General features: G+C 41.9%; 11 protein-coding genes and 1 long non-coding RNA gene across 16 annotated transcripts; 9 read left to right on the forward strand and 3 right to left on the reverse strand.

The window, feature by feature from the left end:
• Positions 1–7,763: 7,763 nt before the first annotated feature.
• On the forward strand, positions 7,764–8,275 carry LOC108105428 (nucleosome assembly protein 1;2-like). The gene has a single exon (XM_017211998.1). The coding sequence runs from the start codon at positions 7,829–7,831 to the stop codon at positions 8,225–8,227; it is 399 nt and encodes a 132-aa protein (XP_017067487.1). The 5' UTR covers positions 7,764–7,828; the 3' UTR covers positions 8,228–8,275.
• A 21,053-nt stretch (positions 8,276–29,328) lies between these two features.
• LOC108105442 (transcription initiation factor IIA subunit 2) lies at positions 29,329–29,782 on the reverse strand. Its single transcript, XM_017212027.1, has 2 exons — positions 29,650–29,782; positions 29,329–29,584 (listed from the first exon to the last, which is right to left on the reverse strand). The coding sequence occupies exons 1-2, from the start codon at positions 29,719–29,721 to the stop codon at positions 29,336–29,338; spliced, it is 321 nt and encodes a 106-aa protein (XP_017067516.1). The 5' UTR covers positions 29,722–29,782; the 3' UTR covers positions 29,329–29,335.
• A 1,648-nt stretch (positions 29,783–31,430) lies between these two features.
• Positions 31,431–31,984, forward strand: LOC108105440. Its single transcript, XM_017212025.1, has one exon. It carries the CDS (start codon positions 31,467–31,469, stop codon positions 31,875–31,877), a length of 411 nt encoding a protein of 136 aa, XP_017067514.1. The 5' UTR covers positions 31,431–31,466; the 3' UTR covers positions 31,878–31,984.
• A 3,301-nt stretch (positions 31,985–35,285) lies between these two features.
• On the reverse strand, positions 35,286–47,673 carry LOC108105532 (probable calcium-binding protein CML12). 2 transcript variants are annotated; one of them, XM_017212161.1, is made up of 5 exons: positions 47,515–47,673; positions 37,720–37,939; positions 36,828–37,602; positions 36,501–36,710; positions 35,286–36,442 (listed from the first exon to the last, which is right to left on the reverse strand). In XM_017212161.1, exons 2-5 carry the CDS (start codon positions 37,720–37,722, stop codon positions 36,270–36,272), a joined length of 1,161 nt encoding a protein of 386 aa, XP_017067650.1. In that variant the 5' UTR covers positions 37,723–37,939; positions 47,515–47,673; the 3' UTR covers positions 35,286–36,269. The 2 variants fall into 2 exon arrangements, with proteins under 2 accessions (XP_017067650.1, XP_017067651.1); XM_017212162.1 differs by lacking the exon at positions 47,515–47,673 and adding an exon at positions 47,189–47,249.
• A 192-nt stretch (positions 47,674–47,865) lies between these two features.
• Positions 47,866–49,372, forward strand: LOC108105524 (mitochondrial tRNA-specific 2-thiouridylase 1). The gene is made up of 2 exons (XM_017212150.1): positions 47,866–48,607; positions 48,728–49,372. The coding sequence occupies exons 1-2, from the start codon at positions 47,954–47,956 to the stop codon at positions 49,217–49,219; spliced, it is 1,146 nt and encodes a 381-aa protein (XP_017067639.1). The 5' UTR covers positions 47,866–47,953; the 3' UTR covers positions 49,220–49,372.
• A 15-nt stretch (positions 49,373–49,387) lies between these two features.
• Positions 49,388–51,620, reverse strand: LOC108105523 (cell division control protein 45 homolog). Its single transcript, XM_017212149.2, has 2 exons — positions 50,506–51,620; positions 49,388–50,451 (listed from the first exon to the last, which is right to left on the reverse strand). The coding sequence occupies exons 1-2, from the start codon at positions 51,417–51,419 to the stop codon at positions 49,635–49,637; spliced, it is 1,731 nt and encodes a 576-aa protein (XP_017067638.1). The 5' UTR covers positions 51,420–51,620; the 3' UTR covers positions 49,388–49,634.
• Positions 51,621–51,876: 256 nt separating this feature from the next.
• Positions 51,877–52,554, forward strand: LOC108105538 (ribonuclease P protein subunit p21). The gene is made up of 2 exons (XM_017212170.2): positions 51,877–52,122; positions 52,182–52,554. Exons 1-2 carry the CDS (start codon positions 51,956–51,958, stop codon positions 52,552–52,554), a joined length of 540 nt encoding a protein of 179 aa, XP_017067659.1. The 5' UTR covers positions 51,877–51,955.
• LOC108105537 (gamma-butyrobetaine dioxygenase) lies at positions 52,524–54,314 on the forward strand. Its single transcript, XM_017212169.1, has 2 exons — positions 52,524–53,204; positions 53,635–54,314. The coding sequence occupies exons 1-2, from the start codon at positions 52,618–52,620 to the stop codon at positions 54,266–54,268; spliced, it is 1,221 nt and encodes a 406-aa protein (XP_017067658.1). The 5' UTR covers positions 52,524–52,617; the 3' UTR covers positions 54,269–54,314.
• A 246-nt stretch (positions 54,315–54,560) lies between these two features.
• On the forward strand, positions 54,561–60,013 carry LOC108105485 (protein suppressor of white apricot). Of its 4 annotated transcripts, XM_017212104.1 has the most exons (9): positions 54,561–55,061; positions 55,796–55,968; positions 56,909–57,117; positions 57,447–58,163; positions 58,222–58,543; positions 58,604–58,608; positions 58,669–58,855; positions 58,937–59,065; positions 59,124–60,013. In XM_017212104.1, exons 1-9 carry the CDS (start codon positions 54,772–54,774, stop codon positions 59,918–59,920), a joined length of 2,829 nt encoding a protein of 942 aa, XP_017067593.1. In that variant the 5' UTR covers positions 54,561–54,771; the 3' UTR covers positions 59,921–60,013. The 4 variants fall into 4 exon arrangements, with proteins under 4 accessions (XP_017067593.1, XP_017067591.1, XP_017067592.1 ...); XM_017212102.1 differs by having other exon boundaries at positions 58,604–58,855; XM_017212103.1 differs by having other exon boundaries at positions 58,604–58,855; positions 59,130–60,013.
• Positions 60,014–60,452: 439 nt separating this feature from the next.
• LOC108105487 (chymotrypsin inhibitor) lies at positions 60,453–60,973 on the forward strand. The gene is made up of 2 exons (XM_017212107.1): positions 60,453–60,586; positions 60,639–60,973. Exons 1-2 carry the CDS (start codon positions 60,508–60,510, stop codon positions 60,839–60,841), a joined length of 282 nt encoding a protein of 93 aa, XP_017067596.1. The 5' UTR covers positions 60,453–60,507; the 3' UTR covers positions 60,842–60,973.
• Positions 60,974–61,057: 84 nt separating this feature from the next.
• On the forward strand, positions 61,058–78,083 carry LOC108105488. The gene is made up of 3 exons (XR_001772359.1): positions 61,058–61,229; positions 61,289–61,434; positions 77,939–78,083. It is a non-coding gene; the product is annotated as an uncharacterized LOC108105488 (long non-coding RNA).
• LOC108105486 (27 kDa glycoprotein) lies at positions 65,855–66,948 on the forward strand. The gene has a single exon (XM_017212106.1). It carries the CDS (start codon positions 65,878–65,880, stop codon positions 66,826–66,828), a length of 951 nt encoding a protein of 316 aa, XP_017067595.1. The 5' UTR covers positions 65,855–65,877; the 3' UTR covers positions 66,829–66,948.
• Positions 78,084–106,669: the final 28,586 nt, after the last annotated feature.

The following is a 106,669-nucleotide window of genomic DNA, read 5'->3' on the forward strand; positions in this document are numbered from 1 at the left end:
ACGGACGCCGGATGCTGGATACTGGATACTGGGAATTGAATCTTCAGCAGTCGATGTTCGACAATTTAACAATTATGCTAAGCGCCAGCAGTCCACAGAAACAGATACAGACACAGACACAGAGACAGACACGGACTCAGCCACAGCCAGAGCCACAGACTAGCTTCCATGTGTGCACACAAGTGCAAACAATTATCTAATTGATTTTGGCATTACAAAATTTGCCCAGAAATTCGATTTGAAATCATTTGAGTTAACAGCTAAACGATTGCATCTCTGAGCAACTTTACACATGCCGAAATATCCATCCTATCCCATTATATAATATTTCCATTAAGTATACAAGTTCTGCCGATAAGGGTTCCTGCCGCAGTTCTAAAATAATGGCTTGATGGGCGGGCGGGTGTAAATTAATTTATTTGAAATTTATGTAACACCCTTGGGATTCCTCAAATCGAATTTCGGTGCCAGTTGCAATTCCTTCGCTGATTCCCAGCCATTGCCCGAGATGATTCGGCAATTTCATTAAAATGTTGCACACAACTTAAGTAAGAGGGCGGCAAAAGGGGCGTGGCATTAAGGGCTAGACAGCTAGAGAGTTGGTGGCTGGAGGAGGGGGGGGCAAGGAAAAACCAATATCAAATATTTAAGCACTTCAAATTGCTCGTTTGCACTTGCCAAAATAACTACGCAAAATTCAAGACGACGACGAGGACGAGGACGAACGAGGACGATGAAGATGATGAAGAAGTTCAAGTGAAAGACGCCAGAAAAGGATGGTGCCGCTGACAGGAGCAGGGACGTAAGGGACGTAAGCTTCCCGTGGGCTTACCTCGAATGTACATTCCAAGGCCAAATTTGGCGATATATTCTCGGCTTTACAGCTGAATAATTCCAACGGTTAGCGGGCGAGAATGCATGAAGTATTCAAGCCTTAAGAAAGCAAAGCTATAAGCATTTGTATTTGATTCTTTGAACTTTTTCCTAACTTGATCTGCGCTTCTACAAGTTTCTCCGTTTGTACGTTTGTCCGTGGGGACGTCAAGATCTCGGAATATCTATTAGCTGAAGTGTCGGGATAAGTACTAAAGCTATTTCTGAATTCATTTCATTAACATACATTTATTTTGCCAACAAAAAACCGAATTTAGAGGTCTAATTTCAAAAATGTTTTGTTCATTTTGCTAAGAGTCCTCGTATTTTTGGAAACTATAAAGAGCTACGAGGCTTTGTTAAGAACAATTTATCTGTTTGAGTTGCAATTCTGGGAAGTTCACAGCACTGCGAATTTCAAGTGGCTGCTGGGTCTTAAACATGGAAAAGGGGTTGAGATATGGGGGCGGAGGCGCACACACGCGCACGTTACATGAAGGAGGAAGGACGCTGAAGTCTGTGCTTGTGCCTCTGTTTCTGTTTCTGCTTCTGGCTGGTGATGCTCCTTATCCTTCGGTGGTTGCCAAGCAGTTGACTCTGTTGCTGGCATTATCAAAAATTTAAAGTTTGCCATTATGTTATATTTCCTTAAGTTGCAAATTAAAACCCCTCAAGTGCAGCCGGCCTCTGGTAGCGTATAAATGCACTGCAATGCAGACAAGATCATATTTTGTTGGTTATATCTATTTATCTACTTACTTATTTATGTGCTTAAGGCATCATAGTTAACACGTTCGAATTCAGAACACTAAATGATGTCGTAGTTTTCCTAAGAGCTTCCAAAATGTATAAGAAACTCATTTAACGTAAAGTCGTATGGGACAATCTGACTGACTTGGAAACACAAATAGATCCTCATCAAAGAGGTGAACTGTGACGTTGTTCTTGGATCTCAAAACCACCTTGGACTGACAGCCAAGTGCTGAGAAGTCCAAGTTAGTTACATAGAGGTTAGTTCTTCTCTGATATAAAAGGCGTATGCGAATGCCTTCAGATTCTTGTTGATGACCAGAACAGCAGCTTTCGCACTTAATTTGCCCTGTTGAAATCCATACTCTTCCTAGATAATCTTCCAAATGGTGGGCACTGCGGGAAGTTCTCTAGAAATATACGAACTGAAGTTCAATTGATCCACTGGACTTCACTATTGTTATTATCATTTTTGTCCAATTGGCACAATTTTATAAAAAGTGTGGCCAGCCTTAATTATGAAAACATCTGTTGGCGGATAATTGGTCCCACTTAACTCTGAACTTTCAGGAACAATGAGAAATAATATTAAAATCGTTGTTTCTAAAGATCTAAGATTATTTCTGCTATGAAATGTAATGTCGCAAAAATCAGACTGGGAAATATTTTCCTCTTTTTGATATAAAGATGTAGTTTTCCTACATGACTTTAAATATATTCATCGAAAGATGAAACCAAAGGGTCTTGGATTCGTTTTAAATTCAGAAACCGCTGCCAATCAAACAAGATTGCTTTCGGTGCGGCTTAAATGCGTGTTATTTGAGCGTTTCCCACTGTGTACTTATAACAACAGATATCTCTGGGCCTGCATGGTTTATTTAACAAGAACTCAGACTCAGTCAGCTTGAGTTGCAGTCTCAGATGGAGCTAGAGAATCCGAGTCCTGCTTGTTGAAATGACCCACTTTCTGGTCTTTGGCTAAGGCAGAGCGTCGCCAGCTAGAAGGGGACGAAGGAAGCCCCCAAAGAAATCAAATGGAAGAGTTGTGCCACGCAAAGCCAAAGGCATCGGTATGAGATGAGATGAGATGAGCCGACGACCAGATGAAATAAAGGCCAACAGACGATGGCCGAACGCGATAAACGACCACAGGCACTCGGGTCTGAGTCCTGCTCGGGCGTGAGTGTGAGTGGCAGAATAAACTGAGTGTGCAGCAGCAAGGGGCAAGGAGCACTGAGTGGAAGCTTCGCTGCACGAACTCTGTGGTGAGTTTCGCACTTGTCTGTTTCTCTGAGGAGAGTGTGCAGCTTCAAGCCAGGCTTCATTCAGTTATTTTTTAAACTATTACAGATTAAGGTTTTAAAATTATGTTTTAGGAATCTCTTCTATTTAAAAGATGTTAATTTTGTAAACCAAAAAGTTCTACAAAATTTTGTTAAACATTTTTAAAAATTTAAAACCTTTCTACATGGGCTTGACTTTCCCCTCGGCTTCGGCTGGGTATTTGGATGCCAGCGGGGGTTGATCGGAGTTGTCTTAGTCCATATCCCTTAACCCCTTGTCGCCCACTGGCACACGCACATTACCATTGTAAGCGTCGGTGTATGTGCTTCCATCTCATCCTCTGTGTGGAAGAGTCCAGGGTGTCTGTGTGGCGCGTGTTTGTGTTTCTAAGTTCGTTTGCTTCTGCTCTTCCTTTGCACTTGGAGAAAGGCTGTGACGAAAGTACAAGGATTAAATATTCCTTAAAATCGGGAAGGCGTAAGGAAGTTCAGTATACATCTGAACTATAAGTAAGGTCTACAGACTTCAGCGCCAATCCAGTTGCCTTCTTTTCTCCCAGTGCACTCCTGCTAACAACTCAGCGTTAAAGTTTTTGCGGTAATGGCGCTCTGGGACGTCGACGGATGGACTGTCACCGGGAGGGTGGAAAAATGGGCGTTACGATGGGATTGTCCCTTGTAGCCCAGTATTCTAGCATCCTAGTATCCCGGCATCCAAGCATCCCAGCATCCCGGGCACAAGAAGGCACAGAAGAAACAGCAGCCCATTAGGCAAGTGCGTATTACTTATGTAGCCTGTTAACTTGCCTCTCGATTATTTGCCCTTTTCCGCCGCACCAGCTTGAAATATATATATTTTTCTCCTTTTCCCCGAGTTTCACTGCCGTTGCGGCGGCCTCTCGTTGTCCTCCGCTCGTAGAATAATTTTAATTGAAATTACGAAAAAGCAAAATTACTCGCCGCCCCAAAAACCAGCAGCCAAAAGGGCGGATTAGATGGCAGATATATGTATACGGACGCATGTACGAGCGAGCGTGTATATCTACGGCGGATTGTCTGGCCTAGGCCATAGACTCTCGTCCGAATTATCATTTTAAATCACTTTGTGTGCGACCACAGAAGTATGCAAATAAAATACCGCAATACATTTTCGGGTCATTTACAGGGTACCACACATTTGGTTTAGCGGCAGCAGGGCAAACAATTCCACCACTAGATTGCAGGGCTTTAAAGGAGTTATTTTCGCTTCGATTTCGATTTTAGTTAAATTTATAGTTAAAGTCACTTTGTAGCTGGCAGTTTTCTCGTGAGATCTGGAGTAGCTGAAATATTGCATTCCCCGAAAGCCAGCAAATGAATTCCTTTATCAGAAAGCCAGTTTAACAGTATTAAGTCGACAGAATTATGTCTTCTTAAGATAGCATCTGTACATTTTAAAATATTTATGCTTAATGAATTCCTTTGATTCTATCATATGCCAGGCAAGCCGTTTGTTTAACCATGAACTTCTCCGCTTCCCTCATTTTTTCCGAATGCCGTAGTTCCGTAGTTGGATGCCCGTAGGTCCGATTGTCCGTTTGTCTGCGCTCTTCCATCTTGTGCTTTGTTTTTAATACGGCCTCTCTGTTTCTGCTTCTGCTTCTGCCTTTGTTTTTGTTTTTGTTTTGCTTTTATTATGAAAATTATTTCGTGCATTCCGGCCTACAAAGCAGCGAGCCGGGCCGTAAAAAGGCGGCACTGGGAATGAAAATCGCATGGCAACTAGACCAGAGACTAGAGATCGTTGGCATTTACAGCAAGTGGGGCTGCGGAAAAAACAAACAACTCGATGGTGAATAGAAAAAATGTATCACGAAATGGAGAGATAAAAATAAAATTAGTTTTAATAAAGTCAAAAAGCCACAGGAAGCGTGCTGCTGGGGAAGATGCCACAATGGAAGTTAAATTTGAAAAGCAAATGAAACAGCAGTGGGCGCCGGGCAGGGGAATCGAATTAAATGTGGGCGATGAAAAACACACGCAGGAATTAAAACGGAAAGCGCAAAAAATAGGGAAAATAGCGGCGGGGTCCGTGAGATATTATAAAACAATGGTGGCATTATGAATACGAATTACGTTGTCCTGGCGATGCCAAATTATGTGTTTGGGGCTACCCCGTGAAGCAGTGGAAAACTCACTTCAGGACTTGAATGTCCAAGCAAACAGCCGCGGTCTCCTCTCTGGCTAGATTAAATTTGCCTCACAAGTGCAACCTTTGTACATAACACTTGAGCACTGGCACTGGAGTGCTGAATGCCCATTTCAACTTTACTCCCAAAGGCCAGAGAATGTATCGAATTTCGAAGCTCAATAATTTGCGAGTTCGGTTCCCAAGAAATTGTAGTCATTTACAAAGTTTGGCCGGAGAAAGAAACTCATAAGCAGCTTAAAAAGGCACAACAACTTCCGTTTGGATGGAAAAAGGTCGTGGCAAGGGAGGAATTTAATTTAAATGGCAGAAAGTACGCCGCCACAAAAACTAAGGGAAAGGATGGACGGATGTCCAGATTAGAGCGAGCAAGAAGCCCCAAAAGTGTCATACTTTAAGGACTTTTCCCGCCGGGTAGATGTCTCAAATATCCCTAAAGTGATTTTGGCCAATCGATATACCATTTGTCTCGAGGAGACACGCGGAGGCAAGATGAACGACTCCCCAATGTGACTTAAAGTGCTTAAAGAAGGGAAATCATTTCTTCACAAAACCCAACACAAAACACAGAGCTGGCCATTTAATATTTAAGCAACTCTTTATCACATTCCATCGATTGTTTGACAGCGTGAGTGGAGAGCAGAGTGAGCCGGAGCCAGAGTGAGTTACTGGATGAGACTAACTAACCGTAGCCTCTGCGGACCCTCTTGTTCACATATTTGTATATAACTAACTAGCTGGGCTCTCACGGCCGCACACATCCAGTCCGTGGAGTACCACAAAAAAGAAGGGGAGCCATTCCGTTGGCCATTGTTGTTTTCTTTTCGTTCCGCTTCTGAGTTCTGCGTTCTGTGTCCTTGGCTCTTCATGCTTTGCCCCGTATCCTTCGCAGGTCCTTGCCCTGTGGTCTTATGTACTCGAAAATCTCAGCAGGTGTCAGAACAATATTATTTTTCTATTGACATACCTCGGGGTTGCCTTTAAGACAGCCTCGTAATCCTATATTACCAGCATCTCAGCCTGGCCCTTGGCTTTTTAAGCACAATCATCTGGCTAAAATGGCCTATTATACCGAAAATATTTCCATCTTAAAAATTTGAGCTATAAATAGTTGCATATTTGAAAGTTTTCGTAGCAGTTTTTTCTAGCGGTTATACAAACTACATATTTTGGGAAAACTTTTTGCTTGTTTGCCCTTCATATTTGCTGGTATTTGACTATTAAGGCAAAGCCCGCTGAATTGATTGACCGTCAGAGAAATCGGAACGTGGGCGTGAATCCTGGCCATGGCAGGAGTCTCAGCGACACTTATCTGAGTTATCCTAATAAGACACAACTGCCACAACAAGCTAGAAGGCCCAGAGAGGAGCAGGAAATGAACACCAAGGCAAGACCGTGGCCGTGCCAAAAGCAGACGACATCATCGTCCGCTCAAGTGTCGAAAGCTGATTACACCCGGCGAAATCTTACATCCAACTTACATTCTCTTGGTAATTTAGTCTTTGGATATCAGGATATGGCTGCCTCTGAATACCCTGAAATGGGTTTTTAATATCTTAACAAATAAGGAACGTTAAGTTAAGTGGCGTTGGTTAGACGAACACCTTGGAGACTTACTGAGAGCTTGAAGGAACTGCTCGAACAGAGATTCATTAAATCTGTAACCTTGTTTTTTGGCTTAGTGTACTGCTGAATGGGGGTGCTTGGCATTTATGGTGTGACTGCTACTCAAAAAACTTTGTGCAACAATGGACCGAGTCCGCAAAAGTGGGGCGAAGATCAGGAGGAATTGGCGAAGTCCTGGCCATTCTGACTGCAGCACAAGCTGCTCCAGCGATTGTTCGCGGATTTAACGCAGTTCGCTTTATGGCCCGCCAGTTGACTGCCGGAGTCAGGTTTCGGCCTGGTCCGCTGTCGTGTCCTGCACGGAGAGAAATATCACAGAAGTAGCAACAAGAATACAGCTCTTTTATAGTGGAAAATTAAATGGAATTTCATAAATTATGAAAAGCATTTTTGTAAGCACTTCGAAATCATTTCCAAAGGCGTCCAAAATGCATAATGTTAGATACCATTAAAAGCTAACCCTGCTAATGCAACATCGAAGGGTTTCCCTTCTTGAAAACTAATTTGAAAGGCGAAACTTACTCTGGGTATCTTCCAGTGTGGCCATATTGCCAGTGGCGCGGCCCAAGACGCCGAGGCGATGGCGATGGCGATGGAGAATCGGATTGGATCGGAACTGCTTATGCTGAAACGGCTCTCATAGGGCATTACGCTGCTTGCCCGGTTCCCGCCGTCAGATGCAGTTAAGTATACAATTATTAATAGCTGCCCTGCTTCTGCTCTGGTCCCATTTGCTTCTCGGCCATGCATCTAAAGCGTTTCGCCGCTTTAACCAGTTTGAATTTGGCAGTCCACGGATCTTGAAAGCTAGATGGAGTTTCATTCCAAAGGCCAAGATTTAATTATTTCATTGCCTTTGCTTAGGGATCTGAAAATAGAACATGCGTTTATCTTTATTCTTTTTTCGCGAGATCGTATTTGCAAATTGTTGGGTTAGGGAGCATTGTGACTCACTTCCACTGTTCCAATTTATGTAGGAACTTGAACAAAGTCCTGCAAAGTTGAAGATTTCTTTCTACTTAATCTCTGGTCTCACTTCGAGTGACTTGCCACGTTTTCTGAATTTAACTTTCAACGAGCTTACAAAAATCCTACTCAAATCCTAACCATGTCTGATACGGGAATTGGCGGAGCACTATTGGCAAGTGGACTTACTTTCTTGTTGAACAGGATCTGCGTGCGCAACCTGCCGGTGTGCACTCGCCATGAGCTGGCTGCTATCTGCCTGCCCTACGGCGAAATCCGAGGCTCGCTGGTTTGTGATGACATTGGGTTCGTCCAGTTCGCTTCGGAAGCACAAGCTGAGAATGCGATTGAGGCCCTGGACGGATCTGTCTTCAAGTCCAAAGTGCTGGCGGTCTCAAACGCATGCTTCGATGGTGAAGTGTCTGGAGAAGAGGACCTTGATGAGGAGTTTGACTTCGACTTCGAGACCGATTCAGACGATGAAATCGAGGACGACGATGACGATGACGAAGAAGAACAAATGGCTGAGGACGCTGCTTAAATCTGTACAAGCCCTTAAACTTAGATAATAATCTGATTAAAAGATTCCAATTACACATTTCTTATTGGAAAAATTAAATTTCTGCCGAGAACTTTAGGTTAGGGTTGACGCTTCTCTGTTTGCGAACGTGCTTAAGCATTTGGCAGATAGTTTCGGCCAATTCTCATAATCATTAACATTTAAATAATAATAATAATTCTTAAAACTTTGCCCTCGATTCCGCTCTAAACTTTGCCGGACGATGGGTATCTCACTTTGCGTTCCGAGGGCCAGATGCTATCTTCCCTGATCTACGACGCTGGCGGAGATTGGATTGGCTTCGCCTGGCCCTCGGGCGGCTGTTCGTTTTATTTGGCTTTCAACTTTTGGGCCAACTCGCATTATACGCATAATAGCGGTCAAATAATTATGGAGATTTTAACGTGCCCCCAGCACAATTGCAGTGCCAGGGAGGGGAGCTTGGGGGAAAAGTGCTCTTAGCAAAATGTCGATTATACCCGTACCTCTCTCTCTGTCTCTCTCTCTCTCTCTATATATATATATATAGAATATATATATGTATTGACGTAGTTTTAAGCGAAACAGTGGAACCCTTGCTCCTCATAACTTAAGTCCTTTCCAAAGCAATTGCTATGTGCTCAGCGCAATGGAATTTTCTGTTTTCGCCCGTTGCTTTTTTCCGCATTATTTTATTTTGTGCTGGCGGAAACTTTAACTGCACTTGGCGAAACGGGGGGTTAGTGTCACCACATAAACTACCTCTTTTCCTTTCAACTTCAATAGAATCTAGCTGGATCTAGCTGTGGTGATAAATCAGAAAGATTACTGATAGTTTTCCCTTCCGATTTTAATGAGAGAAAGGAGGGATTCATTTTCAAAGTAAATATTACTAAAAAGGACACATTAATTAGGGAGGTTGTCGTAAATCAAAGTTGGTTTTTCCGAAAATATCAAGTATTATTTCGAAGAGTGCACCCACACCCATACATACACTGTACGTATGTGCGTGCATGGCTTGGCTATTAAATTTCCAGTTCAATGATTAACGAAATTTATGTTTCGGCTTACGTATAACTAGGCGTGCCTGTGTGTGTGTCGCGGTGTGTGAGTGTGTGGCTGGGCGAGTGGATGGGTGTGCAGATGTAAGTGAGTGCGTGACGCCTTGAAGGTGCCGCTAACGATGCCCCAAGCGGAATACCGAGTTCATGGGCTGCCAGCGACTGCGACTTGCCACTCCTCAATTAAATTTCTTGAAGTCGATTTATCCTCAGAACACATCCTGCAGCAAATATGTGTGTGTGTGTTTCATATGGCCAAGGATGTGCGTGAAGGCGGTTCATGGGAAGGGATTAAGCTGTAGTCTGTAGTCTCTTGATCGAATTTCGATTGATACTGCCACCATATCCATAGCCTCACTTAAGAAGCAATGTTATTTTAGATAAATGTAAAGGCTTCAGTCCCAGAATCGGTCAGATATGTGCATATATAGATGGATATATCATATCAGTTAATCGTTATCTCATGGACACTGATAGTTCCCCTAGCTGAGGGCGCATAAACGCCAAATGGGAGGTGCGTGCCTCGAAGGAAAGGCAAGGCGAGGCAGACATCGGGACGGAGGAGCCGCCGCCCTGGAAGGAGGCTGAGATGCTAGAGATGCGTCGCGACGTGTCGGTGGCTCATTAAATATGGATGTCGTGTACGAAGCAGCTGCGTGGCGAGGTCCTGGGCCCAAGCCATTCAATTAAGGCGCATTTTGTTGCCTCTCTAATCTGTTTGAAATATTGACCATGCGCAAAATGGTGTCAGCCAGGCCCAAACTGAAAACTGAAAACTGAAACTGAACTGAAAACTGAAAAGGAAAAGCTCTGGCAGGAGCAGGCAGTGGCAGGCAGGAGGAGTGCTGAAGTTAGAGTGGAGTGGATGGAGCGCCAAAGCAAATATGTTCAGGCATGCAAAATAATGAAGTTGGAGCGTAATTAATTTCCAGTTGGGGCTGTGCTCGGCCGAAACGGGTTCAAGATTTCCCAGGAACTAGTTTACACATTTCAGGCCAGAATCCTGGGGCACTTTTGAGTGTCCAAACAGGACACTTAGCCAAGTGAAATATTAATGGATCCATTTTGCAGTATTATATTAAAGGGCACACACGAGTGCCTGCCTGGCCGATAACAAAACATTAGGCTAATGCTTGCTTAAAATGAAGTTCCGTTCGAATTATAATCAAATCAGTTCTATTTGACGATGGCCCGCTTAATGAATTAAATTAAACGTTTCGGTTTTTTATTTTCCGCACATGCATTTGAACACAATTTATTTGCAATTCAATGCAATATATTTGTGAGCCTCGCTTTCGTGTGCGAAATTATGCAAACCGAACATTAAATAACGCCCAATATATCTTTCATAGTTTTGATTTGCATTATTTATGGACTCATAAATGCATTTGCATGGCCCTGGCAGTCGATTGAAAAAAGTTATCCACTGTTGTTACCAGATCATAAATAAGAATGCCTGATTGGAAAAGCATATGAATGCGATGGGGAAATTAACAGGCACCTAATAAGCGCTTACCTTTGTTTGCATTTGTTGTTTACCTCGACAGACATTCCCTCTACAGTCCCTGAGAACAAAGGTTCTTGTTTATGAAAATCAAATAGCGATTATAAAAACAGTAGAACGGAAGGAGGGAACTCTTTCCATTACATTACATTACTTCTTAGAACTGTGTTGAAATGTGCTGAATGTTTGATACCTTTTGTATTTCGGAATGCATGCAACATCAATGGTATTAATAACCACTTAGGCATCGCTTATTGGATGGCAAGCTTATTTTGCTTGCCAAAGCCCAAAGTCGAAAGTTTTGCAGAGCAATCTGACTTTTGGTATGCGGATTAACCCAATTTGCTACGCTTCTCCTGGGAAACTAACTAGTAGTAGTTTTCACCTGGGTCGGCGGTGCGTGCGGGATGTCAAGCTGCTCGGACAGAGGCTATAACCCGTTTAAATCTCAGTCCCCCTTCCTCCAGCCACGCCCCCATTTCATCAGTGTGCCTTTTTTGGGCCAGTTGACTTACTTTGTTCAATGCCAAACAAACGGCCAGAAAGAGGGGAAACAGAGAAGGAATTTTCTTGGCAGTAAGTTGAATGTTTTTGCTGCCGGACGAGGTCCAGTGCATTGTGTGTGCAGGAAAAAAGAGCCAGGCGACTTCATATAGCAACTAAGAGAGAGAGTCTGGTTATATACTGTGTCCGGTATGTATTAGGCATTTTAGGGTGGCCCAACAAAGCCGAAAGCTGTGTCATACTGATCATTTTACACAAAAATCAGGCTGCCTCTGTTATATTTCCTTGATATCCATCTCTGGGATATTCTATGAAAGAAGGTAAATATCTTAAATTTATATTGTTTCTTGATTCTAAGCTGTTGTAGACAGTCATAACTCGATAGTTAATACCTTATTTAATATAAGAATAAATTAATAATTTGGACCAGCCCTTTAATATATATAAAGCCACCCAAGCTTTCGCACAGATATGTGCTGGGTTGGGCGCACATAAAAAGCCGTTTTTCTATGTGAGCTGCAATTCGGAGGGTGCAGGTCAGAGGTCGGGCCGGAGATTGAGGTGCCTTGTGACACCGACGACCCCCAGAAAATTCCGGGGACACCCCCGCCGACCCACAAAGCGGACAACAAACCGAATTCGTTGTCGTTGTCGTTGTCGTTGTCGCGATAGGAAAAGCTTTTTTCAATTGTTTCCGTTTCGAGGTCATGACAAATGCATTCTCTTTATTTCTTCTCTCCAGCTGGTTGTTTTTTTTATCTCGTGCGCAGATTTTCGAGGCAAACAAGCGACAGGCGGCAATGAACTATAACCCCAATCCACCCCCCTCAAACGTGCCACGCCCACCTTGTACTCTGCGATGTATGTCATTTTTTGTCTTTAATGTCGAGACCTCAATAAAAATTGGTTACCTTTTTGAAGAGACAACGGAATACGGAGGAAAATGAGAAATAAACTGAGAGAGCGGAGGAAAAACCATGAGGTGGCTGGATGGGCTGAATGGGCGGATGGGATGGCAACAATGCGTAATAAAACCAACAAGCGAGCGCCAGAGCAGCGCGCAACCAAGAATACTCCGCTTAAAAGGCGACAGACAAATGCTCTCTGTCAGTGTTTCGGCAATACTTTTATTAAACTTAACAGGAAGGCATTAAAACTTAATATAAACTATAAGGACGATGTTTCCAATGAAACATTAATCATGCCTGCTCCATCAGGTACCACATTTTTAATAAAATAAAGCAAGAAAGTTGCATGAAAAGCAAAGGAGTTCTGCCACAGTTTCCATCTTGCTACCCATAAGTATGCAACGAAAACTTAAAGTCGGCCAAATGAAGCGACAAGGCAAGTGATTTGCATTCGCATTTGCGGACCCTCGGCCATCGATGGGCATCAAAGCACGTCCTTTCGGGCGTCCGGAAAATCAAAGAGTTTCTCCCGCAGTCGCCGTCGATGACTCGGAAAGTTTTCCAAATCATTTTGCCCCTGCGTTGCACCTTCCTCACAGAAAGAAAATGTATAAAAATGTTTTTTTTATTACAAGATTTCTTTAAGGATTTCATTTTTGAAGACTGAATTAAGTTTATTTATAGTAAGAAGTAGAGACTTGGCTTGGGTTTTATTTGAGCATGTAAAAGTAGGACTATCAAGTCGGAAGGATTTCCTTTCAGTGTCCTGTTAAGTGCAATATCTTAACCGGTCTTCTAGCCGAGGTGCTCGGCTAAGTCACAGTGACTGCTGCGCTGTTTTTGTCGCCAAGCTGCTGACTGTTTCTCCCCCTTGCCCAGGCTTTTCTTTCGCAACATTTTCCCGCACTGCAAAAGTGCTTTGACTTTCGCTCTCGCTCTCCTCGAGTGGGGAAGCTCTGCCACTGCGGCTGGCAATCGTAAAAAATGTAGTTTATATTCAAAATAAATGAGGTTGACTTTTTTTACGCGCTTATGCTTTTTAAGCGCTTTCCAGCAGCAAAAACAACAAACATACCGATGTAAAATGAAAATGAAATCATCGCAGCAGCGCAAATCAGTTAAATGCCTGTGGCCACAGGGGAGGTGGCTGGCTGGCTGGGGGGGGTCTGCGAAAATTCAGTGGGTGGCGACATTCGGTTTAACGGTAACCGTGTTGTAAGTAAGAGATTCGGTGCGGCCGTTGTTGCAACAACTGCAAATCACCTCGCTGATAATTATTTTTGTGTGCGCCCAATTCCGAAAAGAGCCCCAGCCACACCCACTACCACACTCGCCACGCCCAACGCCCCTCCGGCTGTCACGCCCCTTTCCGCCCAACATTTGTATAGCCGCAAAGTTATGTCGCAGTTGTTGTTGTTGCCGCTGACCGAAAAAATGTTCACCCAGCTTGTTTCGCCGTGTTCAGCCTGTATTGCCCGCTCTGCTCGCTCGGCCCCTAGCCGCTAGCCCTGAGTTCCGAGTTCCGAGTTCCGCAGCCTTTAAAGGTTATTATAATTATAGAATCGGAGGGAAAGTGAAGTACAATCGCTGTGTGAAGAGGGTTGAGCATCGGCATCAGCATCAGCAATTTCGGACAATATTTGTGTTTAGAGTGAGCAAAGTCCAAATTGAATTAAACACAATTGCTTTATTGCCAGAAGTTTTAATAGGAATTCTCAACAGCTAGGCACACAAGCGAACAGCATTCACCTTGTTTCTTGTTGTTTCTATTTTTGAAAAATCAACAATTTAGGCTACTACTTTTCAACACTCTTTTCCACAATGCCAAATAATTTGCAGAGGGAAATTGCGCAGGCAAGGGCCCTACAAAGTTTTCGCTCCAACACCGCTCTCCCCTTATTTTCGGTTATTTTTCGAAAATAATAGCGGGTGAAGTGTATAGAATTTTGTCATTGTCCGAAATCGTGGGCTACAGTGAAACAGTTTGGGCAAATTCAAGGGGTTCTCGAAGGGGCAGCCATTTGCCTGCATTGTTCTCGCCGCTGGCTTCTGTTTTTTCTGTTGCCATTTTCATCGGTTTTTTGTGTTTTTGTTTGCTTTATTTTTTGGCCATGCTCGTTCACTTTTATTTTCACTGTCTTGCGCCGGACGCATTTGTTTGTGATTAAACCGAGCATCGGTTTTGTTTAGTTTTTGCGGTGGGCGTGGCATGCAGATAATGTTGTTTATCCAGCCGAGTCGGTTGCAGGCATCAAATGGATTGCTACGGGTTTTTCCCCGCCTCTCCCCACGTTAGGCCTCTGCAGCTGCTGATGACACAGCTTTACCCTGTTTGCTGCTCGATGTACACTGTCAACGAATCCCAAAAAACACGAATGTACCAGTTTTTTGGTTGCCTGAATGGGAACATTTTAAAAAGTGCCTTTACATAGTCCGATATATAATCATTATTTGCCACAAAATGGCAGAATTTTTCCATGTTAAAAGTGCGATCCTTTTACCTCGTTAAAAACTGTTATTGTTGGAAAGGAAATTGGGGGAAATATAGGCTTAGTTTGTGATTAGCAAATGAATTTTCTGAAATCAAAAGTATTTTCCAAGTGAAACTCTGAGCCGACTGCAGTGCACCTGCCAGTTTCTGTTTCTGTCTGATGGCAATGCAGTGCAGTGCAGTCAGTCATTAGGCAATTAGGCGTGGAAAATGGGAAATGGAGAGGGCAATGGAAGGGCCAGCTAGAGGAATGCTAATGGCTGCGTGGCCATTTGGCCAGGAGGCATTTGGCGAAAGCAAATCTATTATGAATCCATCAGCCACGAAGGATGGCTCGACAGTTGCCCACCTGCGGGCCCCGGCCATATCCAATAAAGAATATGCATTTCGGGACTCGGGCCATGCCGCATTCGTCATCCATCAATCGCTGGGGAGCCACCTTGAGCCAATTAAGCGGGTAATATCCCTCTATCGATAGTTGTAGGTGAAAATTAACTACGGAATGATCAGCCTACTAGTTTTCATTCAATTTACATCGGTCAGAAAGGGATTCTTCCTCAAAAGTTGTAGCGCCTTTCAAATAAGGAATATCCTGCCTTATTCGAAATTGGATTAAACCCCTCAAAACGAAAGTATTTCGCCCATAGCTAAGTCAATAATGGTCCGAATATGGAGTGTCATACCTCGTTGAGTACGTTTTTTAATTTCAAGTCGATCTGCATTCACACTTTAAAATGTCAAATTTTTGCCATTTTTCGAAAAAACAACGATGGTTCCACCATAAGATGCGCTGGCATCTAAGATTTATACATACTAAACTTCAACTTTCTAGTTCTAATAGTTCCTGATATTTCAAAGATTTTAGTTTTTCGTGATTTGTGGGCGTTAGGGTGGGCGTGGCAGGTGCGTATGGACCTCAAGAATCTTCATGCTTAATCTCAACTTTGTATCTGTTATAGTTCCTGAGATCTCAGCGTTCATACGGACGAACGGGCGGACGGACAGACGGACACGGCTCAATCGACTTCGCTATTGATCCTGATCAAGAATATATATACTATTTATGCTTCCTTCTATCTGTTACATACTTTTCAACGAATCTAGCATACCCTTTTACTCCACGAGCAACGGGTATAATGACGATGTTACCCCTTATCGAAAATGGGAAAATTGCTTACTCCCGTTTTTCTCCTCAAGACGAAAGTATTGTGTCCATAACTAAGTCAATAATGGTCCGAATATGGAATGTCATACCTCGTTGAGTTCGTTTTTTAATTCCTATTCGATCTGGATTCACACTTTGAAAAGTAAAATTTGTATTATTTTTAGCAAATTTTGATGATGTTACCCCTTACAAGATATGCAAAATGTTGTCAAAAAATTAACTTCCCAAAATCGAGAGACGAATTATGAGGGTCGTGTATTTGGGTCGTAAGCTACACGAAATTATTTCTTTGGCAAGATGCTCCAATCAGCCGTTCAATTAGCTGTGCGATCAAAGTTGACAAATAACAAAAATGCTGCTAAAAAAAATATAGAAATTGTTGCCACGAAAATGATTTGCCTTTTCAAAATCATATCATAACTCCGCGTCGTCATCAATTTCCATCGCTGGCCAAAAGTATTCGCAACCGAATAAACAATTTAATTAACGAATCAAACACTCGACAAATCAATCAACTTCCCATTGAATGGCGTGGTCTGACCGAAAACCGAAAACCGAGGCCAATTAACATTGTTTGGCCATCAATCAAAATGTCACCAATCGCAGCTCCAGTTTAAGTTGCCCGGCTCCTTCCCCTCATCCCGAATGCTTAGATTTCATCGGCATCAATTAGTCAATGCCCAGACCCACGTCCTCATCATGAACTGCAGTAGCTGTAGCTCCACTGAACTAAATTTGAAAATGAACTAATAAGTTTATTTAAAATTAGAAACAATATACTTAACCAAATATTTATAAGATTTATGTATTTTATAGGAGATTTCCAACATTCGATGTACCTTTCATTGCTGTTAGATAGCTATACTTTTTTCTCAATGTGATGCTGCCTTTGTTTCATCTATTTCAATTAGCTAGCTCACGGTGCCCCGACCTCCGATCTCCGACCTCCGAATTTCGAGCTGTGACCTCTGTCAGGCAATCGTCGCATCGCCATCGCATTTGCCATCCCGAAAAACCCAATCCGCCCCATTAGCCATATAGCCATATAAGCCATAACCAGCAATCCGGAGCCCAAAATCCGTAACCCGTAGCTCGTATCCCGTAGCCCGTAGCCCGTAGCCCGTGTCCCGTAGTCCATAGTTCGTAAGCCGTAACTCAGTTTCAATTGAACGCATTTTCACATGCCATTGCACGGAGTCTTTCCTCCTTTTGGAAAGGCATTTAACATGTACGAGTATGTGCGGCGGGTCAGGAGCCCAGTTTTATGGCCGCCCATCTGACGACTTGGCTTATTATTTTTTGTGGCCAAGGCAATAACCGATCCAAATTGAAATCAAACACAGGCACGCACATCAGAAATCATCATCAGACACTCGCACACACAGGCCCGCACAGTCGCGGTCAGCTTCATAGTTGATGTTTGCTTTATTTTTACTTCAGTTTGATTTAATATATTCGTTTGCATTTTACTGTTGTTACATATTTTGCCTTGCTCTTCTGTTGAAACAAATTCATCCTAAACTCATCAAAGTTTTCGTTTCCGAAGTGTTAATTTCTTGAACTCAGGTGTTTGTATATATTCCGCAGCTGCGACGATTCCTGACTTCACGAGGCGACTTTAATTGCTTGCGCCGTGCAATCAAACGCTGCCGAAAGCGCCATCAAATCGCGCGGAAAACGCGCGGGTGCTTAAAATCACCTTATTCGCTGAATGCCAAAAAGGGGAGGGGTGATTTCGTGGGGTGTGTGCTAAGGGGGGTGGTGCTGGCTGCACGGGTTTTAAGTGCGACGCCGATGCGTTAACAAATGTTCTACATTCCGCTGAGCCGCGGTTTATGCACTTAACGGTCCGTGACTTTGGGATATCGAAAATTCGGCCAAAAGGTCAACCAGGCTAGAAACGTAAATTGTTAAATAGAAAAAGCTACACAGCTGCTAGCAACAATATATTATAGTTGTGATCCCACAGGGCGGATGAAAGTGAAAGCAGTGCTTGGATGGAAATAGCGCTCACATGATCCCCACAAAGGAGCTGAGCGAGTGACGAGGCCAACGCATAAACGCATTAATCTGTCCCCTACAATGCCACCCATCCCACTCTCTCGTCCGCCGCAAGAGCTACGGTGGCCAAAGCGGGATGGAAGGCGTGTAAGCTGCACTTTGTGAAAGTGTTTTGCCCATTTACGAGTCACTGAGCAGCGCAAGCAGTGCGAAAGGGTGCTGGCAGAGACTCCGGCATTTTGGCTGATTTTTATGCCATGTTGTTTGATGTCGCCGCCAAAGGGGGAACTCTCCTTTCCCTTTCCGAGACTGCTACATTTTTGCTAGCTGCTTTGTCAATCAGCGTTGGCAAATGGGCGTGGCACAAGTAAAAAAAAAAAAAAAGAACGTCACTTTTACAAGTGTTGTTTGCAGTACGTCTACTGCTTTCGATGCTCTTGTTGTCCGCGCAGCGCACTGCTTGCCTTGCCTGAACTGCACTACGAGAAAATCTGTAGGGAAAATTTAGAATGGATGAAAATAGGGCATTCTGAAACTCATAAAGGATCGTCGTAATCTAGAACGAAACTCTCACATCTCCTGGGCTAAGGAATTTACCAGAATCCTTGGGAAGGGGAACAGTTTTATGAGCGCACTTAATGGACCCCGGGAACTCGCTTCAATGTAAGGCAATGAAGTACCAATTTTGTAGCTCAGTTTAATGTTCTGTCATATATTTTCCGCTTCAAAAAAAGATTCTCAAATACAATTTTCTTCCGCTTAGGCTCACTAAATAGTTACAATTATTCGCAGGCACTTCAGCAACATTTTGATTTTGTTGCCCAACTAACGAAAATGACTAGGTACTAAAAACTACAAAGTTACCACCGGAAAAACGAGGTTTTTCGAGTGTGTGCGTGTGTTGTTGGTGCTGCCGTTGCGACATTGCAAGAAGTGCACACGCAGCAAGCTCTCCGCACCCCCCTGGCCCACCCCCACAAGATATATGTTGACAGCTTGTGAAAATATGAGCAGCATTTTGCTGCTGCCAGCCAAATGTGTTGAAAAATTGAAAAATATTTCGCCATCGATGCGCTAAAATATGGTTCCCCTCACTCCACCCAGTCGTCTCCTCTCCCCGCCCCGGAATCGGAAGCAAATCGCTGGCAAAATGCAAAGAGGTTGGCGCAAAACGAGGGGGGAAGGCGGGTGGAAAAAGGTTTTCTATGCCGAAAAGTTTTGGCTTCGTGCCAAAAGACGGCGGAGCCAAGGGGTCGGGCCAGGGAAATGGCCAGCATGTCCTGACCTGCATTTTACACTGAAGAGAAGTTGAGGTCCTGAGATTGGTGATTATTTATATGTTTTTTTATTGAGAATAAGCTTTGGGCGACATCTTTAAGTGTCCAAAATAAGGTAAAAATAAGAATGCTTTTAGAATAAAAAACATTGAAGTTTTCCAAACTAATTCGAAACTATAAAGACTTCCAGAGTAGATGTCCTTAGTATTTGTTTTCCGTGTAACCCCTTCCCGCTTGGCAGGCTCCTCTTCCTGTTTATGTCTTCTTGCGGCGTTTACTTTTGTCGGAAGCTTTTGTTATTTTTACAGAGGCTCCGAAAGAGGGAGTTCAGGGGCGGCAGCACAACGACCCAACGCGGCTTTTACTTTGATTAACTGACGAGCGCCAGGCAATTGGCACAATTGAAGGGGCGGAAAAGCGGGGGCGTGGGAGGTCCAGTCATTGTTGTTGATTTAGGATAACGCCAGCCAGCGGCAAAAGGTTAACAAAAATTTATCTTTTAACGGCGAGGGGAGTGGGCCAAGCAAAGCAAAGCAAACCAAACCAAACCAAACCGAAAAAAGATGAGCAGCTGAAAATTTGCCTCTTTTTGGCTGCCATTTAAAAAGGGCGGAGCGGGGCTATGGGGCTGTGTCAAGATCTGGTGATTGTGCTCAATTTCCCTTTTCATTGAGTCCAAACAGTGAAACATTTGACCAGGCGACGCCAGGGGATCCCCAGGACCTTTACCCTGCACTGCAACAAATCGGAGCTAACTTCGAATGTAATTCCTAGAAATACTTTTGGTTATCTTGGGATAAAGATGACTCCCTAAAGTTCTTATTTCAATTTGATAATATTTCAATTTATGAATTATGATTTAAAATGCTTTTCATGGTAATGCTTCTTCTTGTTCTAAGTGGGATTCGTCTGCTCGTATTTTAGGCAGAAATAAATAGTCCTTGAAAGCCAAGGCTTTCCAAGATACACTTGATTCCCGAGGACGATACTTAGAGCTCTTTACCGAAAATAAAAGTCTCAAAATTCCAAAGCACAAAGAAACATTTAGAGAAGAGGAAAACGGCTCACGAGCCAGCAACTTGTTAACTTTGCTTTTTATTTTGACAACTTTCCACCACTGCTCCCTCCCCAGCCTCCTCTAATTTATCTCTGGATCTGGTTAGCAGCTGTTGCGGCCCATAAGCAAATCTTTCGCACTCTCACTTGCGACGAGTGGCCCTGCTTCTGGTTGCCTTTCTGGCTGCCACATTTCCCTTATTTATGGTTCGGGCGGAAAGGGCACCATTTTCATAAAAGTGGGTGTACTGGGTGTGGGTGTGTGATTGGATCCGGAATGTGTTGTGCCCCAGCCCAGCCCAGCCTCCACTATGCTCCTATTCCGATTCCGAACTGAATCGAATTTAATGCATTTAATACTAACACACGCGGAAATATGCATCATAGGGCTATATTATTGTTAGCCCGCACTGTGGGAAATCAATTACAAAAAATGTACACAAAACTCAGAGCAAATCCTTTAAAAGAGAATTTTATTTGTAGGAAACTTTGATGCGGGGATATGGAGGGGATATGTGTAGGATCATGAATATGTGGGTATATATTATACCAGTATTATATCATTATCCTTGGCGCACTGTCAAATAATAATACGCATGGCGGCAGCCACCGCGATAACAACATCGATAATATCGAGGACAACGATAACAACAGCAGACAAACAGAGGAGAGCAAACATCAATAATTATAATCTATTGTATATTATGGTTTGTTATTTCCCACGCACACAGCCAAAGGTTCCAGCGAACTATTTTCGACTTTGTGGAGGGAGGGAGACAGCGAAATGGAAATTAATTTGAATTTGGCCACCAGAACCAGAACCAGAGAGCAGCAGAACAGCAGAACATCAGAACAGCAGAGCCAGAAAAGTGGGCAGCACCTGCTCCACTCGTCAGCACCTTGTCCAAGGACACCAGCCTGCCCCCTTTCGGCACCCACTTTCGGCCGCCATGCCATGAGTTTCGTTTATAAATATTTAAGTGCTGCAAGCAAACTTTTGGTCCGCAAGGAGGGGGGCGGGGAAAACAGCTTAAGCTAAGTAACGCCCCGTTTTGGGCCGGGCCGAAAAATAAGCCAAACCCTTCCTACTCCCCTGGTCCGGTTCGTGCACAGCGAGAAAAAGCAGGGTGCTTAGCAGCAGTAACTAAGTTAACCAAAGTTTGAAACTCGTAACCAAGTGCAGGAGATATTAATCAGCATCACTAAGGGCACTTCTCTTTGTGCTAACTTATGTTAAAATATTTTAAAAATATGTGCAATATTATTCAAAGTATCGACCCAAAGGCCTCGGAGGGGAGTTCTTTTGGAAAGTGTTTTCCCCCTGTGCAGGCACTCTGGGCATGTGTTAATGAAAAGTTTCATGGGAGCTTCCAGTCGGGTCTCAGTTTACAATTTGAGGCAACAAGCATAAGCTATATCTGGGTTCTGGTGGCGCTGGAACGGGCAACTGGGTCGTCTGGGGGTCAAAAATCTAGACTGGGGCTCATTATCAATGGCATTTGGGGACTTTGCTGGCATGGAAACTTGGCTCTTCATACGGCTCATAATGTGGATCTGCATGGGTCCTTGCAGCCATGTCGCCTTCCCATTCCGAGAGCATTCATCTTTCAAATGGCCATCGTGCTCATCAGAAGATGACAAATTGAATTTGGGGACAGATACCAAGTCACATGCTCCTTGAAATGCTGCTCTTGGCTTTGGTTTCGTTTCCTTTGCTTTGCTTTGCTCTGCTTTGGTTTAATAAACACGGTATTGCCAGGGCAATCAGGGTATGTTGTGTTCACCAGGCGGACGAAGTGCACTTCCGGTATGTTATTTGGATCTGTAGTCCTGCTCCGAGACCTCAAACAGATATGTATTTCAGCAGCCATAAAGGAAACTGTTGCATAGCCCAGCTTACATCACAAGCCAAACCATTTTGGACCAACAAGATGGAGGAAAAGGGCTCAAACTTCCACTTTCCCTTTAGAGTATGGAAAAGCAGCGAACCGTCGGAGATTATTTTTATAATCATTTAACAGCAAAATGCAACTGTTTACAATCTCCACAGGGTAAATCACCACAATCTCGATCTCAAAATAAGAAAGTAAGCCTTTAAGTGCCGTTTTTTGTCTTAATCCCCTGCCTTACTTCCCCGCTCCCATTGCCGTGTTGACTTCTTGTCCAGATCAAATGGAATTATTGAAGAGACCCGAGACTTAGGAAGCAGCAATAATGACAGGTATGCGATTCGTCTCCAGAGAGCGACGATGGCTGCAACTTTAAAAAGTTTCTCGTTTTGTCACTCTAATTGCAACAGTTTCGGCCAAATATTTCTTTCTGCCCGTTGCTGCCGCTCCCTGTGCTTTTCGGGGACGCCTTCTCGAGTTTCTGCAGTTTTCTGGCTGGGTGTCATGTGCACAAATTGCTGCTTATTAATGTCAGAAATTTCTAATTGCAATTTCTGCATACAAATTGCTTCACCTAACTTACCCGAGAAGCCAGCACCACAGCAGCAGCAACAGCAGCAGCAGCGGTCATGAAATATTTGGACTAATTTCCACAATAAATTGCGATTATTTGTGGCGGTTAGCCTGGAAATCATGTACATAGTATAGTATCTATATCCAGCGCAGACGTCAAGCTGACTCAGAACTCCCCGGGGGAAATCGAAATAACTTAGCCACAAACAAGGCATTCGGACTGCCAGTTAAAATGTTTGAATGCAGATATTTGTTTTCGGAAAGCCACTTGGAAAAGTCCCTTCTAACACTGCTTACAAGATGAGTTAATCCTTTGTCAGGGATTTGGGAGGACTAAACTGGCGAATCAAAGCTGAATCAAAGCCTTGGCCTTCCTCGAAAATCGGATTTAATAAAAATCCTTTGCCATAATCAAGCTGAAAATATATTTGCATATTTGGGCACTCGAGCAGAAGGCGAGGCAGAGCAGGCAGAGGCGAACAGGACACGGTGGCAGTCAAGGCGATCCATCCATTATTTGTTCCACTGATTGCTCGCCCGGCTCACTCGTTCCCGCTTTCTGATTTATTACAGTTTGGCCATTGAGAGACAATTAAATTGTCCGCTCTTGGCTTTAAATGGACTTTAAGGACCGCCTCGCAGTCAGTTTGAAAAAATACAAAAATATCGGAAAATATAAAACCCATAACAAGAGCAAAAACAAGAGACAGGTGAACGCAAAACAAAAACTTTCCGTACACAAACACGTAACCAGAACCCAATTTTGTGGCCAATGAAAGGACTCTGAAAGGAGGTGCACAGCGAAAAAACCCAGATCAGTGCAGAAAAACACGGGAATTATATTTCCATTTCGGTTTTCTTTATTTTCAGCATAATGCTCCAATGAAAACATTTTCCGTGTGCGAAAAAATGTGCGTGGAAATATGTGACAATGGAATTTTGCCATAAATCAGTATTTCATTACTATTTTTCTCTGTGTGGTCGGTCAGTGGGTGTGAGGGGGTAATACACACTGTGGTACAGTCCAAGCAGGACGTACACAGCAAAAAAAAAGCAGCTCGTTATCAAATTGATTTCCGCAGGACAAAGGGCTATATAGTTTTCAGCTTTTTCATTCTTAATGTGTTTTTATGGCAGCCTTTGGGTTATTAATTGCAAGCCCCGACTGCAATCTCATTTAATATATCGAATTATTATATCGGATATATCTGCCTTAGTTTAGACATCAAATCGATGCCAGGGAAGATTTTCTTTTTCTGTACTGCAAACAGAACTTGACAGTTTTGCATAATAATGATAAATTTTACATGAACATTGAGCTGAATTAGTTTTTCCAAACGATCTCACAGCTCCTGCGGGTGGATGGGGTCCTGTTTTATTCTTTTTATATTTGCCCAAGGGGCACGTGTGGTCGGTCGGTTGGTCGGTTGGTCGGTCGGTCGGTCGGTAATCTTATCAGAAAGTCCCGCCCCGAATCTCCTTAACTAGCAATTGGATATTATGTGAGATTTGCGACACCAAAATGGCAGAGAGATAAACTGCAAAATGAAATGCCAAACGACGAAAGGATGGACAACGAGAAAAAACCGGCTGCCAGGACGGACACCCAGACCGCATTCGAATGCACGGCACGCTCCACAGGATTCCGAATGGACCAATTTTTCGCCAGCCACACACACACAGACACAGACACAGGCTCACGGGTTAGGGTCATAGATGGACGGGGTGGCAGGGCAAGGGTTAATGGTCCAGCTGCAGGGAAAAAGTTGATATACTTTCATTTGCCATTGCGATGGAGTGTTTATCGATGGTTAAATTATAAGTGCGGAGGCTAAACCGACATAAATTAGCCCGACAGCGGGCGGAGGTTTGGCTTGGGGTTAGGGGTCAGGGCAAGGGCAAACTGACTAGGGACTAGGTTCTTCTCTCTAGCTAGCAGTTGGAATTCTTATTAATGCTAATTTAAAGTTAAAATACCAACTAAAACGATCCATCAGCAGATGATGATCTCTGCTATCAGTTAAATGACTTAAAACCTGCATTGGATTTTGCCCGAGAACCCCCTTGTGTGTGTTGCCCACTGTGTCAAAATTCGGACTCGACACTTGTGGAACGAGTGGGTGGTAAATGTAGCACGAGTGGGAGGCCGTGGGTGGTGCAGGGCGGGCACGTACACATGAGCAGCAGCGACAGGTGGGAAAAGAAGAAGGGAAGCGAAAAAAAGGGAACGAAATTTGGTCTCGTACGCTCTGCAATTGCAGTTTACCTTCTGATACATATTTTGTGCATTGGCTTTAGTTGCCGCTTGCCACTCGTCGCTCGGCTCTGTGCTGCTCTGTTTGCCACACCTCCGCTGCCCCACTGCCCCACTGTTCCACGGTATCATTTGAAGGCCCCCTCTGCCTCTGCCTCTGCCTCTGCCTCGCGACGCCACTGCTGGTGCTGGTCTTGCATCCCTGTTGCTCTTTATTGCTGCTTACATATATTTAACAATTTCGTATGCTCGTGTCTGTTGTGTTTGCTGTTTGTATCCGTTGTGTCCGTTGTATCCTTTCTTCCTTCTACAAACTCCGCCCCTGCTTGCTCCTTTTTTTCGGGGGCTTATGGCCGTTCTGCCTTTTGGCTCTGCTTTTGTGCTTTTGCTTTCTGTTCTGTTCTGTTCGGTTCTGTTCTGTTTTCTCTGTTTGCTGTCAGTAGGTAAAAATTCCAATAAATAATTGAAATGGCTGTTTGTTATGGCCCCTCCAAGCCCGGTCCCCTGCCCTTTGAGTACCCCCCAAAACGCACGTCCATGTACATTCGCCTTTTGGCCGTCTGATGTTTTTATATATCTTTTGTGATGCATCTAGAAAGGATCGGGGATATGCGATTGGCATTTTTATTATCCTTGCACCCCAAAAATGCATAGCAAAAATGATGTAGAAATTGCAATTACCGTCTTTCTTCTTGTTGCTTTATTAATACATAACCCCCCTCCCCTCCCCTGCTATTGATTTTAATTTGACAAGAATGTAATGGCCAGCCAGCACTTCAGCAACTCCTTTCCAGTAGCCCTGCCTTCTGAGCTGGGGACACAATGGTTTATGGGCTTCAAGGAGGAGCTGTGCCACGTGATTTATCTGCTGGCCAAGAAAGCAAACCGAACCGAAAACGACAACAGTTTTGATAGTCATGACCCCAAAAATGTTCTTACAGCGGGTAAAAAATGAAGAGCCATAAAATCGGGCTAGTTTGCCCACCAACTTGCCCCCAAACCCAAATGAGTGCGTTTTTAGTGCATCAGTTTGGCGCAATGATAAGTCGAAATGAAGCGAATGCATCTCACAAGGAAGGGGCAGCAAGGGGCTGCATGGGACTGAAAAGAGCTAAAAGGGGTCCAACCGGCAAACGGAAAGCCAACTCGCTGATTTATGAAACCATAGCGAAAGTTTTGCCCCGAGTCTTGCAGTTTAGCGCCTGTCAAGTGATAAACTGCAATGACTTTAAAGTTGCGGCGCCGCGGGCTGCGATTCGCTAGTTAGATTGTATTTGATGGCCGTTGGAGCCATCCAACTACCTCCTATAATTGCAGCTGCAGAAGGGTGGTGAGCTTTAGAGGTCACATCGGAGAGGCAGGATGGAAATCATAAGATTTCACTTCACAAAGAATCAATGAAAAACACTGAAGCCGAGATCACTTTTGTGTTCAGATTATAGTAAATAAATCCATAAAACTCCTGAGTCAGACTTCCCTTTATGAACTTTCTCTAAAGTAAGCGAAATGTAATGGCCACCACTCTGAGATGGTGGCCAAAAGTGCAAATAATTTACAAGCCATTAAGGAGCGTCCAGCTCGTCAGCGATTCCCCGACCTCACAGTAAACATTCAAAGTGCTTGGCACTTTGAAGCTGCTGAGATCGTTTCAAAAGATGACCTCGAACCGGTGACCCCGAACCGCAAGCAACTTGCCCAACTAGGAAATCTCATTAATTTAGTCATCTAACTGCTTTGTGGTGCAAATGAGGCGGCACAGCGCAAAGTTCACGTATTCCCGCGGGGACCTCTCCTAGGGCCATCCTATCACTAAAAGCACTGCAAGAAATATAACATTACTTAAGTTTATTGTTAAATGATAAATCAGTAAACATCTTAAGTTAAAATGTTAGCCATGTTCATATGTTCCTGAGATTACGAAAAGGCAAGACCGACCTCTCTTCTCTTAACCAAGGACCTTAATAGCTCCCATTTGAACTCCGGGAATCTGAAACCGAGTTCGCGTGAGTGTCCCTATTCCTACTTCTTGATCTATATAGTTAATTTGAGTCTACTTTCTCGGTTTTTCCTAACTGGAAGTCTCTATTAGTCGCTGATAGTCTGATACTTATAAAATATGTATGAAATGGACTTGGGGAGAGTTCTTGTGGAAGCGTGGGAGTGGTCCAGGCCCAGGACTCTTAGACTGCTGGCATCTGGGCTCTTCCAGGTTCAATGTCCTCCCACTTTTGCGGTGCGGGATACGTGACAGGTGAGACCAGAGCAGAATCCTCTGCGGGCACCCCGTTCCACGTGAGTGCACATTTCCGTGGCCCGTTTATGGAGGCCGCTGTCAAATTAATTGGCTTTTCCCGCTTCGACTTGGACGTGCACTTGGTCTTAGTTATACTTCTGTTTCCATAGTCTAACGTCTGGCCTGCGGTCGACTTCTGGGACTTTTTGGCTGACAACTCATTTCCTAGAAAGTTACGGTCTTCGATTTGGCCGGATGCCGGCTAGTCGACCGAATTGGGGACCTTGTCGGACACGCTTTTTAGTGGCCTGACCGTTTTTTTAACTGGCCCAGCAAATTTGGGCCACCAGAACGTACTTTGATCGCAGGACTCGTGGAAGGACCATCTATCCATGTCCAAGTCTTGAGTGCTGCCAAGTCCTTGAGTTGTTTTTAGCCTGCCTCCAGCCACGTTTTGATTGCCCCTTTCTGCAAGGGGGGGACATTGGGGGGAAACAATGCTTGCCGGCATCGTCGAGTAAGCAAAACTTTTTGAGTACCTTCTTTGAATACACGACTGAGTTTTGCTCATTGGAAGTGAGTTATCCGTATCAAATAACGAGTAAAGCTCATTACGAGTTCCAAACAGCTCACTCACTTTGAATTTGAGCCCGTCCCAAAGTTTCCCCTCACTATTTCGGACATAAAAATAATGGGAAAATCCGAGTGAGTAATAGAGCCTAACTCTGCGTCCGGCAGCTTAAAGAACTTTAAAACCCAATAACCCAACCATTTTATCGAGCTAAATCGAGTCATGGCCAACGGTTATTTTAGACAAAAGTTCTGCTGTGATTTATTCTGTGTGGTGACCACACTTAGTCTTAACCAGTAATCTCAAATCAAGTTTTAGTTACCTTCGGTATAAGATATTAGGCCAAACTTTCTCTATCCTCATATGTTATCTGTTATACATTCATCACAAATATCTAAATATTGTGGATACACAAACCGTAATAGTTGGGTTTGAGTCACTGGTGGACTCAATACAGGGTTATTTGAAAACGTCCACTAAGAATGTAATTTCGAGTGAATATTTTGCTGGTCCTTTAAATACAATATAAATTTTAGAGGTAGAATATCGTAATGCAGTAGTTCCCATTAACCAGCCACTTATTGCGTTTTAGTCCCCTACGGTCTAAAATTTTTTGCGATGTCTACAAGAGCCCCTTATCTGTTATACTGCGACTATAATGATCTAAATTCTTCGGATAAAATATTCTGAAAAGTAGGGTTTGAGTCACCGGTGGCAATAACAGGGTTATTTCGGAACATCCATTCAAGCATGAGCTAAACAAAATGGTTGCAGGACTTGGAAAAATGTGTACTAAAAAGTATGCTTCCTGAAAAGCAAAGTTGAGAAATGGGAAATTGGTAACTAAGCTTTGCAGCTTTTCTAGTTGACACAATGCCACTACATTTATATTATTTTTGAATTCCTAGTCACTAGACTCAATCCTGGACACTAGATTTAGAAAAATTCCATAATAGATTCAGATTTGTATTAAGAAACTAATACAGTATTTATGGCTTAGGCTGGTCTCTTTGCTTTGAATTTGAAAGCTTAACCTTAATAGACTATGCATCTACCAAATCGCATATTAAGCGAAATAATGCCTAGTGCTTTGCTCTCCACACTAACTGACAGGTGTTAAAGTGCACCTGCATCGCAGTTTTAGAAGCGGCCTTCTTCGACCTAAATGCCAAACAGGAAACGACCTTGAGTGCTTGGACTGAACTACCGGCTCGGGGGAGGTCTCTGTCTCGTCCCTGTCTGAAAATCTAAGCCAGATTCCAAGAGCAAGTGTAATATTTTCCTGCTTCCTGTCCCTTTTTTAGTTCCCTCTGCCCAGAAACGGATGCGGAAGCTATACGCCCACACGAGGGAACCAGGTGACATTGAATTTAAGCTAACAACCAGACAAGCTGGCAAGTTTGTAATCTGGCAAGAGTTCATCAAGATCTAGAATCCCATTAACTAGGTCATGGAACACCAGATTTGCGGTCACGTCTCCGCCTCCAAAAAGCCGAGATATTACGTGTGAAGGCGGTCTGCGGCATGGAAACTTTTTCAATTACAAGAGCTTTTCCCAGATAAAGGCAAGCAACGAAATTAAAGACCCCAGGACTTAGGCCTTAGGCTTTGGGGGAAGCCACTTTTAATGCCACTTGTTCTTCTCTAAGACGGCCACAACTTTAACTTTATCCACCTCGTAGGTGTGGGGGCCATCGCGGAACTCCACGCCCTCGAGGATCAAAGTCCACACATTGTCGCAGAATCTGTAGTTCACCAATTTGTCGGCCTTAAAGGTAAGCTTGGCCGCGGCCCGCTTCTGTAGGGCCTTAGTGATGCTCTTGTCGTATTTCTTCCAAATTGCCCTAACCAAGTCATCGGACACAATGCCTTCCTGCAATATGCATTTACATATATTGAAAGGACCGAGGGTTAGAATGGATCTGCCCAATTCCTCACCTGTATCATCTCCTCTAAGGTGTCTTCGAGGGCATTGCCCAACGTGGTGTGCCTGTAGAGTTCGGAGTTCATCGTTGAATTAGGGATATCGCAAGAAGAACAGACAGAAGTCGGAAGTTTGCAGAATATTGAAGTCACACTGAACTGACTGAAGTTCAGACAGCAAATGATTTTTGAAAGTCATTTCCAATGACATTGCCATTTAAACATGGCTCCTCTGCAAACTACGATATATCAATCGGTCTGTTAGGGATCAATGTTAATGAGTAATTCGAGGCTGTAGGTGGAAATACTATGCCTGACATGGAGTATTTGTACCTTTTTCTGTCCAAATTACTTAGGGAGTTCTAAGAATGGCTAAGCAAGATGGGATGACTCGAGTTAGGCGAATTTAAGATCTGCAAATTGCTTTTTTTATCGATAGGAAACTTGTAAAGCTAGTAAGTAAACATTGTAGTTGGCAACAATGGAGTTCTGTAGAGAAACTATCGCGTGAAGGCCCTTGTAGTGTCATTCTCCCATAACCTAAACATCTTATGGAGACTTTCGTAACCCATTCCAATTAGAAAAACACGTGTTCTACGACATTTTATTGCTTTCCATTTCCCATTTAAATTATGATTCGAAGGTGAGAAGGATTGTTATCATGCAGTTAGGACTATATATCAGTTTTTATGCACATTATGGGGATACAAATTGTAAGTCAAATCAGAAATTTATTAATTTAAAACTATGATGCAGCTATCTCGTAGACTATAACTGTGCTGATGTCATAAAAAAGATAACAAATTTAAGCACCTGTGCTGCATAAACTATAATAATGATAACAATAACATATAATTCAGATATGATATTAAAAATTACCACAAAGACCAGGTTAATCCGCTGCCTTGCACATGTCGTGCCTCATTTAATTGAATGAACCTCGTTTAACCTGGTAAGTGCCGCTGGAATTCCTTCTTCGTGGTTCAGACTTTTGATCTTGGTTGCCGGCGACGTGGATTCTCTGAAGCACTTCCTCCAGATTTCTGCGCTCGACTGCCACTTCTCCTTCAAGAGGATATAAGTATGCATATGTAGACACTCTAGAGTGGCAAGGAAACACATGCAGATAGGCAGCAATCCTTATAAATTTCAGCTGTTGCTTGGGAGCTCCAAGCACGGCTTTTATAAACTAATAAATCATTTTGCGGGTAGAATTTTCATTAGCTTTCATTTGTTTTCCAAACCGACTTCACCGTGCCATGGCCAATGTGAGTTCGGGGCAGGTAGATCTGATATAAACTTGCATGGAGAGGCGTCATAAGTTCAGCCCCACAGGGAACTTAAAGTGTAGCTTCTTTGCACTTTTCGGTCCATTAAACTAAACTCCCCTCCCTTAGTAACTGAATTGATTTAAGTTTTCCTGGGTAACTCTGCACCAGGAATAATCTTGAATTGTGAGAAATATTTCACAAGACACTCGCCACACTTTCGAGATGCCACTCAGGGGTCGCATTACGACGTGGACACTGAGCACATAATGTGGGTCACAAATCACGCGTGGCGTTAGGAAGTGCACAGAAACTGTCTCAGTTTTGAGATATTTGTTATAATATAAATCTTAGATCTTAAAGAAGTACATTTTAAGTTTAAGAATTCGTTTACCTAAAAGATCGCTTGCCGTGGTAGTCCTTCAGTCTTTAGACTATTTAGAGAAACCGAAAAATGGGATCTCAACAGGCAGTTCCAACTCCTTCCGAGCATTTTAACTGAACGGAGTTTACCCCAAAATTGTTAAATAGGAAACCCAGACAAGTAAACAAACAATTTCGAGCATGGAGGGTCAGGACCACCAGAGCTCCATCAGCCTGGGGAGCAGTGGTGACGCCTCTAGGCTGGGATTCTTGGCCCGATTGGACCGCCTGCTCCGCCGCTGGCTGCCTGGATACAGTTTAATTCGCGGTAGGCGCAGTTCGCCATCGGAAATCTCGATTAGCGGAGGTTCCACTTTTGGTAGCAGGGCGGCACATGGCCGCAGGGGCAGGAGGGGCAACAAACAGGAAGTCTATTTGGACACGGGCATTGCCAAGTCCGAGTTCTGTGACCAGCTGGAGAACTTGCTGCGCAACAAGCTGCTCCAGAAGCAGCAGGAACAGCAGTTGGCTTTGCAACAGCAGGAAAGGGGCCGCGGGAAGGAGCGGGAGCTAAGCCAACCGCTCCATCCCCAAACGGTGACCAGTTCTTGAGTTAATGTTTCCATTTCTGTTTACGAATATATATTTTTCATTCCATCAATCAATCAATAGAAACGCCTCATTAAAATTAATTAGAAATAATGACCGGCAAAAGCCGGAATCGCATTAATAAACACGATTCTCTCCACAACGAAAACCTCTCGGTTAGGCTGATGGCAGCGGGGCGGCGAGTCTTTCCTGTTATTTTTACCTCCAAGCAATTGTTACCTAAATCTAACCAGTCAACAACAATTTAATCGCTCTTAATTGGCGAATGGAGATGGGCGATGGGCGATGGGCGATGGGAAAACCAACTAGAAAGTACCCTGTAAATAGTCTTCTATAGAGTTTTTCGCATATCCGATTTCTATTATAACTTTTGAAAAAAAATCAAAAAATATGTTAGGGGTGGAAAAACAAACTCAACGAGGCATGGCGTTTCATATTCGGACAATTTTTGGCTTCGTTAAGGATGAAATGTTGAAGTTTTGAAAAGGAAATCGGGACAAACCGAATTCCACATTCTTGCAAGGGGTAATCAAAATCTGCGAACAATGACAAAAATTTGACATTTTTAAGTGTGAACACAGTCCGACTGGAATTTTAATTACGAATTCAACGATGTATGACATTCTACATTCCGACAATTATTGGCCTAGTTATAAGAATAATTCTGATTATTTTCGGGCAGCTATCAGGATTTTGAGTTTCGAAAGATAATGGGACTATTTTTAATCGGTGTTATGCCTATAACTTGGTCAAAACAAGTCGCAGAACTGAAGGAACGACTGTTTTATGAAGCTAATGACCACAACAAACTTTCCCCATCATTGGTTTGATGATTTTGTGAACTTAAATTTTTAGCAATTTTTTGCATTTTCTGTAACATCATCAAAATTTCAGAAAAACGGCTAAATTTTGACTTTTTGAGGTGGGGACACTGTTCGATTGGAATTTTCATTACGATTTCAACGGTATATCACATTCCACATTCGGACAATTATTGGCTTTGTTATAGGAAGATTTCTTCTTATTTTGGGGCCAAAATCAGGATTATGCGTTTGGCCAGAAAATGATCATAGATTTTATCGGTGTTATACCTACAACTTGGTCAAAAGAAGGCTCAGAGCTAATATAAAAACAGTTTTGAGCAGCTTTCGACCGAAACAAACTTTCCTTATCATTGGTTTAGGGATTTTGTGAGTTTGAATTTTTATCAAATTTTTCCATTTTCTGTAAGGGGTAACATCATCAAAATTTCAGAAAAAGGGCAACATTTTGACATTTTGAGGTGGGGATACAGTTCGATTGGAATTTTCATTGCGATTTCAACGGTATATGACATTCTACATTCCGACAATTATTGGCTTAGCAATGAGAAGAATTCGCATTATTGTGGCACAAAAATGAGGGTTACGAGTTTCGACTGATAATGGGACTATTTTTAATCGGTGTTATGCCTATAACATAGTCAAAACAAGTCGCAAAACTGAAAGAAATACAGTTTTGAGCAGCTTTCTATCACAACAAACTTTCCCTATTATTCGTTTGTTGATTTTGGTAACTTGAATTTTTAACAAATTTTAGAATTTTCTGTAAGGGGTAACATCATTAAAATTTGAGAAAAACGTCCAAATTTTGACTTTTTGAGGTGGGGACACTGTTTGATTGGAATTTTCATTACGATTTCAACGCTATATCACATTCTACATTCCGACAATTATTAGCTTTGTAATGAGAAGAATTCGGATTATTGGGGCACAAAAATGAGGTTTATAGGAGATGACAGAAAGTAGCAATATGTTTATTGGTTTAATACCTATAACTTTGCCAAAACAAGGCCCAGATCTGAAATAAAGACTGTTCTGAGCAGCTTTCGACCAAAACAAACTTTCCTTATCATTCGTTTGACGATTTTGGGAATTTAAATTTTTAAGAAAATTTTGCATCTTTTGTTAGGTGTAACATTGTCAAAATTTGAGAGAATTGACTAAACTTTTACATTTCAGACTAGGAATGCACTTTTGTTGGAAATCAAATTACGAGCTCAACGAGGTATAACATTCCAAATTCGGACCATTATTGGCTCAGTTATGGAAACAATACCGTCGTCTTGAGAAGAAAAATGGGACTAAAATTTGAAAAAAATTGTCATTTTATGGTGTGAAGGCAGATTTACTAGGAATCGAAAAACAAACTCAACAACGTATTGCATTCCATACTCGACCCATTTTTGGCCCTATTATGGAAACAATACTCATATTTTGGTGGGTAAAATTGTGATTCAACAATTTTTGATGTTATAAAAGATATAGAATATATATATTGTAGGTCAACATTTTACCTAACGTGAACAGAATATAGAAAATTGATTGAATTAACCGACTCACCGAGCCACTCAGAAGGTCGATGGTACAATAAAATGAAAGCCAAGTGTGTAGGGAATATGGGCATTGGGAAATGGAAAATGGAAAATAGAAAATGGCGGACTAACAACCACTTGAAACATCGATTTAGTCGTTGTCAATTGCGATGTCATTAGGCCCGAGAACAATTATGTGTATTCCAGTTGGTTAGAAGGCAGACAGTCGGGTTTGTAATGCCAAAGCCCTGCTAATGTCCATGGCATTAGCATGGGGCTTTCCTTCCCCTCCACCGCCATCAACCGCTGTGTTCCTAGCCACTCATCATGGGCCATTCGAGTCCGTTCGAGGCTGTGACAAAGCTCAAACAAAAACATAACGTATACGCTCAGCAAACAGCAAGCCAAACCGTTCAAAGTGTATCTAAACATGTGTTGGTGAGTCGGCAAGGGGGTTGGGCTGGTTGCGACAGCGAGTCCTCGGGGATGGCATCATAATTTTGCTGGCTAAGCACTTAAGCACTTGACCATTAACGTAACTTTTGTCTACGTAGCTATCTGTAATGCACTAGAAATAAAAACTTGGCAAGCCCTTTAAATTTGTATATATTTTATATACATATCTTGTTACGATATGTACCCTGGGAATCAACTGGGAATCTAGTTACTTCTCGTTTCTCTGTGTGCACAAGCTCACATTGTTGACCACCGAATGGTTTTGATGTGGGGCTGATGATTCGATGGTCAAGTGGGGTATTCCTGGAACGAACCGCAGCTGGACCACAATCATTCCACCGGGCTGGGATCCCCGACCAATATATGTGCTCGTTGGCGTCGGGGATGTCAACAAGAGTGTTGTTGACCATTATAAGGGGGGCAAAAAGGGGGCCACAGTCCCATCGGATGGCAAGACCAAGAACACAGCGAATATGCTTATTATTTTTGAGAATTTAGCTAGTTGGGAAAATGTTGTTAACCAGCTGCAAGCTGAGACCCTCCCAGGGAAAAACATTCGGGTAATCTTTTTAATATCATTTTATTTATAATTTTGTTTGGCTTTGGATTTTCGATTTGAAATATAGATTAAAATTGTAAATTGTAAATTACATTAAATTGTTCGTTTAATACTTAAAGAGTTTTCGAATTAGCAAGCTTTAGTTTGGTATTTTGGCTGCTCTGCTGCACCAGCAATAGTTGAGCAAATATTTTGTAAATAAATAAATTTATGTAAGCTACTCAAAAATGGAGAGAGAAAGGGAAAGGGGGTTAATAACAGGAGGGACAGGGAGCTAAAGGGACTGGTGGGTGTATATTTATAAGGATGGGGGTTCAGTAGGGCTTACGAAACACATTTACAGAGGCGTCTTCAATGATATGTCTTGAAATATATATGTATTTGTGCTACTAAGTTGGATATGGTAGATATTGTAAGTATCTATGTCGGTTACAAGCTAAAATTAGTTTAGATTTCCAATTGGACCTAAGTGGAAAGGTAGAGATGGCGATTTAAAATTGGAGTTAGTTTCCCTTATATATCGATGTAAAGTAAATCGTTTATTGGTTATTCGATTATTCAATAGGTTATAGATATTTAATAATCGCTTTAATTTGATTAGCTGTGCGTTCGGTCAATTGATTAGCCGTCTTCCCGCCTTCATGGAATGCCAAAACTGGGTTTTAGGCTATGCATTTCCATTGGTATTCTGAACTAAACTAAAACCCACTTGCCTGAGCCTACCATGAAGACGAGAAAGCTGGTCTTAATGTAATAATCTTGATGAGTTCTAGTTCATTTGATTGGCTAATGCTGGTCGATCGATGTGCTATCGATTAACCTTGGCTTAATAGTCGAAAAAGTCGATAACAAATAAGCAATACCTTGCTAGTCTCTGTCGTTCGATTGCTGAACATCCTTGCTGTTCATATTATTGCAGGTCGACAATCCGTGGCTCGAGTATCGGTTTAATCCATTATTTAATTTTAACTTGAATTCGTCTGTAAGCAATCAATCAATATGGACATGTAACGAATTCGATTATCGATTAGTCGTAGCTGAGAGAAATTGCCGATTTCGGCGTGGGTAGCGGCGATGTGGTGTTCTCCTCCTCGTCGTCGTTCTCTTGCGAGTCTTCCGGTTCCCCTAAAGCGTGAACGAACTCATAGAAGTCGATGCGTCCGTCACCGTCCACATCCACCTCCTTGATCATGTCCTCAACTGAATGTAAGATGGGGTTGAGGAATGGGATTAGGATATAGGCATGCCAGGAACTTACTGTCCTCCTCGTCGAGATCTTCGCCGAGACACTGCAGCACGGCTCGCAGATCGGAAGCTGTGATATATCCCCGGTTGTGCTTGTCAAAAACTCGGAAGGCGTCGCGTAACTCACGCTCCTCCTGATCGGCAGAGGATAGACCTGACTTGTCCTCATAAGTCATGTTCGACAGGATGTCAACGAACTCCTCAAAACTGACATTGCCATCGCCTGAGAGGAATAGAAATAATGGAATGTGGGTGTTAGTGCTAGACTTTTGGTTATAAACATATATGTCTTGTAATGAAGAGGAGAACTAAACCTTCCCTAGCCCAATCTAAAGCTTACCATCCACGTCAATCTCCTGCAACATCTCTTGCAGCTCCTCCACCCTGGCAAATTGTCCCAGCGATCGCATCACAGTGCCCAGTTCCTCCTTGGTGATGCAGCCATCGCCGTCCTTGTCGAAAAGCCGAAAGGCTTCACGGAACTCCCTCATCTGTCCCTTGGAGATGCAGCGGCGTTTGTCCATCGACTCGCCCTCGATCAGGTTTGGACCTTCGTCAATTCCCAACTCTAAGTCCGAGGAAGCATAGGATATTTGACGGGTTTTCGTCTTGCGTCTGCTACGGACACTTAAGGCGGTCCGCGGAGGAGGCAGACGCCCTCCAGGCTTCGAGGACTGTTCGTAGTCGTCGTAGGACTCTTCCTCCTCCTCGCCGTCCTCCATCTCCTCCTCTTCGTCGTAGTCGTAGTCATCCAGTTCGTCCACCTGGAGGTTCCTCTGTGCGTAGCTGACCCGTGTGCTCCTCCGCTGACCCACTTTTATGCCCTCGCATGAGCTGGAGTCAGTGTCCGCATCCGCATCCGCCTGGTCTGGATGCGAAATGGCAGCACTTCGTTGTGGTTGCTTGTCTTGGGACGTTGTTAGTTTCTTTCGCGGCCTCTGACGGCGCTGCTCTGTTGATGGTTGCTGCTCGCTGCTGCGTTGGTGACCCTCATCTCCCGGCTGTTCGACATCCTGGACCGACTCATCCAGATCCTCCTGATCCTCTCCCTCGGCTCCAGCCGCCGACGTCTGGTCCTCGTCGGGCTCATCACCACTCAAAGCCGCGTTCCTCGTCTACATAAGTTTATCAAAAACATAGAAAAGCGAAGTAAAATTAACCAATGAGCCCATTCAAGAGGCTTTGCCCATTTCAATATTCTCCCTAAGTTGCCACATCTTGAAACCACTTACCATTAGTTGGCGAAACTCGCGGGCTATTGTTGAACCAGTTAAAAATTTATTAACTGCAGTGAAAAGCCGTTTTCCTTCCAACGTGGCGGCTTTCCTCCCGCTTCAGGGGATCTGCGGAAAGGAATCCTCCTGCTCCTCCTCTGACTGCTGCAACTCCTCTTCCCTGCTCGCACAACCGCTTTCGGGTCACAGGATATGCTAATTCCAAATCGAACGGTGGCTGAAAAGTGAAGGGGAATGCCGGTACATATGTTAATTAGGCAATTACGGATTGAAAGCCATTTGCATAGCGGCCACGTCCACGAATGGCGGTGTCAAAGAGCCAACGTGACCGGTCAGACACACGGGGAAATAAATATTGGTTGCATAAGCTTCTAATCTGATTACTATTATATTTTCCAAGACTAAAGTTCTGTATTATAACATCAATATTATTTGCATCAGATATATGTTTATGTATATATCATCGAAGGAAGACATAGATATATCCCTTTTATCATCGAGTATCAAACTTATACGAGCCCGTTTTTAGCTGTGCATTTAAAACGCCCCCTTGGGTTGGAAATCCGCAGCCAGTTCAAATCCCTGCAGCGCAGCTGGCTGAATGATATAATCAGTCTAATAATCCATTTGATTGACACACATTCATGCCACCATTCGAGGACACGAGAGTGACGCGAACAATAATGGCATCAATTGCTGTCAGCGTTCCGGGAAAAAGAACGCAAATAGTCGGGGAGTAAGCCCGGAATAAATACTCAGAAGCTCCTTTTATGGCGCCGGGAAAGCCAAAATGAAATCAAGTTGTCCATATGTCCGTGCTGAGACTGATTAGGCCTTTATGATAGTTTCCGTCTTTAGATTATTCGAAAGTTTAAGTGCTTTAAGATTTGTATTAGGATATCCAAACTGATCTCAACTTATATATTTGCTCGATCTTAAGCAAAGTTCATTCGTTGTTAGTTTAAGGACTTTTAAAATCCGGTTCTGGCTGTAAAGTATACTCGTATTTATACTTTTCAACTTAAAACCCATTACACAAATTTAAATAATTCCGCCATCTACGAAAGGGAAGGGCAAAATGAAGGCGTTTAATAGGGGAGGTGGAAAGATGGGGGATAAATCCGATTATCGCTGTGGCCAGGAAAGGACATCATTGGACAGCCGAGGGAGTTCTCTTTGGAGGCATTCCTGCGCTCTTCGTTTTCGCTTTAAAATTGCATTTCGATGGCCTGTCTGTGCCTGTGTGAGTGTCAGCGTGTGTGTGTGTGTGTGTATGAGTGTGAGTGGCAATTTTTTATCATTTGGAGGAAACACAGATGGCCAGGAAGGATGTGGCCAGCATGAGAGGACAAAGCCACATACGGGTGAAAACCGCAATAAAAATTTCCGAAAAGGAAGTGCCAAGGCGAAAACAAGGACACCCCAGGCGGCCAAGGACATTTGACAGCATACGGCCAGCATTTTCCCATTTAAACTGAAGTCCCCCTGCAGACTGATCCTTCGTCCTGGCTAAAGCCTTCGCATTGCCCACGTACGCACATATAATTAACATTTAACACTATTGGTAATAGCCCTTGGCCAAATAAAGGCCAGAAGATGATCCCTCAGCACCCAGGGGCAGTTTTAATAACACCTCCAGTCTGTGCTTTTCCGTCCCAGGTGTTGTTCAAATATTGTTACTTGCCTTTGGTGGAAACGCAAGATGTACTGAGAAAAACTTAGCATAAATTGGGAAAAATTGAAAAAAGTTGGCTCAGCTTAGGGAATATTTTGAAGTTGAGTCTTTAATTATTAGCCTCTGAAGTAAATTCAAACTGAACTTATGCCATCAGGCGTAAACTAATAAGTTAACTTCTTTGTTTTGGCATATCCTCCTCAGAGTGTCACTCCGTATTCCTTAGCATCATTTCTCTGGCTGTTCCGTTGCCTGCAGTCTCGAGCAAAGTTTCTGACATGAAATAAATGAAGACACAAATTCCAATCCCCCGTCTCGCCCTTTCTTACTGACTTTCTCTTATTCTCCCATTTCTAACATTTTTCCATCGATCCAGGCGACAAATGCGTTGCTCTGCATAACTTTATTCCACGTCTGTAAGTTGGTCTTCAGTGAGGAGGCTCGAAATATAAGCCACAGCCATCTGAATCGGCTATTCCCCGAGGGGAACAGGAGCAGGGGAATCCTCTATCTGCCTAATCAACGTTTGATTCAAATTGGTAACGAAGAAAGCGGAGGGTTTAACCATTGGCTCAAGGCCTGTGCAGCTGTTTTAATCAAAATTTAAATTCCCAAAGAAGATGCCCTTCAAACTCTCTCTCTCTCTTTTCGAGGAATCCCCCACGCCGCCCATTTTGACCGTTTAGTGGCAAAAATGAAAGCACTTGTCGAAAGCGAAAAGAGAAACCACAAAATGTGTTCGCCGAACAGTTTATTGTTTAATTTAAATTATTGGCTCCGGAAAGGGAGGAGGCCCTTGAAGGGTGGGGAGGTAAAAACCGCGTGACCGCAGTCCCTGGGAAAGGAAATGGAAAACGTTGCCCCCATGCAATCAATCAAGCCGAAAGAGGAGACACGAAACAAGTAAATGACTTTTTGCTGACTCCAAAATTCTCGCTCTGCAGTTTCCGGTTCTTTTGCAAAATTGGCGTACACTGCGTATGCGTTATATTTGCATTCCAATGAATTGAGTGGCCCTGCATGTATGCGTGTGTGTTTTTCTTTTTCGTTTAATGTGTGAGAGGATGCCCAACGAAGCTCGATTCGTACATAAAAACGCCAGCAAAAAGTTTATGCATAAATCAAACAAAACAAAACAAAGAGAATTCCCTTCATCCTTACGCCCTTTCTTTGCCTTGCCTTCTGCCTGCCACTTCGCCAGCACGTAAATATTTCGTTGGCAATAAAAAATTTAACAACACAAACGGGCCAAAAAAGCCAACAACAGTCAGAAACAGACCAGCAATGCACTATAGGTGCGAAAAGAGCGAAGGAACTTCAGGAATACGTTTCGAATTCAATACCAAAGCAGCAAATTCCACAGCAAAGATGTCGAAAATATTGAAAAACTCGACAACATAGTAAGCCAAAAGTGTGCTACAATATTCCTAAAAATCTTGAACCAGTTACACTCGGAAAATGCACGTAAAATGTGACTAATATAGAGCATTTTCCACCAAGACCTTCTGCTATTGTCAAAACTTCCACTTGATCTAAAGTCCTCTGCAAGATTCTGCCTCTGCCTCTGCCTCGTTTATCTCAACCGCACTTGCCCCATGCGTCGGCTTACCTTCTTCCGCCTGCTTTGGCATGCGACTTTGGCTGCTGCCTAGCTTCTTACATAATTTATATGCCACATCCCGCTTGCCACATGTGCAAAAAGACCAACTAAAGTGCCATGAATGAATATGCATGATAATCAAGTGGCGACGTTGCGGTTCACCCGCCTGTGCTCTCCTCCTGCCACGCAGGACACACCCCAGCGCCATTGTTTTCTAACAGGACCCATTAGCTCGGGACGAGTGCACAAAACGTAGCATACTTTCCAGGGCCACTAGTCACTGTTGCTACTTTCGCAGGTCTTCTCCTCTTTAGAATATATAACTAAGTTGCTGCTTAATGATATTTGACATTCGAAAATGTTTTTGAATTGCAGCAAACGTATGTAATCTTTTCTGTAATAAGCAATTATTTATGAGCTGAGTTCGAAATTTCGTAAATTTATACAGCTAAACTGTCATTTCTGACGACTTCCTTCTGCATGTGCGCCAGTTGGCTGCTTTGTTCAGTTCGTTAGTTCGTTAGTCACATAGCCCGCATTCGCCTTTCGCATTTGTCTGTTTGTGACATTTGCATACGTCCTATGAGCCTCGACCTCTTTCCCAATGGAATTGCAATAAACTTTACTTGCCTTGCAGCCGAAAAACTTGACCACCATTGTGCCAAACTTTCGTCCCACGAACTTTGCCCCAAAGGAAAGCACCGAAAAGGAAATTCAATTGATTCAAAGCAGGAATTTCGGAATGCGCAAACAATTAGCCCCAACGAAAGACGAAAGTTTCGGCCCGAAAAGTTTGCCACAGCTGCTTCACTGCCATATCAGTAACTTGGCCATTGTGGTGGGGGCTGCGGAAAATTCAGGGGAAATCACGCGGAAAGTTAAGCAACATAGGAAAATGGCATTGATTCGATTTCTACTTTTAAATTAGTTTAATTTGTCTACAATATACGCGGGTGCTCTTGAGGCCATTTTATTGCAAACAAAACTTAAACCCGAGAAGATTCCTTAAAGTTTTCCTACACATAGACACCATAAACATCTTTTCCCTTAACCCAGTTTCTTTGAGAACAGTTTACTTAATTGCGATTATGCTTTTAAGGCTTAAGGGCTTAGGTTTTACATAATTTAGTGTGAAATATTTAAGAATTGCTCACAAAAATGCTTGCCTAGAAAATCCAGCGTTGGAGGCGAGGAAAACACAAGGCAAAGGGAACTTTTTGCTATGCGTCCTATGCATATGCATAAAAAGGGGTCCCCGCCCTGTTGTTTGACAGCCTTAACCCCCCTTAACACCGCAGCGTATCTCGCGTTTTGCAATTTAGATGTTTATCCGCAGTTCTGGGTCCTTGTCCTCTTGGTTTTACTGTAGCTGTTGCTTTTACGGTCTGCCTTCGTTTCCTTTTTTGACAAACTTAAGCCTTTTATTCGGTGCCCTTTCTGGCGGAGTTACCGGCCTCGACACTTAACCCTCGCCCCAGCCACGCCCCCTCTTCGTTGCTAAATTTACATTTTGCTCGCTTCATCTGTTCGTATTCATCGCGCACATTTACATGCGTATTAAAACCTTCCCCGCTCTCAACTTGTTATTTGTTGCGTTTACATATTCAAAGGATTACATTTTTTGGCAAATGGATTTGCTTTGCTGGCTCTTCTTTTCTCGAGAGTCCCACTAACCAGATCTCTGCGGGTCCTTTTCAAGTGCTCGCCGACTGCCGGTGGGGCTTATTTTAATATCAACATATTCATGATGTGTTCGAGCGCAGGGAAAGTCAGACAAGGTTATGTGTGGCACTTGAGGACCGTAATTCGTGTGACAGCTTCAAAGGGAAGGAGGGTGGTTACAACTCCTATGGAAGGTACCCTCGAAATGCCAGAGAATTATCTTCTCGAGTTCACTTCAACTACTGTTAAACCCTTATCTCAGATATCCTTCATTCAATACGTTCCTCAGGCAAACCTTTAAAAGATCTTCCTGCACTACGATCTACTATATGCGTGGTCATTTCTGTCCTTAGCCTATCTTTAAGCCCACTTTAAGCTATCTGTCACAGCTGCGCCTCCATTATTCATGCCAACAGGTGAGCAACCCGGGCGAGGCCCACCTTACCAAGTGGCCATTCCTTATGCATGCAAATCTTCAAATCCCCAAGTGCAGTCACTTGGCGTGGCCTTTTGCCTCTGTGTGGCGCCTCTTTCCGCTCATAAATTATAATCAAGGAATTTCCATTTCCACGCCAAGTGGCTGGCAACTTCTGACTTGGCTTTCGCCCAACTTGACTCCGGCTGAGTGATGAGCAGCTCAGGCTGGGGAACACCTGACACTCTCGCACATTGGGAGTCAGATCGGAAATTGGCGACGGAAATCGTGCCATTAGGAGGCCATCGACAATCCACTTTCCCTTTCACTTTCCCTTCGACATCATCAACATCGACCTCAACGAGGGCGGGTCAATTAATTTGTGCTACCCTTAAAATTAACAAGGCCACAAAGATGATGATGGCGTACTCGATGGGTAAACAAACGAGACTGTGTTTGGGCTTTATATTTTGCTGATGCAACTCGACAGGATAAAAATTTCCGAAATTCCCTTAGACCATTGATAAGGCAGAGAGATTGTTAAATGGTTCATATGGGAGGACGATAAATTGGCTCCTTTATTGAAGCTAATTAAGGAAAAATCGGTTCTCCTTTTGCAATTTTAAGACCTCTGCCTGGCTAATGCCATATAAAGCCTCCCCATTCCGTTCCCACAGCCTCCACGTTTTCCTGCTCTTTAGGAGGTAACCACTTGGATTACACTTTGCCGAAAAATATGTTTATACGAGTGTGTGTGTGTGTGTGTTTTTGTAGCTTTTCTCCTACTGTTTCTGCCCTTCTCTGTCTGCATTTCTTTGTCGCCGTCGGTTATTGTTGCCAGTTTCCCAAACAATGCAGCCCCAAAAAGGACAACATGAAACATGGCGAGACCTTGTGGGGAGTGGGGAGCGGGGAATGGACTGTGGGCTGTGGGCGGACAGCAGTGGGTGGTGGTACATGAATAAGGACAAGCAAGGACACCGCCAAGCGCCCGTTATAGGATACTTGTCATTGTGGTGCACTTTTTTTGAGCCCTCCACTCGGAAGCCGCTCACCTGAACACCGGGGCAGGAAATGGGTAACAGCTTATTGCATAACCCACAAGCGGGCCAATGTCGCCTGGCCGGGATTAGGGCAACCCACAGATATAGATGCCCAGAAGCCAAGCGAACACTGAGCAAAAACATGATCAATCCGTAAAATGATGTTTTCGGTTGAATAACATTCGAGTTCTACGAAAAGGCTAGACCTTAAGTCGAGCGATTCTTAAAGAAAAACCATGAAAGTAAGAAACCAAAGTGAAGAAAATTGCATTAATATTTTCAATGTATTTTTTCCCAGTGGATCACGTCCTTCCATTCAATCTTTGCTATCCCTTTCGTTGGTTTCTGCCGTCCCATGGCAGAATTCTTTGGCTATAAGCTAAGAGATGCTTTCGACTCAATCAAGTTGATGGCGGAAATGGAGAGGCGGAGGAGCGAGGGCCTTGCATTAATTCGGAGGGCAAGCGTTGGCAAACTTTTTCGCACCAAAAGATGGTTGCAAACTGCAAATTCTTCCACTTTGTTGCCTTGCGATTCATTCAAGTAAAATATGCCATATATTCCATGTGTGAGTTTTTTGCTCCAATGTGTGCATGGTGTCGCACACACACACACACCCACACACCCACACACACTCACAACTGGGCTGACAAGTTGTAACTTGATCCAATTCATTAAATGAAAATTATATTTTATGATTTAAATTGCATTTTCTCAAGGCAGAGCCAGCATTTCGGTGCATGTGAACGTGTTGAGCGTGAGTGCGTGTACAGCTGTGTTAACTTGCACTGAGAAAAAGTCTTCTTAAGCTGCACATTTTGTAAGGGAAAGCAAATAATGAAACGTAGGTATTCAGAATGGGATAAAAACTCTTTGTTGAAGCCATGCATAGGTATGTTTTATGTTTCAAATGAGTTCAAAGTTCAGCTCTTCCAACGAAAAGATTCAGCCGCGTCTCCAGGGAGTTGTCCATTTTTGTAATGGGCATGCAGTAGAATAAGAACCCACCGTACCTTACGGTTCCTTTTTAAGCCATTTTCCCTTTGGCCGAAAACATAATTTAGCGGAAGTTCTGCCTCAGTTTCGAGGGCATAAAGTCAATGCGGAAGCAGGCGAAATAAGGAAAGAATAAAAGAGCGAAGGGCGAAATAGAGGGATTTTGGAAAATTAAATGGAAAATGGGTGAAAACAATTTGAACTTGCTAAGCTTGAGTGTGTGGCTGTTGCTCTGTGGGTTTTTGGGGGAGGTTTGAATTTAAATTGAGCGTATTCAGTCGGAAATGCAGCAGCCCCAGGAAGCCAGAAAGCGGGTAAAATTACCACATACTTATGTACCTTTACTTTCAGTGATCTTTTCCATTTCCATGGCAATCATTTGTCATCTTTCACCCGCTTGATTAATGATTTCTTTGTATATTTGCCCAGCTATTTGTTTTGCGCTTGTGTAATTGCTTTCTTCAGCGAAGCTGTTTCACCATTTCCGTTCCGCTAACAACTCTCCAGAGGCTCCGCCATTTCTCTAATTGCTTCCGTTTGGATGCAATTGCATCCAACCACCAAACCCACCCGCTACCATCCGCTCACCACTTAATCGCTTAACTTTGTCGCCAACATGGCTTCTCTCCAAATTTTATAAGCCCTGACAAATGTCTCCGTCTCCGTCTCAGCCTCTGTTCATATTTCTGCCTTGCTTTTTCCAGAGTGCCAGACCCAAAAAAGTATGCTACACATTTTGACAGACTGACAGCTGAGGCCAACGTGGGCGCACTAGTGTCGTAGACGTTGGCAGGACCTTTTCCAGTGCTCGCTCGAAAATAAATTCGTTCACATCGGAACCTATCCCAGGGAAGCTTCACTTCAGGTCTGACTACTGTCCGTTGGCCGCTTCTTATCTGAGTTTCTCAGTGCTGGCAGTACTATTAAACAATTAGTATTTTTGTAATTTGATTTCTTCAGCACAGTGCTAGCCAAAAAACTCCCCCAGAAGTTTTCTTCGCTCTGGGAAATTCTGATATTACTTCTGGAAGGGAAAATTGAATCGAACCGGGCAGAATTCTGGGATAGAGAAACTTCAGTGCTTAATTCTGGGTATCTAATTACGAATTTTTAGATAAGTTTCGAAGGGTTTAGCTTTATTAAGATAAAAAACTTTATTTTAGTTTAATTTTAAGCAGTTTATGATTTCGGTCAAAGTATGGGTCTGCAATTAGCGAATCAAAATGTGTTGACCCTCCTTCACTTTCTTGACCCGACTCCATGATTGTATTTGGCGTAATTTTTAATTAGCTTTCTCGTCCACTTTTCGTTTCCCTCCCTCGCTCTTAACGGGGCTAATTGCCTTCCTTTTGTACTCCCGCAGGACATCGACATGTGTCCGGGGAGAGCTACGATTTTTAATTTAATAAAACTCGCCACATTCCGTAATTGAGCAGAACACGACAATTGCTATGCACAGAACGAAAAATCTGCACGACATGCCAATAACATTATAAATTTATGATATACACTTATAATATTAGTTTCGTTTCTGTGCAAGGGGCGGGATCGGCCCGGATCCCAGGGCGTGGCAGTCAATAATTCATATGCTTTGCCGCGAGGCAATCCGATTTTCTCATTTATCCCTGTCCAGTTTTTGTCTACACTCCGCCATGTCAATACAATTCCACATTTGCATTTCGGCTTTTGGTCGCTTTTGGAACTGTCGGTAATTCCCATTGAAATATTGACCCGGTCATTTGGGCTTGATTAAATTTGAATATCTGAATATGCATGACCCCGAGGCGGGAAATAATTGGGAAAATTTGAACCAAAAACAGTAAACAGCAATTTTTGTTTTTAAATTCTTTAACATAAATAATTTACGCCAATTAAACCATTTTTGAACTCCACTTTTAGAATGTCTGATTAGGCTAACAATTGTTGGGCTAAAAGAAAATCGGTGGTGTTATTTACAAATGATATAAGAATAAAATGTTGGGGTTTTTAATATAAATTTCGAAATTAATTTAAACAAATAAGTTGCTTTTACGAGGATGTATATTCTGCTTAGCAATCAGTATGTATTTACTTACATATTTTTGCAATATTATTATTTATGAATCGTTGTAAAATGCCCAAGTAATTTCTACGAGAAATTGTGTCTGATTAGTTCTGCAAACTGGGAAAATAAGATTATTTTCCAGACCAAAAATGAAATTAAGTGCAAGTTTCTATCTTGTTCGACTATACGGGATTTTCTCCCAAGATAATCATGGATCTCCAAAGATCCAAGCTCTCGGAGATGAAAATGGCGGAATTCCCAGAAGTGTAGCCAAGCCGAATGGAAATAAAATAAAGAGACGGGTAAACAACGGAAAGGGGAAAGTGCAATTGGAAAAGACTTCTCTTACGCACTTACACACGCACGTTCACTCGAAAAAAATGACTGCTCCTTATCACGCTAACACGCGAATTCGAAATTCAGCTAACTTTACACTACGAAATTCGGACGAAACCAGACGTGCTGGTACCTCCGAACTTTTCAAAATCGGCCAAGAAACTAACTGTAAAGATATAAGCGGCAGGTCCTGGCGCAGGCACTAAAGCTAATAAGCCATCGAATGTACTATCGATGGTAATGAAGCTATCAAGTTATCGAATCCACTATCGATACCATCGATAGCCAGTGAAACAATCTATGCACACACCTTAAAAATACTGGATACCAATTGGAATTCAGCACTCTTCCAATTTAATCGGTCCCACTATTCACGCAATCAGCTGTTTCTGCCGCAAAAACATTTGTTGACTTAACATGAGCTGTTTAAGTTTAAAATTATAGAACAAGTCTGAACTGAATGATTCGCAAAGTAGTAGTGGGCGTGTCTGGGGGCGTGGACAGCGCTGTCACCGCTCACCTGCTGTCAGAACGAGGATTCAATGTGTTGGGAGTATTCATGAGAAATTGGGATGAAATGGACGAAGTGGGTCGGTGCAGCGGCGAGGCCGATCTTAGGGATGCAGAGTGGGCATGTCGGCTTCTGGGAGTGGAGCTGCGCCAGGTGAACTATGTGCGCGAGTATTGGACGGCTGTATTTAGCCAATTCCTGGACGATTATCAACAAGGATTAACTCCAAATCCAGATATTCTGTGCAACCGCCACATCAAGTTCGACCTTTTCCATAAGCACGCACTAGATAATCTCAATTACGATGCCGTGGCCACAGGTCACTATGCCCGCAATAGTTTAGGAAACTATCTGGAAGGAATTACTTCTCAGAAGGAAGCACGTTTGCTAATACCCGCCGATACCTTCAAGGATCAAACATTCTTTCTGGCCGGGATTTCCCGAAAAGCTCTGCAACGCACCATGTTTCCTTTGGGAGATCTCCAGAAGACCCAGGTGAAGGAATTGGCCACAAAAATTGGACTCAATCGCCTTGCCAATAAGAAAGAGAGCACGGGCATTTGTTTCGTTGGCAAACGAAACTTTAAGGATTTTATAAAAGAGGTAAACAGAACATACATATGTACATACATCTCGATCCATGAAGTTATGATATAGAATGGACTTCATATGAGACTTCTCGACATGACCAGGAACTCAAAGTTTGTTCGCCTCTTCTTGCAGTACATTACATCCAAAAATGGTCCTTTTATAGACATCGACAGTGGAGCAGTAGTTGGCCACCACGAGGGCATCCATCAGTGGACTGTGGGCCAACGTTGCCGCTTAAGTTCATACCTGCAACCCTATTTTGTTGCCAGGAAAGATGCCGTCAACAATAACATCTTTGTGGCAGCAGGCCATGATCACCCCGCCTTACTTAGCACCCACATAAACATCGATCCACCCAACTGGCTGTGTTCTAAGTCCCAAGAAAAGCTTTTGGATACCGGCCAGTTAAGATGCCGCTTTCGTTTCCAGCACACGAAACCCTTAGTGGACTGCCACCTGAGGATCTCAGCAAAGAAAGACTTCCATGTCGAGTTGGATGCTCCTTTAAGAGCCATTACGCCAGGACAATATGCTGTGTTTTATGACGACACGGCTTGTTTAGGTTCAGCTCGTATCCTTTGCGCTGATCCTCTTAACGAAAACCTTCAGGCACAACAAATTTAAGTTGAAACACTAAACGGTTCATGGTTTTTTTGTGGAAAAAACCTTCTAAGTCAGGAAATGATTGAGAAATCTAGTTAGCCTAGTTAATCGATGATTAATTAGTTCTTTGTATTGTTTCCTTTGATCCATAAAAATACACAAATTCTCTTTTAATTTCACGGTTAACACTTTAAACATATACGCAGTTTATTCTAGGTCAGATTTACAAATAATTTTCTAAAAAAAAAAAGCTGTCCTTAAGTTAGCGTAGTCCTGGGCGCAATTTCTAAATCATTAACACATTTTAGTCGCACATAAATAGGGTTTGTTTACAATTGTAGCTTAGAATTACAAATTATGTCTCATCTTAATATCCAACTTAGTACATAAATATGGTTGAGCGGGGATGTAGGTAGTAGTTTGAAGGTTGAGTGAATCAAGTGAGAAGTACGGTGAGGGCATCCAGGAAGCGGGTAAGGTCGCTCTGCCGTAGCTGAACCACCGCAGGCTCAAAAAAATCCTGCAGTAGAGCAACCCCACTCTTTTGCGCCGCCTGCTCAAAGGCCTTGCCAAAGAAATTTCGCGGTGAGTCTTCCCTAACAGGGGCGATCCCGACCAGCAGACACATGCCCTGCGCTGCGTCCAAGGGACAACTTGCGATCAACGGCAAGTCCGGCGCCTGTCTGGCTCTACTCGTTGCTACGTGTCCGCGCAAAAGGAAGCGTGCGAGGAGTCCTAGGGCATATGGACACGAGAAGAAGGCATGCTCCTCTTGCAGGACGTAGTAGAAAAACGATCCAGCGGAGAGCACTTGGCGTGCCTCTAGACTGCTTTGCACCTGCCTAAAAATAGCGGCATGCTGAAGCTTCGCCTGGTCAATTCCCGCAGATAAAAGCTGTTTGTGCTGGCGACTCAAAGCATCGGAGGCCTCCAGAAAGCAGTCCTCCGGCGTCTTGTGCTTCTTCACGGACTCCATTATGGCGAGCAGTGCATATACGTAGTCGGCAGCCGCATATCTGCTGCGGTAACCATAGCTCAGGGTAAAAGTTCCATAGACAATGTCTGGTATGTCGTACTTCTCCGCTAGTCGCTCAACCATCGAGTAGAACTCCTTGCGAAGCACCAAATCCATAGCTCCGTACGTCTGGCGGGCGTGGACTAGGGGTAATCCCATCTCAAGTAAAAGTTCGTGTAATCTCTTCTCACCGCGAAGTGTCCACAATTTCAATTGGCATGAGGCGTAGCGAGAGTACCTGGATAGGATTGACATATAGTTTCAATGACTAGAATATACTCCCTATGCTTACCTCATCGACTCCGTAACGGGCCAGTGGCGGTACAAAACCAGATGCAAATCATTCTCAAAGCATATCTTGGAAGCACTCATTGTATTCTGGTCATTTGTTTTGTTCGTAAGCCGCGACACATGCGACTGGATCTGTTCCAGTTCCAAAGTGTACGCTCCACTTTCAATTTTACCCAGCAAAAGCTGTTCGGTGATACCCACAATGGCCCACCAGAGAAGGTCCATATTGTCCTTAGAGAGCTTCCAGGCCAACTCGAAAACCAGTAAAGCAGCGGACCTGCCATAGTAGCTAAACTGGGTGTATTCGAACATGATCCTGTCGCGTTCTGATTCCCATTGTCGGCGAGCTCGCTGCTTCAAGATGCGCTGCTCATGCCGTTCCAAGCGGCTAAGCTTGCGGTTCTGTGGAGGCTGATCCTCCGCATCTGATTCTCCGGCGCCACTGTCGTTATTCTGGTTTTCTTGGTCGGAAGATTCGTCGTCCTCTTCGTCTTCAACTTCTTCGGAATCATAAAAGATAGTCTCGAAGGCTGGTATATTCTCCTCCAAGGAGGCATCCCCCAGAATGCACACTTGACGATCACTGTAGATATTACAGACATCCAAAGGTCGATGCGAATCGCAGATGAAAAAGGTAACATCCTCTGCAGGCTGCAACAGTTCCACAATATCCACACAGCCGCCGCAGTTTACCAGCACCACGTACTTTACATCGCCCTGGTGCTCTCCATAGGCTCTTTTTAGACCAGTCACACCCATAATGGGCACCACTGTGTAAAGCATGTGGTCGTATTTAAACAAAGCCTGCAGGATGCGACTTGCGCAGATGGCATCGATGTCATAGTTGACTACGATCAGAATGCGCTTGCCCACCAGTTGGCGGTAGAAATCGTTGCGCAGATCCTGGACAAACATGGCGAAGCCTAGTGAGAGTCCCTACAAAAGCACTACTGACTGGTTAGTTTTTGGGACTTTTGACTGTTTTTTTCAGTGGTTTTCGCGTAACGGAATGGGACTTTTAAGTGACCGGGATGCGTCTCATTTTGCGGGTTTCCGCTACCGCTGCACTTTTGCCAATTGCAATTGGCGAATGAAAAACGCGGGAAAAAACAGCTGGATATACGGGTGTGACCAGCCACATACAAAACAGAAATGCTCCGCTTAATTTCCTTTCACTCGATAACAGTGGTATTATCTGCAATTTGTGATAGGCTCAGGCAAACAGAAGTTACATTATTATTATATATATTTGTATCTTATTACATTTAAATTTTTTTTTTTTTTTTTTGCATTTTAAGTACCGTAGTGCTTGTGCATTAAAAAAAAAAAATAATATATTTTGGCGCTCCAGAAATGGTCATACTGCAACGCGACATGTGTTTTGTTTTGAATGTTAAGAATACCCGAAGAGTCCATGAAATTGCAAAGTTTATGTAAAAATCACACAAAACATGTCCAATGACAAAAAGAAGAAGCTGCAGACGCAGCGTCATGTCTCCTCCCGGATGAACTTCCTCTTTCAGGCTTCGAATTTAATGGCTGCAGGCAATCAAACCAAACTAGCCGCCCATTACGGAAAACTCTGCCGGAATGTAGGCACAAAAGCACTGATGCGCATGTAAGTGGCTTTCCAGTTGAACATTGGAGCTTAATACTAAAGATTTTATATGACTTTAGGGCACCTGCTGTAAAACGCTCCCTATGCAGGCTCTGTTTCCTTCCCCTTATTCCCGGAGTAAATACAGAGCTCCAGGTGGCCGGAGCCCCTAATAAAGTGCCTCCTCTGCAGGATCCTTTAAATACCGCAAAGAAAAACGGAAAAAAGCGACATCGCAGGCTGCGCAAAAAGCCCAACAAGAAACTTAAAACCGAGGATGCAATAAACAGCAGCGAATCCCAACCAGAAACCCTCGAAAGAATTCGTCTGTTTTTGGAGTGCTCACTCTGCCGGAGCCGGCAAAGCTTTCCGACGGACAATAAAAAAGACTGTTGGCTGGAGCAGCCGCAATCCGTGGTGTCTCTCCCCGAAGAAAACAGAGAGATAGGTTAAAGCTTTCCTTATCTGGTCGTTCGCCCCTTTCTATCGCCTGATTGTTCGGCAGTTGAGCCCGGAATGCTGAGCTGTAGACAACTGATTTCTTCCCGGCTGTTCCAGCTCCGGAAAAAGAGCATATTAGCTCGTGTACGGGCCTCCGATTATGTGGAAGTCCTGGAGGAGCAGGGTGATCTCTTGAAGTACCCACAAGTTTGGCTAAGGGATAATTGCCAATGTGCTGAGTGCTTCCACGCCGCCACAAAAGCCAGGAGAAGTCACTGGGAGCGTGGACCGTTGAATGTCGAAGTGTCCCAAGTGACTTACAACCCAGAGAAGAAACAGTTGGATATCATATGGCAGGATGAACACAAGAGCACCTTTGATCTGGGGTGGCTCAGAGAAAGGGACTTCGGAGAGTCGACGAGAAAGCGTTACCTAGAACAGGTTTACAAACCATCCGCACAACTCTGGGGAAAATCGGAATTTAAGACTGTAAGAAGGGAATTTCAATACCAAGATGTAATCCAGGAGGATGCAGTGCTTAAGGATTGGCTAGAGGCACTGGCAATCCAAGGATTTGCCATTCTGAAAGGGGCCCCCAACGACATTAATGTCACCAAGCATTTAGCCAAAAGAATTGGCTATATAAAACGCACCACCTACGGGTAATTAATCTACTATTTCATACACACATCACACACCATACCAAGTTTTTACCAAGAGCTCCAATCTACTAAATATCATAATCAGTTGATTATTACATTAGTTTTGTGCCAGGTGTTCGTATTTCCTTCTCTTGATAAAGATTTCTAGATAGTACAACAATCTTGAAAAAAGACTATCTAAAACTCGTCAGATTTTCTTAAATCGTATTTATTTTATAGCCTATAAGATACACTATTAAAAACAGAAGATGTAATATTCTTAAAACTAGCTAAGTGGTATCATGGCTTCGGACGGCTGTGCCATCCTAACCATATGCTCAATAAAAATATGGATAAGCCAAGCGGCTCGAATTTTTGAGGAACAGATCATTTCAGTTACATTACTCAACTCCAGTTCCAATCTTACTATCCCTCATTCTACATCCCTTAGCGATGTTTTCGAGGTTAAATCCAAACCAAATGCGGGAAACTACGCCTATTTGATGACTCCCCTACCGCTCCACACGGACATGCCGTACTACGAATACAAGGCGGGTATCAACATCCTGCATACACTCGTCCAGTCGGAGTCAAAAGGAGGAGCAAATACTCTTGCGGACGGCTTCAACGTGGCCTCTCAGTTGCAAAAACTGCATCCGAAAGATTTCGAGATACTCAAAACTGTGCCCGTGAATTGGGTCGACATTGGACACGATGGTAATGATTCCAAGCCCTTCCATAGCCTCTGGAGAGCCCCGGTGATTTGTTTGGATGTGGATGGTCGGTTTACAAGAATCAATCAGAACACCACCAAACGAGATAGTCGTTTCTCGGTTCCTTTGGAGCAGGTCGTGTCCTGGTACAAGGCATATAATAAATTCCTGGAGATCGCACAGGCCGAGGCCGTGGAATTTAAGACTCAAGCCGGTGATGTTTTTGTGTTCAATAACCTGCGCATGTTACACGGGAGAACGGCCTACGAAGATGCCCCAGGCAACAAGCGTCATTTGGTGGGAGCTTACGTCGATTGGGACATTATATACTCCAAACTGCGAACCTTGAAGTTTCCAAATGCTATAGCTTAAATGCGCTTATGTACATAATAAATCTAATCTTTTAGCCCAAACAGAACATTATAATTTTTTGGATTTTAAGTTAAGGATTTGTCCTTAAACCTTTTTAGTTTAAAATTTAATACTTTTCTATACACAAATGTGTGGTTTTATAGCAGAAATCTCTCCGAACTGTAGATTATTTTTAAGAATAATATACAACATATAATTGCGATCGTTAGTATCGAAATTTAAATGCAAAATTCAAATATTCGATATATCGATAACATCGCGAGTGGTTAGCCCAGCTCTAGTATGAAATAGAAGTTGATAATTGTTTCACCTCTAGCATCGTATGCAAAATAAAAATATAATGGGAATAAATTAATAGAAAACCTCCCGTGAAATGCGATCATCTAGCCATTGATCCTAGATCTTGCATTTCGTAAACAGTGAGTGAGTCGCGTGGAAGGCAAAGGTCGTGGAGCCCCGAGCACTGAATTGTGTAGGAATTGTCGTCCTGTTTATCCACTGCAATGATGCCCTATAATGTGCGAAATGCCGGCGGCGGAAGCGTTGGCGGAATACTTCGGCGTACAGGCCAAGGAACCGGACCCACGGCCATAAGTAATGGAAGCAGTACTGGAGGCTCGGGAGTCGGTGGTGGGACCTCCACAAACGTGGAAAACCACCGACAAACACCATTGGAACTGCTTGTTTTTGGTTACGCCTGCAAGATTTTTCGAGATGACGAAAAGGCACGGGAAATGGACCACGGCAAGCAGCTAATTCCCTGGATGGGCGATGTAAATCTCAAAATAGACAGGTTAATAATTGGGACTAACCCGAGAATTAATTATACGATTAATCAGTTCGCATACCACTGCTACACAACACACACACACACAGCCTTATGCCCATTTTGTGTCCCGTTAGGACTACACTTATCCAGACAGTAGCGGCCAAATTACTAGTAGCGGGTAGTATGATAGAGGGACAATACTATTGTTAAAATTGCCGCTAGTATTTTGACCATGACTGTATTAATAGAGGACCTTTGAACTAAAGCGGACTGCACACACACTATACCCACACGAGCAACACACATTTACACACAAACACACCATTGTAATAACAGCTCTTTTCAGTGCTTCTCAAACTGTAATCTCTATCCATAAACAATTTGAAAACTGTAATTCTTTGACCGTTTTAAATGTTAACCGATTAACTTTTTAGCCACCGGAGCGGTATGTATATGAACGATCTCTAGCCTTAAAACCTAATCTTATTTGAAACTGCATTATATATATACCGTATTATTATGAATATTGTGTAACTGCGCGAGAGTGTGCGAAGCAAATGGGGATTATCCTCGGGTTGAAAGATTTTTAAGGAGCTTCCCTGAGCTCCGTTTGTTTCGCCCGCCCCTTTTCGCACCGCCCCTGAAATTGCAACGCCCACTGATAATGCTCCTCTTTCCTCTCTGTTTATATTTTTCTGCTTGCTTTCTTTCGGCTCCATAAATACCATGATTTCCGTGACATTTGAACTGAACCCCAGATACGACGTACGCGGTGCCCTCTGCGAACTTGCTCCTCATGAGGTGCCGCCGGGCGGATATGGCAACAGATTGGAGTACTTAAGCGCCGAGGAACAGCGTGCCGAGCAACTTTGCGAGGAGGAGCGTTACCTGTTCCTTTACAACAATGAAGAGGAGCTGCGACTGCGACAAGGTGAGTACCACTGGTATCGATAGTAACTCCAGATCCATTGATCTGGGCGGGGGTGTCGAAATAAATCATCCAGGGGTACACATATAGGCTCTTATAAATTATTAAGCACAATTAACTTGGGACATATTTAAAAAACTTTGGATAATACAGTGTTTTATTGAAGAAGAGTTTAAAGATCACATTATATTCGATGATGTCGGCAAAATATTTTGACTTGGCGTAGAGTTTTATTATAGTTAAACAGCATATTGTTGATAATGGAGAGTGCCAGAGATTTCTGCATCAGCGATGATTTTTATCCGAGAATATGTAGAAAGCTTGCGTTTAATAGAAATAGACTTAGAAATCATATTCCGGCAATTCCGATTCGATTTAATATTGCCGTGTATTCTAATCAGTCTGCTAACTAAATAATAAATATAATCCTTACGATGTCGACACCCCTAGTCATGAACTCCTGAAATTGTGAATTGTGTTACAAGTACTGCAAGTATCAAAAAGCGATCGAAGCCAAACGCAGATCGAAAGTATAATAAATCAAATCAGAACCAATCAATTCAATACCAACCACCGATAAAGATACCACCGACATCCCCTCGATATTTCCAGAGAGTTCCTTTTGGATCAGGTAAATACGCAAACCTCATCACCTGACAGATTAAATCGTTTTTTACAGGTGCAATAAGCTGGAGCGACTAGTTTGTTGTGGGTGATCCGGAATTCCAGGACCCCACGGGATTCCCAGTGAAACAATATATCGCTATCTAGCCCCAACGCCTTCTTTCTTTCTCTCTTCTCTCTCGTTCGCATCAACTCAAATATGTTTCTCTCGCTCTGATTCAAATTGTTATTATTATTGATTTAATTAGTCCCGTACTAAAGTCGCACTATTCCATATGTTCTCTGCTCTTATTTTGGCACGAATTCGCGGATCCTGCAGAGGAGGACCTTAAGCGGCTGCAGCAGGAAACCTCCGGTGGCAGCTACAGTCAGGTGGGCTTCCAGTACGATGGACAGTCGGCAGCCTCGGCTTCGTTCACCGGATCTTCCACGGCGCCCTCACAGCTGTCGCCGGCTTCCGAAGAAAGCGAGTTGCCTTTCGTCCTGCCCTACACCCTTATGATGGTACCTCCATTGGGCATGCAGCTGGTAAGTCAATTTTCCACTTCTCTAAACGTGAATACCAATCGATTAAAGGTCAAATTACAAGCTCAGCGATATGGCATTCCATATTCCAAAATTTTTTGGCTATTTTATGGACATAATACTGATAGTTCGGTGATGAAATCTGGAGTTACCAAATATCGCATATTAGAAAAAATGTCGAAAAATGTTTTTAATGCAAAAAAATAAATATATTTGTAATTTGATTAATTGAATCAATGCCTAAAATATCTTTTTATCCACTAAGTAATTTATATTAATTAATTAATATATGTTATTAATAACATAATTTCTCTGATTCTATGAAACTCCAGCCGGAAACGATGAAACAGCACGCCATTATCGAGAAGACTGCTCGCTTCATCGCCACCCAGGGCGCCCAGATGGAGATCCTGATTAAGGCGAAGCAGGCGAATAACACGCAGTTCGACTTTCTTACGCAAGGTGGTTACTTGCAGCCGTACTACCGTCACCTTTTGGCCGCAATAAAGGCTTCGAAGTTTGCGCCCGCTCCGGAAACTCCGTTGGATCAGAAGGATCCCGACCAGGAGTCGCAATCAACAGACTCACACAGTGAGGACGGCGCGGGTGGAAAGAGGAACACAAACCAAGTGGTCATCACGGTGCCCACTATCAAGTACAAACCCTCAGCCAACTGCGCCTACACCCAGTTAATCAGCAAGATCAAGGGTGTGCCCCTGCAAGCGGTCTTGCTGGAGGATGAGTCTAGTAACCCAGGAAATTCCCAACACTCGGGGGGAACGAATTCGCCCACGCCCAGCTGCCGATCAGACGGACACAACAGTCAGGGAGGGGAATTCACGCCTGTCCTGCTCCAGTACAATGGAAGTACCTTCACCCACGAAGAGGAAACAACTGTTCAGGAACAGCAGGATGAGAACGAGGCCGATAATGCCGAGCCGCCCCAAGTGGAGCTGCTTAAGAATACAAGTGCTTTGGCCCTGGCCCAAAACTACAGTTCTGAAAGTGAGGAGGAGGATGAAGTTCATCCAGAAAAGAAGCCAGATATAGTGAGCTCATTCGTAATTCCAAAAATCTATTCACTACCTTTGTATGTTCTTTTTTTAGAAACCTGAACCCGTGCTGAAGTTCCCCGTTCCAGAGGAGAGCCTACGGCACATAATTGACAAGACGGCCACGTACGTGATCAAGAACGGGCGCCAGTTTGAGGAGACTCTGCGAACGAAGAGCGTGGAGCGGTTTAGTTTCTTGCTGCCGGCCAACGAATTTTATGCGTACTACTTGTACAAAGTGACAGGCGATGTCGATGCGGCTTCAAAAGAGGAAAAGACACGGAAAGCGGCGGCCGTAGCTGCCGCCTTGATGTCGAAGAAGGGCCTCAGTTTTGGCGGAGCGGCAGCTGCTGTGGCTGGGAACAATTTGGATAAGAGTAGTTATAGACAATAGTTTTCCCTTGACTAGTATTTAACTTATGGTTCTTTCTTTTTAGCAACTGTAAGTTTCTCTATTCGCGCTCGGGATGAGCATGTTCCTTTACAACCCACTCTTCTGCAGGAGGCCAGCGACGAGGAGGCCAGTTTGACTGCCGGCGCAGAGCAAGTACGTCCCGGCATGCCAGATAGTGTGCAGCGGGCGATCAAGCAGGTGGAGACCCAGTTGTTGGCGAGGACCGCCGGTCAAAAGGCAGGAGGCAATAGCTCCGCGGCTTCTTTCGCTTCGCCACATAAGGAGCAGCGTCAAGGTAGGATATACATATATACATATATATATTTATATGGCTTTTCCCATTTTTTATGAATATATTGCGCGTTTTGTCTTGAAGCTGAAGAGCGAGTAAAGGACAAGCTGGCGCAGATTGCCCGCGAGAAGCTGAACGGAATGATTTCCCGTGAAAAACAGTTGCAGCTGGAGCGGAAGCGCAAGGCCATGGCCTTTCTAAATCAAATAAAAGGTGTGACTTCCTATTTATATAATCGCTGCTTTTACATAATTTAATAAATTTCCACAAGGTGAAGGTGCCACTGTGTCATCCACGGTACCCGGTGCTGTTGTGAATGCTTCAGAGCCTCCAACAAGGGCTTCCCGATCCACTGCCGCCGATAGTGACGAAGATTCTAATGAATCGGTCCGTTCTATACCCATCACTTACTTTGGACCGGACGATGATGACGAAGTGGGAGATCAGAAGCCCGAGGTGAGACCTGATAAAGAAGCGCATGGGGATGAAGAGGACGACGACGAAGAGGATGGTGGCGATCTGGAGAAGTACAATCTGCTGAATGATGATAGCACAAATACCTTCACCAGCAAACCCGTACTCCCTCCCGTGGTTCTTCCTCCTCCTGCCGTTCTTCTTTCGGACGACGACGACGTTCAGCTAGTGGCCACATCCTCCTCGCGATCCTCTGTTTCGCGCCACCGAAAAACCCACCGCCGGAGTCGCAGCCGAGATGGTAGGAGTAGTCCCAGTAGCGCTTCCAGTCGAGAATCCTCCCACCAAAGGCGGCAAAACAGAAGCAATTTTTCCAAGGGCTCAACGTCTATTCCGACCAGAAAAACTCAGCAGCAGATTACGCAGCGAAGAAAGAGCCCTAGAAAAAGGAGACGGAGCAAGAGTAGAAGCCGCTCTAGAAGTATCCGGCGGAGTAGAAGCAGAAGCATATCACGGACCAAGCGGCGAAGCCGTTCGCGGAGTTTCTCCAGCAGTCGAGATGCGGGACAGCGACGGCAGCAGCCACGACGACACACTCCCAACAAGAGGACACACAAGCGACATAAGCGACGCAGGCGAAGTAGCTCCCACTGATAATACCCCTGCTCACGTCGTCCACACCCACATTTCAAAGTTTTTTGTAGTTAACAAAGTGTATCAAATAAACCACCAACATATTTTTATAAACAAGTGGTGTGGTTACCTCAAAAAAGCGGGGAATCCTACAGAGCTGAGGATCCCCCACTGACCTTTTCACTCTCAATGTTGACTAGGGGATGTACACTATACAGGTTTTAAGTAGCTTATTGAAATGTAATGTCGAACTTCTAGAACTCGGATTGTCAACTATATATAAGTATATTAGTTATATGCACGTATTTTTGCACACTACATATTTTCAATTATAGTTATAGACATCGAGTTTGGGAAATTCGACTCAGAGATTATTATTATATATTTTAATAAGTTTTTTTGTTTTACCAGTGAATGTCCGGAGTTATCATATAGCAGATAAACACCGAATATGTCTGCAAGCTAAGTTGGTCTTAAGTTCCTGGGACATTATCATCGATCAAATATCATCCTCATAATCATATCATACCTTGCCCACTCGCTATAAAAAGCGGCTGGCAGTGAGCTCGTCGGTTTAGTTTGCTTTGACTGCTCCACAAGATTCAACGATGTTACTCCACTCGAAGTATTTACTACTATTCAGCTGCTGCTTCCTGGTTCTCACGGCCACCGCGCAGATTCCCATTAGTAAGTGCACACAATCTTTGGATCACTTCCTAATATATTTTGACATATCTAGCGCCCCGAGAGTGCGCGGAAAATGAAACTTTTCTGGCCTGTGGTCCCAGTTGCCAAACGGAGTGTGCCACGCTGGGAAAGCCCTGCCTGATCAACCACATTCGATGTCCCGATGGGTGCTACTGCAACAAGGGGTTCGCAAGGAATTCCGGGGGCAGGTGCATTCCTGTGGATAAATGCAACAAAGGCGGTTATGGAAAGTAGATCGGATGCCCACGTCTGAAATCTGCAAGCAGCTGAAATTCTGTGAATCGAATGACAATAAAATTCAATGGGATGTTGGCAGCATTGTTTATGGCAATGAATAAAACGAGTAGGCGGTATCTGGTTCAGCAATTAACATCTTTTTTCGTTCATGAGCTTTTATAATCGAAGCTTGCACTGGATTATTCATGAGAACTGTTTGTTTTAATCAAGAGAACGAGCTTTATCAAAGGGTAAGCTCAAGATTCTGGTTTCTGTTTTTAACTAAAAGCTTTCGCTTAAGCAGCCAGGAAAATATTGCAAAGCGTGCCGCTGCATACGGCTTTCAAGTGTTATCAGAGGTGATCAGAACAAGAGGGCTAATCAAGTTGGGATGAAGAAGAGAGTGGTAAGGTGTATAGATCACGTTTCGGGAATATTTAAATGTGACGCTTTCTCAAATTGTAGCTCTAAAGTGCGTTGTGACAAGTGTGTTGTTAACCTGTTAAAAGCACCGTTTCTTATGGGATTATGGAATGAATAGAAGGAGGAAGGAGGAATAGAAAAGAGGAAGCAAAACGCAGGCATTCAAGATATTCAAAACACAACTAATGGTAAGCTTTTACATTTTACTTACTTGCTACTAGCTAATAAGTTTGTTTATCGAACTACTGTGAAATGTGGAGTAAGAAAACACGGGCTATTAGCGGAGAATGAGAGCTTAAAGGGGAAGTCGGACTTGGGAAACAGCGGTAAACGGATAAAGAGGAAATATGATAGAAACTAGAGGACAGAGGGGGATATCAAAGAGCAGGATTCGCAAATCCCGTTACCTATTCCGCGTAACGGAATCGAGCGAACGATGACAAGCTGAATGCAAAATGTAAATGTTTGCCGTCAGCGAGTCGAAAATGTTGGCGGGCGTCCAAACCGAACGTTAATAAACTCCCCAAGAGGGAAAGGGAAGGTGCTATGGAAGACACAGTGCGGTGTGAGGGGTAGATGGCTGATCGATTTACATGAGCAAACATTTGGGTCCACTCCCACTTTGCCACCCACTTTTCCACTCTATTCGCCGTGCAATTTTGGCGACCGCGTGTGGAGAAAAAAGGGTAACAAATATACACTCTTACGACGTGTAGTTGCCTAGTTCACCACTAACGTGTGATCCTTCCAAAGATCATTATGTTTTTAAATGTGAATATGTAATTTAAGACTCTCTCAGTTAATTGTACCTTAAAATTATTCTGATTCTTGAGCTTGATAAGTGGTTAAACTTCTATTTCTCTGCCCTACATTCTCAGACCACAAGAGTTTATGTGTATAGCCTGTTTTTTGAGGGGATACGTGGGGTATAAAAAAAGGCTGGGTAGCGTTCGTTTGGTTTTGGATTTGCAATGCAAACATGTGAGTGAGCTCCTCCACCCCACCAATACCACTGAACCGCCTCTTTTGTTTGTCAAAGACGCTGAGATATATTCCTCAAATTCATTGAATTTCGCATCGGGGAAAAAGGGAAAGGGAAGTGGAAAAAGGAAGGGAACAAGGAGGTGAACACAGCTCCTGCTGTGCGGACCTGCGGAAATTCAAACGGAATCAAAGTGAAAAGTTCTGCAAAAAATCATCGACACACGCGGCGGTTGTATGGGGGGCTGGTGTGGGCATGTACCCTCGCATTCCTTTTTCATCTCCTGTGGCAGGACATCGGCAGAAGTAAGAATAACACAGCGACTGTCAGTCAAGCTTCGAGTGTTTGAAAGGATACCGGTATACCGGGATACCGGGGGGAGAAGTGAAGTGTGCGTGCGAAAAAAGAAAGAGTTTCTCTTTACCAATTCAGAGACCCCAGCACAAAAACACAAACCCAAACAAACACCAGGAAGGCAAAACAAACACACAGGAAACAGAGCACGAATAATTTGACTTTATCTAAGTTCCATTCAACCAATTCGGATCACAGACAAAAGGACTAGGAGGGATACCCTCTCAAACTCCTTTGGCTTTTTATTTATTGACTTATGCTGAGGCTTACAGATTTATCCTTCAGCGGGAAGTACCTTATCCTTTGTAGCCTTGCGGTTTACAATATTCTCAGTATAAAAAATCAGTTAGTAAGCAACACTTTTCATAAATACTTAAAATCGCAGCGCTGTAGTTTCTTTTTCTGTCTTTCTTAAAGAATTAATTTAATTTATTGGAAAAACCTTTCATCAAAAATCGAAATTTAAGCAGAAATAGTTTCTTGCAGCTTAATGTACCGCAAATAGTCTATCCTTGGATTTCCGCCCCACAAATTCCTTACTTTTAAGCCCCTCCTCCTTGGAAGCTTAAATGCTATTATATTTTGTTGCCCTTTTCGGATGCTGCGGTTGACAAAAGTTTTGTTTGCGGTTTGTTTTATTTATTGCATTTCTTTTGCCACTGTTTTGTTGCTTGTCTCCCACGAAGCACTTTCCCAACAAGTGGTGAGCGTGGTTCTGGGTGAGGCCTCTCTGTTAAGGCCCAAGAGCTGTGGCTCGTTGCCGATTAACCGAAAGTTCGCTGCACTTCCCATTTGCAGTAGTCTATAAACTCAATTTAATTGTGTGCTTGACAGCCCAGCCAAAAAACAGCGGTTTGGTCTTTCTTCTGGGGACTAAGTACTGCCAGTACTTACTTCGATATAGTACAAAAATCAGTATTTCGACCATAACTAAGTCGATAATGGTCCGTATATGAAAAGTAACATCTGAGCTGAGCTCGTAATTTCATTTCCATCAAAACTGCATTCAAACCTAAAAATGTAAAATTTTTGTAATTTTTCGCAGGTTTTGATGATGTTATCTTACCACAAAAAAAGAAAGTTCGCTTAATCCCAATTTTCATTTTGTCGATAACTCAGCCAAAAATGGACCGAATTTGGAATGCAATGCCTCGTTGAGTTTGTTTTTTACTTCTTGATCGATGTGCATTAAGACTACAGCATTGTGTCCATAACTGAGCCAATAATGGTCCGATTATGGAATACACCTTGTTGAATTTCCTTAAAAGGAAAGTTTGTTTTGATTGAAAGCTTCGTAAAACAGTCGTTCTTTGAGCTATACGTCTTAATTTGATAAAGTTAGACCTAAAAACCGCTTAAGGTAATGCGATTTATTAGTTGGAAAATGAAAGTATCTAGCCGAAGGTATCAGTAGCCCCCTGCCCCCTGTTCTGTTATTCAAATAACATTTCGCGTTTCATATCTTCCTGTAAATATTATATTCTGTGCTTAAAGTCTATCAATTTTAATTCGGAGTTGCCATCGGATTGGCCTGGTATTACCTATGGCTTAGATCCTGTCTGAGTGCTTCTAATTGCCAGGGCGGGGAGGCCATATGACTCGCAAATAGAGGCCTGCGCAGAGCAATATAATATCCACACTGGCATCCTCAACCTAATTATCGTGGGCTAAACGCATCACACACACATGACGGAACGGCAAAGCGGAAAAGGAAACGATGACAAAGCAATTGGCAAATGGATTCCATCCGAGCCCTGGCCCCGCCCTTCGGCCCCTCAATTTGTTGGCAGATGCAATTAGGAGGTCGCGAAACATCCGCTGTAGCTTTCCACCCACTTGTCGTAAACTATATATCCTTATTTATCGAATAACAGAAACCATCACAAGTGTCCTTGGAAGTGATTTGATTTCGGAGTCATCAAAGGGTTTAGCCAGCATAACATTGATTTGTCGGGTAAGTCTGTTCTGTCTGAAGTGATTACCTAAATGAATTCAATTTGTATGCATATTCTGGAGAAAGGAACTTTTCATAAACAACGGCCAATGTAAACCTAAATGTTTAATTAGGAGCACGGTTGTGAGTGTTTGGCAATTTATTGGATTATTAATTGCGAAACAAAGGGGAAATATCTACTCGCATAGCGACCACTCTACCTTGGACAAGTACAGAGAGTCTAGCTAATTGCAGCCAACTAATGCTGCCACGCCCCCTCTGCCGCAGACCGCCTCTCCATTAAGTGATGGTCCCTGGCACGCCCACGAGCGAAGCAGAAGGTGGCAATTAATTGTGCTAATTTTTTAGGAATCCCTGCCACGCGCTTCATTTCAATTTGCACTGAATTCTCCCCATTTTCGCCTTTTTGCTAACTTTTGCTCTGTTAGCTGCAATTTTCGGTATTATTTTTAACCGAAATTTCGCTGTGGCAGGCACCCTATGCTCGCCACGCCCCACTCGCTGGCCGCCCCCTTTCCGATGTTGTTTATTGCACTTGCAAGTTCCGCAACAAACGAAGATAAATTGTTACTTTCTTGCTCGCTCCTCTTGTTTCCAGCTGCCGTCGTTGTTTTTTGGCTGTTCGTGCTGCAAGTGTTTCTATTTATTTACCCCACATAGTAGGGGTGGTAGGTGGTGGTTCCTAAAAAAGCGTATTTAAATGCATTTTTCCTTTTTTTTGTTTCTGACTAACATTTCTGACTGAAAGACTGAAATCCCAAAAATTAATCGTGTATTAATTTGATTCGGCTAATACCACACAGCCTAGAGATAAGATGTAACAATCGGAACCAACCCGATAAGGCTTATCGTCTTGCCTTCGAGTATCAGATGGTTATCCCGATTTCTTACACACTTCTACTTGGAAATGAAATGGTGTAAGCCTAGACTTCTTGTAAAAGTCATCCACTTCGTCTATCAATAAATTTAGTTCTTTTTACTTTTACCTTATAGATTTATGCTTATGATTGCTTATTATTAAATATACAACACATTTAACTTTATTTTTGAACCTGTGAGGTACGAGTCTCGAATAGTTCTGGTCTTCCCCTGATAAGTTCTTAGAAAGTCTTTCTTGAAGTGCTTTTTAAATATCATTCGGAAAATGGTTTGGTCGTTGTTTACTGATTATCGAAAAACGAAATAGTCGAGAGATTGACTTACTGGACCGTCGTAATCTCAGACATTGACCCCTCCGTCACCCCTGGGCAACGGTAGATTGTGGGGTACATAAGCCCCAGAGATAAGAAACCCCGTCTACGAGTTCTAGCTCTCTGCGTTTTGAAGTCAGTCAACGCGAGAATGTCGAGGTGGTCGATCTGTACGCTGTTTGTGTTCCTGGCGGTCCACGCCGTTTCTGGATCCTTGGATTTCGATCCCTCACTCCTCGAGAACGTGAATGTGGACCAGCTGAAGTCCAACTACTTGCCTCCAGGCCTGCGAGACACCAATGCCACCCTGGCCGATTTCCAGAAATTACTGAAATCGAAGTGCCAAAAAGCCAATGATCATTTGCCAAAAGAATCGGTTAATGCCTCAGCCCTGAGCAAATCCATTGAAGAGGCAGCCCTGACCCTCGGAACTTGCCTCGGAGGCTTGGCAAATGTGACAGAGATCCAGGCCGAGATCGAGGAAGCCAGTCCCAAGGGCGACTTGGATATTGTCTTCGAGAAATATTGCCTGCGCATGCCGCAGGCCAAAGCTTGTTTGAAGAGCTTCAACGACGCCCTCTTACCCTGCTTGACCACAGATGAGAAGGCCCACAATGCGGTGCTGCAGGGGATTGCGGACAGGTTGCTGGAGTTCATTTGCTACAAGAATGGGGATCAGATTGCCCTCTTCATAGCGGAACAGGGTCCCGAGTGCCTGCAGCAGAGTCGCGATGGCATCGCCAACTGCCTGAACACCTCCTTTGCCGGATATCTGCCCAAGGAGTTCAGTTCGGAATGGAATTTACCCCAGTTGGTTCTTGGGTCCAAAGAGTGCGTCGACCTCTACGCGTTTGAGACGTGCACGGTTAGTCTTCTGGAGAAATGCGAAACGATCACCCCGAGCAACATTGTGGAGTCTATGTTCCGGTATGTGAGGAAGGAGTCCTCCTGCCAGCCCCATATCGACAGGGCAAAGCAGCAGCACCGGAGAGCACTGCCCGAGTCCCTCGAGTCCCCCAAGTCCGGATCTCAATCATCCTTGCAGCTCACCTGGACCACCGCAAGCCTGCTAATGGCCACTTTGCTAGCCAGACTGGCCTAGCTCCCCCCATTCACACTTTTTTTTGATATTTTATAATTATGTTTAATAAACTTTGCAAAGTCGGAAGCGGTGTCTCTGTAACGGATGCACTGTGACTGCCGCCCAGCGTAAGCCGCTTAACGGATTCCCTTTTCAACTCCGGGCGAGGGAAAATGGAAAATTGAAGGCGTGAGGCGGGAGGAGCGTTAAGGAGAGAGGTTTAAGGAAGCGGGGGCTCAAAGTGTTAAGCTGCATAAACACAAGCCTGAAATATGAACGCGGGCTGGGGTCATCCCAGGTACACTGCGATTATATTTCCCGTGTTTCGAATTTGTAACCTTCCGGATATTTTCGATTTTGTGAGCATATTCCTGTTGCTGATATTGCTGATAGGGTCGAATGTTATAGGGTTACGTATTCGTCACGTGTTTCTCTCAGTGCAGTCGCACCATATTGCGCTTATCGGACGGCACCAGCTACAAAAGCTAGAGCTAAAGCTGTAGCTGTAGCTGCCCAAACTGTAAAGTAGGGAACAACACAATCCGAATCTGGAGCAGAAGCAGAAGCTAGAGCAGCGCCGGTTGAAGGGTCACTCGAACGCTTCGCTTATCGCCAGAAACAAAGACAAAGGGATTGGAGAAGGGGAGGGTCGTGGAAAGGGGGGAGAGTGGGGGAAATGGCGATTCGGCTGAAGAAAGGAGACTACGACAGCTGCAGTGGGTGAGCCCAGTTTTGAGCGTGGCAACGAGATAAGCAAATTGATTTGCCACTTAGAAGTCGCAGCCAAATGCTGTCTTCTCTCCTAAGTTCTTCCTCGTTTTGCCTTTTTGTCTCTTTTTTACTTTTTTCTGCGAAGGCCTTGTCATTCTCGTAATTCATAAAAAACTGGAATGAATTTCAAGCCAAGTCCAGACTTTGAAATACCCTCGATTGCTAATCAAGTGAGTTTAGATTAAGTTCGAACCAGAGTTTTTTCTCGACAAGTGAAAAACTAACATTTAATGCATTAATTAGTATAGTTAACTATATCAGCGAGTAATATTGAACTGAGTAGTAGAGAGCTCCTCATTCGAATTTGGAATGCGTTGATCGGACAGCGAAAAATGAAACCGCGACTGTCATCATTTCACGGACGAGTGCAGCCCGTGGGCGGGGAAACAATCGTAGAAAACTGGAAAACAAGGGGCTTGTCCTTGGCATTCGTCCTTGCTCCTTTTTGGGGCCATTTCGGCGGTAGACGAAGCGTGAAATGAAATGGTCGGGGTTTCCTTGGCTCAGTTCAGTCACCTTCCTCTCTTTCTCTTCCTACTTCGAAAGTACTGGACATAATTTAAGCCAACTGCTTGACGTATTTATTAAACGGGACCTGAAAAATATACCTGAAACTTATTATTGGAATAATACCGGAATCGAATTCGTTTTCCTCGGAATGAAATTCTTTCTGGCACTAAATTAACACTTAACCCATTTCAACCACGACTGCCGACTCCCGACTGCCGACTGCCGATTGCCGTTAGCCTCGACTAGTTAGTGTGCCAAAAGTCTTTGGCTAACAAGTCATAAATGTTGCAAACATAATTAGGAGTGCAGTTCTCGAAGTCGAAGTTGCGACCACGCCTCCACGACGTCCCCCTTCCGCCCGTTCGCAGTCCATTATTGATGTGAAAAATGCGGAAAATGAATGCGTTTCCGGTACTTTTCGCAAGTTGGCAGCTAAATTGCAACGGCCATGAATCATTCCAGACATTCGCCACTGCCATTTTCCAGCATTTCTCACATTCGGCGATTCGCAAGGAGCAGACAAACTTTGTACGTGCCACGCGAACTATTTGCAAAAACAGGGGCAAGGGTTGACCAGGGGTTAAGAGCTTTGCAAACTTGGCTGGCAAATAATTGCACGTCATTGGCGAAATTATTGGCCCCTCTCCTTGGCTGAAAGTAAATTCAGGGGGTGTCATGTGGGAAATCCTCATTACCGATGCCACATTAAATGCACTTCCAATCAACCTTGCATTTATTGGAGTTCATAAGACTCGGGCCCAACCAGTTTCATTAACGATATCGGCCTTTCAGATTCAAGCTGGATGAACCTTTCCTAACAGTCTGCTCAGATTAAAAGCTGTATTAAGCTGGCTATAAGCAATGATCCACTTTTAAAACTAACTTAAATAGTAAATAATTGCCTGTAGCTAGATAGGTCCTCTCAGTCCTTATAACTGAGAGCCTTTAGTTTAATGTGCAAGTCACTAGGCCGTTTCGCTACCGATTTCCCAATTTGAAGGATGATTTCTTTGATCCTAGATCATATTAGATGATGACTAGAGAATGATGGCAATTTAACCCTTGAAAAAGTTTTCCTTCTTGATGATTTCTTAAACCGTAACTGCCCTTTTAAGCAAACTTTTCTCCTTTTCCATATCTTTAAAGTTTCTTGTAGTTTTGAGTTCACACTCAAACAAGAATCAGGAGGGGGAAAACGGGCCGAGAATGAGAAGAAGTAGCTGCACTTTGTCAAATTTAATTAAATATTTCAATTTTGGCACAGGAAAGCTGCCGCAGCCATTGCCGCAACTATCTCTAATTGTGCACGCGTTTTCCGGCACCAAACCCTTTTTCTGAGGAGAACCGGGCGACAGGTGAGTTTTCACCTGAGGCGTCTGTGGCTGTTGGTTTCCCACGCTTCAACGCTCATTTGCAAATGTTTGGCTACGTGGTTCGGTGTGAAAAGCGCGCCGAATCGAAAGGAGAATCGTGGGGGTGGAGGCAATGGTTGGAGTGAAAACGCAGACATGGGGCCCATAGGGAAATTGCAGCAAATGCAACAGCCGACTGATTGAGAATGCATCTTTGTTTAGGAGGTTAACAGAGGGTTCAAAAGGAGTTAAAAGGGGTTAAAAGGGGTTAACTAGGCGTAGGCATATATGCAGAGGCTCTACTGCCTTTGGGCTAATGGAAGCTTTAGTAACAGAGTTTAATCGATAAATGCAACTTCATTTGCAGATAAGATTGATTTTTCATTTCATTGGAATCAATATCTTCGAGTGAATATCTGAATCCACCAACTCTGATCCCTCAGATCTCTGGAATTACACTTATTTTGGAATAAACTAACTATTCCGACAGCTGGCTCATGGTGCACGGAGGCACATTTACTTAACATTAGGTTCAAGGAGTGCGGTTTGATGATAGTAGGGGTACCCTTTGTGTTTTGAATTCAATTTGGGCAAATGAATGAGCCGGTAGAAGAATCTATTTCCGACCCTTCTCCTGCCACATTCCCTGACACTTTCATCAGATTTGCCAAGGGGCTGTTTGTCCTAGGTAGCCTCTAAGTTTCACCCCTCTTTGGAGCCTTGCCACCCCCGTTTACCCCTTCAAGCTTTCCACTTTATGTTTGCAACACTCCAAGTGCGCTTTGTCTCCTAGCCCCTTGACATTCACCTTTCCTCTCTCTCCTCTGTCCTCCGCCCTCTGTGTTCGTGTGCGTTTATGTTGGTTTTACTCACGATTGTCTGTGTGCCAATGCGTGTGCGTGCGTGTTCGAGTGTGCGTGTGTGTGTGGACAGGGAAGGGGATGGTTTCCGCAGGGGAATTCCGGGGAATATTTGGCATCCACAAGTACGTATACTTTGGGGTCTAATTTGCGGTTGCTGGCGCAGCTCAATTTACAAGTGAGAAATTAAGATGTTGCCGAAAACTTTTCTCACTGGCAGAAAGGGGAAAGGTGGGCATAGAGGTAGAGATTTGGAGAAAGCGACCGGGAGGAGCAGGTAAACTGTCAAGTTTCAGCGCGCCACAAAGTCTGAAATGTTAGTGGCATCGTAATCAATTCACTTTTCACTTTTTCCACCTTTTTCATACTTTTCTCACCTGTCCCTTAAGATCCTCCAAATGCTCTTTTAATTGCCCCAAGTTGCAGGCAATAAATCAGGAAATTTTCTGTAACTTTATGTGGAGAAATCGAATGAAGGAAATCGCTATTGGAGATCTCCCTTTATAGGCATCGATTCTCCGTTTTTTTATTATGAACATTATTTCTGATGGACTATAACCATATCAACATCTTATTCAGATCTCATGATTTTCGGTTTCAAATCAATAGAAGTGTATTGTGTCCGGAATTCGTTAAATGATATCCTGCAAATGGAAGGCTTTTTTGACGGATGTTCCACTACAATTAGGAGTTCTCATTGAGATGTCCTTAAAAACTCAGCGAACAAGTTGTCCCCTCGTAGTGCGATACATTGCTCTTCGTCGCCTAACTAGCCTGATGTAAATTTGATTAAAACTGCACATTAAATCCGCTGACAGCTGTCGGAAGTCGTCGAGGGTTTCGTTTGGAGGGAGCAGGGTGCAGGGTGCAGGGAGAAGGGAAGAGGGACAGCGGACAAAACCGCTGATGACATTAAAGTCACCCTTGTGCGGTTGTCTAAAAATTATGCAAAGACACTTGGCGTCAAAGGGGGGCAGCGGGGGTCTGCGGCTGTCGCCACACACGCTGCGTCAGCGATTTTCGTTTAAAATTGCGAAAACTGTAAACATTCTGGTGTTTCCGTAGCAGCATTTTCCAGGGTGCAAGCAGGATATGATGGGGTATCGACATCGAGTACCCTTATGGTTTTCACTTCACTATATCTTATTTGTATAATTAGAACAATTAATTTATGAAACCTTACGCTGTGAAGAAGATCTGAATCCCATTTAAATCTGAGGTAGGGTATGTCCCAATCCGTATCGTGTCTGATTCGTTCTTGCTTGCCTTTTTATCACTGCTCGTTTGGCTTCATCCACCATTTAAAGTGACAATCACGTGGTCACCATGGCAGCTACTGGCCCTATTCACCTCTTCTTGCTTACCTCGGGAAATTGTTTAGTACGTCGCTCTCTAGACTCGACGGCTTTTCGTCTGGCAAAGTCCTTGGAGTCCTGGAGTCGCACTTCCCCTGCCTCTTCCAGAAAGCCCTTATGCACAGCCGCTGTAGTCATCTGCTTAGGGGTTCTCCTTTCTCTGAATCGTGGTTCCGTGTGGTCTGAGGATCTCGATCTTACCTTGAGTTTTTTCCAAGTTCTTCTTCGGTTTTGATATTTAGAAGAGAAATGTCGTTGAAGTAAAAGGATATAACATAGTGTTTAGTATTAGGTATCCACATTACGTATCCGCATTACGTATCCACATTACGTATCCGCATTACGTATCCACATTACTTATCCGTATTACGTATCCGCATAACACATCCGCATTACATATACGCAATGTGTTCAGAGTTTAGGAACCTAACATACGAACTAATAATATAAACCAATCAACGAAGACAAGACCAGAGATGAAATTCCATAATGAAAAGGGTGCTATTATCGTTATGAAGCACTAAACCCCCGCTTTGACCAGGCAGAGTGTAATTAAATCAAATTATGAGCAGATAAAGAGTCAATTTTCCAAATTGCTCAATCAGTAAAGCTCGATTCTCGGGATTGGGGGTGACGACTAACTGGGTGTGTCCGAAACACAAGGACGAAACAAAGTTGCATGATATGCATAAATTGACAGAATTGTTTCGACAGGTTCAAGACGACTGTGTGTGTGGCCAGGAACTTTGTGTACTCCCAGCCAGCATTCGTATTTTATTTGCTCTAAGCCGGAGAACCGAGGACGTGTCCCAAGAATTTGGCAAGAAAATAAACCAATTTGGCTGCAGGAGTCGGATTAGAACCAAGTTTCCAATAGTTGCAATTAAGTGCAACATTTTGGGGTTTTGTTTGCATATGCCACAGCTCCCCCCGTCCAACCCCTGTGCTCTTCGGGCTGCTATTTCGTTGGGAGGTTGGCAAATTCAAGGGAAAAGTTTATTTTGGCTTAACTAGCAGGCTTAGTTTTTCAATTAGTTGGATGGCAACGGCGGTCTCATAAATTGATGTCAAGTGCGGAGAGCCCCAACTCCTAAACTGTCCCAAAAACGAAAAAAAGAGCCGAAAGCGTGCCAGAGTAAAAGATAGCAATGGCAAAACCTAGAATTTATTGAGAGGCTTCCAATTCATTCGCTTTTTCGGTCGCTCTGCCACTTGTCACTCGCTTCGATTGCCAATCAAACTGGGTCGAATCGACCCCCTTAACCCCCTTAACACCCCGTGGCCAGCCATAGCCCACACCCGGCGAACTGACTCAGTCAGAGGCCATCGTTCGCCATTGGTCTCGGCGATGGACTTTTGAAAACTTGTCTTGCTTTAATTGCTTTTCGCTGTAGCTCTGCTCGAATAAGGCTATTGTCCGTCCGGTTTTCTTTTTTTCGGAACAGCACATCGGGAGTCACGCGCTGCTTTTCACCTTTTACTTTGGCTCGATTCTCGAATTCCTTCTTGAAATTTCTATTTGCCAGGTGAAAAACGGTGCTTCTCCCCAATAAAATTTATATGAAAACTTAAACGGGGACAGAACGAGCTTAATAGGAAAAATGCATATGCGCCGCGCTCTTGGCCGGGAAAGTGCCCCGAAAAGGGCCTCTCCTTTTCACTTTTTCCCGAAGTGCCTGTGTGCGCCACTTGCCAAATAGCTGCCAGTGCAAATAACTCACAAAACTATACAGATATACATAAATATGCCATATACACGCTATATATATATACGCTTTATATACATATATATGCATGAATATATCTCAAGAGCAGCTGCAGCTGCACGACACCTAAGTAGAAGAAAAGGAGAAAAAGAGAGGTTCTGTGGGGCACTTGTCTCAAGTCGTGTCGGATTGAAATCCTTCCCCTTACCCCCCTTACGCCCCCTTCCTCTTCTAGTTCTGGCTGCCATTTAACAGTTTCAGAAGAAAGAAGGCCCAAGTCTCGGGTTCCCAGTCCTTGGCGCTCTTTGTGCCCCGACTTGAAGCTGGCTCGCAGTTAAATTATGCGTTAGTTAAGCTTTAGGGGATGGGGAGGATGAGGAGGGGCAGGGGACTCCCCTGGCGTCGACAGGAAAAGTTTTTAAGTATTTTCTAAAAAAGGCCAGAGCAGTCACCTTAAAACCCGTTTATTCACATGGTCAACACCATGATTAAGACGCTAATTGTAGGTCAAAACAGGAGTGTTGAGCCAGAAAAGCGGGCTTAAACGTCCGGGAATTTGTCAGTTGACTGCTTAATATTAGATTTCTTTTATCACCATTTCACGCCATCTAAATTTAAGAACTTCGGGGGCCTTTAGGAGGTTTTCCTCCTCATAATTCTTATTATGTTCTTTGAAAATTAAATAAGTGGAAAGGGGAAGCGACTTCCTTCTCCTGGCTGGCTCCTCCGATGGTGGTATAAATCATTGTCCTGGAGGAGCCTGCACTAAATGACTTCATCGCAAGCAAATAAAATATCAATAACGTCAAAAGTGCAATAAATCATCAGCGCAGCTCCTGGTTTTGGTTGAGGAGGTGCAGAGGTGGGGCAAGTTATGGGTATGCGGATGAGGATGAGGATGAAGCTTCGTATGAGGGGCCGGAACTCTCGGTCAGTCGGGCACATTTCATTTTGACGCCGAAATTGAAAATGGAAAATGCAAATTGTTTGTGCCGCGCACAAAAGTATGCAAAAATAGCTCCGGTCAGAGGTGATCACGCTCCAGGGGATAGGGGCCGTGGCAAGTGAGGTGAGACGGTTTCCAAGAGCTGACTGAAAACTGTAGGTCGCCATGGAGTGTCAGGTAGAAATTGGATCGAACCTTGAATAAAATGCGACTTAATATGAAAGCCAAAGTTTGGCAAATGTTAAATCCTGCTAAATGGTCTCATTTAAGGTGCTTTTTTGACAGTACAAATATTATACAGACCTTTTAGGATGTATTTTCAGTACTAACTTTCAAGAGTTACCTGCATTTCCTTTATTTCACAGCATAACTAATTTATTGCCCACTCCCAATATTTCACACCAGCACAGTTATATGGCCCACAGTGAGTGCGTGCTCGCAGGATAAGCAGCCGGCGGAGCTTTCGAAATTATGTGCACACACCTTGGGGCATAGTAATTATTTGGTGCCCCGAGCCGAACATTTTTGTCTGCCAATCGAATTTCCCACTGGGCAGGAGATTTTACTCGGCATATAGGTTACTATATATGACCGAAAAGAACCTGACCGGGCACTCTGCGTTCTGCGCTCTGCCCTCTGCGCTCTACGCTCTGTCGGGTCCATCTTTCTGCACTTTTCATTTTTGATTGCGAACAACAAACATTTTTCCTGGCTTAAATTTGTCCAAATAGTCGTCGGGCGTGGGGAATGAGGCATGGAGCATATATGCTATACACACTGTACACACTGTACATACACACACAGACAGCAAAAGTACTTATCCAGATATATGTTTGTGGAAAAATGCTATGCATTTTTGGCTGTTGGCTGTTGGTTGTTGGCTTTCGGTGGCGTTGACAATTTGCATTTTTAAATTTCGTTTTCAATTTGGACATTCCCCCCGCACCCCCTAACCCATGCAGAAAAACCAAGGACAGAAAGAGAGAGTGAGCTGTGCGAGAGGGAGACGAGGGTGCGAGTGTTTAGCCTAGTGATTGTTGATTTTAATTTATTATTGTTTATTGATAAAATGTTCGCTGCAAATTTGCATAAATCGATAAATAATGGCCCGGCAAAAGGCGAAGTTTAGATATTTATTGCATTTAGTCTGTCCTTTGACCCCTCCACCTTCCTTTCCACGGCCTTTTTGGTTGCTCTGCTTTTGCTTTCAATTTCCGCCGAGCATTTTACCGAATTAACTGGATTTGGTTGCCTTTGTTTGCATGGCGATTGGCGCTTGGCGATTGGCAGCATCATGGTCAGGATATTGGCTAAAAGGAGGGTTTTCGCAAAGGGGCATCCCCTCCCCGTTTTCTATTTACCATTTTCCATTTACCATTTTCCATTTCTCAGCTGGCAGTTAGCGGAAGCCATGTGGTTGCGATCGCACTGAAGTCTGCTTAACTTTTAAACCCTTTGCCGCCACTGGCAGGCAAAACAAAGGAAATGAAAGCGGCAAGAGCCCACCCTTCCGGGCCCTTGTTCTGTGTAATCTATGTCCTATCCATATTTTAATTCAATTCATTCGCCATTGCAGCCGGTAGAGATTTTCTTGATATCAACCTGCTTAATATCTCAGTTTGTATCATTGTTTGCTTGGTGGACTACAGAAATGTCTGTGACTTGAAACAGTTCTCTGCTTTTCAAACTTGTTACTCAGTTTTGGGGACTTTTTCGATGTACCACTCATTACCAGTTCCTGTCCAAGGTTCCTTTGAGAATAATGATATTTGTTTACAGGGAATATCCCGTAGTCGCCATATCGGTGGCATTAAAATGCTGTACATTTTTGTTTGGATTTTGTCTTTGAGGTACCGCTTCTCTTCTATGTTTTCCCGCCCTCGAACCTTGCCCCTATTGGCGTCTGCCCTTATTTTCGCTTCTAACCGCTCAGCCCTCTGGGAGACTCTCCTCTGGCTTCAACGCTTCCCTTCTGTGGCTCTGCGTTTTTTCCGATTTCCGTTATGTGCAAGCGAGAGGGTGGGCCTCGGACACCTACCTACCACCGCTGGGAATCACTTTTTGCCTGTCTTCGGGTTCTTTGCAAGCGCTTGTCCGCCACAGCGAAAAAATATTGGGTTATCATCTTAAATCGAAATCAAATTGTTGTTTAAAAGGGTTTAATAGAAATCGAAGGAGTGTTCTGCTCTGTACAAATAAACCTATAAAACTTAAATATTATATTTCATGACAACTAATGTGACTGATTTGTCGTCCTTATTCTACTTCGGGCTGTTTAAGTTTTGGTCCCCGAATGATGGGAATAATTTTCATGTTTTTTTCCGACTAGTTTTTCCGCTCGACACTTCTCGACTTCCCTGGCATCCGTTTTCCATACAGCTCACCCCTTTTTCTTGGGCTGCTGCTGTTTTTCTGCATTTATTTTTCAATTCCTCTGTGTGGTTTGTGGTTTCCTATCGCTCACTCCATCCTTGTATCCGGACCGGCCCATGGATTCTTTCTCGCCTTTTGTGTTGGACCCAGACTCCCTGTTCACCCCTGCTGATGCCAATGCATAATTCTTTTATCTCAGCCCGGCCGCTTGCTGAGCTCCCTTCTTCGCCCTTTCTATCCACTCCTCCTCCATTCTCGTGTACTTTTGCTGCTATTGATGGCTTGTTTACATTGTACCGCGCTCGCAACTCCCAGGCCATTTGTCTATAATTGACTAATCGACAGGGCTGGCGGGAAAAGAAGCGTCGTGTATGGTAGGCGACCGGCTGGAGAGGATGCAAGTGTGGCTGGTAAATGGTGAAAGGGCTAAAGTGGATGAAGCAAAAGGAACTGTGTCATTGGGACTGCATGAAGGGGTAGCTAAAGTTAATATTAAAGCCACAAAGTGTTCACTAGAGTATTGCAAATTTGAACTAAACGTGCCTTAAGTAGCACAATCTTAAAGTAACTAACAACAGTTTATAATACCTAATATGGGTAAGCCTGTAAATCTTGTTTCTAATAACTGATTGGCCATAGTTTCCTCGTTCAAAAACTAGCAAACTTTGCGCAAATATTGGCCAGGTGGATGTGAGAGTGTGGCTGTGGGTGAGCTGGTCTCTCTGGGCGGTTAATTAGATTGCAAGCAATAATATTGCATGAGCCGGCAATCGGGCGACTTTGCTTCCCATGGGCGTGGTTGGTCGGGGGAAGCTGCAGGATGCTGAGGGAGAGGAAGTGGTCACGCACACACCCGCTCATGCAAACACTCGCACGCTGTGTACACTTACATGTAATTAGCATTTCCTGTTTGGTTTGCCAATCTTGCACGCACACACATACAGCTGCAACGAGGGGGTGAAAGGTGATTGGGGCAACGAGGGAAACGCGGGGGAGGCACACATAATTAGGCTGGCCAAAAATCAAACGCCATCTGCATTCAAATTCAATTTGAGATTGCAGTGCAGATTCGGATGCATTCAGCACTGACCAAAAATGTTTCAATCTAAGAATTGATAATGTTTGAGGATTCTGGAAGTCTCTGATAGGTGGATAGTTTATAGTATTATAAATATAAAGAATTTTGTTCTTGTTATCATAAAAAATGTTGTTTTGATTTGAAGAAAATGCTAAAGCAAATATCTTTTACTCTTTCCAGATTTTGAACACAACGTACTGTTTCGGAAAAGGTTTACATGATGTCAACGGTGTATAATTTATAGTCTAAGGGCAAGTTCTTATGGATGTGCGTCTTGTTTTGAGCAAGCTAGAGCTAAAAACCGGGGCATAATATAGAAAATTTTTGTTAAAAATGGGTTTCCTGAACTAAGGACCTGCTAATTAAGGCCATCTTGACTGCAAAAAAACCGTGCTCTTATGTCAACGGACGTATACTCGATTTTTGTCGGAAAAAAGTCTGTTTTTTTTTCGTCATAGCACAGCCAAAAATGGTCCAAATAAGAAATATAATACCTCATAGGGCTCGTAACTTAATTGCCATGATTCCCAATTGGTTTGCATTCAAATCTGGGAAACTTCAATTTTGGCCCATTTTTGAAAATTTTGATGATGGTACCCCTTATCAAAAATGCGAAATTTGGGCCAAAATTGATTTTCCCAAAATCGAAAAACGAGTGATAGGGGTGGTTAGTATTGGTCGTTAGCAGCATAAAACAGTCGTTCTTTTGACTGTGCGTCTTGTTTTGACCGAGCTAGAGCTAAAAAACCGAAAATAATATTGCAAGTTTCTGTTAAAAATCGGTTTTCCGATTTTTAGCCCTTAAAACAGAGCTCGCACCAAAAAATCAAAACAATAACGCAAAAAGTAAGTATAGGGGTGTTAAGTTTCGAAAGTTAGCTGCATAAAACAGTCATTGCTTTAGCCGTGCGGCTTGTTTTGACAAAGTTAGAGCTAAGAAACTGATAAAAAATCCGTGCTCTTCTGTCAAAGCACGTATACTCGATTTTGGGCGGAAAAAGGTCAGTTTTTTCCTCATAGCACAGCCAAAAATGGTCCAAATAAGAAATGTAATACCTTGTAGGGCTCGTAACTTGATTGCCATGATTCCCAATTGGTTTGCATTCAAACCTGGGAAACTTCAATTTTGGCCCATTTTTGAAAATTTTGATGATGGTACCCCTTATCAAAAATGCGAAATTTGGGCCAAAATTGATTTTCCCAAAATCGAAAGACGATTGATAGGGGTGGTCTTAGCAGCATAAAACAGTCGTTCTTTAGGCTGTGCGTCTTGTTTGAGCTAGAACTAAAAAACAGAAACTAATATTGCAAATTTCTGTTAAAAATCGGTTTTTCGATTTTTTAGCCCTTAAAACAGAGCTCGCACCAAAAAATCAGAACAATAACGCAAAAAGTAAGTATAGGGGTGTTAAGTTTCGAAAGTTAGCTGCATAAAACAGTCATTGCTTTAGCCGTGCGGCTTGTTTTGACAAAGTTAGAGCTAAGAAACTGATAAAAAATCCGTGCTCTTCTGTCAAAGCACGTATACTCGATTTTGGGCGGAAAAAAGTCAGTTTTTTCCTCATAGCACAGCCAAAAATGGTCCAAATAAGAAATGTAATACCTTGTAGGGCTCGTAACTTGATGGCCATGATTCCCAATTGGTTTGCATTAAAATCTGGGAAACTTCAATTTTGGCCCATTTTTGAAAATTTTGATGATGGTACCCCTTATCAAAAATGCGAAATTTGGGCCAAAATTGATTTTCCCAAAATCGAAAAACGAGTGATAGGGGTGGTTAGTATTGGTCGTTAGCAGCATAAAACAGTCGTTCTTTTGACTGTGCGTCTTGTTTTGACCGAGCTAGAGCTAAAAACCGAAAATAATATTGCAAAAAATCCGTGCTCTTCTGTCAAAGCACGTATACTCGATTTTGGGCGGAAAAAAGTCAGTTTTTTCCTCATAGCACAGCCAAAAATGGTCCAAATAAGAAATGTAATACCTCGTAGGGCTCGTAACTTAATTGCCATGATTCCCAATTGGTTTGCATTAAAATCTGGGAAACTTCAATTTTGGCCCATTTTTGAAAATTTTGATGATGGTACCCCTTATCAAAAATGCAAAATTTTGGGCCAAAATTGATTTTCCCAAAATCGAAAAACGAGTGATAGGGGTGGTTAGTATTGGTCGTTAGCAGCATAAAACAGTCGTTCTTTTGACTGTGCGTCTTTTTTTGACCGAGCTAGAGCTAAAAAACCGAAAATAATATTGCAAATTTCTGTTAAAAATCGGTTTTCCGAATTTTTAGCCCTTAAAACAGAGCTCGCACCAAAAAATCAGAACAATAACGCAAAGAGTAAGTATAGGGGTGTTAAGTTTCGAAAGTTAGCTGCATAAAACAGTCATTGCTTTAGCCGTGCGGTTTGTTTTGACAAAGTTAGAGCTAAGAAACTGATAAAAAATCCGTGCTCTTCTGTCAAAGCACGTATACTCGATTTTGGGCGGAAAAAAGTCAGTTTTTTCCTCATAGCACAGCCAAAAATGGTCCAAATAAGAAATGTAATACCTCGTAGGGCTCGTAACTTAATTGCCATGATTCCCAATTGGTTTGCATTCAAATCTGGGAAACTTCAATTTTGGCCCATTTTTGAAAATTTTGATGATGGTACCCCTTATCAAAAATGCGAAATTTGGGTCAAAATTGATTTTCCCAAAATCGAAAGACGATTGATAGGGGTGGTTATTATTGGTCGTTAGCAGCATACAACAGTCGTTCTTTTGACTGTGCGTCTTGTTTGACCGAGCTAGAACTAAAAAACAGAAACTAATATTGCAAATTTCTGTTAAAAATCGGTTTTCCGAATTTTTAGCCCTTAAAACAGAGCTCGCACCAAAAAATCAGAACAATAACGCAAAAAGTAAGTATAGGGGTGTTAAGTTTCGAAAGTTAGCTGCATAAAACAGTCATTGCTTTAGCCGTGCGGTTTGTTTTGACAAAGTTAGAGCTAAGAAACTGATAAAAAATCCGTGCTCTTCTGTCAAAGCACGTATACTCGATTTTGGGCGGAAAAAAGTCAGTATTTTCCTCATAGCACAGCCAAAAATGGTCCAAATAAGAAATGTAATACCTCGTAGGGCTCGTAACTTAATTGCCATGATTCCCAATTGGTTTGCATTCAAATCTGGGAAACTTCAATTTTGGCCCATTTTTGAAAATTTTGATGATGGTACCCCTTATCAAAAATGCGAAATTTGGGTCAAAATTGATTTTCCCAAAATCGAAAGACGATTGATAGGGGTGGTTATTATTGGTCGTTAGCAGCATACAACAGTCGTTCTTTTGACTGTGCGTCTTGTTTGACCGAGATAGAACTAAAAAACAGAAACTAATATTGCAAATTTCTGTTAAAAATTGGTTTTTCGATTTTTTAGCCCTTAAAACAGAGCTCGCACCAAAAAATCAGAACAATAACGCAAAAAGTAAGTATAGGGGTGTTAAGTTTCGAAAGTTAGCTGCATAAAACAGTCATTGCTTTAGCCGTGCGGCTTGTTTTGACAAAGTTAGAGCTAAGAAACTGATAAAAAATCCGTGCTCTTCTGTCAAAGCACGTATACTCGATTTTGGGCGGAAAAAAGTCAGTTTTTTCCTCATAGCACAGCCAAAAATGGTCCAAATAAGAAATGTAATACCTTGTAGGGCTCGTAACTTGATTGCCATGATTCCCAATTGGTTTGCATTCAATTACTGGCCCATTTTTGAAAATTTTGATGATGGTACCCCTTATCAAAAATTCGAAATTTGGGCCAAAATTGATTTTCCCAAAATCGAAAAACGAGTAATAGGGGTGGTTAGTATTGCTCGTTAGCAGCATAAAACAGTCGTTCTTTTGACTGTGCGTTTCGAAAGTTAGCTGCATAAAACATTCATTGCTTTAGCCGTGCGGCTTGTTTTAGCAAAGTTAGAGCTAAGAAACAGAAATTCCCGATTGGTTTGCATTCAAATCTGGGAAACTTCAATTTTGGCCCATTTTTGAAAATTTTGATGATGGTACCCCTTATCAAAAATGCAAAATTTGGGCCAAAATTGATTTTCCCAAAATCGAAAAACGAGTGATAGGGGTGGTTAGTATTGGTCGTTAGCAGCATAAAACAGTCGTTCTTTTGACTGTGCGTCTTGTTTTGACCGAGCTAGAGCTAAAAAACCGAAAATAATATTGCAAGTTTCTGTTAAAAATCGGTTTTCCGATTTTTTAGCCTTTAAAACAGAGCTCGCACCAAAAATTCAGAAAAATAACGCAAAAAGTAAGTATAGGGGTGTTAAGTTTCGAAAGTTAGCTGCATAAAACAGTCATTGCTTTAGCCCTGCGGCTTGTTTTGACAAAGTTAGAGCTAAGAAACTGATAAAAAATCCGTGCTCTTCTGTCAAAGCACGTATACTCGATTTTGGGCGGGAAAAAGTCAGTTTTTTCCTCATAGCACAGCCAAAAATGGTCCAAATAAGAAATGTAATACCTTGTAGGGCTCGTAACTTGATTGCCATGATTCCCAATTGGTTTGCATTCAAATCTAGGAAACTTCAATTTTGGCCCATTTTTGAAAATTTTGATGATGGTACCCCTTATCAAAAATGCGAAATTTGGGCCAAAATTGATTTTCCCAAAATCGAAAAACGAGTGATAGGGGTGGTTAGTATTGGTCGTTAGCAGCATAAAACAGTCGTTCTTTTGACTGTGCGTCTTGTTTTGACCGAGCTAGAGCTAAAAAACCGAAAATAATATTGCAAGTTTCTGTTAAAAATCGGTTTTCCGATTTTTTAGCCTTTAAAACAGAGCTCGCACCAAAAATTCAGAAAAATAACGCAAAAAGTAAGTATAGGGGTGTTAAGTTTCGAAAGTTAGCTGCATAAAACAGTCATTGCTTTAGCCCTGCGGCTTGTTTTGACAAAGTTAGAGCTAAGAAACTGATAAAAAATCCGTGCTCTTCTGTCAAAGCACGTATACTCGATTTTGGGCGGGAAAAAGTCAGTTTTTTCCTCATAGCACAGCCAAAAATGGTCCAAATAAGAAATGTAATACCTTGTAGGGCTCGTAACTTAATTGCCATGATTCCCAATTGGTTTGCATTCAAATCTGGGAAACTTCAATTTTGGCCCATTGAATTTTTGAAAATTTTGATGATGGTACCCCTTATCAAAAATGCGAAATTTGGGCCAAAATTGATTTTCCCAAAATCGAAAAACGAGTGATAGGGGTGGTTAGTATTGGTCGTTAGCAGCATAAAACAGTCGTTCTTTTGACTGTGCGTCTTGTTTTGACCGAGCTAGAGCTAAAAAACCGAAAATAATATTGCAAATTTCTGTTAAAAATCGGTTTTCCGATTTTTTAGCCCTTAAAACAGAGCTCGCACCAAAAAATCAGAACAATAACGCAAAAAGTAAGTATAGGGGTGTTAAGTTTCGAAAGTTAGCTGCATAAAACAGTCATTGCTTTAGCCGTGCGGCTTGTTTTGACAAAGTTAGAGCTAAGAAACTGATAAAAAATCCGTGCTCTTCTGTCAACGGACGTATACTCGATTTTGGGCGGAAAAAAGTCAGTTTTTTCCTCATAGCACAGCCAAAAATGGTCCAAATAAGAAATGTAATACCTTGTAGGGCTCGTAACTTGATTGCCATGATTCCCAATTGGTTTGCATTCAAATCTGGGAAACTTCAATTTTGGCCCATTTTTGAAAATTTTGATGATGGTACCCCTTATCAAAAATGCGAAATTTGGGCCAAAATTGATTTTCCCAAAATCGAAAAACGAGTGATAGGGGTGGTTAGTATTGGTCGTTAGCAGCATAAAACAGTCGTTCTTTTGACTGTGCGTCTTGTTTTGACCGAGCTAGAGCTAAAAAACCGAAAATAATATTGCAAATTTCTGTTAAAAATCGGTTTTCCGATTTTTTAGCCCTTAAAACAGAGCTCGCACTAAAAAATCAAAACAATAACGCAAAAAGTAAGTATAGGGGTGTTAAGTTTCGAAAGTTAGCTGCATAAAACAGTCATTGCTTTAGCCGTGCGGACGTATACTCGATTTTGGGCGGAAAAAGTCAGTTTTTTCCTCATAGCACAGCCAAAAATGGTCCAAATAAGAAATGTATTACCTTGTAGGGCTCGTAACTTGATTGCCATGATTCCCAATTGGTTTGCATTCAAATCTGGGAAACTTCAATTTTGGCCCATTTTTGAAAATTTTGATGATGGTACCCCTTATCAAAAATGCGAAATTTGGGCCAAAATTGATTTTACCAATATCGAAAAACGAATGATAGGGGTGGTTAGTATTGGTCGTTAGCAGCATACAACAGTCGTTCTTTTGACTGTGCGTCTTGTTTTGACCGAGCTAGAGCTAAAAAACCGAAAATAATATTGCAAATTTCTGTTAAAAATCGGTTTTCCGATTTTTTAGCCCTTAAAACAGAGCTCGCACCAAAAAATCAGAACAATAACGCAAAAAGTAAGTGTAGGGGTGTTAAGTTTCGAAAGTTAGCTGCATAAAACAGTCATTGCTTTAGCCGTGCGGCTTGTTTTGGCAAAGTTAGAGCTAAGAAACAGATAAAAAATCCGTGCTCTTCTGTCAACGGACGTATACTCGATTTTGGGCGGAAAAAGTCAGTTTTTTCCTCATAGCACAGCCAAAAATGGTCCAAATAAGAAATGTAATACCTTGTAGGGCTCGTAACTTGATTGCCATGATTCCCAATTGGTTTGCATTCAAATCTGGGAAACTTCAATTTTGGCCCATTTTTGAAAATTTTGATGATGGTACCCCTTATCAAAAATGCGAAATTTGGGCCAAAATTGATTTTCCCAAAATCGAAAAACGAGTGATAGGGGTGGTTAGTATTGGTCGTTAGCAGCATAAAACAGTCGTTCTTTTGACTGTGCGTCTTGTTTTGACCGAGCTAGAGCTAAAAAACCGAAAATAATATTGCAAATTTCTGTTAAAAATCGGTTTTCCGATTTTTTAGCCCTTAAAACAGAGCTCGCACTAAAAAATCAAAACAATAACGCAAAAAGTAAGTATAGGGGTGTTAAGTTTCGAAAGTTAGCTGCATAAAACAGTCATTGCTTTAGCCGTGCGGCTTGTTTTGACAAAGTTAGAGCTAAGAAACTGATAAAAAATCCGTGCTCTTCTGTCAAAGCACGTATACTCGATTTTGGGCGGAAAAAAGTCAGTTTTTTCCTCATAGCACAGCCAAAAATGGTCCAAATAAGAAATGTAATACCTTGTAGGGCTCGTAACTTAATTGCCATGATTCCCAATTGGTTTGCATTCAAATCTGGGAAACTTCAATTTTGGCCCATTTTTGAAAATTTTGATGATGGTACCCCTTATCAAAAATGCGAAATTTGGGCCAAAATTGATTTTCCCAAAATCGAAAAACGAGTGATAGGGGTGGTTAGTATTGGTCGTTAGCAGCATAAAACAGTCGTTCTTTTGACTGTGCGTCTTGTTTTGACCGAGCTAGAGCTAAAAAACCGAAAATAATATTGCAAATTTCTGTTAAAAATCGGTTTTCCGATTTTTTAGCCCTTAAAACAGAGCTCGCACCAAAAAATCAAAACAATAACGCAAAAAGTAAGTATAGGGGTGTTAAGTTTCGAAAGTTAGCTGCATAAAACAGTCATTGCTTTAGCCGTGCGGCTTGTTTTGACAAAGTTAGAGCTAAGAAACTGATAAAAAATCCGTGCTCTTCTGTCAAAGCACGTATACTCGATTTTGGGCGGAAAAAAGTCAGTTTTTTCCTCATAGCACAGCCAAAAATGGTCCAAATAAGAAATGTAATACCTTGTAGGGCTCGTAACTTGATTGCCATGATTCCCAATTGGTTTGCATTCAAATCTGGGAAACTTCAATTTTGGCCCATTTTTGAAAATTTTGATGATGGTACCCCTTATCAAAAATGCGAAATTTGGGCCAAAATTGATTTTCCCAATATCGAAAAACGAGTGATAGGGGTGGTTAGTATTGGTCGTTAGCAGCATAAAACAGTCGTTCTTTTGACTGTGCGTCTTGTTTTGACCGAGCTAGAGCTAAAAAACCGAAAATAATATTGCAAATTTCTGTTAAAAATCGGTTTTCCGATTTTTTAGCCCTTAAAACAGAGCTCGCATTAAAAAATCAAAACAATAACGCAAAAAGTAAGTATAGGGGTGTTAAGTTTCGAAAGTTAGCTGCATAAAACAGTCATTGCTTTAGCCGTGCGGCTTGCTTTGACAAAGTTAGAGCTAAGAAACTGATAAAAAATCCGTGCTCTTCTGTCAACGGACGTATACTCGATTTTGGGCGGACAAAAATCAGTTTTTTCCTTATAGCACAGCCAAAAATGGTCCAAATAAGAAATGTAATACCTCGTAGGGCTCGTAACTTAATTGCCATGATTCCCAATTGGGTTGCATTCAAATCTGGGAAACTTCAATTTTGGCCCATTTTTGAAAATTTTGATGATGGTACCCTTATCAAAAATGCGAAATTTGGGCCAAAATTGATTTTCCCAAAATCGAAAAACGAGTGATAGGGGTGGTTAGTATTGGTCGTTAGCAGCATAAAACAGTCGTTCTTTTGACTGTGCGTCTTGTTTTGACCGAGCTAGAGCTAAAAAACCGAAAATAATATTGCAAATTTCTGTTAAAAATCGGTTTTCCGATTTTTTAGCCCTTAAAACAGAGCTCGCACTAAAAAATCAAAACAATAACGCAAAAAGTAAGTATAGGGGTGTTAAGTTTCGAAAGTTAGCTGCATAAAACAGTCATTGCTTTAGCCGTGCGGCTTGTTTTGACAAAGTTAGAGCTAAGAAACTGATAAAAAATCCGTGCTCTTCTGTCAAAGCACGTATACTCGATTTTGGGCGGAAAAAGTCAGTTTTTTCCTCATAGCACAGCCAAAAATGGTCCAAATAAGAAATGTAATACCTTGTAGGGCTCGTAACTTGATTGCCATGATTCCCAATTGGTTTGCATTCAAATCTGGAAAACTTCAATTTTGGCCCATTTTTGAAAATTTTGATGATGGTACCCCTTATCAAAAATGCGAAATTTGGGCCAAAATTGATTTTCCCAATATCGAAAAACGAGTGATAGGGGTGGTTAGTATTGGTCGTTAGCAGCATAAAACAGTCGTTCTTTTGACTGTGCGTCTTGTTTTGACCGAGCTAGAGCTAAAAAACCGAAAATAATATTGCAAATTTCTGTTAAAAATCGGTTTTCCGATTTTTTAGCCCTTAAAACAGAGCTCGCACCAAAAAATCAGAACAATAACGCAAAAAGTAAGTATAGGGGTGTTAAGTTTCGAAAGTTAGCTGCATAAAACAGTCATTGCTTTAGCCGTGCGGCTTGTTTTGGCAAAGTTAGAGCTCAGAAACTGAAAAAAAACCGTGCTCTTCTGTCAACGGACGTATACTCGATTTTGGGCGGAAAAAAATCAGTTTTTTCCTTATAGCACAGCCAAAAATGGTCCAAATAAGAAATGTAATACCTCGTAGGGCTCGTAACTTAATTGCCATGATTCCCAATTGGTTTGCATTCAAATCTGGGAAACTTCAATTTTGGCCCATTTTTGAAAATTTTGATGATGGTACCCCTTATCAAAAATGCGAAATTTGGGCCAAAATTGATTTTCCCAAAATCGAAAAACGAGTGATAGGGGTGGTTAGTATTGGTCGTTAGCAGCATAAAACAGTCGTTCTTTTGACTGTGCGTCTTGTTTTGACCGAGCTAGAGCTAAAAAACCGAAAATAATATTGCAAATTTCTGTTAAAAATCGGTTTTCCGATTTTTTAGCCCTTAAAACAGAGCTCGCATTAAAAAATCAAAACAATAACGCAAAAAGTAAGTATAGGGGTGTTAAGTTTCGAAAGTTAGCTGCATAAAACAGTCATTGCTTTAGCCGTGCGGCTTGTTTTGACAAAGTTAGAGCTAAGAAACTGATAAAAAATCCGTGCTCTTCTGTCAAAGCACGTATACTCTATTTTGGGCGGAAAAAAAGTCAGTTTTTTCCTCATAGCACAGCCAAAAATGGTCCAAATAAGAAATGTAATACCTTGTAGGGCTCGTAACTTGATTGCCATGATTCCCAATTGGTTTGCATTCAAATCTGGGAAACTTCAATTTTGGCCCATTTTTGAAAATTTTGATGATGGTACCCCTTATCAAAAATGCGAAATTTGGGCCAAAATTGATTTTCCCAAAATCGAAAAACGAGTGATAGGGGTGGTTAGTATTGGTCGTTAGCAGCATAAAACAGTCGTTCTTTTGACTGTGCGTCTTGTTTTGACCGAGCTAGAGCTAAAAAACCGAAAATAATATTGCAAATTTCTGTTAAAAATCGGTTTTCCGATTTTTTAGCCCTTAAAACAGAGCTCGCACCAAAAAATCAGAACAATAACGCAAAAAGTAAGTATAGGGGTGTTAAGTTTCGAAAGTTAGCTGCATAAAACAGTCATTGCTTTAGCCGTGCGGCTTGTTTTGACAAAGTTAGAGCTAAGAAACTGAAAAAAAATCCGTGCTCTTCTGTCAAAGCACGTATACTCGATTTTGGGCGGAAAAAAATCAGTTTTTTCCTCATAGCACAGCCAAAAATGGTCCAAATAAGAAATGTAATACCTCGTAGGGCTCGTAACTTAATTGCCATGATTCCCAATTGGTTTGCATTCAAATCTGGGAAACTTCAATTTTGGCCCATTTTTGAAAATTTTGATGATGGTACCCCTTATCAAAAATGCGAAATTTGGGCCAAAATTGATTTTCCCAAAATCGAAAAACGAGTGATAGGGGTGGTTAGTATTGGTCGTTAGCAGCATAAAACAGTCGTTCTTTTGACTGTGCGTCTTGTTTTGACCGAGCTAGAGCTAAAAAACCGAAAATAATATTGCAAATTTCTGTTAAAAATCGGTTTTCCGATTTTTTTAGCCCTTAAAACAGAGCTCGCACTAAAAAATCAAAACAATAACGCAAAAAGTAAGTATAGGGGTGTTAAGTTTCGAAAGTTAGCTGCATAAAACAGTCATTGCTTTAGCCGTGCGGCTTGTTTTGACAAAGTTAGAGCTAAGAAACTGATAAAAAATCCGTGCTCTTCTGTCAAAGCACGTATACTCGATTTTGGGCGGAAAAAATCAGTTTTTTCCTTATAGCACAGCCAAAAATGGTCCAAATAAGAAATGTAATACCTCGTAGGGCTCGTAACTTAATTGCCATGATTCCCAATTGGTTTGCATTCAAATCTGGGAAACTTCAATTTTGGCCCATTTTTGAAAATTTTGATGATGGTACCCCTTATCAAAAATGCGAAATTTGGGCCAAAATTGATTTTCCCAAAATCGAAAAACGAGTGATAGGGGTGGTTAGTATTGGTCGTTAGCAGCATAAAACAGTCGTTCTTTTGACTGTGCGTCTTGTTTTGACCGAGCTAGAGCTAAAAAACCGAAAATAATATTGCAAATTTCTGTTAAAAATCGGTTTTCCGATTTTTTAGCCCTTAAAACAGAGCTCGCACCAAAAAATCAAAACAATAACGCAAAAAGTAAGTATAGGGGTGTTAAGTTTCGAAAGTTAGCTGCATAAAACAGTCATTGCTTTAGCCGTGCGGCTTGTTTTGACAAAGTTAGAGCTAAGAAACTGATAAAAAATCCGTGCTCTTCTGTCAAAGCACGTATACTCGATTTTGGGCGGAAAAAATCAGTTTTTTCCTCATAGCACAGCCAAAAAATGGTCCAAATAAGAAATGTAATACCTCGTAGGGCTCGTAACTTAATTGCCATGATTCCCAATTGGTTTGCATTCAAATCTGGGAAACTTCAATTTTGGCCCATTTTTGAAAATTTTGATGATGGTACCCCTTATCAAAAATGCGAAATTTGGGCCAAAATTGATTTTCCCAAAATCGAAAAACGAGTGATAGGGGTGGTTAGTATTGGTCGTTAGCAGCATAAAACAGTCGTTCTTTTGACTGTGCGTCTTGTTTTGACCGAGCTAGAGCTAAAAAACCGAAAATAATATTGCAAATTTCTGTTAAAAATCGGTTTTCCGATTTTTTAGCCCTTAAAACAGAGCTCGCACCAAAAAATCAGAACAATAACGCAAAAAGTAAGTATAGGGGTGTTAAGTTTCGAAAGTTAGCTGCATAAAACAGTCATTGCTTTAGCCGTGCGGCTTGTTTTGACAAAGTTAGAGCTAAGAAACTGATAAAAAATCCGTGCTCTTCTGTCAAAGCACGTATACTCGATTTTGGGCGGAAAAAATCAGTTTTTTCCTCATAGCACAGCCAAAAATGGTCCAAATAAGAAATGTAATACCTCGTAGGGCTCGTAACTTAATTGCCATGATTCCCAATTGGTTTGCATTCAAATCTGGGAAACTTCAATTTTGGCCCATTTTTGAAAATTTTGATGATGGTACCCCTTATCAAAAATGCGAAATTTGGGCCAAAATTGATTTTCCCAAAATCGAAAAACGAGTGATAGGGGTGGTTAGTATTGGTCGTTAGCAGCATACAACAGTCGTTCTTTTGACTGTGCGTCTTGTTTTGACCGAGCTAGAGTTTTCCGATTTTTTAGCCCTTAAAACAGAGCTCGCACTAAAAAATCAAAACAATAACGCAAAAAGTAAGTATAGGGGTGTTAAGTTTCGAAAGTTAGCTGCATAAAACAGTCATTGCTTTAGCCGTGCGGCTTGTTTTGACAAAGTTAGAGCTAAGAAACTGATAAAAAATCCGTGCTCTTCTGTCAAAGCACGTATACTCGATTTTGGGCGGAAAAAAATCAGTTTTTTCCGTATAGCACAGCCAAAAATGGTCCAAATAAGAAATGTAATACCTCGTAGGGCTCGTAACTTAATTGCCATGATTCCCAATTGGTTTGCATTCAAATCTGGGAAACTTCAATTTTGGCCCATTTTTGAAAATTTTGATGATGGTACCCCTTATCAAAAATGCGAAATTTGGGCCAAAATTGATTTTCCCAAAATCGAAAAACGAGTGATAGGGGTGGTTAGTATTGGTCGTTAGCAGCATAAAACAGTCGTTCTTTTGACTGTGCGTCTTGTTTTGACCGAGCTAGAGCTAAAAAACCGAAAATAATATTGCAAATTTCTGTTAAAAATCGGTTTTCCGATTTTTTAGCCCTTAAAACAGAGCTCGCACCAAAAAATCAAAACAATAACGCAAAAAGTAAGTATAGGGGTGTTAAGTTTCGAAAGTTAGCTGCATAAAACAGTCATTGCTTTAGCCGTGCGGCTTGTTTTGACAAAGTTAGAGCTAAGAAACTGATAAAAAATCCGTGCTCTTCTGTCAAAGCACGTATACTCGATTTTGGGCGGACAAAAATCAGTTTTTTCGTCCTAGCACAGCCAAAAATGGTCCAAATAAGAAATGTAATACCTCGTAGGGCTCGTAACTTAATTGCCATGATTCCCAATTGGTTTGCATTCAAATCTGGGAAACTTCAATTTTGGCCCATTTTTGAAAATTTTGATGATGGTACCCCTTATCAAAAATGCGAAATTTGGGCCAAAATTGATTTTCCCAAAATCGAAAAACGAGTGATAGGGGTGGTTAATATTGGTCGTTAACAGCACAAAACAGTCATTCTCTTGGCTGCGCGTCTTGTTTTGACCGAGCTAGAGCTAAAAAACCGAAAATAATATTGCAAATTTCTGTTAAAAATCGGTTTTCCGATTTTTTAGCCGTTAAAACAGAGCTCGCACCAAAAAATCAGAACAATAACGCAAAAAGTAAGTATAGGGGTGTTAAGTTTCGAAAGTTAGCTGCATAAAACAGTCATTGCTTTAGCCGTGCGGCTTGTTTTGACAAAGTTAGAGCTAAGAAACTGATAAAAAATCCGTGCTCTTCTGTCAAAGCACGTATACTCGATTTTGGGCGGCAAAAAATCAGTTTTTTCCTCATAGCACAGCCAAAAATGGTCCAAATAAGAAATGTAATACCTCGTAGGGCTCGTAACTTAATTGCCATGATTCCCAATTGGTTTGCATTCAAATCTGGGAAACTTCAATTTTGGCCCATTTTTGAAAATTTTGATGATGGTACCCCTTATCAAAAATGCGAAATTTGGGCCAAAATTGATTTTCCCAAAATCGAAAAACGAGTGATAGGGGTGGTTAGTATTGGTCGTTAGCAGCATAAAACAGTCGTTCTTTTGACTGTGCGTCTTGTTTTGACCGAGCTAGAGCTAAAAAACCGAAAATAATATTGCAAATTTCTGTTAAAAATCGGTTTTCCGATTTTTTAGCCCTTAAAACAGAGCTCGCACCAAAAAATCAGAACAATAACGCAAAAAGTAAGTATAGGGGTGTTAAGTTTCGAAAGTTAGCTGCATAAAACAGTCATTGCTTTAGCCGTGCGGCTTGTTTTGACAAAGTTAGAGCTAAGAAACTGATAAAAAATCCGTGCTCTTCTGTCAAAGCACGTATACTCGATTTTGGGCGGCAAAAAATCAGTTTTTTCCTCATAGCACAGCCAAAAATGGTCCAAATAAGAAATGTAATACCTCGTAGGGCTCGTAACTTAATTGCCATGATTCCCAATTGGTTTGCATTCAAATCTGGGAAACTTCAATTTTGGCCCATTTTTGAACATTTTGATGATGGTACCCCTTATCAAAAATGCGAAATTTGGGCCAAAATTGATTTTCCCAAAATCGAAAAACGAGTGATAGGGGTGGTTAGTATTGGTCGTTAGCAGCATACAACAGTCGTTCTTTTGACTGTGCGTCTTGTTTTGACCGAGCTAGAGCTAAAAAACCGAAAATAATATTGCAAATTTCTGTTAAAAATCGGTTTTCCGATTTTTTTAGCCCTTAAAACAGAGCTCGCACTAAAAAATCAAAACAATAACGCAAAAAGTAAGTATAGGGGTGTTAAGTTTCGAAAGTTAGCTGCATAAAACAGTCATTGCTTTAGCCGTGCGGCTTGTTTTGACAAAGTTAGAGCTAAGAAACTGATAAAAAATCCGTGCTCTTCTGTCAAAGCACGTATACTCGATTTTGGGCGGACAAAAATCAGTTTTTTCGTCCTAGCACAGCCAAAAATGGTCCAAATAAGAAATGTAATACCTCGTAGGGCTCGTAACTTAATTGCCATGATTCCCAATTGGTTTGCATTCAAATCTGGGAAACTTCAATTTTGGCCCATTTTTGAAAATTTTGATGATGGTACCCCTTATCAAAAATGCGAAATTTGGGCCAAAATTGATTTTCCCAAAATCGAAAAACGAGTGATAGGGGTGGTTAGTATTGGTCGTTAGCAGCATACAACAGTCGTTCTTTTGACTGTGCGTCTTGTTTTGACCGAGCTAGAGCTAAAAAACCGAAAATAATATTGCGAATTTCTGTTAAAAATCGGTTTTCCGATTTTTTAGCTTTTAAAACAGAGCTCGCACCAAAAAATCAAAACAATAGCGCAAAAAGTAAGTATAGGGGTATTAAGTTTCGAAAGTTAGCTGTATAATACAGTCATTGCTTTAGCCGTGCGGCATGTTTTGGCAAAGTTAGAGCTAAGAAACTGATAAAAATCCGTGCTCTTCTGTCAAAGCACGTATACTCGATTTTGGGCGGACAAAAATCAGTTTTTTCGTCCTAGCACAGCCAAAAATGGTCCAAATAAGAAATGTAATACCTCGTAGGGCTCGTAACTTAATTGCCATGATTCCCAATTGGTTTGCATTCAAATCTGGGAAACTTCAATTTTGGCCCATTTTTGAAAATTTTGATGATGGTACCCCTTATCAAAAATGCGAAATTTGGGCCAAAATTGATTTTCCCAAAATCGAAAAACGAGTGATAGGGGTGGTTAGTATTGGTCGTTAGCAGCATAAAACAGTCGTTCTTTTGACTGTGCGTCTTGTTTTGACCGAGCTAGAGCTAAAAAACCGAAAATAATATTGCGAATTTCTGTTAAAAATCGGTTTTCCGATTTTTTAGCTTTTAAAACAGAGCTCGCACCAAAAAATCAAAACAATAGCGCAAAAAGTAAGTATAGGGGTATTAAGTTTCGAAAGTTAGCTGCATAAAACAGTCATTGCTTTAGCCGTGCGGCTTGTTTTGACAAAGTTAGAGCTAAGAAACTGATAAAAAAATCCGTGCTCTTCTGTCAAAGCACGTATACTCGATTTTGGGCGGAAAAAGTCAGTTTTTTCCTCATAGCACAGCCAAAAATGGTCCAAATAAGAAATGTAATACCTTGTAGGGCTCGTAACTTAATTGCCATGATTCCCAATTGGTTTGCATTCAAATCTGGGAAACTTCAATTTTGGCCCATTTTTGAAAATTTTGATGATGGTACCCCTTATCAAAAATGCGAAATTTGGGCCAAAATTGATTTTCCCAAAATCGAAAAACGAGTGATAGGGGTGGTTAGTATTGGTCGTTAGCAGCATACAACAGTCGTTCTTTTGACTGTGCGTCTTGTTTTGACCGAGCTAGAGCTAAAAAACCGAAAATAATATTGCAAATTTCTGTTAAAAATCGGTTTTCCGATTTTTTAGCCCTTAAAACAGAGCTCGCACTAAAAAATCAAAACAATAACGCAAAAAGTAAGTATAGGGGTGTTAAGTTTCGAAAGTTAGCTGCATAAAACAGTCATTGCTTTAGCCGTGCGGCTTGTTTTGACAAAGTTAGAGCTAAGAAACTGATAAAAAATCCGTGCTCTTCTGTCAAAGCACGTATACTCGATTTTGGGCGGAAAAAATCAGTTTTTTCCTCATAGCACAGCCAAAAATGGTCCAAATAAGAAATGTAATACCTCGTAGGGCTCGTAACTTAATTGCCATGATTCCCAATTGGTTTGCATTCAAATCTGGGAAACTTCAATTTTGGCCCATTTTTGAAAATTTTGATGATGGTACCCCTTATCAAAAATGCGAAATTTGGGCCAAAATTGATTTTCCCAAAATCGAAAAACGAGTGATAGGGGTGGTTAGTATTGGTCGTTAGCAGCATAAAACAGTCGTTCTTTTGACTGTGCGTCTTGTTTTGACCGAGCTAGAGCTAAAAAACCGAAAATAATATTGCAAATTTCTGTTAAAAATCGGTTTTCCGATTTTTTAGCCCTTAAAACAGAGCTCGCACCAAAAAATCAGAACAATAACGCAAAAAGTAAGTATAGGGGTGTTAAGTTTCGAAAGTTAGCTGCATAAAACAGTCATTGCTTTAGCCGTGCGGCTTGTTTTGACAAAGTTAGAGCTAAGAAACTGATAAAAAAAACCGTGCTCTTCTGTCAACGGACGTATACTCGATTTTGGGCGGACAAAAATCAGTTTTTTCGTCATAGCACAGCCAAAAATGGTCCAAATAAGAAATGTAATACCTCGTAGGGCTCGTAACTTGATTGCCATGATTCCCAATTGGTTTGCATTCAAATCTGGGAAACTTCAATTTTGGCCCATTTTTGAAAATTTTGATGATGGTACCCCTTATCAAAAATGCGAAATTTGGGCCAAAATTGATTTTCCCAAAATCGAAAAACGAGTGATAGGGGTGGTTAGTATTGGTCGTTAGCAGCATAAAACAGTCGTTCTTTTGACTGTGCGTCTTGTTTTGACCGAGCTAGAGCTAAAAAACCGAAAATAATATTGCAAATTTCTGTTAAAAATCGGTTTTCCGATTTTTTAGCCCTTAAAACAGAGCTCGCACCAAAAAATCAGAACAATAACGCAAAAAGTAAGTATAGGGGTGTTAAGTTTCGAAAGTTAGCTGCATAAAACAGTCATTGCTTTAGCCGTGCGGCTTGTTTTGGCAAAGTTAGAGCTCAGAAACTGAAAAAAAACCGTGCTCTTCTGTCAACGGACGTATACTCGATTTTGGGCGGAAAAAAATCAGTTTTTTCCTTATAGCACAGCCAAAAATGGTCCAAATAAGAAATGTAATACCTCGTAGGGCTCGTAACTTAATTGCCATGATTCCCAATTGGTTTGCATTCAAATCTGGGAAACTTCAATTTTGGCCCATTTTTGAAAATTTTGATGATGGTACCCCTTATCAAAAATGCGAAATTTGGGCCAAAATTGATTTTCCCAAAATCGAAAAACGAGTGATAGGGGTGGTTAGTATTGGTCGTTAGCAGCATACAACAGTCGTTCTTTTGACTGTGCGTCTTGTTTTGACCGAGCTAGAGCTAAAAAACCGAAAATAATATTGCAAATTTCTGTTAAAAATCGGTTTTCCGATTTTTTAGCCCTTAAAACAGAGCTCGCACCAAAAAATCAGAACAATAACGCAAAAAGTAAGTATAGGGGTGTTAAGTTTCGAAAGTTAGCTGCATAAAACAGTCATTGCTTTAGCCGTGCGGCTTGTTTTGGCAAAGTTAGAGCTCAGAAACTGAAAAAAAACCGTGCTCTTCTGTCAACGGACGTATACTCGATTTTGGGCGGAAAAAAATCAGTTTTTTTCTTATAGCACAGCCAAAAATGGTCCAAATAAGAAATGTAATACCTCGTAGGGCTCGTAACTTAATTGCCATGATTCCCAATTGGTTTGCATTCAAATCTGGGAAACTTCAATTTTGACCTATTTTTGAACATTTTGATGATGGTACCCCTTATAAAAAATGCGAAATTTGGGCCAAAATTGATTTTCCCAAAATCGAAAAACGAGTGATAGGGGTGGTTAGTATTGGTCGTTAGCAGCATACAACAGTCGTTCTTTTGACTGTGCGTCTTGTTTTGACCGAGCTAGAGCTAAAAAACCGAAAATAATATTGCAAATTTCTGTTAAAAATCGGTTTTCCGATTTTTTAGCCCTTAAAACAGAGCTCGCACCAAAAAATCAGAACAATAACGCAAAAAGTAAGTATAGGGGTGTTAAGTTTCGAAAGTTAGCTGCATAAAACAGTCATTGCTTTAGCCGTGCGGCTTGTTTTGGCAAAGTTAGAGCTAAGAAACTGAAAAAAAACCGTGCTCTTCTGTCAACGGACGTATACTCGATTTTGGGCGGAAAAAAATCAGTTTTTTCCTTATAGCACAGCCAAAAATGGTCCAAATAAGAAATGTAATACCTCGTAGGGCTCGTAACTTAATTGCCATGATTCCCAATTGGTTTGCATTCAAATCTGGGAAACTTCAATTTTGACCTATTTTTGAACATTTTGATGATGGTACCCCTTATAAAAAATGCGAAATTTGGGCCAAAATTGATTTTCCCAAAATCGAAAAACGAGTGATAGGGGTGGTTAGTATTGGTCGTTAGCAGCATAAAACAGTCGTTCTTTTGACTGTGCGTCTTGTTTTGACCGAGCTAGAGCTAAAAAACCGAAAATAATATTGCAAATTTCTGTTAAAAATCGGTTTTCCGATTTTTTAGCCCTTAAAACAGAGCTCGCACCAAAAAATCAAAACAATAGCGCAAAAAGTAAGTATAGGGGTGTTAAGTTTCGAAAGTTAGCTGCATAAAACAGTCATTGCTTTAGCCGTGCGGCTTGTTTTGGCAAAGTTAGAGCTAAGAAACTGATAAAAAATCCGTGCTCTTCTGTCAACGGACGTATACTCGATTTTGGGCGGAAAAAAGTCAGTTTTTTCCTCATAGCACAGCCAAAAATGGTCCAAATAAGAAATGTAATACCTTGTAGGGCTCGTAACTTGATTGCCATGATTCCCAATTGGTTTGCATTCAAATCTGGGAAACTTCAATTTTGGCCCATTTTTGAAAATTTTGATGATGGTACCCCTTATCAAAAATGCGAAATTTGGGCCAAAATTGATTTTCCCAAAATCGAAAAACGAGTGATAGGGGTGGTTAGTATTGGTCGTTAGCAGCATAAAACAGTCGTTCTTTTGACTGTGCGTCTTGTTTTGACCGAGCTAGAGCTAAAAAACCGAAAATAATATTGCAAATTTCTGTTAAAAATCGGTTTTCCGATTTTTTAGCCCTTAAAACAGAGCTCGCACTAAAAAATCAAAACAATAACGCAAAAAGTAAGTATAGGGGTGTTAAGTTTCGAAAGTTAGCTGCATAAAACAGTCATTGCTTTAGCCGTGCGGCTTGTTTTGGCAAAGTTAGAGCTCAGAAACTGAAAAAAAACCGTGCTCTTCTGTCAACGGACGTATACTCGACTTTGGGCGGAAAAAAATCAGTTTTTTCCTTATAGCACAGCCAAAAATGGTCCAAATAAGAAATGTAATACCTCGTAGGGCTCGTAACTTAATTGCCATGATTCCCAATTGGTTTGCATTCAAATCTGGGAAACTTCAATTTTGGCCCATTTTTGAAAATTTTGATGATGGTACCCCTTATCAAAAATGCGAAATTTGGGCCAAAATTGATTTTCCCAATATCGAAAAACGAATGATAGGGGTGGTTAGTATTGGTCGTTAGCAGCATAAAACAGTCGTTCTTTTGACTGTGCGTCTTGTTTTGACCGAGCTAGAGCTAAAAAACCGAAAATAATATTGCAAATTTCTGTTAAAAATCGGTTTTCCGATTTTTTAGCCCTTAAAACAGAGCTCGCACTAAAAAATCAAAACAATAACGCAAAAAGTAAGTATAGGGGTGTTAAGTTTCGAAAGTTAGCTGCATAAAACAGTCATTGCTTTAGCCGTGCGGCTTGTTTTGACAAAGTTAGAGCTAAGAAACTGATAAAAAATCCGTGCTCTTCTGTCAAAGCACGTATACTCGATTTTGGGCGGAAAAAAATCAGTTTTTTCCTCATAGCACAGCCAAAAATGGTCCAAATAAGAAATGTAATACCTTGTAGGGCTCGTAACTTGATTGCCATGATTCCCAATTGGTTTGCATTCAAATCTGGGAAACTTCAATTTTGGCCCATTTTTGAAAATTTTGATGATGGTACCCCTTATCAAAAATGCGAAATTTGGGCCAAAATTGATTTTCCCAAAATCGAAAAACGAGTGATAGGGGTGGTTAGTATTGGTCGTTAGCAGCATAAAACAGTCGTTCTTTTGACTGTGCGTCTTGTTTTGACCGAGCTAGAGCTAAAAAACCGAAAATAATATTGCAAATTTCTGTTAAAAATCGGTTTTCCGATTTTTTAGCCCTTTAAAACAGAGCTCGCACCAAAAAATCAGAACAATAACGCAAAAAGTAAGTATAGGGGTGTTAAGTTTCGAAAGTTAGCTGCATAAAACAGTCATTGCTTTAGCCGTGCGGCTTGTTTTGGCAAAGTTAGAGCTCAGAAACTGAAAAAAAACCGTGCTCTTCTGTCAACGGACGTATACTCGATTTTGGGCGGAAAAAATCAGTTTTTTCCTTATAGCACAGCCAAAAATGGTCCAAATAAGAAATGTAATACCTCGTAGGGCTCGTAACTTAATTGCCATGATTCCCAATTGGTTTGCATTCAAATCTGGGAAACTTCAATTTTGGCCCATTTTTGAAAATTTTGATGATGGTACCCCTTATCAAAAATGCGAAATTTGGGCCAAAATTGATTTTCCCAATATCGAAAAACGAATGATAGGGGTGGTTAGTATTGGTCGTTAGCAGCATAAAACAGTCGTTCTTTTGACTGTGCGTCTTGTTTTGACCGAGCTAGAGCTAAAAAACCGAAAATAATATTGCAAATTTCTGTTAAAAATCGGTTTTCCGATTTTTTTAGCCCTTAAAACAGAGCTCGCACTAAAAAATCAAAACAATAACGCAAAAAGCAAGTATAGGGGTGTTAAGTTTCGAAAGTTAGCTGCATAAAACAGTCATTGCTTTAGCCGTGCGGCTTGTTTTGACAAAGTTAGAGCTAAGAAACTGATAAAAAATCCGTGCTCTTCTGTCAAAGCACGTATACTCGATTTTGGGCGGAAAAAATCAGTTTTTTCCTTATAGCACAGCCAAAAATGGTCCAAATAAGAAATGTAATACCTTGTAGGGCTCGTAACTTGATTGCCATGATTCCCAATTGGTTTGCATTCAAATCTGGGAAACTTCAATTTTGGCCCATTTTTGAAAATTTTGATGATGGTACCCCTTATCAAAAATGCGAAATTTGGGCCAAAATTGATTTTCCCAAAATCGAAAAACAAGTGATAGGGGTGGTTAGTATTGGTCGTTAGCAGCATAAAACAGTCGTTCTTTTGACTGTGCGTCTTGTTTTGACCGAGCTAGAGCTAAAAAACCGAAAATAATATTGCAAATTTCTGTTAAAAATCGGTTTTCCGATTTTTTAGCCCTTAAAACAGAGCTCGCACCAAAAAATCAGAACAATAACGCAAAAAGTAAGTATAGGGGTGTTAAGTTTCGAAAGTTAGCTGCATAAAACAGTCATTGCTTTAGCCGTGCGGCTTGTTTTGGCAAAGTTAGAGCTCAGAAACTGAAAAAAAACCGTGCTCTTCTGTCAACGGACGTATACTCGACTTTGGGCGGAAAAAATCAGTTTTTTCCTTATAGCACAGCCAAAAATGGTCCAAATAAGAAATGTAATACCTCGTAGGGCTCGTAACTTAATTGCCATGATTCCCAATTGGTTTGCATTCAAATCTGGGAAACTTCAATTTTGGCCCATTTTTGAAAATTTTGATGATGGTACCCCTTATCAAAAATGCGAAATTTGGGCCAAAATTGATTTTCCCAAAATCGAAAAACGAATGATAGGGGTGGTTAGTATTGGTCGTTAGCAGCATAAAACAGTCGTTCTTTTGACTGTGCGTCTTGTTTTGACCGAGCTAGAGCTAAAAAACCGAAAATAATATTGCAAATTTCTGTTAAAAATCGGTTTTCCGATTTTTTAGCCCTTAAAACAGAGCTCGCACTAAAAAATCAAAACAATAACGCAAAAAGTAAGTATAGGGGTGTTAAGTTTCGAAAGTTAGCTGCATAAAACAGTCATTGCTTTAGCCGTGCGGCTTGTTTTGACAAAGTTAGAGCTAAGAAACTGATAAAAAATCCGTGCTCTTCTGTCAAAGCACGTATACTCGATTTTGGGCGGAAAAAAATCAGTTTTTTCCTTATAGCACAGCCAAAAATGGTCCAAATAAGAAATGTAATACCTCGTAGGGCTCGTAACTTAATTGCCATGATTCCCAATTGGTTTGCATTCAAATCTGGGAAACTTCAATTTTGGCCCATTTTTGAAAATTTTGATGATGGTACCCCTTATCAAAAATGCGAAATTTGGGCCAAAATTGATTTTCCCAAAATCGAAAAACAAGTGATAGGGGTGGTTAGTATTGGTCGTTAGCAGCATAAAACAGTCGTTCTTTTGACTGTGCGTCTTGTTTTGACCGAGCTAGAGCTAAAAAACCGAAAATAATATTGCAAATTTCTGTTAAAAATCGGTTTTCCGATTTTTTAGCCCTTAAAACAGAGCTCGCACTAAAAAATCAAAACAATAACGCAAAAAGTAAGTATAGGGGTGTTAAGTTTCGAAAGTTAGCTGCATAAAACAGTCATTGCTTTAGCCGTGCGGCTTGTTTTGACAAAGTTAGAGCTAAGAAACTGATAAAAAATCCGTGCTCTTCTGTCAAAGCACGTATACTCGATTTTGGGCGGAAAAAAATCAGTTTTTTCCTTATAGCACAGCCAAAAATGGTCCAAATAAGAAATGTAATACCTTGTAGGGCTCGTAACTTAATTGCCATGATTCCCAATTGGTTTGCATTCAAATCTGGGAAACTTCAATTTTGGCCCATTTTTGAAAATTTTGATGATGGTACCCCTTATCAAAAATGCGAAATTTGGGCCAAAATTGATTTTCCCAAAATCGAAAAACGAGTGATAGGGGTGGTTAGTATTGGTCGTTAGCAGCATAAAACAGTCGTTCTTTTGACTGTGCGTCTTGTTTTGACCGAGCTAGAGCTAAAAAACCGAAAATAATATTGCAAATTTCTGTTAAAAATCGGTTTTCCGATTTTTTAGCCCTTAAAACAGAGCTCGCACTAAAAAATCAAAACAATAACGCAAAAAGCAAGTATAGGGGTGTTAAGTTTCGAAAGTTAGCTGCATAAAACAGTCATTGCTTTAGCCGTGCGGCTTGTTTTGACAAAGTTAGAGCTAAGAAACTGATAAAAAATCCGTGCTCTTCTGTCAAAGCACGTATACTCGATTTTGGGCGGAAAAAGTCAGTTTTTTCCTCATAGCACAGCCAAAAATGGTCCAAATAAGAAATGTAATACCTTGTAGGGCTCGTAACTTAATTGCCATGATTCCCAATTGGTTTGCATTCAAATCTGGGAAACTTCAATTTTGGCCCATTTTTGAAAATTTTGATGATGGTACCCCTTATCAAAAATGCGAAATTTGGGCCAAAATTGATTTTCCCAATATCGAAAAACGAATGATAGGGGTGGTTAGTATTGGTCGTTAGCAGCATAAAACAGTCGTTCTTTTGACTGTGCGTCTTGTTTTGACCGAGCTAGAGCTAAAAAACCGAAAATAATATTGCAAATTTCTGTTAAAAATCGGTTTTCCGATTTTTTAGCCCTTAAAACAGAGCTCGCACTAAAAAATCAAAACAATAACGCAAAAAGCAAGTATAGGGGTGTTAAGTTTCGAAAGTTGGCTGCATAAAACAGTCATTGCTTTAGCCGTGCGGCTTGTTTTGGCAAAGTTAGAGCTCAGAAACTGAAAAAAAAACCGTGCTCTTCTGTCAACGGACGTATACTCGACTTTGGGCGGAAAAAAATCAGTTTTTTCCTTATAGCACAGCCAAAAATGATCCAAATAAGAAATGTAATACCTTGTAGGGCTCGTAACTTGATTGCCATGATTCCCAATTGGTTTGCATTCAAATCTGGGAAACTTCAATTTTGGCCCATTTTTGAAAATTTTGATGATGGTACCCCTTATCAAAAATGCGAAATTTGGGCCAAAATTGATTTTCCCAAAATCGAAAAACGAGTGATAGGGGTGGTTAGTATTGGTCGTTAGCAGCATAAAACAGTCGTTCTTTTGACTGTGCGTCTTGTTTTGACCGAGCTAGAGCTAAAAAACCGAAAATAATATTGCAAATTTCTGTTAAAAATCGGTTTTCCGATTTTTTAGCCCTTAAAACAGAGCTCGCACTAAAAAATCAAAACAATAACGCAAAAAGCAAGTATAGGGGTGTTAAGTTTCGAAAGTTAGCTGCATAAAACAGTCATTGCTTTAGCCGTGCGGCTTGTTTTGGCAAAGTTAGAGCTCAGAAACTGAAAAAAAAACCGTGCTCTTCTGTCAACGGACGTATACTCGACTTTGGGCGGAAAAAAATCAGTTTTTTCCTTATAGCACAGCCAAAAATGGTCCAAATAAGAAATGTAATACCTTGTAGGGCTCGTAACTTGATTGCCATGATTCCCAATTGGTTTGCATTCAAATCTGGGAAACTTCAATTTTGGCCCATTTTTGAAAATTTTGATGATGGTACCCCTTATCAAAAATGCGAAATTTGGGCCAAAATTGATTTTCCCAATATCGAAAAACGAATGATAGGGGTGGTTAGTATTGGTCGTTAGCAGCATAAAACAGTCGTTCTTTTGACTGTGCGTCTTGTTTTGACCGAGCTAGAGCTAAAAAACCGAAAATAATATTGCAAATTTCTGTTAAAAATCGGTTTTCCGATTTTTTAGCCCTTAAAACAGAGCTCGCACTAAAAAATCAAAACAATAACGCAAAAAGCAAGTATAGGGGTGTTAAGTTTCGAAAGTTAGCTGCATAAAACAGTCATTGCTTTAGCCGTGCGGCTTGCTTTGACAAAGTTAGAGCTAAGAAACTGATAAAAAATCCGTGCTCTTCTGTCAAAGCACGTATACTCGATTTTGGGCGGAAAAAAATCAGTTTTTTCCTTATAGCACAGCCAAAAATGGTCCAAATAAGAAATGTAATACCTTGTAGGGCTCGTAACTTGATTGTCATGATTCCCAATTGGTTTGCATTCAAATCTAGGAAACTTCAATTTTGGCCCATTTTTGAAAATTTTGATGATGGTACCCCTTATCAAAAATGCGAAATTTGGGCCAAAATTGATTTTACCAAAATCGAAAAACAAGTGATAGGGGTGGTTAGTATTGGTCGTTAGCAGCATAAACCAGTCGTTCTTTTGACTGTGCGTCTTGTTTTGACCGAGCTAGAGCTAAAAAACCGAAAATAATATTGCAAATTTCTGTTAAAAATCGGTTTTCCGATTTTTTAGCCCTTAAAACAGAGCTCGCACTAAAAAATCAAAACAATAACGCAAAAAGCAAGTATAGGGGTGTTAAGTTTCGAAAGTTAGCTGCATAAAACAGTCATTGCTTTAGCCGTGCGGCTTGCTTTGACAAAGTTAGAGCTAAGAAACTGATAAAAAATCCGTGCTCTTATGTCAAAGCACGTATACTCGATTTTGGGCGGACAAAAATCAGTTTTTTCCTTATAGCACAGCCAAAAATGGTCCAAATAAGAAATGTAATACCTCGTAGGGCTCGTAACTTAATTGCCATGATTCCCAATTGGGTTGCATTCAAATCTGGGAAACTTCAATTTTGGCCCATTTTTGACAATTTTGATTATCAAAAATGCGAAATTTGGGCCAAAATTGATTTTACCAATATCGAAAAACGAATGATAGGGGTGGTTAGTATTGGTCGTTAGCAGCATAAAACAGTCGTTCTTTTGACTGTGCGTCTTGTTTTGACCGAGCTAGAGCTAAAAAACCGAAAATAATATTGCAAATTTCTGTTAAAAATCGGTTTTCCGATTTTTTAGCCCTTAAAACAGAGCTCGCACTAAAAAATCAAAACAATAACGCAAAAAGTAAGTATAGGGGTGTTAAGTTTCGAAAGTTAGCTGCATAAAACAGTCATTGCTTTAGCCGTGCGGCTTGTTTTGACAAAGTTAGAGCTAAGAAACTGATAAAAAATCCGTGCTCTTCTGTCAAAGCACGTATACTCGATTTTGGGCGGAAAAAAGTCAGTTTTTTCCTCATAGCACAGCCAAAAATGGTCCAAATAAGAAATGTAATACCTTGTAGGGCTCGTAACTTAATTGCCATGATTCCCAATTGGGTTGCATTCAAATCTGGGAAACTTCAATTTTGGCCCATTTTTGACAATTTTGATTATCAAAAATGCGAAATTTGGGCCAAAATTGATTTTACCAATATCGAAAAACGAATGATAGGGGTGGTTAGTATTGGTCGTTAGCAGCATAAAACAGTCGTTCTTTTGACTGTGCGTCTTGTTTTGACCGAGCTAGAGCTAAAAAACCGAAAATAATATTGCAAATTTCTGTTAAAAATCGGTTTTCCGATTTTTTAGCCCTTAAAACAGAGCTCGCACTAAAAAATCAAAACAATAACGCAAAAAGTAAGTATAGGGGTGTTAAGTTTCGAAAGTTAGCTGCATAAAACAGTCATTGCTTTAGCCGTGCGGCTTGTTTGGCAAAGTTAGAGCTCAGAAACTGATAAAAAACCGTGCTCTTCTGTCAACGGACGTATACTCGATTTTGGGCGGAAAAAAATCAGTTTTTTCCTTATAGCACAGCCAAAAATGGTCCAAATAAGAAATGTAATACCTTGTAGGGCTCGTAACTTGATTGCCATGATTCCCAATTGGTTTGCATTCAAATCTGGGAAACTTCAATTTTGGCCCATTTTTGAAAATTTTGATGATGGTACCCCTTATCAAAAATGCGAAATTTGGGCCAAAATTGATTTTCCCAAAATCGAAAAACGAGTGATAGGGGTGGTTAGTATTGGTCGTTAGCAGCATAAAACAGTCGTTCTTTTGACTGTGCGTCTTGTTTTGACCGAGCTAGAGCTAAAAAACCGAAAATAATATTGCAAATTTCTGTTAAAAATCGGTTTTCCGATTTTTTAGCCCTTAAAACAGAGCTCGCACTAAAAAATCAAAACAATAACGCAAAAAGTAAGTATAGGGGTGTTAAGTTTCGAAAGTTAGCTGCATAAAACAGTCATTGCTTTAGCCGTGCGGCTTGTTTTGACAAAGTTAGAGCTAAGAAACTGATAAAAAAACCGTGCTCTTCTGTCAAACGCACGTATACTCGATTTTGGGCGGAAAAAAATCAGTTTTTCCTCATAGCACAGCCAAAAATGGTCCAAATAAGAAATGTAATACCTTGTAGGGCTCGTAACTTAATTGCCATGATTCCCAATTGGTTTGCATTCAAATCTGGGAAACTTCAATTTTGGCCCATTTTTGAAAATTTTGATGATGGTACCCCTTATCAAAAATGCGAAATTTGGGCCAAAATTGATTTTCCCAAAATCGAAAAACGAGTGATAGGGGTGGTTAGTATTGGTCGTTAGCAGCATAAAACAGTCGTTCTTTTGACTGTGCGTCTTGTTTTGACCGAGCTAGAGCTAAAAAACCGAAAATAATATTGCAAATTTCTGTTAAAAATCGGTTTTCCGATTTTTTAGCCCTTAAAACAGAGCTCGCACCAAAAATCAGAACAATAACGCAAAAGTAAGTATAGGGGTGTTAAGTTTCGAAAGTTAGCTGCATAAAACAGTCATTGCTTTAGCCGTGCGGCTTGTTTTGGCAAAGTTAGAGCTCAGAAACTGAAAAAACCGTGCTCTTCTGTCAACGGACGTATACTCGATTTTGGGCGGAAAAAATCAGTTTTTTCCTTATAGCACAGCCAAAAATGGTCCAAATAAGAAATGTAATACCTTGTAGGGCTCGTAACTTAATTGCCATGATTCCCCAATTGGTTTGCATTCAAATCTGGGAAACTTCAATTTTGGCCCATTTTTTGAAAATTTTGATGCAAATGGTATTTTCCCAAAATCGAAAACGAGTGATAGGGGTGGTTAGTATTGGTCGTTAGCAGCATAAAACAGTCGTTCTTTTGACTGTGCGTCTTGTTTTGACCGAGCTAGAGCTAAAAACCGAAAATAATATTGCAAATTTCTGTTAAAAATCGGTTTTTCCGATTTTTAGCCCTTAAAACAGAGCTCGCACAAAAATCAAAACAATAACGCAAAAAGTAAGTATAGGGGTGTTAAGTTTCGAAAGTTAGCTGCAT

This window comes from Drosophila eugracilis, unplaced genomic scaffold, assembly GCF_018153835.1.
Source record: "Drosophila eugracilis isolate 14026-0451.02 unplaced genomic scaffold, ASM1815383v1 contig_2167, whole genome shotgun sequence".
Classification (NCBI taxonomy): domain Eukaryota; kingdom Metazoa; phylum Arthropoda; class Insecta; order Diptera; family Drosophilidae; genus Drosophila; species Drosophila eugracilis.

Coding starts and splice junctions, on each gene's coding strand:
- LOC108105440 (XM_017212025.1), top strand. CDS start 31,467: ATGGAGGGTCAGGACCACCAGAGCTCCATCAGCCTGGGGAGCAGTGGT.
- LOC108105523 (XM_017212149.2), bottom strand. CDS start 51,419: ATGTTTGTCCAGGATCTGCGCAACGATTTCTACCGCCAACTGGTGGGC. Junction 50,452..50,505: donor CCCGTTACGGAGTCGATGAG/GTAAGCATAGGG, acceptor AATCCTATCCAG/GTACTCTCGCTACGCCTCAT.
- LOC108105486 (XM_017212106.1), top strand. CDS start 65,878: ATGTCGAGGTGGTCGATCTGTACGCTGTTTGTGTTCCTGGCGGTCCAC.
- LOC108105524 (XM_017212150.1), top strand. CDS start 47,954: ATGATTCGCAAAGTAGTAGTGGGCGTGTCTGGGGGCGTGGACAGCGCT. Junction 48,608..48,727: donor TTAAGGATTTTATAAAAGAG/GTAAACAGAACA, acceptor CTCTTCTTGCAG/TACATTACATCCAAAAATGG.
- LOC108105538 (XM_017212170.2), top strand. CDS start 51,956: ATGTCCAATGACAAAAAGAAGAAGCTGCAGACGCAGCGTCATGTCTCC. Junction 52,123..52,181: donor ACAAAAGCACTGATGCGCAT/GTAAGTGGCTTT, acceptor ATATGACTTTAG/GGCACCTGCTGTAAAACGCT.
- LOC108105537 (XM_017212169.1), top strand. CDS start 52,618: ATGCTGAGCTGTAGACAACTGATTTCTTCCCGGCTGTTCCAGCTCCGG. Junction 53,205..53,634: donor ATAAAACGCACCACCTACGG/GTAATTAATCTA, acceptor TACATCCCTTAG/CGATGTTTTCGAGGTTAAAT.
- LOC108105428 (XM_017211998.1), top strand. CDS start 7,829: ATGTCTGATACGGGAATTGGCGGAGCACTATTGGCAAGTGGACTTACT.
- LOC108105487 (XM_017212107.1), top strand. CDS start 60,508: ATGTTACTCCACTCGAAGTATTTACTACTATTCAGCTGCTGCTTCCTG. Junction 60,587..60,638: donor CACCGCGCAGATTCCCATTA/GTAAGTGCACAC, acceptor TGACATATCTAG/CGCCCCGAGAGTGCGCGGAA.
- LOC108105532 (XM_017212161.1), bottom strand. Junction 36,711..36,827: donor GCAGGAGATTGACGTGGATG/GTAAGCTTTAGA, acceptor TATTCCTCTCAG/GCGATGGCAATGTCAGTTTT. Junction 36,443..36,500: donor AGATCTCGACGAGGAGGACA/GTAAGTTCCTGG, acceptor TCTTACATTCAG/TTGAGGACATGATCAAGGAG.
- LOC108105442 (XM_017212027.1), bottom strand. CDS start 29,721: ATGAACTCCGAACTCTACAGGCACACCACGTTGGGCAATGCCCTCGAA. Junction 29,585..29,649: donor CCTTAGAGGAGATGATACAG/GTGAGGAATTGG, acceptor TGCATATTGCAG/GAAGGCATTGTGTCCGATGA.
- LOC108105485 (XM_017212102.1), top strand. CDS start 54,772: ATGATGCCCTATAATGTGCGAAATGCCGGCGGCGGAAGCGTTGGCGGA. Junction 58,164..58,221: donor CAGAAAAGAAGCCAGATATA/GTGAGCTCATTC, acceptor TTCTTTTTTTAG/AAACCTGAACCCGTGCTGAA. Junction 58,544..58,603: donor TGGGAACAATTTGGATAAGA/GTAGTTATAGAC, acceptor CTTTCTTTTTAG/CAACTGTAAGTTTCTCTATT.